This window comes from Eublepharis macularius, chromosome 4 (genome assembly GCF_028583425.1).
Source record: "Eublepharis macularius isolate TG4126 chromosome 4, MPM_Emac_v1.0, whole genome shotgun sequence".
Classification (NCBI taxonomy): Eukaryota; Metazoa; Chordata; class Lepidosauria; order Squamata; family Eublepharidae; genus Eublepharis; species Eublepharis macularius.
In genome coordinates, this window is record NC_072793.1 from 30,802,003 (window position 1) to 30,907,863 (window position 105,861).

Genomic DNA, 105,861 nt, shown 5'->3' on the forward strand with positions numbered 1-105,861 from the left:
CGAGAGATAGAAATTTGGGCGGGGAGGGGGAGGGGGTAGATTCAAGACAAGACAGCTAATGGAGGCGGAGGAGGAGGCGGGGCTGCGCCCTTTGCGGCTTCCAAGTCTCCTCCCCCGACTTTACTCCGCGTTCAGATCCTTCTTTCGACTCCTCCCTCTGCCCAACCTCCCTCTGCGCAATTGGTCTCCGGGAACTGGGCCCGCCCCCTGGATAAAGCGCCACTGCCGGGTCTGGAACTCTCAGACCCCGAGACAGGCGGTGATAGGTGGAGCGGTGGCTACTTGTTGCTCTCGGGTCGCTGCGGGCCCGCCCCGGGGACACCTGCTGCTGCTCCGAAGCCCTGCAGCCGGCGCGCTCCAGGCCCGTCTCCCGGGGTCGCCTTCGCCTCCTCCTGGCCGCTCCCAACTTCTTCCGCGCGGTTTGAGCGGCTCCGAGGAGGAAGATGGACAACGGGGTAGGGAGCGAGTCGCAGCACTTGCCCCGGCTGTGCTGCCCGGAGAAGGGGCCGAACGGCTACGGCTTCCACCTGCACGGGGAGAAGGGCAAGGTGGGCCAGTTCATCCGCCTGGTGGAGCCCGATTCCCCGGCGGAGAAGTCCGGGTTGCGGGCCGGCGACCGCTTGGTGGAGGTGAACGGCGAGAACGTGGAGAAGGAGAGTCACCAGCAAGTGGTGACTCGCATCCGGAACTCGCCGGGCTCGGTGCGCTTGCTGGTGGTGGACGCCGCGGCGGAGGAGCGGCTGCAGAAAGCGAGCCTGGAGTGCCGCGAAGAACCGGCCCACGCGCTGCCCGCGGAGAAGGCGGAGGGGATGAGCGGCGAGCGGGAGCCGCTGGAGGCTGCCTCGCAGCAGCAGCAGGAGCCGGAGCAGAGGAGCGAGGAGGGAAAGGACCCCGCTGCCCAGCGAGTAAGGAACCGGGTCACTCCCGGGAAAGGCGCGGAGCGCGCACGGCAGGGGGCTGAACGGGGCGTGGGGGGCAGAGGATGAGGGCAGAAGGCCAGGACGATTGAAAAGGCAGTCCTTTATAGGTCTACTTGGAAGTAAGCCCCGTTTTAGTCAATGGGGCTTACTCCCAGGAAACCGTCCTTAAGTTTGCAGGCCGAATCTCAGAGCCGTAGTTAAGGGGCGACAGGCAGCATCTCCACAGGCGAGGCATCGCCGCGTGGGTCAAGAGGTTACACCGGTTGCATTTCTGCCTGTCGCACCTGCCAGCGAAGTGGTGGTGGTCAAGCGACGGGAGCGGACTTTCTGCCTGCTCTGCCGCTCTTGTGCCTCCCGAGATCTCGGTCAGGAAGAAATCCCAGTCCGTGAAGACCTGAGTGGGTTAGAGGCATTGGCGTGGCCCTTAACCTGAGAGGGAGCGGGCGCGCCCTCGGGGGCTCGTGGGAAGCAGTTCAAGCAGCGTGGGAGCCGCCGGCGGATCTAACGAGGAGCGGCGGCAAATTCTTGCTCCTGATTCATAAGGAAGTCTCTCTTGATCAGCAGAGCTCTTCCCACTCCTCTCTCCTGCAGTTTCCCGCGGCTTTCCCTGCAGCGAGTCAATCAAAGAGGGGCTTTTTTTGTGCCGATGAATAACCCGAGTCCGCTTTCTCTTTCCCCTCCCCTCTGTCATTATGAAACGTGACCTCTTCTTGAAAAGCGGGTCGCTTCCGCTGCGGTGGAGCTGAATGCGAGCCCCGCTGGCACCCACATTAGCGGGGAGTGCCGGCCGAGTCTCAGCTTGCAGAGAGCAAAGGAGATGGCTGGGGAGAAATTGGCAGGGGCTCTGTTTATGGGCTCCGCCCGATCTGCAACCAGCCCCTTGCCAGGGACTCCAGTGGAAGATTCTGGCATCCAAAGTGGGTGCAGGAATAAGAAGGCAAAGATCAGGCTGTTCTTTAAGAGGCAGAACCAGGTTGGGGCTGCATTTCGCCTTGTTCTGTTCCAGCAATAGATCACCGAAGCAGAAAGAACCTTTCAGTTATTTGGCGCTTCCTGACATGATTTGCTTTTTGGTACAAACCCAGTCCTGAAGGAAGACAATAATTTGTGTAACTTCTGCTAGTGCATAATGCACGCTGCTTATGACTGTTAATCAAGCTGTTCCCACCAGGCCAAGTATAGATGGAACGATAATCCCCCGTCTTTAATTTTTATCTTGCTGTCCAATCTATGCTTCTCTTCCCCCGCTCCCAGAAGTAATCTGATAGTTATGGTTTCTTAAAAGGGTTTTTTAAAAATTTTGGTAGATTATTGAATTGAAATATTGCAATAGTGTGATACAAGTGATAACTTGCTACCGTACCAGCCTTCAGGATAAGGTGGGATAAAAAGACAAGGAAAATAGACCCAATGGAGTAATCGACTTAAATGCTAATTTCACCATTGGCACTAAAGACCTGTCTAAAAACTGTTTCAAATAGTGCATTTTATATTTGTATAGAAGATTTCGGTGCCACTTTCCCAGGTTACCTACCAATATAGCTTGCAAAATAAAATATAATAAATATTAAAACAACATAAGTTATTAAAAACCACTGTCCAAATACAGCAGAGCATAAAACAACAAAAAAGATGATACAGCTTAAAACGAGTATTAAACATTTCTCAAGCTAAAAACTGATTTTAAAAATGATGTTTTAAAGGCCGAGTCCCTTGGTTAAAAGCCTGGTAATTTGAGACATTTTGGTTTGGTACCTAAAAGTAAGTAGCGTTGGCACCAGATGGGCTTCAAGGGGAATAGTATCATACATGCAAGGGGCCACCACTGAAAAAGCCCTGTCTCTCATTGCCGTGCACTTTGCTTTCAAAGGTGGGGAGAGACAGGGCTTATGAGGAAGACCTTATGTGGCAGGCAGGCTGGACAACATGGGAAGAGGTGACCAGGTACCCTGGCAAGGCAAAAACATCAGCTCAGTAGGAACAAAACTCTTTACAGCGCAATCCTAAACAGAGTTACTCCAGTCTAAGCCCATTGAAATCAGTGGGTTTGGACTGGTGTAACTCTGCTTACGATTGCACAGTTAGTTGTGTTAGCCCGTGCTGTGAGCTCTAGTAAGTATGTGATACAAGCCAAGAAAAACAGGATTACTGCCAAGTTCTTTACCCCTTGTTTCTTGGGTGCTTGGATTTTTTTTCTTTACCTTTTTAGATTACAGTCCTCCATGTGGAAGTACATCCCACTTTTATTTAAAAGCACATAAAGACTTTCATGGTGCTCAGTGTCTAAAAAGAGAGGTACTAGGACTCTGACATGTGCAATAATCCTGTCATGTGTAGTAGAAATCAGCGTGGGTAAGTTGCAGTTACTCAGGGTGAAGGAAAGCTAACTTCTTATTGGGTGCTATGGCACCCCCAGATCCCATGCAGGGATCATTGCAATATAATCTCTCTTTGTAATAACTAATCTATAAACAGCTGAGCCAGCCAAAGTTACAGTGTTGGGTTCTGTAAGCCCAGGGGACATCCCAAAGTTGCCAAAATCTTAGTTTTTTTAAAAAAACAACTAGTTTGGGGGTGCAATCCCACCAAGAGTTGTAGCAAAGTCTGTGCATGTGCAAATGTTCTTAGGGGACTTCATTTCATTTGCCCACTTTCCCCCCCTTGCTGCACTGGGGTGGAGGGAGGCAGGCGGGGAAGAGAAGGCAAAACAGCCACTTGGCAAGTGAGCCAGAATGGTAGGCAAGCTGATCTGAGAGTGGGTGGGTGAACTAGAGATGAAGGGGAAGCCCGAGGCCGTAGTGGGAAGGGTGGAGATGGGATTTCTTTCACTGCAAGTCAAAGTCTTTTTCTTGTAAAAATACATTATGCAACATGCAAGATATCTAATGAAACAATCAGGTGAGAATCACTGGTTAAAACTGGCGATAAGACAGTAGGAAAATAAGGAGGCATGTCTCCTCCCTTGGAAAGGAATTCCAGAGAAGGCAGGTTTTATACATCCCAGGACCCAGCCCTTGTATTGGAAGCAGCTTCTGAGACTAAGCCTTGACATAGTTGAAGTCTGGGAAGCATTTTGCTCTCAGGAAGTGTGCATTCCCATGATGCGTTTTCTGCAGTGGTCTCTGGGCCCGAATCTGCAATGTTCTGGAAATGGGCAGGCTGGCAAGGAGGCAGGTCTCGAGTGCCAAGATATTTTGCTTGGAAGTAATTTCCTTGGAACTCTTAGAAGAACTCTTATTATGTGTATGATTATAGAAAACATGTGTGAGGCTGAAGTGCAAACCACTTCACAAATGTAAACAAGGTCACAAGTGTGCCTGCTTTGTGTGCAGACACATGAATGGATTATCTTCTGCCATAATCCTGTTCTGAGATCAGGTATCTCTGCCTACAAATGAGTTTTGATACGTAGGGCACAGAATGGTAGTCCATGCCTCTTCGGGCTCTTGCTAAGATACCATACTATTTTTTATTGCACAGAACTGATACTTAAAGAACCTGTGGAGTCCACTGAGTTCCACTGTGGAAAGAAATGCATTTCATGTAGGTTTGTTAAAGGACCCGTCTGACCTCTTGCAGCTCTTCAAGGCGGGGGTTGATCTTTGTTAGAACAAAGATCTGTTTCATAGTATTGAATCTAAACTTACTATTTTGTAAGTTTTGTAATATTCATTGTTCTTTCTACTATCTATATCAGACTGCCTTTTGCTTAGAAGAGAGAGTCTAATCTAGTGCAGTCCCTTAGTGCAGGAGAGAAAAGATTTCAGGTGTTGAAAATGATTTTTCTGGGTTACCACCATTTAGGGGCTGGATGTGGTAGTAATAGTGGTCATAATTGTCTGTTCTTCAGTCAGTTCTTCAGAGCCAGTTTGGTGTAGTGGTTAAGAGCGGCGAGACTCTAATCTGGAGAGCCGCGTTTGATTCCCAGCTCCTCCACTTGAAGCCAGCTGGGTGACCTTGGGTCAGTCACAGCTCTCTCAGAGCTCTCTCAGCCCCACCCACCTCACAAGGTAATTGTCATGAAGATGATAATAACACACTTTGTAAACCACTCTGAGTGGGCATTAAGTTGTCCTGAAGGGCGGTATATAAACTAAATGTTGTTGTTGTTTTAAAAAATGCGGATGGGCATGATTGTTGGTGTTGGTGGGTGCCATGTGTACTTAATTTTGTTTGCCTTAATCCTACTTGTTCGTTTCCATAGATAACTCTGAGGGAAGAATTGTGTATTACCTATGTACATTCTGAATCGAAATTATGTGAACGTAAGGATGGGGTGGTATTAGCAACAGGAACAGCGGCAGATGGCTGCTTAACACTTCCTTATAAAAGTCCCCTCAATGCATTTTATTGCAGCCAGGCTTGCTTTTGGTCGCAGAGCCTGACTTGAGGGGAAAGCGGGTTAAAAACAGCCATAGGGCATTTGAGGGGTGAACAGATGTCTCAGGAGAGGGTTAACTGCATCCCCCTGGCCATCTGAATTCCCCTGCAAATGTGCTGTCTCTCTCCCCCACCCCCCTTGCCAGCATTAGAGTTGAGGCAAATATAAGATCAAGGAACTTGTGCTCAACTTGATCTGTTCTGAATTCCAGTGTGTCGAGAGAAAAGAACATAATTAATGATGTTGCTTTTTTTTTTTAGTTCCTTGACACAAAATACAGAATCCCAGGTATATGCAAAGCTGTGATTTGGAGTTAAATGGAAGTTTGTTTACAGTATGAAACATCATATTCATTATTGGTTCTCTTTCCACCCCCTGCATATCATTTGAGGATCCCAAACTGCTGTTCTAATTCTGAATCCAACTCCCCAAAATACGCTCAAGTGACATCCCATAAGTGCTACATTCTTACCAGTCCTGCATTAATTATGTTTATATAACTGCTGTACTAGCTATGTGTAAATATCTGTAACCCCTTGGCTCTTGATAACGGTTCACATGCTGCTTAAAGTTACCCTTTACCCATTGGTCGCAATGCCAAGAAGTAATTACTTACCGCGTTTACTTCACTGAAACTGGAAGGCCACCCTATCGGGTGAGGCAAAAGAAAATTCACTAAAACATTCAAGTGCAAACTACCAAGGGGTAATCTCAGCACGCAATTAACCTTTTCATGGAGATGTAAATGGATGACTAAGTTGATGTAAACAGCTCAGAAAATTAGCATGAGCCCTGGCTGGTGACAGTCTATTCAGTAATGCATCTGCAACAGAGATTCTGCTGCGGTAACCATTAGCTAATATGGATTGTCCAATATTTGGGATTGTTTTAAAATGCCTTAGTTAATGTCCTTCAGCTGCGTCTGCAATCCCACCCCGTGGCCATTTTCATATGTCATACTGAAGAAGTGCTTATTATAAATCTGGATGTAATAACTAAACAAGGAAGCTTGCTCTTTATCTTTTATAGGATTTTTTTTATGATGGATTATATCATCTCATCCCATTATCTAGAAGGAACAGGGTGGTAACCTGTTATGGTAACTACATAGTCAGCAGTTGATTTATTACTTTTATATGACACCTCTCCAGCGACTTGCTCATGGTACACATGAAAATACACGTAAAAATAATTCAAGTAAAAATAATACAACCAAATAAAGAAGAAGCCGAAACTATCAATATAAAAATAAGCCAGGGGCATAAAAAACATTAAGCAACCTAAAATGATACTAGTGAACAGTTCTCACTTCTCAGGCTAGATGGAGGCCGCAAAACAGGTATAAAGGACAGAATTGTGTTTGCTGCAATAAAGCAGGACTTTTTGTCAGGGCAGGTGGAAAAAACCGTGTCAGGAAGATTGCATGGCTCTTTGGAACTTGAAACTTTATTACTCTACAATTGCACGGACGCTTCCCTGAATAGCCAGGTTAGCTGACTTCAAGGTTGCTTTAGATTTTCTTATGTAGGATAATATATTTTGTTAATTTGAGAGGTGGGATAAGCAGTTCAATAGTCAGTGTGTTTTTGTGGCTGAGAATATGAGGCATAATTTGAAAGCAAAATCAAAAAGAGTCCAGTAGCACCTTTAAGACTAACCAACTTTATTGTAGCATAAGCTTTCGAGAATCACAGTTCTCTTCGTCAGATGCATCTGACAAAGAGAACTGTGATTCTCGAAAGCTTATGCTACAATAAAGTTGGTTAGTCTTAAAGGTGCTACTGGACTCTTTTTGATTTTGCTACTACAGACTAACACGGCTAACTCCTCTGGATCTATAATTTGGAAGGCCTCTGGTTCAAATTTTTCTTCTTCAGACTTCAGCAAACTACTTTTTCTCAGTCCCCCAATACTAAAATTCACTATATAAACAGTGATTCTAAGTAACTCCTTACACTAACCTAAGATATTAATAGTGCAGTCCTATGCAGAATTGATTCTTGTAGGTTTAGTATCGAGTGCCTATTTCATAGGTTTGTGTTGTAAATGTAAACTGTAGATAATGGAATGGTAAAAGGATAGACTTTGCATACTCTCCAAACCGAGCGTCAATTTAAAGTGATACCTGGTTAGCAAATAATGTTTGCCCATGTGATTTCCCATGCAAACTAGCTTCACATTTAAATTGTGCCGTCTGTCCTGTGCATGTAATGCTAGTACAGCGCATGCCAGGACCACAGATCCCACATGAATAGCAGTTGAAGGACTGACCTATGTGAAGCCAGCTGCGTAGAATGCCACATGGGCAAACGTTTTTATCCCCGCTCTGCATTTCCTTTAAATAGCACCTGGACAGGTAATGATGCTGAAGGGAGGAGTGGGGACTTTAAACTTACTGTGAGAACACTCTCTGTTAATCGGGAATAAACTAGGATTAATACAAGATTTAAACTCTCCTACTAACTGGCCCTGAAATAGGGGAAGGAAATCCACCTTCCTGCTATGTGCTGTGTTAACAATTGCCTGACCCTGTTAATGAACTCCACTGAATGACCTTGTGACAGGCTTGTGGTAATGTAAAATATTTTTGTACCTGCTTTCCGAAGAAGCCATTGCTTTCGATGCTAATCTGTTGTCATGGTGGAGAGATCCACTTTGGCTGACTTTCATGAAAGCAGAGAGGAACTAGTTTATATATCCAAATGTCTTGTGTGGCACTATGTAAAATGAGGATCGTTTGCAAACCGTGCCAGTCTAGCTAACTTTCTTCGAGTTCTCACCTTACATTATAAAATTAGGAAGAACAAGTGTGGGATGTGCAAGGGCTTGAGCAGTGGAGGCAGGCTTATTTCTCCTCCCCCACTATTTTTTCTTTCCCTTCCCTCAAAGCCTCCCTAGTCTTCCTGCTTCCTTCCCAGCCTACCGTTATATGCTGTCCTGTCTTCAGCTTTTGTCATTCCCTGAGAAAACTTTGTGGTGCTGACTTTAGAGCTGGGCCCAGTTGCTCAGCAGGAAACTTGCATGGACTTGGTTGCGGGGAGTCACCTCACTTTCCCCTTTATTTCATTTCCCAAACTGTGTCCCATTCCTCTTTTCCTGGCAACATCATCTTCCATTGATTGATTGATTGATTGATTGCATTTCTTGACCGCCCTTCCCCGTCAGAGGGCTCAGGGCGGTGTGACAACATACAATCAATAACATACAGTTTAAAAACAATAACATTATAAATAAACATTCAAACACTATTCCATATACAATAAAAAATTCTCAGTTGGCGGATATAAATATTAAAATGCAGCATTTTAGGCGCAGGGCTTGACGTCTTACACCAAGCCCTGCATCACACTTATGAGCTCCTTCCTACCAACCAAGCCCCTATCTGCCCGCCTGCCCCCCCATTCAGCTATTTTTTTATTATTTATTGGTTATTTATTTCATTTATACCCCACCTTTTTTCCACAGTGGGGAACCAAAGCAACGTAATTCTCTGCTCCACTTTATCCTCTCAACAACCCAGTGAGATAGGATTGGCTGAGAATGTGGAGCTGGCCCAAAATCACACAGGGAGCTTCCAGTGGTGATTTGAATCTGGGTCTCCCAGAACCTAGTCTGAAACTCTAACCACTATGCAGCGCTAGTTTTTGTAGGGTGGCTGCTGTTGAACAGTAGGCAGCAGTCAAGCCTGGGTGAGTCATGCAAATGGCATGGTATCAAGTTGCTTGGCGGTGGCGACCAGCCCTGGCCCCAAGGAATCTTCCCTCAGAGGTTGAAACAGCCCTGGAAAGGCCTCCCTTTTTGTCTTTTACTGGTATTCAGTGCTGGTAATACTGTTGGAGTTGCCTAGCAAAGGTCACTGAGAGGAGGGCGAATTATCCAGCCAGCCTCCCGCTGGGGGCAGGGGGGGGGCGGGATTGGGCTCCCCTCCTGATCTTGCTGTCTGTGTAAACAGCTGCCTGCCACCCTCACCCAACAGGGTCTGAATGTTTTGAGTTGTGCAATATTAAGCACTACATCGTAAAGTTGTTTTAATGTATTTGTAATATTGATGGGATTTTATTTTATATTGCGAGTTGTTTTATTTTTATGTGTATGAATATATGATGTTGTTATCCGCTCTGAGCCTGCTTGTAGGGAAAGGGCTACAAATTTAATAAACAAACAAAACATTTGTCTCTTAAAGCCACAGTGCTCCTTACGGGCACTGTGGAGTTACCCCTACAATGTGGGCTTTTTTAAAATAAAGATTTCAGATTTTTCTTCAAACCTGGAGCTTTTTTTGTCCTGTCCATTCATGGCTCCAGTCTCTGGATTTAAGGAGGCACAGATTTTGCCAAATTGAGAATGAGACGGATTGATGCCGATCAGCCTGCCCCTATGTATGTATGTTGGGAATCAAGACTCACTGAGTTCAGTTGGACTTATTTCCAAGGAAGTATGCATAGGATAGCAAGCTTGACCTCAGTCATTTTAATCTCTTCAAAGGAAAAACTCATTGCATATTTAGATCATTTGTATGTTTATGGGTTGGATCCAGTGATCAGTCAGCGGAAGGAGTTGACCATTTCAGCTCTTCCTGCCTATCCTTTCCTGCTCCAGAGAAGTCAATTCCAGCCGGTTAATAGCGAGGGTGAGGAGAGGAAAAGAGGAAAATCTGCCTTTTAGCTTCTTCTGTTAGCAGTTTTGCCCCCTTCCCCTTGTCTGTGCAGCCTAACCACCCTCCACATAGGTCACATGACCCCGGGGACAATCAACTTTCTGAGAGTTGGTAATAGCTTCAGGGAAAGTAGGGGAGATTTGCAATCTGTACCCTAAGTAGATCACTGGATCCATTGGTTTTATGGGGTTACTTTCTTGTTCATTAAGTCAACTTATTAAATTCTTTTGTTTAAGCACTTTGAGCTGATCCTTGATGAAAACTGCCTAACCTGCTTGGTTTCAGGTTTGAAGATTGTAGCTAGGAGTGCAATGCTATGCACCTCACTGAATCCATGAGAGGTTTGAGTAAATATGTACAGGAGCAGAGTGTATACTTCAAGAGTTGTATGCCTAGTGCGATGGGACTATTTGATTGTTGATAATATAGCATTTCTGCAGAATCTTCACAAGAGCCTGCTTGTTGCATCTCTGTGTGAATTACAGTCCTGAGTTGGCATTCTTCCGTTCAAGAAGCTCAAGGGGACGAGCTTCTCTGATGCTATGTAATTCTTATACCTACATACTCTAAATATTTCAGGGTGTAAGAATGTTGTGTTTCCAGCATCGGGGAGGGAAAGGGTTGGGGGAGAAAAGAGTGAGCAAGCTATCAAAGTCTGTACTTGTGGCCAAATCTTTCAGGTGTGGCTAGCAAACATCTTGCAATTTACTGCTGGAGCATAGTAGGCCGAATAGGGAAAGTTGCACTTGGATTTGGAATAGTCTGATTGCACGTTCCAGACGTGTTGGACGCTCTGAGGGAAGGAGTGGGAGGGGTGCTTCTAAGATCTGCTCCAAGGAAGTCGGACTTTGCTGTCAGTGCTGAGCCATCACTTGTTCTATTCATGATTGTATGTAAGTCTGTTAATCGTTCTCCTTTTTGGACTTTAACCAAAGAACATTCGTGGCTCCTTCCCTTTGGCCATTTTGGCTTATGGTAGGTGTGGCAGGCACACAGTGGATTTTTTAGCTGTTGAACATTAGCAGAAGATCCCCCTAGCAGAAGTTCATATTTCAGGGCTGCTGGGTGGAAATGTGTTGTTGCGTCTATGAGCCAAGCTACACGTGATGCCTGACACAGGTTGGACGCTTGTCAGCTTCCCTCAAGTTTTGATGGGAAATGTAGGCATCCTGGTCTTGCAGCTGTAATGGAAAGCCAAGCTGTAAAACCAGGACACCTACATTTCCCATCAAAACTTGAGGGAAGCTGACAAGTGTCCAACCTGTGTCAGGTGCCACTTGTAGCTTGGCTCTATATCTTCCTACTCACTCCAGGCCATTTTGAAGTTGTGTCTTAGAACTCTCTTCTTCAGTTGTTGATTCCTTTTAAAAAGGGATGTTTGTCTGAGCTCCCTCTCCTTCTGTTTGGCCTGTATCTAATTGGCATACCCATGCAATGTTGTGACAACAGAGTTAAGAACCTCATGGAAAGGTAGAATATTGAAAAACCCGTTGAAGAATCTTCAGTACTAAGAACACGGATGCTTTCCAGCAGCCATTAAAACCTCTCCTTGAATAAAAACAGAGACTACAAATATTGTGAAGGGAAACACAAATGCTGTAGTGTATTCTTCAGGCATGTAATATAATACTATATTGGCAGCTTTTTGTTTTATGCAAATTGCCAAATAATTAGAATAGTCTCTCTAGGCGGAAGGAGATGAAATGTGGAAAAATAGGACCCACTAGGTTGCTGTTGTTTGTTGTTGCACGGTGTCAGACAGCGAGAATGTTTTCCCCAACCTCCTCCTTGCATGTTTCTGCCCACATGTAGGGTAGAAGTAGCTCCTTGAGTCAGAAATCAGACCGGCTCCTGCATTTAGCTTGTAACATTCAAATGTTCTTGTTTGAGGGCTCCACTGAAACTAACTTTTCAAGAAACAAGTGGTGAGATTCTCAGAAATCAGAATTTGTGCCACTTTGGCACAAAGTTTTGCATACACTCCAGTTAAAACTCTCTTCACTTGAGGCTTTATTTACTACATGGGGTGGCTTACAACACAAGAATGAAATATTAAGGCAATAAACAAGAAACCATACCACAAAACCAAATAAATCATGTCAAAAACAGCAACAACCAGGTACTTAAAGCCCATAAAAACTGCGAAGAGAGAATTTAGCCCACAGTCTAACCTAATATGTTTCTATACATGTTCTTGTATGGCCAAAGATCTTCTGACAAACTTTTTCCTGTTATAAAGATGTCTTCCCATAAAGACTATTAAAGGAGATAATATTGATTAGAGGTCCTTATCAGGCATGTGTGTTACGATGTTTTTGTCCTGTACTATACCTTTTGAAAATGATGGGTGGAGGATCACCCATTTCGATGAATTCTGAACACTGATAATGCCTCTTCCGCAGATATATTTTTGTTGAGAGACTGTCTATGGAGTGCTTCTTGCAGAATGCTTTGAACAAAGGCCTACATGCAGATAGCACTTGTTGGAAGGAAGGAATGATAGCAGCATGGCTGAATTTGCATATCTTTCTCTCTTGGAGCTAGTTAATGATCTACTGTTAATATTTCCAGAGTAATTGGAAAATACTATATTTTCTTCCCGCAAGTGCCTATGAGGTAGATCGCTGCATTCTCGGATGTGCTATAACAAAGGATGAATCACTTACCTTACAGACATGACCAAGGAGTATCTCCCTTGAGTTATAATGAGAATACCAGACAGGTAGTTGTGTTAGTTTGTCGCCACAAAGATAAGTAGTCTAGTGTGACCCTTGAAGATACTTACTCAGCGAGATGACTTTGTCAGATGCACATAACAGATCCTCAGTAGGTAGACACAAATGTATGAGGTTGCAAAGGGAGTGTGGGACATAAATAGCAAGATCCAAGGGCTATGAAATGTGGAGAAGTACCGGGTAAGATGTAATAACATAAAATCCACAATAGCATCTCTCTAGTTCTGCTAAGCTACTTAACTCTGGCCGTAGCTGTAATGCAAGGACATGCATGTTGGATTTTGCTTCTGTTAATTGTGCAGTTCTGTAGAAAGGAGCCACCAAATCTTTCACAAGGAGAGAGAGGGAAGAAGATGCTCATAAGGGCTGGCCAGTGTGGAATTCCTAGGCATGTTTAGGGCTAGGAGTAAGACCAAGTGAATTTGATTACCTTCTTGTAACAGCATGTTATGCTCATCTTTATGTAAGACATTTCATAGATTGTTTTTTGTCATGGAAATAGTGTGTGTAATCTTAAAAAGTAATACTTCCAAATAACTATGCATAGAATTCCTCCTTGTTGCCTCTTGACCCGGGCCAAGGAGCAGAAGGATACAGCATCATGCCCTCCACACAGCCAGCAGATAGAGCAGGCGTTCCTATCTTTATTGAACCTGTGAGGACATCTGAAATTCTTGAGAACAGGTAGTTTGTGCCACAGTATAATGGCTTTCAATGGGTGCTGGTGGTGGAGAGAGACCCAGGAAAGAATGGTTCTCATAGGGCCTGGTGTTCAGTCACAAGGCACTAGGGGATTCTACACAATGTTAAGAGGCTTCAAGCTAAGCATCCATCTCTCATGGAGACAGATGTTTCCAAATAAGTGCTCCCTGCAGATCTAAATGAAATGTTTCCTTGGGTCTTCTGAAGCACCTTCTACTCCACTCAAGTAGAGAAGCCGGGATTATCTCTATGTTTGGAGGAAGATGTGCTGTGAAGAAAAAGCATGTGGGCACTAGGAAACAGAGTGGCAGGATCCATTTATTCACTTAATTTAATGTACATCGTTTACATATTTACTAGCTTGATACTCATGCCTCACTACGCTATTCAACTACTTTAAATCCAGTTATAAATCCAGTTGTGGGGCCTGGCAACCCTAGTGAACTTTTAGAGGAAGATTGAGAGGTGCATTTTACCTCAGGACACATTCAGTGACTCCCAAAACTGAATACTGTTTAGAATGTGCAAGGTGAGGACCAGTCAGGCCACATACACAAATGACCTCTGTGTTCCAACTGTCTGGGGGGGTGGGGGATGAGGTGTGGAATGTTGTGAGCCCCAATCAGCCCACATATGCAAATGACCTTGAAAGGCTGGCCCAATCAAAGAAGAGTGGCTGAGCTGGCAAGTGGGCAGGGGTACAAGCAGGCAGCAGCCTGCCAGCCACACAGGGAAGCTGTATCCCTTCGGGAAAACACATTTTACCCCTTTTTACCCTCTTAAGAGGCAAATTTCTTAAAATCCCTTCTGAATGGGCATTTACATCATGAAAGGAATGTTCTCCCCAAATTTTATGTTTCTAGGTTTGGGCTGGGCATTGATGAGTCAGTCAGGATACTTGTCTTTATATACATAGAAGATTTTTATTTACTTCATTTATACCCTGGCCTTTCCCCCAACGGGTACCCAGAATTGTTCACACCATTCTTGTCTCCCCAGCTTTATCCTTTGTCCCTATGAGGTAGGTAAGGTAAGCGTGGGACTGGCCCAGGGCCACTCAGCAGGGTTCCAAGGCAGAATGGGGATTTGAACCTGTGTTTCCCAGGTCCCAGTCTGACTCTCTAACCACTGCACCATACTGGCTCTCTTGCCCTGCACCCATGGGCATCACATTGAGTAACCACGAGGTAGAACATTGAATCTGGGAAAACTATGGGAACATTTCTCCTTCTGCCTGTTAGAGATGAGTAATCATTGTTGCTTCAATGTTAGGTAATGGCGGAATGGTATATAGACATTGCTGCAAATGTGCTAGCAGTTAAGCTGGTCTCCTGCTGTAGACTCTGAATCAACTTCAGCTTCACCTCTACTAGTTAGCACCAGCTAGCTCTCTACTAGGCCAGTTATTCCTGCTCCAGTGGGGCTGCTCATTTTGAATGTCCTGGTTTTATTTGCTCTCAGTGAGCCTTTATAAATACTAACCACCACCACCTACAATGTGCTAATAATCCTAGTTCTGGATCCCGAGTTTGCCATGAAGCATTGAATGTACAGTTCTGCTGTTTCTTCAACCAGGTAGAGTTCACAAGGCAGCTTAGTATGTGGCGTTAGTTCCTGTGGTTCCTACAAGCAGGAAGGATGTCTCTGAGGCAAAGTACTCACTAGCCCACCTCATTTTGCAAGTGGCTTGTGGCTCTGGGTTCATACTATGTCATGTGAGCTCCTTGAGTTTGTTTTGCAGGTTGCTTTGTAAAACTGTTGAGGGCTGGAAACAAGTGTTGTGAAAATTCAAAGTATGGCAGCCTTTCCAATCTGACTGGAGGTTCAGAAGCAAAATATCTGAATATTTTTGAAAAGCAGACCTTATGGATAAATACTTGTGGCTTGATTTCTTTTGGGTATGTGGCCTGTTGTGTAGAAGTTATTGCTCCAAGAATTCACAGCATTCAAGTCAGTCGGTCTCTTAACTGACCTGGGAGTTCAGAACAGAAACCAAGGAAGGTTAGGCGTTAACGAAACAATACATCAGTTTCCTCCTCCCATTTCCCCCTCTGCTGCCTCTGGCTGTGTGTGTGTGCTGTGCACATTTAGGATCTGGACCACCCATATTTCCTTTCACCCCTCACTACCAGCTTGGTGAAACTTAGTTGAGCTCAGAGGCTGAGTAACTCTCACTAGGGTGTGACGAGAGGAGTTGATTAAGATATGAAAAGAGGGCTGGGCAGAGATATGGGAGGCACGTGAAGGACCTGCTGATTATCCCCTCACCAGTAGTCAAGAACATTCTAGAAGGGTATTGAATCCTGTGGTGATCTCTCTGCCCTCAAGTGCTAGGATGGATCAAGCTCTTAAATCTTAAAGCAATCTGAAGTAACCTTGTCCTATTCAGTACTCGGTCATGTATTCCCTACGCCCTTGTTTTCCAGCCTTGAACAATAAAAACTCGAGTGTTAGAATTCTTACGAGCAAAAGTAAATGAAGCTTGATTTCTTATACACACAAAGTGAGTTTTAGTTCTTTGTAGACTTAGTAGTGGAATTGAGTGAAGCGTCTGCCTTGGGTTTGTGTATCTGATTTCTCATTCCTTTTGTGGTGATTGCTTGCTATAAGACTCATAGCTGTGATGAAACCTCTGATAGGTGAAGAACAAGACTAGGTTGAATTTTGCGATCATACCTTGGGACTGATTTTTATTGTTAGTTTCAGTTAACAGCTGCATCTGTCCTTGCTCTTTTGCTGGGCAGAATTTCCCTTCCTGAAACCTGTCTGCTTTAGACAATATAAAAATGAAACTAGCTTATACTGAGAAAGTGGAATTTAATCATTGTTACAAGTTAGGAAGAGATCTCAAGTTGCTGTCAATGATGGTGCATTACCGTAGAAGACTTCTTTAATACTGACATCTGAAATACTAGATTTGGGTCTGGTAGCACATTCAAGACCAATTTGATTTTCAGGGTATGAGCTTTAGAGAGTCGGAAGTCCCTTCAGCTGATGAAATGCTGTCTAACTGATGAACTTTTCAGGTAACAGCAAAATTGTGAACCCACAATTCTCTCATGCACTGAACCTCCCTGAATATCTACAGAGTACAGTTGTCTTGTCCTGATGAAGCTCTGTTGCCATTCTTGATCCTATGAATACATATTCTGGCTGTACAGCATTCCTAGGCCTTATTGAAGAGATTGTCTTCGCCAAGAAGGATTGCAGCTAGCTTTGTGGGTTTGAGCCAGATTATGACGCAGAATGAACCTGCTCATTGCTAGTGGGCTAAATGCTTTTGCCAGCTGCTTATCTGGGGCCAAGGCATTTCCCCCCAGGTTTAAAGTCCATATTTGTTGGGGATAATGATGAGGCTTTGGGTCTTGTTCACCAGCTGGGATATTTGCGTGTGTCAGAGTCCTGTTTACTTTATTGGGTTGGCCTTGGCCTTGTTTGCTTAACAGGCTTGAAGCATTTTTCTGCCAGTGTGTTGTTGGCAGTGGCTGGACTTGAACAGGAGAATGTAGGGTGCTATACCAAGTTTTGGTGCACTGCGGATGTCTCTTCCTTGCTGTTTCTCTTTCTTTGTCAAACTGGTACATACACATCTCAGTGCTTTTCTGAGAGTAAGGCACATTTCCTCCTTAGATTTATGCTGCCTCTTATGGGATGTTTTTGAAACACAATTGCAACTTCTGTCCAGAACTAGGAGACTCTTTCGGCACTTGTAGTGTGTTCTAACCCTTGACCTGGCTGGCCCATGGTAGCCTGATCTGATGAGATCTCGGAAGCTAAGCAGGGTCAGCCCTGATTGATACTTGGATGGGTGACCACCAAGGAAGTCCAGGGTCGCCACACAGAGGCAGGCAATGGCAAACCAGCTCGGAAAATCTCTTGCTTTGAGAATCCTGCTGAGTTGCCATAAGTCAGCTGTGACTTGATGGCACTTTCCACCAGCATTGCGTTGCCTGCATCCGTTGGCAACAAAGAGGATTTATTTTAAATCCTGACAAACTTAATTCATTTGAAACCCTTGAAACAGTACTTTTTCCTTTTTGGAAATTGTACACTTCCAGAACAAGCACGTATACTAACTGGCTCCTGTAACAGTTAAAACATAACTTGTTTGTAACTGAATAAAGCAACCGAGGTTTTGAATTCTGCTCTTTCTTTCATCATCAGCACTACGCAGCTGTTGCTAAGCAGATGTAGCTGTGAGAAGCAATTGTGAAATTGGGATTTTTTTTTTGGTTCATTGTTAAGGAAACTAAGCACAATCACTTTCTTTAAAATAAGGACTATAATCTAGCTTTGTTGGTTTGGAGGGTTAAGTGCCTGAAAGCAAGCTTGGCAGTCTCTGGACAAGTCAACATTTATCCATAAGATGGGAAGTAAATGTCAGCAGTGTTTGCTTGATCATCATAAAGTGATGTAGTAATAAATAAAGCACACAGTCTATTTTGTCATTTATAATGCTTTACTGCAGCCATTTTGGTGGTCTCTGTTTTTTTCTTTTATGTAGAAATGGAGCTTCGAGGTCTGGATGCTCGATAGAAGGTCATTAATTCATACAGAGTTGATGTGTGTGTGTCAAATTAAGATTTCATTTTAAACTAGCTTATTTTTAAAAGATGGCATTATTGCTTTAAAGTCCAGTTTGGTGTAGTGGTTAAGAGCATGGGACTCTAATCTGGGCCGATTCCAGACGGCTCCCCGCCTCGTGAAACGTCGTGCGTCGTCGCGCAGAAAACGCGATATTTCGCGTTTTCTGCGTGACAACACGCGATGTTTCGCGAGGCGGGGGGCCGTCTGGAATCGGCCCTGGAGAGCCGGGTTTGATTCCCCACTCCTCCACGAAAGCCAGCTGGGTGACCTTGGGCGAGTCACAGTTCTCTGGAGCTCTCTTAGCCCCACCCAACTCACAGGGTGATTGATGTGGGGTAATAATAATAACACTTTGTAAACCGCTCTGAGCGGGCATTGTTGTCCTGAAGGGTGGTATATAAATCGAATGTTATTATTATAATATATATTATTAATTAATTAATTAATATTATTAATGAAAACTGATCTAAATAAAAATCCAGATTCTTTTTAAAAAGTCACTTGTTAGCCCAGTGACCCACATCCGAAGTGTCTGCCGTTTGCTGATGTGGTTAAATTTTGCAATTTATCCGTTCTGAAGAAATTACTTCACTGTTCAGCGCAATACAACTTAGCTTGTGTTGCATCATGCAGCTCCTTATAATCCTGCCTTAACTTCCATACCTAGATGGAGCTTTTCTCTCTCTCGAATAATCCAGGTGGCAACTTTGCGTTGGAGAAGGTGCCGTGCAAGGTCAGGTTGTTCTAACAGAATGTCCTGCTCTTCAGAACCTTTGAGCACTTTCTGTACTTATTCGTTGAGAACTGTGTGCATGTCCTGCCTCGGACAAATCAGACAGAAACCTGTTCAATGGCTCAAGATGGGGCTTGGAGGGAGCCGTCTTCTTGAGGAGCAAAGAGTTAGTGGCATAACAACGTTGAACTAAATTCCTGGTGACTTGGCAAAGCCATTGCCCCAGCAGAACGGGGTGTTAGGAAGGGTGTACAGGCTTCACTCAGAGCTGCTGGTTTTTTTCCACCCGTGTGAGCTGATTGCTGCCTTCTGTGGCTAGCTTTCTGGCTTCTAGCGCTTGGAACAGGATGTGTGAGTTCTTTAAGCACAGCTTTCTCAAGTCACATGCTGCTTTCTGAGTATGTTCTTAGCCTCTCATCCGGCATCTTGACCTAGAGCTTTGTCACCTGGCAGCATCGCACAGCTCTACTAACCTTGTCACCCTTGCCAGCCAGCCAGTTTCCTGAGTCCCATAATCTCTCATCCTAGTACTTAAATTGCATTCTTGTCTGGTCTGTAGAGTTTCCACTGTGGGTGGAATAGCTGGGGATGGGTGGGACTGAGAACGAATTTGCTTCTGACTTCCTCCCTCCCTTTGAAAAATGGGATCAGAGAGATCTGAGGAAGTTCCAGTTCTTTACTTGGAACTTTTTAATAATACTCCTGGCCTCCTCCAACCTGGGATTACAGAGTACAGATGTAGCACTGCAGAGCAGATGAGGATGGATAACGTGGAGTCTTGAACTGGTTTATGCTGGTGCAGTGCAGGGACTCTGATGTGCAGTGGCTGTTCCATATGTTTGTCACTCAAAGCTTTAACTAGATCTGTCTTTGGATCCTGTCCAGGAACTTGAAGCTTGCTCTATTTGTGCTGTGCTTAATTATGAAGACATGGGGAACGAACGGGGGGGGGGAGTCTCCCCTGCCCCCAGCTTTTCTTTTTTCTCAAGGGAATGATTGAAATACTGTGGTGTACTGGGGGACAACTGGAAAGGATTTTCTTATTTGGACCAAGAAGTTACTTCCTTACTTTTAGATAGCAAAAACAAAGATACATGTGCTAAGGCAGCATAGGGTTACAGCAGTTTGTAACGTGTTCTCTCGCTCTCGCTCGCTCGCTCGCTCGCTCTCTCTCTCTCTCTCTCTCTCTCTCTCTCTCTCTCTCTCTCTCTCTCACGCATGTATTAAGTGTATTTGCCATGTTCATTGTAGAAAACGAAGGCTTTTATACTATTCATAATATACCGAATAGTACAATTTTATGCGAAAACTTTGTTATAAATGATGCATTTATGTTCATAGGTTTAGGATTGATAAAAAGCTTTGCTCTCATTTAATTCCCCTCTCCCACCCCCGGCTTCTATTTTTCTCTTAAAAGGAAGGATGGAATTCCTGCTTGCTAGAAAAGTTCCAGAAACTTTACTTCACCAGCTGTGTTTAGAGTTGGCTCTACTCTGTGAAGGTGATGCATATTCTGTTATCAAGAGCAAATTGTGAAAAAAATCATGGGTAACTTGCGTACATTACGCTTCTAGTGCCTAGTTCTGTTTTTTAAATCCAAATATCACCTCCATTATTGTCTCAAGGAGGAATACTGTTTTTTGGGGGGAGAGGGTTCTCCAGACCCTTTTTTGCCTTCCTCTAGCAGTGTAGTTTCCAATATTTGGAGACATTTCAGTGTCTAGAAATGATCAGTTCTTACCATAGGCAGGCATGAAGCATATCCTTTGGTTCCCTGTTACACAGTGTGTAACTGATCCTCTGGTATATACAATGAAAGTGATACTGCCACATAAGCGCTTTTAGAGCTTGCTTACATGATAAGGAGTCCCGGGGTCACTGGAGAAGCTGTTTAACTACCTTATTGTAGATTCTCATCTCACTCTGTTTAGAGAAGACACATTTTTCACAGGCCCATACACTGAAATTAAGTCATTGATCCTTTAGGTTTCCTTGAGGTGTAGCCTCATGATGAAGCCAGGGGGCTGCCTTTAGTTCAGCATCATCTGCCATCTCCTCTTTGCCCCATCAACCTTCCATGCTTGGCCCTCTGTTGGGTCTCTTTCCCCTTCTGTCTCAAGCACAGCTATCAATGTTAAATCTCCTAGCAGGTTAGCCTTTCTTCTCTCATTAATAAGAGACATGCTGTCCAGTTTGATGCTTGCGAAGAATGGCGCTTCTCCCAGCGTGGCTGAACAAACAGCTTGAGAAGGGGTAGTGCTTAAATTTGCGACCAAGGAAGTAAGGATGACTTTCAAGTGCCTTTTAAAAGTAATCTATTTCAGCATATTTGTTTTACATAATAAATGATTTTTGCATGGGATGAATGCGCAGGGTGTGCTAGCCACATGCACAGACTGTAAATGTACTCATTCAAGAAACCGTGTATTATAATTGCTGCTTCTCCGGCTCTCATATGTGCTAGACTGGCAGGGTTAATGAGGCCAGTCCTAGAAACTCCAGCTATTAATTTAACGCCTTCTAGATGATACTCAGTGGTTGTGCTTGCTGCATCTCCAGTCACCCGTCTTTCTCCTCTACCTGCAGCATGCAAGACTAGCTGTGCCCCAGCACAGCTGACAGAAAAGGATGGTCTCCTCTCAACCAATGGTGGTTTTGCATGCAAGTTTTCTTCCTCCGTAGGTCAAAGAGCAGGGGAATGTGACTTGGTGGTAGAGCACATTATTTGGATGTGTAAGGTCCCAGGTTCAGTCTGTCATCACTGTTTAAAGAATTTCAGGTGGCAAGTGTTAAAAAAAGACTGTCTGAGACCTTGGAGAGCAGCCGTCACCAAGTCTGTGCCGTGCCGAACTAGATGAACCAATAGTCTGATTTGGTATGAAGCAGCCACCTATGTTCAGGCAGCCTCTTGGTTTGAGTCTGGCGACCGTAAAAGCAGGCAGTTAACATTATTTCCTTTGAATAAATCAAAGTTCAGGCCCCACAGTGATGTGAACGAAGGTCTATTTCCCTTCCTGTATTGCTGAAAGTGGCTTATGATTTAAACAAATGCCAGGAGAGAGAGAGAGTTGAAGGTAAATGTGATTTTCACATGATTGGAGAATGCTGACTGTTTGGATTGGCGCAAGGAACTAGGCCACCTGGAGTGCTGTGTTGTAGTAGAACATAGGATGGAAATGCTCTAATATAAACACTCTATGACCCTCCCTCCCCTTTTCTGTTGGACTGCTTTCAAGACTCTGAAGGCAGAGACTGTTGGAATTCCTGAGGGAAGGTTGATTCTGTAACAGTGTGGAATTAGGAACTTCTGTCTTGGCAAACCAGCGGAATTTTTGAAGATTACAGCCCCCTTTCAATCAACAATTGCCAGCGTTAAGAAGGTGGTGGCAGGGGCGAAAAGTACGGGAATTGGTCCAGAGGAGCTGAAACCCTTTTGGAACAGCTGAGCTCCTGTGTTGAAGAGCCTGTTTTCTTCAGGAGCTTGTTTTCCTTACTTACTCTATCCCTGATGATGTGTTTCCCAGACTTACATTATTATAATGAGATTAGTGCATTTGGGCAAGCTGCCAGCTTGGTTCGCTGCTGCTCAAAGGATCTTGAAAGAAATAAAGTGATATTTTACTGGCACGTAGAAACAGACAAGCATTGTTATTAGTCTGAGGTGGTTTGGGTCTTGTTTATATATTTTCCGTTGTTTTCTAAGCATCCCACAAGTCTTTTCTAGTAACGAGCCCTGTGTAAACTATAACTTTTAAAAAAAAGAGTACTTATAAAGTGCGGCCAACCCAATTCCAGTGTCCTAATCAACTTGTACGTGCTGTACCTTTTATAGCTTAAACTTGGAGTGATTCTGCACACGTTGGATAATGCACTTCCAATCCTCTTTATAGATCATTTGGAATGGATTTTTTTGTGTGCGGAACAAAAAATCCACCTCAAACGATTGATAAAGTGCATTATCCAACATGTGCGGAATCACTCATAGTTAGGAAGAGTGCACATACGGTTCGCTTGGAGTGGGGGGTCTTACTAAAAAGTCAAAATTTCTGGCTTTCATTATTGCAGTTGACATAAAATTAGTGAGGCTAGGCCTAAGTAGCCGATGTCTTGTATCTCTGGACAATCATATTACTTTAGTTTCCCAGAATAAGGGAAAGGAACTTGTACCGGAAATGTTGCTGGGCATCTAGGACTTAAAAGGAACTCAAGTTTTAAAAGGAACTAAGCTTGTGCAAGTCACAATGAGTCATCTGGCTCAACACTGCAAGATGTTTAGCATTGTCAAACAAGACCTCTCTCTCCCAGAGATCTGTATCTTCCTCAAGAAGAACTGAGCTGTTATAAAACATTGTATCAAAGAAACAGGAGCCACATCCAGTCTGTAGGGATTTTAAAAAACAAGTACTAGAAAGGATTGAAAAGAACCTTAAAGAATTCTAAGCCCTAAGTAGAACTATCCCTATGGAGTGGCAGCCATCTTGGGGTACCATTAAAGAGCAACAAATAGTTGCAACTAGTTGGGTTAACCCAATTGGTAGCCCTGGGTTGTTTTCTGTCTCAAGTCAAGCTAGATGTTAGGGCAGCAACTCAAAAGTTTAAACATCATAACACACCAGTCATGTAGCAAGAAGAAATGCAAAGGGAGTACATTTTATTTATTTTTTAAAAACTGATAGGGTGCTTTTCAACAATTCTGAAGCATACAAAATAAAAACCATATTCATTAAAAACCTGTTAGCAATTACATATTGTAACAAGGATAGGGATTGGTGAACTTCCCACTGCTGCTCAAGTGTGTTTTCCTCAGCTGTGAGAGCTTCCAGTACCAAAACTCAGCTTAGGAGAGAAGCTGTAGGAGTATTGGTACTCTTCTCAAGAATGTACCCAGGGGTCATTCGTAGAAAGAGAGCTGGAGGAACTCATTAGCATAACTTATTAGCATAATTCATCAGCATATGCCACGCCCCTTGACATCACTGGAAGTGTGTCATTAGCATAACTGATTTGCATATGCCACACCTCCTAGCATCACCTATCCTGGCTGTTTTGGACCCAATCCTGGCCATTCAGGGCCAAAATTGGGCCCAAAATGGCAAAAAGGGGCTGAAAATGGTCAGGATCGGGCTGCTGCTGAGCAGGAGAGTGATCCACCACCCGTCAGAGGGCCAATCCTGGCCATTTCAGGACCAGTCCAGGCTGAAATGGGCCCAAAATGGCTGAGAGTCGGGTGGGGAGGGCCACCTGTCATGTGACCTCTTTGGGGAACTGCCGGAACTGCGTTCCTGCGCATTCCCCCTCAAAATGAGCCCTGAATGTACCTATACTGTTAACAGTACTCTTGCTGTATGATTGGGGTCTAGTTTGGCCCTGAGACACCAAAATCTAGGGCTGTCTCTGAGAACAAGCACTTCATTAGGACGGTCTTGATTCAAAGGTAGCTTAAAATAGTATTTTGATTTACAACATAGGGTATTATGTAAGTGTTGATTTATTTTTAGTAAAATACTTTAGGAAAACATAACTCTTCATTCCGAATGAGAGAGTTCTCTCATCCTGCCCCATTTATGGAAGCAACCAGCATGACATACTTCAGAAGGTAGTGTTTAAATCAGATTATCATCTCAATCCCGATATAAAAAATGTGGAACATGACATTCCAGTGTCCTTTATGATGGTTAGTAAATGTTGGTATAAGTGGTCATGCCTTGAGAAAACCAGTCTAAGGAAAATGGTATTGCCTACATATCCTGAAATGTCCATTAAAGTGCGTACGTGTCCTTAGAATCGTCGTATGAAGCTATTCAAGGTGAAAGCTATGTGGGCTGCCTGAGTGTTGGTAAACACTCGCCAGCTCCACGTGTGTGAGAAATTAGAAGTCTTCAACAGAATAATTTAGGCAGCTTTAATTGTTATAAATTTTAACTGCGCCAACATTAATGTGGCTGTGGTATTCCTTAATTCTTGTTCTTGCGCACTGCAGTGACCCTTCTATTACGATTTCAGTAGGCTTCTAGTCAGAATGTAGCCAGCTTCATTCTTCTCTTCTCTTCTGCAGAGACGGCTCGCTTATGGCCAATATCATGAGTGCATTGGTCATATGGTGCAACTTGAAATTCCAGTGTTTGTCTGATCCCTAGCCAGTGTCCAGACACTTGTATGAAGCCACCACCACAAGCAGTTTTAAGCTTTGTGCACCCTCATGCTTTTGAAAGCTAAAGCCTGCAACAGTGTGCAAACAGTTGACCAGAGGGAGAGATGTCCAGCTATTGCTATGAGTTGTATGAACTGGATTTTGAATAGTACTTCAAAGCATTCTGCACCGAGGCTACTCACTGGCAATTTGCTCATTAGAAATGGATTTCCTTCCATCATTTTAGAAAGTAACTACACTATATAGTTGCTATTTAAAAAAGCAATATTGGTATGTACAGAGATGCATTCTTAACTTCATAGGAACTACCAGTATGTAGAATAGTGCCAAGATATTGCCTCTGACTTGTATATAGAGATGGGAAGACCTGAAAGAGATAAAAATGGTTTTGCCAAGGCCATTTAACTTTTCCAGTTGAAAAACTGAAAAAAATGAAAATGTTATGAACCGTCTTCTTGAGTGAAACTTGTAATATTTATGCTGCTCTTTGGTCAGACCTTTCTGGTCACTGTCTTTCAGCAATGCATTCTTCAGATGAGACAATTAATTCTGACGTACTGCAGACCTGTTCAGCTCAGATCCGCTCTCCAGCTCTGGATTCCTTTGTCTTCTGCAGCACTTCAAACAAATGGGTCACTGCGAATTTATATATCAAATCAAGAAATAAGAAATTAGTAGCATGGGAAGGAATAGAGAAACTTGTTTCAAACTGTAGAAACCTTTGAAGGTCAAGGAGATAGTAAAAGCACAGAATTGGAAGCTATTAATCTTTAAGAGATGGATTCTGATTAGAAAGAGACTTGTCCTGGTAGTATTGGTTTCAAGAGCATGATATGGGTGTGATGTCGCTATTTTCCCCCCAGTTACTTTGACACTTACTAGGGGTGATGGTGATGACAAATAACCAAAGAGCTCAATTGTGGTATAAACTTCAATTCAGTAGCCATATGGGAAATGTTTTAATAGTGTGGTGTGTGAAACTGCACACAGAAATTAGTTTCCAGGGTGAGCCTGGAGTTTATATTGTTTTACTGGGTAATGCTGGCCATATATGAAAAGGATAGTGGTTTTTTTTTAAACCCAGATGACACAAGCATTTTTATTTATTATGATGATGCTTAGTAATTCTTTTTCCTGTTTCCTTCCTAACTGTCATGTACGAAGAACTGTTTGGTTATCTTTAAGGCCCAGCAGCTGTGGTGTCTCTAATACGCAAATATTTTCATATAAAACTAACACAGTTTTCAGAGCTTTACCATACATAATGCATTTTACGTTCAGGAAGAAAGTTTACATCTGAAAAAGTAAGACACTGCTTATCGTTTCACATCCCCCAAAATTTCCACCATTACAGCAGCCACCAAGTAAAAGGAACAAGTTGTCCATAGTGGAATGATAGCAGTTTTTCTCCTCCCTTTCTCCAAAATTAGCTTGCTCTCTTCCAGAAGCCCAGGCTGTATAGCCTGAGAGCCAAGCTACAAGTGACAGCTGACAGAGTTTGGACACTTGTCAGCTTCCCTCAAGTTTTAATGGGAAACGTAGGCATCCTGGTCTTGCAGCTGTAATGGAGAGCCAAGCTGTAAAACGAGGACGCCTACATTTCCCATTAAAACTTGAGGTAAGCTGACAAGTGTCCAACCTGTGTCAGGCATCACTTGTAGCTTGGCTCTGAGAGCCAAGCTACAAGTAACAAAATTACACTTTCCTAGCAAGTGAACAGACTCATGTGTATTCCTCTCTGTTCCCTTGCCTCTCACTTGGGCAAGTGAACAGGGAGGAATACATGTGAGTCTGTTCACTTGCCAGGCAAGTGTAATTCATCACTTGTAGCTTGGCTCTCAGTTGCTGTTCCTCATGTTGAGGAGAGAGCAGGAAAGTAAAAAGGGAACCCTTTCCCTCTCTCTCCAAGTATACAAGGGCTGCCTCAGGTTCAGCTGTAGTGGGGAAAGACAACCCCACATGCTCAGAATTAGTCTAGTAATTAAAACATATTTCATGTTAATAGCTGTGTCTTATGTTATTGTGTAGTTGTATGCTCTTTTGGTTGATGTTAATGGCGATTGTGGCTCCCCATCAGCTACGGAGTGAGTACCACTGATGTAAAATGCAACAGCCTGACATGAAGATCAAGCTGCGAATACTCTCCAGAGTTGTCTCCAGTTTGTTTAGCATTAGTAATTCCAGTGTGGAATCACTAGCGGTTTCTTGTCCTTGCTGGCTCTTTGGGGGGTTTTGTCTTGAGTAACACAGTTCTAGATGCAGCATGCACGCGGAAGTTGGCAGCTCTCTGCCCTTTTATAAGACAAGGGATTTGTAGCAGTAAATGGGGATTAAATGGAGCCAGGCTGAAGTGACACATGTTCTTTCCCCATGGCAGTTCGTCATTTAATACTCCTTAATGTCATTGTTCTTCTTCAGCTTCCCGTTGGGCCTTAGCTGTGGCCCTTTACCTTTCTTAGGTATGAGATAACGTTACTACTGTACTTCACAGATTGACTAAGGGTTTATTTCTGTAACTACTCTGCAGTCGAGAGGAAACTGCCTAGATCAGACGAGAAGGTAATAGAATTAGTCACGTCTTAAATCAATTGCCTCTGAAGTAGGCTCTAACCTAGAGACGCTTATGCCACAACAGATTCATTAGTCTTTAAGATGCCGCGAGAATCCTTTTTTAAAAAGCAGTGTCATGACAGGGTGCCATTCAAAAGCAATGGGCTACACACACTCTCCTTGCCTCTTGGTAAAATAAAAGGCATACTTCACATGATTGTGCATGAATCATCAGTATAAATTCTTGGCATTGTTAAAATATGTTCTATATAAAAAACAGAGTTGCCTCAGTAAATGCTAATAGGAGAGGGAGAGAGAAATCAATGGAGGTGCTTTTCAATACAAGCCCAAGGAGGATAGGAAATACTCACTAATGTAAACTTGGCGCCACCCAGTGCATTCCATAACACAAGGGCGAAAGTATTGGGTGACACCTCTTCCATCATTTCTTCCCTGTCCCTTCCCACTTGAAATACTCTTTAAAATCTGTTCCTTTTATGAGGTCTGGCACTCCTAGTTTCTTGATATGCAAACCTATTGTGAAGAATGAATTCATAAAGCATTCAATGATTGCAGTGGAGTGACTTCTTATGAATTCTACAGTGCCCATTTACTTTCAAGGTCCTCCTATTTGCTTTTCTATGGGATTACTTATAGCCTTGTTTCAGCTTGGATTATTTTAGATAGTTTGGACTGTGTGAAAGGACAGGATAGCTTCTGGCAGTGGGGTTTGTGTTGAGGGCATGTGCCTAAATAGGCACAGAGGCAATCCACACACGATAGAAAAATGGGTGAGCTGGACTTTATTACTGCAGGTGAGTACAATGTGGAATACTAGCTTCTGTTTAGGTTGTCAACTAGCTAGAGGGGGGAAAAGCCCTTCCCCTTTAACAGAGGCTTAATGGATGGTATTTACCTGGTGATGTTCTTGGTGCCATGAACAGCTTCAAATGCCTATTTCTGCATATATAGCAAGGGGCAAGACTTATTTTCTCAAGGTTGTTATGCTAACACTTCTGATTTCATTTAACTGGGACAACTACAGTTTAGAGCTATTACAGAAAAAAACGCATCCTTCAATTAGCTTGTTTTTTTAAAAAAGCAGATCAACATTGCCTTTGCTTCTTGATCACATCAGGCATTCCTTTTGTGGCATTGTGTTGGGGTTGTGCTGCTGGGTCCCCCTTATTTGTCTGCACGAGTGTCTCTACTTCCTTCCGTGAAATGTTGGATTTTATGTCTCTGGTGTACTAGTTTATTCTTCATGCTCTCCCTGACTCTGCAGCAGAACTGAAATGATAGAGTTTGGAACTTTAAAGTCAGCAGTCTAATCTTTGTAAGAATTGATGTGGAGATTGTGCTAAAATAGTTACTGACTAGTTGTGCCATTCAGAACAGAGTAAATATGTCTTCACTAGCTATGTACTGTGCTTTAGACTACAGTCTTATATTGAGGACTCTGGGTAATGGAGAAAACCAAACAATTTGTTTTTTATAGAACAAAATATTTATAGAACAAAATTCAAGTCAAGGAGAACCTTAAGGATCAACATTTTTTTCCAGGGCATAAGCTTTCAAGAGTCAAAATTCACTTCATTAGATACAAAGAGACTTATGTCTCCTGAGAGCTTATACCCTGGAAAATTTCATTGGTCTTTAAGGTGCCACTGGGCTTGAATTTTCTGCTAGTTCAGACTAATATGTTTACTCACCTGAAAATATCTTCATGGAAGTGTATTTATACATAATCCTAGAACAACTCTGGTAATACATGAGAAGAGAGAAGTAATAGTAATGGTAGTAATCTCTTGTGTGAAAAAAACCGCAGTGGTGGAACCAAGATGTTAGAACAATCTGAGGGCCACTCTGGATGCAGCAATAGAATCTATGTATGTTTTCATTGCACACATTTTATTAGGTGTGTATTTATTGGAAGTCTTATCAGTTGCAATTTTGACTAAGTAAACTTTAGCAAAATAAGCATATTGTTCATGTGAAATGATGTATCCTGTTATTCAAGAATTGTTTTCTATACTAGTGCACATAATAGCCCTGTTCGCATGTTATAGTGAATGCATGCGCATGCTGCATGTACGTTCATACATCTGTTTGTTAGAGCCAACGTATATTCACTTTACAAATGAAACTGGGGAGTAGTACCTGGATAAATGTGGGCTTTCAGTCCCATATGTGTGCAGAATATAATATGAGAATTATTCAATGCACATATAAACAAAAATTAACTATACACTTAACATGGATTATACACGCGTTTGCTGTAATTTGTGAAGAGGGCTACTGTCTTCTCTACATAGGTGTAAAGTTGCCCCAACACAGGAAATGTGAAAAATGTCGAACAAATTGAATGTTCAAGAACAGTGGAATCTGCTTCCCTATATTGAGGTTTATAGAATCATACATATGCAAAGGATACATACATATATATAATTATGAATATGATGGATGCCACAATTGTATGTTTGTAGAACGTAGAATATTCTGACAAAGGCCCAGTTGATTAGAAGGCGTAGAGCCGTAGGCTCAAGCTGGAAAAGATACTAGTTTAACCCCATTCAGCTCTTGACTTTGGACAGTCCACTGAGGTCTTAGTACACAGAGATGCTACAAGGGCCATTTCAATTGTAACTTTCATGAAAGTACTTTGGATCAGGGCTTTTTTTCAGCGGGAATGCGGTGGAACGGAGTTCCAGCACCTCTTAAAAATGGTCACATGGCCGGTGGCCCCGCCCCCTGATCTCGTGATTGCTGGAGGGCAATCTAAACTCCCCTGTCTGGTGATCAGGGGGCGGGGCCACCGGCCATGTGACCATTTCATCGAGGGCAATTTAAACTTTAAAAAACTTTCCCAGCTGACCCAAAGTGATGTCATTCTGCGGTCTTGAGTTCCACCACCTCTTTTCCCAGAAAAAAAGCCCTGCTTTGGATATGTCATCTGATGGAAGATATTTTATAACATCATTTTGTACTGCTGACAGTTTGAGGGGAAAATGTTTTTTAATGGGATTTTGATACAGCTTTTTGCTTTCTTTTATCAAAATCACCTACAGAATGCATGAAATGTTAGAATCTGGGATTCAGAGATGTTTACTTTCCTTGATTGTTGTCTATGCTAAGGATTTTTTCCCCTCCAGACAGACCTCTTGTTCAGAAGCCTGAGTAAAAGCATGAGAAGGTGTGTGCCTGGTATATGAAAAGCAAAGCCAACCTTCTGCTTTGCACTCGCTTCTATTTCCACATTAGGAAATGTAGGAGGTGAAGGAATCTTGGATAAAAACTTGCTATGGAACTGGGTGTTGGTTGGCTTGTGTGAGAAATGTTTGTAATGGATATTTCCTCTTTCTACCAGTGTCTTCAGCAACATGAGGTGTTTAAAACGAGGGGCTTCATTGACAAATAGCAAGGCAGCTAAAATGGCTGATTTACAGAACTGTTCTATTTTAAGAAGTCCTTGACCTTGGTGAGGTCTCTCCTTGTTGTTTACATGCAAAAATTACCATTGCAGGTTGCAATGACCTGTTGCGTTCTATATGCTGCTCCCAATTCACTTACACCGTTCAGCAGGCAGAAAAGTTCTATTGGGGGCTTCATTACATGCTTATGAGATTCTATATGCATGCAACTTATCTCCTGCTTACTGCCTGTTTAATTCATATATCAAACTCCTGAACATTTTATCAAAGAATATATAGGCAAAAGATGCTTTGTTCAAGCTATAATTCTTACAATCAGGGCTAGTAAGTAGGTTTTCCCCTTGGAGAAAAGGGGAAATGAATTGGCAACAAAGACTTATTTTTTAACTTGGTGTTTATACCCTGCTTTTCTCCCCAGTGGGGACCCAAACTAGCTTTATAAAATTGCTTTCCTCTCCTCCATTTTATCCTCAAAACGGGAATCCCTTGAAGTAGTTTAGGCTGAGATTGAACGACTGGTCCAACTGGGGATTCAAACCTGGTTGCTCTTGTGTTTCTGAAAGCACTGGTCACCGTTGCATTTCTCTCTGTGATGAGCTAGCCTGCATAATAAATCTGTAGAAAAAATGTGGACAAATAAGGACGGGCAACCGTGAGGATTACATCATAGCTTTATGTCAGCCGGCTTCTGTGAATGTAGAACAAGCTGTTCCAGCAAAGAGAAAATCTTCATGTTCAGTCTGGTTCGATCCCCCGTTTGTAGCTTGGAATTGAGCAGTAACTATATGGCTGGTCAGATAACAAAAAAAATGAATGGGAAGATTCATTCTTGGCAGAGCCTGAGGAAATGGTGGTCACCTGCAGGTTTCTGAGAAAATTAGTGGTTCCAAGGGGAAGTCCAACAGAATTCATGAAGTCCTAGAATAAGGGGAACCCATTTAAAATTTAAGTCTGCCCAAGCTGTTCAAACATGATTGTAGCCTATTCCCATACCCTTGTTACTTAGAATAGAACTATTGTACCTTCAAACACTGCAATCCTAAACAGAGTTACTCCAGTCTGAGCTCATTGATTTCATCGGGCTTAGACTGGAGTAACTCTGCTTAGGATTGTGCTGAAAGTTTTGACCTCTTTTTGCGTATATGTGTATAAGCGAGTTTCTGACTTCTTTGAATTTTGTACATTTGTAGGCACCGTGTTTATACTTGAACTACAATGTCCTGCTAAGCTTAGGATGGATTTGGATGTAGTCCTCCATGTTGGCAGAATATGTGTAATTAGTTGACTGCTGCCCAAGGAAACTTGTGTCATTTGTCACTCGTTCAGTTTCTGTATCTGCCTCCGAGGAAGTTTTGATTCAATGCTGGTGGGTGTGCCGGCTCCTCCTTTGCCTTAGATGCCTTCAATGTGGCCGTGGTTATTAATGAAATGTAGCATATGCTCCCAGTAAATTCCCTCTGAGCTGACATGGAACTGTTGGGTGGTAAAACATGAGGCAGGGTGGCCCTACAAGTGACGCACTGGGGGGAAGGAAATGTGTCCCTGTAAAGGAAGGCTGTTACAGCCCAGGCTATTGATGATATCACCACTCTTGGCCAACATTTAATTGAGTGCTGATTCTTAGAGGCTTTGTGATAAACAAATACAGAGTTGATTCTGTGGGTGGAGTAACTGAAAGGGTTAGAAAAGGAGATGAGAGATTTTTTTACTTAAAATGTTTACTCTTTTCTCACTTTCGCACATTTTCTTGTGTAAATAATCTTCACTTGTTCCTTGCGTCATTTTTGTGTGTGATAGATGGAGATATTTTTTTACATGTACACTAGTTGTGAAGGTTCTCATAGTGTATGCTAGGGGTTTAATGGTTGATGAGGGTTGTGTATGTTCTATGCTATTTTTAAAATCTCTGCTTAGGCAAATCCACATTTAGAACTGAGAAACACAGATTATGTGCCTTAAATTTGCATAATCCTTAATTCGGATACTTGTGTTTTTCATGAGCATTCTGATCTTGCTAGTGGCAGAAAAAGCAAGTCCACCAAAATCTCTTTCCTGAAATAACTCAAGTCTTACTGTGCTAGCTCTTTAATTGAGGCTGCTACTCATATTTCCCACACATCTAAAGCATATTGTAAAAGCTGTGAGGGCCAGAAACTTGATTAAAATGAAAACAGATTGACATCCTTTACCACATTTAACCCCCTTTACCACATTCTGCATTTTCTCTATCGTCTGTACAATCTTGGAGTACATGGTCTATGTGTATATTTTGTCCAGAGAGCAAAACACAGAAGAAGTTCAGATGGCTAAAAACAAGTCAGTAGTGGTGGTCTCTGGGGTGTGCCATGCTGATTTCTCCTTTGGGGAGGGAGAAAACTTCAGCATGTACTGATAATGAGCAGTGGGGAAGGAAGGTCACTTTCCATATATACCATAATAGGGTACTAGTTCCCTTTGCTAGATTTCCTGCTCTTTGGGTATTCAAGAGATATAAAGACTGCAGTTTTCTCAGCTTTTGTTCTAAGCATTTTGCGCACAAGCTCCAGTATGCAAAAGCTAGCAGACCCATGGTCGTGCCATTTTAAGGAAGCTTTTGCATCTCAATAGATAATGACCCTCTTACCCAAGTTCCGTATACTTGAAATGAAACTGATGGGGAAGACTGACTAGATGAGGAATATTCACAAACCGTCTTCTGAATGATATTTGTGATCTCACCTTTTAGGATGAACTGAGACCTCGCCTCTGCAAGATGAAGAAGGGCCCCAACGGGTACGGGTTCAACCTCCATAGTGACAAGACCAAACCAGGCCAGTATGTCCGGGTGGTAGACCCAGACTCACCAGCCGAATCTTCAGGATTGCGCCCACAAGACCGTATTATTGAGGTATAAATTGTGGAGTACTTCAAGGGGCTAAGTGTTGGGGTGTGAGGTTGATATTGCCAACTCAGTAAAATGCCTGATATTTCATGGATCACATGGAAAGTATCCAAAACTGCTCCTGCCTCTCCCACACAGTTTCTGATTCTGGTATTACCAGTCTCGATAATATCAGAATCAGAAATCGTATCAAGGAGACAGGAGCACCTAGGGAGGAGAGGAGGACCTTCTGGTTAGTCAGGAACATGTCATCTTATAAAAATTTAAAGGGCCATTATTCAGTAGGAGTAAACTTGAGCCTCTGTAGTTTGGAGGCCAGGTCTTCTCATTGAAATTAACAGCCCTTTAAAGTTTAAAGGGCCAATATGCCATGAACTAGCCGAGAGGGGGCAGGGACTCTTCCTGATGGCTTTAATTAAATACCAGAAGTATCTGATATTTCTGGAATGTTCCACTACTCACAATATTAATGTTCTTCCCAATACAGAATTAAAATTATATTTTTGCTAGTGCCCATTCTGAGCTGAGAGCGTGTGCATGCGGGTATGAAACAAGATCGTTTCATCATGTGAAAATAGAACATGCAATGGGAAGAGATGGCAGAGTAAAATGACTGCAGTAGCAGAGAACTCTTTGGCATGCAACTCTTTCATTTTTCATACGTTACTACTTTAGTTGCCCTCCGTGTCAACTCGCTTTCATTTTGTACCATATACAGTTATTGTTCCTCAGCAAACCAAAGGAATTGCTGGCAGAGTTGGTTACTGAAGTTCAATTTAGCAAAAATAAAGTAACCCAGTTACTGCTCTTGTGTTAAGAGCTGGTCCAAATGCATCTTGTGACCCAAATAGAAAAAGTTAGTGCTAGCAAGTGTTGCCGATTTTTCAAAATGCCTTTTTTTCCTTAACAGAGGCATAGTGTGATCTCTTCTGGTGATGAAGCCACATTTCCTCACTTAGGAGTAGAGATGGGCACAAATGGAAATACAAACAAAAGTTTGTGAGGAACCAGGCCGGTCTGTGGTTCGCGAACCAGTGTTTTGTCAGAGCCCATATCTGACGAGCTGCCATGAACTTTAGGCTGGTTTATTTGGTTTGTTTTTTGGTTCGTCACTGCAGACAGCCTGGCGCCAATCAATCAGTTTCTTAGGCAACAGAGGATGGACTTCCTGCAGACCTCCTGCTGACCCGGAAGTGTCAATTTGCTGACCTGGATGTGACTTTTTCATGAACCAAACGAACTGGTTCGCAAACGGGGGCATGTTTGTGAAAGTTTGTGGTTTGTGAAATGCAACGAACCACAGACCGCACAGTTCGGTTTTTTCCCAGTTCGTGCCCATCTCTACTTAGGAACAATTCTTGTTTTATGGCTTTTTCAAACATCCAGGCTACCAGCCTGATGTACCATCAGTCAGTGTTTGTCAAAGATCTTAAACTCTGGCTCTAGAGTATATTTAAAGTTTCTCTGCCTTCTAGGTCTACACCCATTTGTTCTGTGGGTGAATGCATGAAGACTGTTTTATGCAGAAGCAATGATGATTTGGTTGCATGTGATTTATTTGCTTGCTTACTTCATTTATACTCCGCCTTCCTCCCCAGTGGGGACCCAAAGAAGCTCACATAATTTTTTCCTCCTCCATTTTATCCTCACAACAAACCTGTGAGATCGGTTTGGCTGAAAGTGCATGATGGGCCCACGGTCACCCAGTGAGCTTCCATGGCAGAACAGGTGTTTGAACCTGCATCTCCCAGATCCTAGTCTGACATTCTAGCCACTACGCGACGCTGGCTCTCTGTTGAAAGGATTACAGACAAAAGGATAACTTTATCTGAAGGACCATCTCCTGGCTGTTCCCCTACTCAGAGGGGCCTGTCTGGCATCAGCCAGAACCTGGGCTTTTCCCAACACAGCTCCTGCTCTGTGGATGGAATGGGCTTCCTGAAGAAGTGAGGGGAGAGCCCCTTTTGTTATTCAGGAAACACTGCAAGAATTGTTTGCCAGGGCTTTTGATTGGATATGGAAGGCAGCAGAGCTCATTTCAAGGGGGAATGTGCAGGAATGCAGTTCCGGCAGTTCCTCAAAGAGGTCATATGTCAGGTAGTCCCGCCCACCCGACTTGGCCATTTTGGGCCCGTTTCAGCCTGGATTGGGGCTGAAATGGCCTGGATCGGGCCTCTGACGGGTGGTGGATCACTCTCCCACTCAGCAGCAGCCCGCTCCTGACCATTTTGGGCCCCTTTTCGGCCATTTTCAGCCCCTTTTTTGGCATTTTGGGCCCAGTTTTGGCCCTGAATAGCCAGGATTGGGTCCAAAACAGCAAAATAGGTGATGTCAGGAAGTGTGGCATATGCAAATCAGTTATGCTAATGACATGCTTTCAGTGATGTCAAGGGGTGTGGCATATGCGAATGAGTTATGCTAATGAGTTCCTCCAGCTCTTTTTCTACGAAATGACCCCTGGAAGGTGGCATCTTTTAGAAGGGAGTTTTAATTTAGAAGGGAGTTTTAATCTGTAATGTGTAAAATTATCTAAATTGCCTTGAAACAAGAGAGAAGATGAGGTACAAATTTAGCACACGCTGTACCTTCGTCTGTCCAGTCCCCCCCACCCCTCTCATTTTCATCTGGCAACTAGAAAATCTTGGCTGCTCTTTCATCTACCTGAAAAGCAAAAGCATTCTTTCTCTGGTTTCTGCTTGTTCAGGCCCTCAGTGAGTGGATCCTTCTGAATGCTGCTTTTTATTGTCGCGCCATCAAAGTGCATGGTGCTTTACAGTATAATAAACAGACTGGTACTAAAAGGCTTGAACTGTTGAACTAGGGGAGGACAAATGTATTAGTTGTGCTGGCACCAGTTACAGGCCAGATCTTTCGTGCTGGAGCCGTTCAGGGATTAGCAGCGAAGCCAGCAAAACCTCATTAAAATCAGATTTTCCTGAAGCGATTAGCACAGGATTGCACGAGCAAAGCTGCCAGGTGTGTATAGCCAGAGATGCGCACAGTCTAGATTACAGGCTTGCGCCAGGCACGTGATGTTGTCTACAAACTGACTGAGAGGTTTCCAGGCAAGTTCAGACGCATAGATTTTCAACACTGGCAGAAATTCCCCATGTCATATTTGCTGTGGAAGATCTTTCCGTGTCCTTCCCCCGAAAGCCTTTTAACTGGCAATGTTGAAGCATAGTGCGTGACCCAGGGTCTGCTGGAAACAGCCTGTAATGATTTTAAATGTGTGTGTCTTTAAATGCTTGGTGTGGTACAGATGAAGAGTGGGGGGTGAAAGAGAGGGATAAGTGAGTGAGATGACTGGTTGATGACTGAGAGTGTGGGTGGAGTGAACTTTTGTTTTTAGTTACTGAGCAGAGAGAGAACATTCAGTCTGGGCAAAGCAGGCAACCTGTGTGGAAGCCTGAGGGGATTCGCATTCTAGTTCAGTTAGGCAACCTGTGTGGAAGCCTGAGAGAGAATGTATATTTGAGTGAGAGATTAATCTGTCTAAACCAGAATCAGTATTTCTCTCAGAAATAGATAGACACCCTCAGGCTGCACACAGCTGTTGGTTATGAATGACCACTTGGTTATCCCCACTCATTGCTGTTGAACTTGATTATCTAGCAACAAATCTGAGGCAAAAGATTTTAATAAATTCTGTGATCGCTTTAGCACTCAAAGAACCCTCAAATCCCGCATGACAGCATTTATTAGTCTAGGCCCAGGCAGACCTTGGTTCAAGCACTCACTCTGCCTTGAAGCTCACTGAGTGACCTTGGACCAGTCAGTGTCTGAGGTAAAGCTATTCACAGTTGTGTTCTGAGCATATAATGGGGAGGGGACACACTGTATGCCCCTCACAAGCTCCTCTGAGGAAGGGCATGGATAAAAATGTAATAGCCACAGCGAACTTAACTGAGTTTTTGCCATGACAGAATAAAATTGGTGTATAAATACATTAAGGAATAATAATAATGGGTAAAGTTCTAGGTATGACTATGCAGTGCTAGACAATGGAAAGAAGAGAACCATAAACGTAGGTGCATTTCCAGGGTGCTTAACATAATGTGAAGTGACAATCAGATTAGTTGTAACCACTTTATTTATTTATTTATTTATTTCAAATTTCTATTCCGCCATTGTTAAATGGTGAAAAGGGTTCCTAAGAGTCATAGTGCCTAATTTATTGTTAGTGTAGATAACATAACTGTTACAGCAAAGTAGTGGCAGCCACAACCTGACTTGGCGGTCTCAGTCTTTAAGGTGACAGCCTCTTTTGGAAACTGCTGAATCTCTTTCTGGAGGCTCAAAGCTTGTTGTTCTCTTGGCAGGTGAATGGGACGTCCATGGAAGGCAAGCAGCATTCTGACGTGGTTTCGGCCATAAGAGCTGGCGGAGATGAGACCAAGCTGTTGGTGGTGGATAGCTTAACAGATGAATTTTTTAAAAAGTGCAAAGTCCTTCCGTCGGAACAACATCTGACAGGTGAGGAAGCCTTAGTTGCAAGATTGTGGTGGTATCAAGTGGGTGGAACGTAATGAAATACCTTTCCAGTTCGCTAGAAGGTGTGCAGTAAGTGGTTTTGAAAATTAGACAGGCTTGAATGCTAATATTCAAGGTAGTATTGTTGTTTCTGGATTAATTTTAGATCAAATTGCCAATTACTCATTTGGTATACACTGTTGCATTTGTGAAGTAGAATATTTACAGTACCTGCAGGTCCAATCCAGATGCAATTTTGGCTCCTTGAAAACCTTAGTTTGCACACCAGGAACCAGCCTTTGGAATGCATGCTCCTTCTATTCTCCTTCCTCCACATTTTAATCAGAATTCTCATGTGAGTGAAGCTATGGTTTAAATCATGGTTAGGAGAGACCCTGGTTAATATAGCTCCAGTTAGTGTTCGAGGCACATGTTAAATTCTAAACTGTAGGAAGGCTAGAGACTTCATATCCTTGAGGGTGGCTGCTGATTTACCGACCATTCTGTATTGGGTCTCTTCCAGACTATAAATGGGCATTCAGAATAGACAGAAGGTAGATTTCTTTCCTTCCTGTTCTGACTCTTAAAGAGAGCTAATGAGGGAATGAGTTATCATATCAACCATTATAGCAACTTGTGTTCTCATGGATAGTAGTATTTGACATGGCCATTGTACAGCCTACTTTACAAGGGGGGTGGGGGTGGAGAGTGCCGTCAAGTCATAGCTGGTGGGGTTTTCATTGCAAGAGACTAACAGTGGTGGTTTGCCATTCCCTGCCTCTGCAACCCTGATCTTTGTTGGAGGTCTCCCATCCAGTTACTAACGAAGCCCAGCTCTACTTAGCTTCCAAGATACGTGGGTTTATGTGCTTAGGGACTTCAACCACTGGATCATCTAGCCAGCATTTTTTAAATTTATTTCACTTATACCTTGCCTTTCTTCCTAGTGGGGATCCAAAACATCTTACATTGTTCTTCTCCATTTTATCCTCACAACAACCCTGTGAGGTAGATTAGCTGATAGTGACCAGCCCAAGGTCCTCAAGCAAGTTTCCATGGCAGAGTGGGGATTAGAACCTGGGCCTCTCAAATTCTTTTAGAACACTCTAACCAGTACACTACACTGGCACTCTCAGGGCCAAGCTACAAGTGACGAATGACACAGGTTGGACACTTATCAGCTTCCCTCAAGTTTTGATGGGAAATGTAGGCATCCTGGTCTTGCAGCTTGGCTCTCTGGCTGCTGTCCAATGGTCTTTTCAACTGTCACTTGTCCAACATTCCACCAAGCTGCCTACATTTCCCATCAAAACTTGAGGGAAGCTGACAAGTGTCCAGCCTGTGTCATTCGTCACTTGTAGTTTGGCCCTCAGTGCTGCCTATCCTGACTGGAAACTGTTCTCCTAGGTCTTTGGTTGATACCTTTTCCAGCCCTAGTATCTGAAACATTTTACATGGATATGCTGGAGACCTGCACGAAAAGGAGCAGTGACCCCCCCACACCCCATTTCAGATGCTGAAACAGAGAAGGCAAACTAGTACTACACTTTTCCAGTTTGTATTTCTAAACCCTTAATATGACTTCAAGATGCTGATGTTTGTTTTCTTTGTGTGTGTGGTTAGTGCTTCCAAGGTTCGTGTGTCTCACTATTTTTCTAATTTGACAGGGCCTGGTATCTGCTGTTCGTTCACATTTGCATGTCTGTATTTGCATGGCCATCTCTTTTTGTTGGGCTGAAGATGCAGAATGTGTTGTATACATACTTACGTACTTTCTGCCCTTACAGGAGAGAGCAGCACTTCTCCAGTTCTCGCTTTTTGTTTCTCCCCTTGCCCACTGACTTTGTGCAGATGTTTGTAGTAAAACTTCTTCTGCCGTTATCTTAGCTCTCCCACTGTTTAAGAATCCTCTCCTCAGTATTTCAATATTTGAACCACCTTCAGATTTTTATGCTCAACTTCTCTCAAAGTCAACTTCTCTCAGAGTATACTCAACTTCTCTCAGATTTTTATACTCAACTTCTCTCAGAGTATACTCAACTTCTCTCAGATTTTTATACCCAACTTCTCTGAATCAACTTCTCTCAGAGTATACTCAACTTCTCTCAGAGTAGGCTCTCATTCCACAAGACACAAAGCTGACAACATCATATCTGACTGGGACTTACCTTCAAAATATGGGGGAGGGGCGGCAGAGGGCACTCAGTTCAGCAGACAAACGTCTACTGGTGATCCCTGGCCCTAAGGAGGTTCACCTTGCCTCGGCCAAGGCTTTCTCGGCCCTGGCACCAACCTGGTGGAACTGTCTTGTCTGTGGAAACTCGGGCCCAGCAGCATCTGTTATCATTCCGCTGGGCCTGTAAGACAGAGATGTTCTGCCAGGCGTGGGCGGTTGAGACAAGCAGATCACCAAACCGGCCTCCTGCAGAGGGGGTGCCGCACCTCCCCCTCCTGGTTCTGTATCCTGTTTGATAGCTGACCTCCCCCGCCCCATGGATTCTGTGGTTGGGTTGGGCGATGAGTGCTGTATCAAGGATGCTATTTTAATGGAACTGTGTAATATTATCCGTTTTATCTTGTTTTATTATTGTATCGTGCTGTGTATTTTTTTAAAAAAAATTTTACTAGGTGAGAATATTAATACATACAACTTTCAAATAACATCTCAATATCATTTTCCCCCACCCTTTCCCTGCCCCCTTTTTCAGGACTTCCAACAGCTTTCCAACCCTATATCTTAATCTATTCCTAATCTATCCCCTTTTTCTATAACTCATTATATCATGTTTACATTCTGCTTTGTTAAACTAAGCTCTACCTGTTAGCTTCAAATCTATTATTATTAACTTAAAATCTGTTATCTATTACTATCTGTTAACTTCAGATATATTTAAATTTAAGCTAACAATTAAATAAAATATCTACTTTATTAATTTTACCAATATCTATTAACTCCAAATCCACTTAAATTTAGGCTAACAATTAGCTAATACTTCACTTCATATGGTAAAAGATTCCATCTCTTCCAATAAAAAAACCCCATTCTAATAATTTTTGAATTGCCATAGTTCCCCTTTCACGTCCCACTTCTTTTCTAAATATGTTTTCAGTCTTCCCCAATCAGTGAAAAATTCTGCTAGGTGTGCTGTGTATTTCTATTATCTACTCTGAGCCCGCTTGCGGGGAGAATGGACTATAAATTCAATAAAATAAATAAGAGCACAGGAGAGGCTTCAGCCTTCCCTCCCTTCTGTTCTGTCTGCTTTCGAAAGCAAAAAATGGTGAATGGTGGGGGGAGGTGTCTGTGCTGTTGCCAGCAGAACAAACAGGGGCCCACCATCACCATTTTTTGCTGTTGAAAGCAGCATGGAACAGAAGGGAGGGAAGATCAGAGCCCCTCCTGCTGATGTGCTGTGCTCCACAGCCAGTGTGCCCCCCCTCCACTTTCTTGAAGGTGAGTCCTGATCAGATATGAAATGTGCACTGGGTTGGGGGAGCCCCACACCTGACTTGTATATCATATCTCATTGCAAAGAGATGCTATCAAAAAGACTTGGGGGGCAGGAGGCAATTTACAGCGTGTTTAAAGAATTCATCCTCTGCTAGGAGTAATGCCAGTTACATTGCTGTCAGCATTTAGCGCAGTGTCTCATATGTTGTCATATGCTCACTTTAAAATAAAAACTTGCACCTACTTTGTCTTACAAGCCAGCCCTAAGCAGAGTTATATACTTCAGTGGACTTAAAGGGTATAACTCCACTTAGAATTGCACTGTGATTTTCTTAACTCTTTTTCTATTTGTTTCAATGAGAAGTGCATTACCAGCTGCGATACTTCCAATTTGCGATGACATTCTCAGGGATTGTACCCCGTATCCTCCCCAGCACTCATGGGTAGAGATGGGCAGGAACAGCAATACGAACTTTAAAAAGCCCTGAACAGCCCAATCAGCTGTTCGCAAGCAACCTGTGAGGCCCCATTCTAAACGAACAGGTGGTCATTGCAAGCCTCGTTCCTTGCTGTTCTTTCCTTGCTGTTCGTTGCTGTTCATCAAGCCAGACAATCTGGCACCTGCAATCAATTCCCTTGGCAACCGGAGGCAGGGACTGCCTGAACTCTGTCTGAACTCCTGCTGTTGCCCTGGAAACCCCAATCTAAGCCCAATTTAGCTTCATAGGCAGGTCTTCCTTTGAAGTGTGGCGCTCCAAATTTGTTACAAGGAAGCAAAGAGCAGGGGGGGAGGGGGGCTCCCAGCTCTGGTTTTGCAGACAGGGAGAGGAGAGACAGTTGCTGTTGGCGTTTTGAGAGAGAGACAGGGAGAGTGCATTGGAGCATGAATTTTCTTTGTATGTGGTGGGATATGGATTTACCTCTTCCAGGGCTGCTGCCAGGCTATTTGCACTGGGTCCTCTCTGTTCTGCTGCCTTTACCTCCTGCACTATGAAAAGATTGCAAGGTGCCAGAAGAACTCTCGTGGTGTGTTTAACAATGAGATCTAGTATTCAAAGAACAGAAAGAGTGTGGATTTTGCTAATTCATACCCAAATGCACATCCCTTTCTGCCATATAGCTGAGCCTGAGTGCCTGGTATTCGGTTGCCTTTCCCCTCTGAGCTGGAGCCTGGGTTATACTGAAAACAGCAGGGAGGGCCACTGACTGGAGACTGTAGATGGTGCCTGTGTGCTGTGCGTCTTAAGCTCCACTGAACACAGGTGAACATGTGCTCAGTTCCTGTAGTAATGACTACGTGTGGTGGTGGAGAATGCCCTCAAGTCATAGCTGGTTTATGGCAACCCTTGGTGGGGTTTTCATGGCAAAAGACTAACAGAGACAGTTTGCCATTGCCTGCCTCTGCAACCCTGGTCTTCGTTGGAGGTTTTCCATCCAATTACTAACCAAGGCAAACCCTGCTTTGTGTCTGAGATCTGATGAGATCAGGCTCACCTGGGCTATTCAGGGTAGGGCAATGACTACATACAGTATTCTTTTTTTTAATACTAAACCCCCATTTAAACCGAGTTCTTCTCTCGTGTGTTTTCATTACTGATTCTTGACTAGAAAGGGGAATAAGCCAGTCTGTGTTTTGTTCAGTTTTTCTTATGGGATTCATTGCTTTCTGTTGAAGCTTGGCTTTTCTGTATTCAAAGTATGATATCGAGAGCATGGACAGGGAATGATGCAGCTTTTTGAATCATGATGGGAGTAGAGGGGAGAGACAACTGAGCAACCAGGGCAAATGTAGCACATTGCATGTGTCAGTTTCCTAGCAACTTGGCCTTGGTAGTCTGTCTTTTTCTTCTCTGCGTAGTTCAGCTATTGCTGTACTTGGGAAGTCCTGCGTGAGCAAACTTAATTAAACTTGCTGTTACAATTTCTCTGTGTATTGCTTCTCAGATTGGCCTCTTGGGATCGCACATTTTTCTTATTATTTCACAACAATGTCTACTTTGCAGATCTAGAGAATATTGTAGTGAACTAACTTGTTTTCTATGGTTAAACAGTCCTGGAGTGAATTTAATAAATGTGATTAGGCAAACCAGGTTTTGCACACTGGCATCTAAACTTGTTATAACTGCCACCAAACTTATGCCCTGTATCTAAAGATACCCAGTTCTCATATATCTGCACCCATGAGCCATCGAAAATTAATGATCAGTCTCCCTATCAATAATATTGAGTGCAGAAACTAACAGGTTAGAGGCTTGTGTTGGATTGGGCTAGTGTTTCTAAATCTCCAACACAACACTCAAAATTTACAATGAAAAAGGTTCTGTTTCCTGAGAGCATATATAAGAAAATGTACTGCACAAATAAAATGCTGGATACTCTTTTCCTAGTTGAGATGATGGCTCCAGAACTTGGTATGATGTACTTGTTGGCAATGTTGACTAATGCATTAAATATTAGGTTGATATAGTTATTTCCCATTGCACTGCCAAAGAAAGTTATGGAGAAAGGGGGGATATTCTTGAAATAAATAAGTGTAGAACTGATGAAAGGGCCTTAAAATAATCTATACTCATTAGGAGGTGACTGTAGGGTTCATTTGTCCCCTCTCTTTGCATTGATTTGTCTTCATTTGTGGTCATTTTTCCCTTTCCAAATGCATGTGAGTAGGCATCCTGCACTCCGGACTAAGGTGTTTTGTTTTTGTTTTGGCATTAGCAAGCATGTTAGTTACAGAAGTACTAATGAAATAAGATCATTTCCAGCTCTACATATTTCTGTATCCCTGCTATATTCGTTGAAGGACCAGAGGGTCAGACTAGTTCAGCTTAAAATAATACATACTCTATAATGAGCATTAACATCTTCACGCGACTAATATACAAACTCTGAAGTAAAGCACTGTTGATCCATCTGAACCGATTGTGGAAGTAGTTAGAAATAACTTTAGGTGGTTGTCTTGTTTACTGAGTTCACTTTCCTTCACTTGCATTTTCTCAGATGGGGAACACACATTGTGGACGCACTAGACTGGTTTTGTGACCTATTTAGTTGGAAACTGCTGACCCTACATGCATGCTGGGGGGGTGGGGGAGGGGTATGCTTGCAACAGAATAAAAAAATCCTAAAGTGGGATTAGAAATCATGAAACAGGGAAAATAAAGAATATGGGTATCTTACATTCATGTGGTATTAAATAATGTGCCTGTGCGTATGGCTGGGCATTTGCATAACAAAAAAGAAAACCCATTTATTTTTGTAATGAACTTGTATCAAAAGGTTTGATTCTATAACAGAGACAACTGATCCTTAAAATGGTATTGGCAATGACGTGACTATTTGGAAGCGCCTGCTATTATAGCGGATGGGCTGTAGAAGGAAGCTTCCTAGACTGCTGCAAGGCCAAGAAGCCAGATACCAGAAGATCGGCAGCAAATGTTGCTGTTTCATACTTGCCTTAATAGCTACACAGAATAGGCTGGCAGTGTCTCTCCGATCAAGGTGGTGGCCAGGTCATGACCTTTCTGACCACAGCTCCCGCAGACTGTGTCAAGAATCCAACATGGAAATGTCAAGCATTGAAATCAGCAAGGTTGCTAATCTGCAGTATCTCTCCTTCCACCATATCGTGGCTCCTTTTGCAGCTGCAACCATGTGCAAGCAGTTTCTCTGTGATGCTACTGCATGCAACTGGGGTGTGCCTATTACTGCTTGTGTAGGTGTGGCATGCGCAATGAAATGAGGGAGGGGAAAGCCCAATGGCCTTTATGACTGTTGTGCACAGGTAGCAATCACATGAGATGTTGGTACGGAAGAAGCAGCTGCAAGTGTGCACGAACTGGATATAATCGGATCCTTATTTGTGGTGTGCTGGAGTGGTAGAGTTGGCACAATCGTGAATGCAGCCTCATTTGTCCCAGTTCTGCAAGGAATATGCTAACTAATACAAGGAGAACTTAAAAAGGCTTTTTATGGTTTTGCTAACTGCCTGCTTTGTTTGGTTTTCCCTTCAGGACCCTTGCCAGAACCAGTTGCCAATGGTGATGTAGAAAAGGTAAAGATTATGCCAGAACATTCATGGTCTTATACAAAGGCCACTTCTTCATGTTGCTGATTTGCTATACAAAAAGCATTGTGCTGACTCATTCGTGATGGTCCTACCTACTGGGTGAGCGTGCATTTGGAAAATATAATTTGACATAACTCACCCTTTACAGATGTTGATGAGTTCAACTATACCTTTATACATTCTCTGCATGGTCCTAATTGGATCTACTTACGTTTCATGCTGTAACTTGCCACTTTGCCCATCCAAAAGACGAATGGTGCTCACCCACTCTGAATGGACTAGACTGTCTTCTTTGGTTATTGATTCAAGCTGGTCTTTCTTTTGCTACTTCACACTCTTACCTTTTCTGTTGCTTGCATTCTGAGAGAGAAATATCTTCTGTATGACCCAATGTGTCTGATGAAGTGAGTTCTGACTCACAAAAGCTTATGCTGAAATAACTTCTGTTGGCCTTTAGAGCACTCCTGGATTTCTGCATAACTCGGCTATATATGTTTGTGCTTTCTTGTGTGTGTAAGCTGCTTGTGCATAGAAGCCCTTCTGTGTAAGAAATGCATAATGTTTAAATCAGCTCTGAGTTGTGTGGCATCTGGCCCAAGCTAGTGGGGGGGGAGATGAGCATCTTGCAGCCTTTTCGGATTTGTGCTGCAGAGCAAAGCTGACCTCTTGGGGAGGGAGGGGGGGTAACTCTCCAAGGCATGTCAATCATGGCCAGGCTTGCCTCTTGTCTTGGAACAGAGTAGCTCATTCTTCAGCCTGTGGGTGGAAACCCGACAGTCAGGGCTGCTGTTGTAAAAGGCCATGTTACTTCCAGTCTGCTTTGAAAACACAAAACCTAATTAAACACACATCAGAAAGGAAGCTTCATTAAAAGCTCAAAAGGAGGGCAGCACACCAATTTTCATATCCATTAGGGGACAGAACAAGGATGTTCCCAGACTAAAGATAAACTCAGTGAAGATAGTTAACTCCTTTCTTGTGAAACCCTCTTGCTTTTTGTACTTAACGATCAGCAAGCGTGGCCATGACTGCATGACAGACTGATGAACCTCACTTCAACAGCACAGTACAAGGAATGCCGTCAGAATTAGAAACAAGGTTCTGGCATTGCTTGCTAAATAACATGTGAAAGTGAGAAGCAACATCTGCAGAAGGCTGTGAGTCGCAGATGGGCCCGAATGTGGGCTCTAGTAGTTGGGGGCAGTGTTTCTTCCTTGTCCAGAGCGGATTACTGTTAACAAGTCAAGCACTCCTATTTCTGAATTTTGTATAACATGTTCTATGAATTCCCATCTTTCCGTTAGCTCCTTTCATTGCAGAAATATACTTTTCCCCTTATATCTCCACAGTGAAAGGGACTAGAGATTTCTTTTAATGGAAGCTGGGAATTCAGAGAACCAAATGTTAACACAGATTGTTCTATGGCTATAATGATACTCAGTAACTGATTTTTTAAAAGACCCCTGTGGCAGCTGGAGGAAACAGTGGAAACAGTGGCAGGGAAAATAACTGCCGTGTTGGTGGGAAAATCAAAACTTTCCCACCCCCATGACAGCCATTCAGGCTTTACTGTGATCTTTCCCAAAACTTTGCAGCAAAGCAGGTTTGAGAAAGATCAGAGAAAGGCCAGGGAAACCTCTGGGAGGTGCACAAATGTACCATGATGCTGTGGGAAAGGGGAGAAAAACCACTTCCCGACAGCATTGAACCCAGGGCAAACAACTTAAGTGGAGAGCCTCCGTGGACTAAACTGAACATTTGTAGGGATTGAAACTGTCGTCTTTGTGTGTTGACATTTCTTGACTTTTGTCTATGTATTGCCTGAGATGAATTTCTTTCACAAGCTGCAAAAATCTGAGGAATCTGGAGCAGCTAAGAGAATTTAAGAATTGTCTCTTTAATCCAGTCACAATCACATATCCACCATCAGCATGGAGTATATTAAGAGCCCTTATCATCCAGTCTTTTATTCAGTCTATAAAATGATTACTGCCCTGTGAAGCCTCAGTTTGCCTCTGGGTTATACAGGGAAGGAAGAAAACGTTTAAGCCTTAAACTTCCATTCACTTTCACTGTTTCAAACAAGTTCTTTGCTTTGCTATTAGCGTTTTATTTTTTATTTATATAAATGTTTTATTAGTTTTCTCATTGAGGGTAGGGAAAAGGGGGAAAGCAAAAGGCAAAAAAAACCCATTCTGCTTGAAACAGCACTCTACTTATCTACATTTTTCGCACTGCAAATAACTGTGATTACTAGTAAGAAGTTACAATATTGCCTTCATATAATGACTACATTCAAGTCTTTATATTTGTTTCTCATCCAGTTGTAAAAGGGGGTCCATGGTGCAGCAAAGTCTTCTTCCGTTTGTCCTTTCATTAGTAAAGTTAGTTTGTCTAGTTCCGCATTTTCCATTATCTTCACTATTAGCTCCTCCTGCTGGGGTATTGCTGGTCGTTTCCAATAGAACGCTAGTAAAATTCTTGCCGCTGTCACGACGTGTATAATGAAGTATTTTTGCTATCCTGCCCATTTAAAATAATTCATTTTCTCCTTTAAAAATGCTATCAAAAAAACAGGGAGCCTGATTTCGAGCAGAAAAAACATAAGGGGAGCCTGAAGGGTTAAACACCCTTTCCCTTCCTGGCATAACTCTGAGGCTGCCTGATCCTGCAGTTCTCATTTTATGGGCAGAATGAAATGTGTGACCTGTCTTGTCTGTTTAAGCCCTCAGCTAGTGTACTGTAAACATACAGGTTCCTGGCTGAAAAATTAGACTGCCTACTGAGTTCATAAAACTACACTCCCAATCTCTGAATGTTCACATACACACACATTATCCTTGTATCTGCAGTGTGCCAGTGGACGCTCCCTACCTTACAGGATCACTGTAAGAATTATTGAGGTGATGTGCGTGAAGTGCTCCACAGCATTATAGAAGTACAAATAATTACGTTTTTCTCCCCACTCCTTAACGAAGAGGTAGGAGTGTGCCTCTTCACAAAATGTGTGAACCAACCAGAATGAAAAAAACTTGTTCTGCTGCCATTTTCTGCTTAGTATCTGTATGGTTCTTAAGTTCCAGGTTTTGGTTTCTCTTTCTAGGAGGACAGCAAAGAAGAGCAGCCAGAGCCAGTCTATGAAAATACTGCTAGCCCCGAACATTTGCCTGCTTCCCCTACTGTGAATGAAATTCAACACGAGGTATGAAAAACGACCGAGGTACAGGACCGCTAGTGTGGGGAGGCCGAGTGCAGTGTGCATTGCCTTGGAATGGCAAGTGAATTGAAAAGTGGATTTTGTCTCAGAAAGGCCAAATGAACCCTATTGCTCAGTGGTTGGAAAGTGGAGGTCTAACTTGTCTGTCAGGTACACTTTTCCCCTTTTTGACAATGCAAAGCAGTCAACACTTTGCCAACTTTTTGCTACCCTGCAGGGGAAAAAAATTAATGCTGAGTGCCTCGAATAAATTTCAGGCTCTTAATTGAAGCTGGGCATAGTTCCTGAGTTGCTGAATACCCAGACCTGGTTCCAGAGATGCCGAATGCTAATTATTTCCCTCGGAGGAAATGCAAACATCCAGGCCATTTGAAAATGGTGCCACTTAAGACCTGAACTTTGAGGCCTATTGTTTGTCTGGAATGGTCTGCAAGATTTTCATGGCATGAAACTAATGAGCCTCACTGGATTCTGTGAATGCTCTGGAAAATCTGTACGTACCTCAGACCTGTAGTTTTTCTGTGGAATGCAGGCCTTGCGTTTCTCTGGATGGTGTCATAGTGTAGCTGTTGTGAGGCAGAGATCGGCAGAGTATAAACGAGCGACTACGCTTATTACAGTGTTGCAGCTTTAAATCTAAGTAACGTCCTCCCTTTGTCCTTGTGCAGCATTAAGGTCAACTCAGTAGTCTAAATATGCCACAGGATACCAACGGGAGCTAATAGTGTTTCAGTATCATCTTTTTGTAGGCCTCTCTATGGTCAAACTTTGTTACCATTCTGTGACCGTAACACTTTGCTAGGATTGATGAAAATAAAAGGAACACTTTAACTAAAATGGTATCCTGAGCACAGTTGCACCGACCAGCAAAAGTTGAGCTTCACGTGGGTAGCTGTGTTGGTCTGTAGTCAAAGAACAAGTTTTGGGTTCAGTAACACCTTAAAGATCAACTAGATTTCCAGAAGATGAGCTTTTGAGAGTCAGAGCTCCCTTTGAGGAGTGGAAAAAAGGGAAGGGTCCTTATAATTGTGGGAGGGATACTGAAAATTAGGTTTTAGCAAAAGTTTAGTGTGCCTAAAGGTCCATTGACCGTAAAAATGGTCAGAGATCTTTTCTACCTTTTCCCAGGTATTTTTGGGAACCATGTGAACCAAAAACAGTCCACCTTCCTCTTCCATCAGTGGAGCTTCTGTTGGCACAACAGTAAGGTGGGAGTGATCTTGCGGATCCCTCTGGCTGTGTGCCTTTTATCCACATGGGTCCCACAACTTTCAGCCGTTAGCTTTCTAGGGATCTTGAGAAGAGGCTTGCGCAGAGAAGGGAAAGCAGGAATAATCCATGTCCATGAGCACTTTCGTCATGTGTTTCAGGGAATCCCACTCTGCATTTTTGTCTTCACTGTGTTTTTAAACCCCCCTTGAGAGTCTTTGGGCTGAAAGGGGGGATAGGCATTTTTAATGTCTCTTTCTACTTGCTTAATTTCTTCTCTCCCCCCCCCCACTCCCCCAGTGCCTTGCACTGTTTTCATCAGTGACTGAGGGGCCCAGTGCACTCTGGGATGCTCCCAGCATGTCCACCATTTGTGCTAGGATCAGTCACTGGTACAGGAGAGGCACTGGACAGGAAGGCAATCCTGCCTGTTGGCAGGCTGGTCAGCTCTGCTGCTAAAGCAGAAGCACATATCTTGGTTTGGGATTATCTTTTTTTATTTTTAAAATAAATTTTATTAAAATTACAGAACAAAACAGCACAGTAACAATACAATAGCTATATACAGCGAAAGAGGTGGAAGGGACAAATAAATAGATTAAATCAAACCCAGCAGCTTATCCTGAACACAGTAGCATCTTTCAAATATACCCACTCAAGATAAACCAATTTATATAGACTTTACTATGTTGCGTAAAGTAGACCAGCAATAGCTCCTTAAATCTTTGGAGCTGAAGCAGATTTTCATTTGAAGCCAAAAAATCCAATATTGGAGACCATGTTAAAATATATTGGTTCCATCCTCCAGTTGTTCTTTCCCCCCTCCCTTATACTCCAGCTGCTGTCTTTGCCATAAGCATTTGTTCCCAAAGTTTCAAATACCACAGGTCTAATGAGAGGGGAATCATTCGCTTTCCATTTTGTTGCAATTGCCAATTTTGCACATGCTAACATGACTGCCACCAGGTCCCATTTTGCCTTCGAAGATGGAGGCTGTGTCCATAAGTGCGATAGTGCAGCTTCTGGAGTGAAGGCTACCTCGTAACTGGACATTATTTTAATTTGGGAAACTACCTTTTTCCAAAATGCAACAGCAACAGCAGCCTTTATTGGCATTACATCCATGTTAACAAAAACACTCGACACAACCAGAACTTAGTCTACAAATACACAACTCGCCTCATAGATGCAAGATACAAAAGCTACAGTTTCGATAACTTTTTGGTTCTGAGTAGCCAATAGGAAGGTAACTTTACATTTATCAGATTTTCCAATTTGCTCTCTCAACAGCAGGTCAATGAGTGTGGGGTGTATATCACAGTAATAAGTACAATACAAAAAAAATGTTCCAGGGTTTCTATGTCTCGCTGAGCACAAGTGCATAACCTGTTAGCATATGGTGTTTTATGGAATCTCCCATAAAGTATTGCAGAAGGTCACACATTAAACTGAGCTAACGAATAAGCTCTGTGATAATGTGGGGCCACTAAACAAGTGAGATATTCTGCCCTATACCCATGGGGTAAAAACCTCAAACCTAGCGGTGAACATCTGCCTATTGCAAGACTCCTGAGATTCTTAATCTTGATGTCAAGGAGTCTTTGTCTGATCCGTGCATAAGCTGATTTTTCTACGAGGGTTTTCCAAAATGCAGAAATATGTCTGCAAGACCACCAACAATGCAGATAGGATCTGCATTAAATGGGATTAAACGACTGGGGGATTAGTAGCCATTGGTGGCTCCAATGACACCAGGAGTACCATTGGGTTCTGTGTGGTATGAGTGCACAGAATTAGGGTTAAAATAATCACAGCTTGTTCCACCCTCCACACACAGATAAGATTGCCTTGGCCATTTGGATGAAAATTCACTACGAGAACAAATTATGCAAAATGACTTGCCTGGTCTGTCAGATTACATAAATACAGACACGTGTCTTTGCCCATCCAAATCCTGTGCGCAGACTGTGTCCAGCCCTGTATTGAAGCCTTTGGCTAGGCACAGAGGCAACAGGAGAACAGAGAGAGCGTGGGGTGGGATAGCGGTGAGCTCGTGTTTGCTGTGAACTCTAGTTTTACTTTGTTGTCCTGTCATTCTTGCAGCTCAACTCTCAGGAGAATGTAGAGAAACGCAGCTCTATATCTGACCCTGTTCTTGATTTGGACATCCCCCTGGCGGTGGCTAAGGAACGGGCCCACCAGAAGCGCACCAGCAAAAGGGCACCTCAGATGGACTGGAGCAAGAAAAACGAACTGTTCAGTAACCTCTGAAATGTCTCATCCCCAAGCAGGGAGAAGTGGGAGCAGCACCACGAAGTCTCTCCTGATCTTCCTTGACTTCATCATCAGCCTCCAGTTTCTTGGGAGAGGTTCTTCCCCCTCCTCCTTCCCCCCCTTTCCCTCTCTTAGCTTGGGGATGCACGATCTGTTTTATCCTGTGTAATCTGAAGGAAAACAAATGGCATGATGACCGCGCCTGTACGATTCTGGAGAAGCAAATATATTTTAAAAGAATGAGACATTTTTATACACTGTCTATAAATAGTGGGTTTCATGTGAATATGTGGAAAGGGGTTGATTGATCTATGAATCTGAAACCAATATGGAGCCCGTAGTGATGGCCCATACAGTGTGGTTGTCCATATCACTGCATTGAAGACAAACAGGCTGATATTTTTACCTCGAACGCAACAATTTTTTTTAAATGAAAACTTGCGTTCAGGCCAAGGTTTGAAGGTATCAAACTTAAGACACCTGAAGTGATACTAATGTGCTTAGCACTCTTTAAAGAGCATCACTTTCAAGAATATATAAAGTCGGACACCTAAAATGATTAGTTATGTGAGTTGTTGCTCTTAGCTGACTTTTGACAGAAAAATCCGATTGGATGCTGATAGGAATACAACTGATTCCTTGGGGGAGACTATAGCAGTAGGATAGCATGAAGACTTTAAAAAGATAATTTGATTCCCTAATCTCATTTTTGAGAGCCAATAAATTTCCTTTTCTGTGAGGAGGCATCTTCCTCTGACTAGAAATTCCATCCCTAACACTCCAATCCTTTTATGACTTTTCTGGATAATCATTCATTAGAAGAGATTACGAGCAATAGTAAGGTACTCACTTGTTCATGGGACAACAGGACTTGCTGTGTAGCCTCACTTGGGCTTCAAATATTTCTGGCACACTCAAGATCTGAGGTGGAAAGGAAGCTTCAGAAATGGTCTTGGCTGTAGGCAAGGGGGGTGTTCTTGTAGTTGCTAAAAAAGCAGTCTTCAGGCCTAACATGGCAACTGAAAACAGCCAAGTGTTTTACCACAGAGTTGGAGCTCATCAAGGTTTTCAGTAACAATGCTTAATTAACAGTTTATATATAAACTGTTTCACTTTCTGAAATGACATGTTTTCTAATTGCAGTCCCCCTTCTCTCTCCCTTTTGTCTGCATATGTTGTGGAAATTATTCTTCCTGGATGAATGTTTTATTTCCCTGATTTAATGTTTGTACTGTCAAATGCGAGAAGAAAAAAAATCTGTTTACTGGAAAGAAAAAGTCACCTTGATTCTCTCTCTGTGTGTATTCATTTTATATCTAACTCTTAGCAAATTTTGTAGTTTTTCCTCAGTCCCCTTCTCAGAAAGCCAAATCCCTCTTGTATAATCATATGTTAACTCATTTGTGCCCGTGTCTAGGGTAAGGAGAGACATGGGTATGTATGAAATGTCTTCTCCTTCAGAGGAACCCGGGTGTTACATATTCCCCAAACCAACATACTATAATTTCTTTTCTCTTTTTTTGCCATGTTCCAGGGCCAAGCTACAAGTGACGAATGACACTTGAACAGCAAGTGTATTTCTCCCTGTTCACTTGCTCTCCACTCAATCCACTTGCCATTCAAGTGTCATTCGTCATGTGTAGCTTGGCCCTAAGTCACTGTTACTGTGATTTCATTCTTGTTCCATTAGACTGTTAGAAAAAAGGTGAAGGGGAGGTGTTGTTTGACCTCTCATTGTTTTTCTCAGTAAGGCCTATTCCAGCTATTGACTGATTAGTCTCTTCACTTGTATAGAGCTGCGGTCAGAAAACCAGGAGTGGGCCGTAGGCCTCTACCTTACGCCTTTGGTATAACAGAGGTATAAACTGTGTCCTACCCAATTTTGTATCAAAAAATTATGGACCAGAACAACTGTGTCCTGCATTTGCTCATTTCTTCCCCCTTGTGTTTAAGATCTTTTCTTAAGACTATGTTAGTTTAAAGCCACATACTGGGTTTTTGTAGCTGTAAGGGTTAAACAGTCTTATGCTTACTATTGAACATAGGCAGAACCTACTCATATGAATACAAACCTGCAGCAACTGTAGAACTTGGCCACAGGGGTGACTCCAATAGGTAGCAACGGCTCCCCCAAAATATTTTCTGTCACTGTCTTTTGCTCCGCCAGTCTTCACTTGTAAAATATGAAGGACCAGCGCTGTCACTTTGTTTTAGAAAGCCTCCTGTTAAGTCTTATTTCAGGGTTAAGGTGCCTGGGGACTGAGTGTTTGTGGGGGCTCCCATTTCACTGTACTTTGTATTGGTGTCTTTTTTTCAACTGGGAAAACAAAACTGTTTAACCCTTACTGCTACACATAGCATTTTCAAAATTGTATATAAGTTTAATACAGCAGAATGTTAATATCTTTCTCAAATTCAAAGTAAATAGATCCCATTGGATTCACCAGCAATAGCAAATACTGGTGGTCCATCTGTAAATGAGTTCCCCATTTGTGTAGAGATTCTTGGACTTTTAAGTGAGAGCGGAACTACAAGTGACAAAAGGCACAGGTTGGACACTTGTCAGCTTCCCTCCAGTTTTGATGGGAAATGTAGGCAGCTTGGCGGAATGTTGGACAAGTGACAGTAGAAAAGTCCATTGGACAGCAGTCAGAGAGCCAAGCTGCAAGACCAGGATGCCTACATTTCCCATCAAAACTTGAGGGAAGCTGACAAGTGTCCAACTTGTGCCTTTTGTCACTTGTAGTTCCTCTCTGAGTTGCATTCAACTGAAAGCTGGCAACTTGTACTGAGTCAGTAAGTATTCCTTTCTACTAATGGCTGGAGTGAACACCTGTCCTCCAAGTAGGCTACCATCCAACAGCCTGAGGGAGAGAGAGAGAACCATTGAATGGGCTAAATATTGATGAAACTTCCAATCAAATTGTAATGGCAAGAGCAGATACCTCCACTGAATGAATATAATACTGGGTTAAGCTACGGCAGTGACCCCTGTACTTGCAGTTATGTCTGCACTGACAAGATTTGATGTCTTGTAAGGAAAAAGGATCTGATAATTTCTGCCATTGAAGCAACCTATCACTTAATGCTATCTGTGTCCTAAGTCCCCTGCCTCATTGTTATAAAGGTGACAAAAGTTGCTGCTGTAGGTAATTGAAGTCTCACTCAGTGATGGAGGTAGCATGATGTAGTACGGGAAGCAGGCAAAGACTGAGAATCAGGGCCACGTTACAAGTGACGAATGGCACAGGTTGGACACTTATCAGCTTCCCTCAAGTTTTGATGGGAAATGTAGGCGTTTGGTCTTGCAGCTTGGCTCTCCGACTGCTGTCCGATGGACTTTTCAACTGTCACTCGTCCAACATTCCGCCAAGCAGCCTACATTTCCCATCAGAACTTGAGGGAAGCTGACAACTGTCCAACCTGTGTCATTTGCCACTTGTAGTTTGGCCCTCAGTTCAAATGCCCACTGTACCCTGAAACTCACAGGGCAACCTTGAGTCACTCTCTCTCACACACAGAGGGTAAAATGCAGGAGAAAACTTTGTGTCATGCCGAGCACCTTGGAGAAAGGATAGGATAAACGTAATGAATTGCTCCCATTCTGCTTGTAGCAGAAGCCACTACTGCTCTGGCATGGCCAAGCCAAAAGCTGGATGAGGTGAGTGCAAATGGGGAAAGGGTGCAGTGCAGAGATCTGTTTTAAGTGATTCCACCCACTTTCCAATTAGGTGCCTGAGACCCTGATCCTGGACAGGAAGCAGAAAATAGCTTGGGAGGCCTGGATTGGCAGGCGAGGCTGCCTCTTAAAGCACAGCAAACTAGCAGCTCCACCTTGTTTCTTTGAATAGCACTGGAGAAACACAAAATACCAAGCAAATGATCTTCGATCAAACAAAATGCCTGCAAGGGAAGCAAAAGCACCACACTTGGCAAAAGTTGCCTCTATCACGTTGGAAAGTGGCCTTTCATTGGAAAAAACAGTAGGAGAACATTCTTCCAGTATTGCCTTTTAGCTAATCTGTAACTTGGGTCAATGCTGATTATAAGGTAGAAACATTAGAAGTGGAAAGCTCAGTAGCACAGACAGTCTTTTTATTAAATTGCAAAGAAGGGGTGGAGGGAAACAACGGTGTTATAGTATCATGCAGAGAAACAGAGAAAGAATCCACCTGCTGATAAAGGAATAAGAGTGCCCAAGAGTTTGCTGGCCCTAGAGAACCACTGTATACAGTACTAAATTTTATAGATTAAATGATGTGTCTCGGCATAAGGTTGCTTCATGTATTCATACATATACCAGCTTATTTTAAGGGACTGATAGTTGGGTCCAAGGCTGATTCCGCACACGTTGGATAATGCACTTTCAATGCCCTTTATCAATCATTTGAGGTGGATTTTTTGTTCTGCACACAAAAAAATCCATTCCAAATGATCTATAAAGAGGATTGGAAGTGCATTATCCAACGTGTGCGGAATCACTCCAAGAATGAGTCAGCGGTTCTTAGGAAAATGTGACAAAAGGGTCTCTCCACCTGCCAACCTAAACCGAGAGGATAAAATAAGAGGGCAGAACCATGCGCCATCCTGGGTCCCTTGTAGGAAAAGTGGGATAAAACTGTACTAAATAGCATCTAGGATAATGCATGCGATTGAGGAAGGGTGTCTTTAAGCAGAATGGCAGAAGCCAGTTGGGGTTCTTGCCTTTTGGACTTAATCAAGAAATGACTGGTGTGGGGGCAGAAGGGCTCAAGTATGATGATTAAGTGCAATACGCTTGGAAGTACAGGGGCGAGTTCTTCCAACCAGCCCAACTTGCAAGCCTCTGAGACTATCACAGTCCGGCCCATTCCTTCCTTCGTGTAGATAGTAGTTCTGTTTGCAACCAGGACTAGAGAAGTAGATAGCAGGAATGGTATACTATTTCTCACAACACACGAGGTTGCTGCTTTTCTGTGCAATGGTAATACAGTCTCGGGGGGCAGTTACTATTGTTTTCCTGGACTTGGAGAGGCAAATAGTGTTTGATACAGGACAATCTGGCATACAGCTATTTCTAATTATACTAGGTATGTTTCTAATATATTACATATATTGGACTATTCCCCCGCCGCTCCATTAACTAATGGGATGGAATGTAGATCTCGGGTCCAAAAATATGGGCTCGTTTGTTTTTTAAAAACAGCTTAACGGGCCTCTGTGTCTAAAGCTCTGTAGAAAATGGAGTATTGCAATGAATTCAAGATACAAAATCCTGTAACTTTGATGCATCAGTTTAACATTTGAGTGCAAACTTTGGATTCTGTTGGTGACCAAATCGGCTGCTGTGTTTTAGGTCCCAACCAGGGCTTTTTTTGAGGGGGGACGCTGCAGAACATTGTTCCAGAAGCTCTAGAATCTGCCCACGTCCCAACAGAAAACATTAACTTATGAAGAAAACAACTGCGATGGACTATTCCTCATTAACTTTTCCTATTCTGGAACAAAAGATTCTTGATAATAAAAATAGATTCTTGCTCAACATTCATTGAGGAAATTTAATGATTGTGTGGGACAATCTACCTTCCCATCTTTTGATTTTTATTCCTTGAATACGCAATGCTAAATGCAGAGTGCTTCATTTCTGTCTCCGGAACAGCAGTGGGATAGAGAGGTCTCAGTCCATCCCTCCATAGGCTAATAATGGCTTTGGATTATTAAAATGCTGTGATCCTCATGCATAGGAAAGGGGAGGGAGGGAAGACAGAGAGAAGACTGCTGCATAGTTTCTCTTTATAATCTCTTCCTGGCTGGAAAAGCTTCTCAGGAAATAGTGCCCACAAGCTCCACTGATCATTTTAGTGCTTACTGACCTGATTTAGAAGGCAACAGCCCTTGAGCACTTGCTCCCTTGCAGCAGCACAATAGGATTTTTTCAACGGCAGATATCTTCTAAGACGTGTGCAAGCCTTGGTCTGATCCAGGCTAGCAAATCCTCCTGGCATCACAGATAAGATGATACGAGGCAAAGGGTTTAACACATGCTGTGCTGATGCAGATTGTGGAAGATACCGTGGTTAGTGTTATGACTTCGTATGGTACTGCTTACTGTGAAAAGTGCTTGACAGTCTTCATTCTCTGAAGAGTTGCCAACCATCTAAGGTTCAGGGAGGGAGATGCTGAGCGTCCGTGGTAGATAAGTTACCAGTCCAGAATGAATCAGCCCTGACCTGGATAGCCCTGGTGAGCCAGATCTCAGAAGCTAAGCAGGGTCAGCCTTGGTTAGTAATTGGATGGGAGACCACCAATGAAGACTAGGGTGGCAGGAGCAGGCAATGGCAAACTACCTCTGTTAGTCTCTTGCCATGAGAACCCCATCAGGGTTTGCCATAAGTCAGCTATGACTTCAGGGCACTCATAATAACTATGAATTTCTGAAAGTCAAGACTTTATTCCAACAAAGGTTTCTATGGACAAGAGTCAACGTTGTCAGGTTTGTGTAGTGGATCCTCAGCCAGCAGACAACAGTAGGAACCACTCCAGTCCACAAAAGCTTATGTTGAAATAAAATCCTGCTAGTCTTTAAAGTGACACTAGAATCCTGCTTATTTTTGATCCACAAGAGTAATTCAGCTGCCCGTAAGCAATTATGAAAACCTTGCAATCCTGAAGGATACATTTACAATGAAGGACCCATTGGTATTTTTCTAAGCGTAAATAAAATGCAAGTAGTGTATCTACATTTACCAATACCAGAAGGGTTGCTGAGTCCATTACTTGTAGCAAAAACAACAAAGTCTTATGGTAGCTTAAAGACTTAACACACTTATTGTTGCATCAGTTTTGATGGGTTACAACCAAGTTGGACAGATGCATTAAATAATAGGTTCAGTTGACAGGTGTATTCATACATAGATAGAAAGAAAACAGGTATAATGAATGGTGAGGTCAAAAAACCATAAAATGCAAAGTGTAGCAACACGTCTGACATACTTGTATACAAGATAAGACCAGTTTTCGTTCAATGCAAACAACCATTCAAAGAGTGCCCATGGTTTGTTAGTGTAGGCAGGCCCAGCTGACCGAAATTCTGCGGCTGTCTTTAGGCAGTTGTCTGTGGATTCTTGAAAGCACAAGTCATAGCAGTGATGGCCAACACGGATCACAGACTCGGTCCTAGCAATAACTATTATCTGGCTCTGGCAGCCCTACCAAATTAACCAGCATGTAGTTTAAAAAAAAAGATTGCCCAGCCTTATGGAATAATTTTGTCTATTAGGCACGGGAAAAGCGATATTAAAATTTAATTATACTATTCCACACTTCATTTGCAAAATCAAAAAGAAATGTAAAGTGTATGTGGAATGCAAATTAAATTTGCATGTACAATGCTATGGCAGAGCATACGTACGCCATAACTACACACCTCTGACTGTCAGATGGCATCAATACCTTTTTAATAGAGTCTGTCACAGGAGCCAGAAAAGTATTTTGTAGCACAAATTGGAATGTCTGATGTGTTGACAATTATATATGGGGGGAAATTTTTGCAGTCTCGTTTGGGATCATTTATTACCCCAAGTCAAATTCCAGTGTATCTTGGGGTAGTCAAATGTCCCACAAAAAATCAAAATTAAGGTGGGGTGGCAGATAGTTTCACAATTTCCCAGAACCTGTTTCAAATACTGAAAGCTTTGCTAACACTTTCACATGAGTGGCAATGTTTCTTCTGTTTAGATTACCCCTCCTTTATTTTGCATATTTAGTAACTCATGGCAGTTCTGTAGAATGTTATCAGCTCACCTTTCTGTAGAAAGAGGAAGGGATTGTATTTCTCCAGAGTACTTAATTCTTTCCTGGATCAATGTTTCTGGGTGGCTCAATAAGTGGGTACTAGATCAAATCAAGCCTGAATTCTCCCTAGAAGCTAAAATGACAAAACTAAAGCTATTGTACTTTCGTCACATCATGAGAAGACAAGATTCTCTGGAAAAGTCAATAATGCTAGGAAAAGTGGAAGGCAGCAAGAAAAGAGGAAGATCTAAAATAAGGTGGCTTGACTCAATAAAAGAAGCCACATCCTCCCGTATGCAGGATCTGAATAGGTTTGTTAGAGATAGAACGTTTTGGAGGTCTTTCATTCATAGGGTCGCCATAGGTTGGAAACGACTTGAAGGCATATAGCACACACACACACACACACACATGTGTCTAGGGTAAAATAAAACCCCACTACCCCAGTCATGAAAACCAGTTATTTATGTGATGCTGTTTTGCTTATAGAAAAAAAACCAGATTGATTTCTATGGTTGCACCTGTGAGGCCATTTTGAAGAACAGATACAATCAGTAAACTGGGCTGAAGCTTTCTTTATGGCTTGCTAACATGCTATAGTACTAAAATCTTCCCAGATTAGATGGTACTGTTTATCAGAATTTTTAGGTCGGTATCTGGATCACTGCCTGACAGCTGTGCTAAAAACGAGCAGGAGCATGAACATCACCCCGATTCTGCAGTGACTCCATTGGCTACCTATTAGTTACCGTGTTCGGTTCAAGGTATTGGTTATCACATAGAAAGCTCTTCACGGCCTTACTCTGGCATACCTACAGGACTGCCTCCCTCCCTGTGTTCTTCCATGGCAGCTTCACTCATCCAAACAGGGTCTCCTGCAGGAGCAACCCTGCAAATGGCCAAAGTCAACACCAGCCCATACATGGGTTTTCTCTGTGGTGGCCCCTACCCTGTGGAACAGCCTGCCTGAGGAGGTCAGGAGAGCCCCCACTCTCCTGGCTTTCCAGAAACGATGCAAAACCGAATTATATGAAAAGGCTTTTTAATCAGATAGAAGGGCTGTATTGTAGGGAGGGCATTGAAGACGCTTCACTAATGAGTTATGGACCATAGACTTCACCACTATATTGCCTTACATAATATCCATTTAAATATGTGCTCCTATGTGCTACCTGTGCTTCATGTTGTCTAATGTCAGTCCTTGAATTGCTTATGTTCTGTTCTTCAGTTCTGTACTGGATTTTTGTTAATGCTATGTCTTTGTAGACTTGTATTTATTTATTCTATGACATTGTTTATAGAAATGCCCTTGATATTGACAGTACTAATTTCACACTGCATAATCTGCTTTGAGTCTCAGTGAGAAAGGTAGACTATAAATAAATACATAAATACATAAATAAAATGTGCGTAACTTTGCAATACAGGTGTGGGAGCTGACAGCAAACAACCTTTGTTGAAGATCATCCTAGTAGACACACACAAACAACTCACGTGCGTTGAGTAAGGTGGTAGGTATCATACTCGGAAACAAATCCTTACATTTTAGTTTTATGTATTACCTAATTAGCAGCTTAGAGCTCAATTTAATACTGATACACAAATAATAAAGTTTAATAGTTTATACTAAGGCATTGATCAAAGTAAAAATCCATCCAGTTATTAGGTGATTTTAGTAAAGTAGTTCTGTAGGACTTTAGTACATAGGGGACTGGTGCAGTTCTAATCAAACCTGTTTAGGGTTTTTGATGTTTAATTTCACTGTTCCCAGTGGATTTGGTATTCATATGTAGCTGGATGGACTGGACATGGACTTTTCGTCATTGCTGATCTGACTGCTCCTCCTGTCTTTTTAGGCACACACACACCAGCAGCTATAAGATACTAGATGAGTTGGTGACACGAACGTGTGAATGGAAATGAAGAAAGAAGAATATATTTGTCACATGACTGTCGGTGGAACCCAAGATGGGGGTTATACAGATTAAGGGATGAGGTGGCTTGTTTCTCCAATTCTTCTATCCTGTTCCATCAGAAAAAGTAAATGGGCGAAACGTTTGGGGCACAGTTACAGGGAGCAAAACTCCACCACGTCCTGGCATTGGGATTATCTGGGAATAGAGGTGGCTTCAACCCATTTCCCAAGCAGGTGTGTGGGGGAAATGAACCCTTTCCCCAAACACATGTATGGTTGAAATTAACATTCCCTATTGTTGTACTTGCCTCCACCAGGGCCTGTGTATGCATATCTCCATATCCTTAAAATGATGGATCTTTTGTTCTTGCCGCATGGAGGTCTCTCCCTCTCCCCACCTCTTGTCACTTGCAACAAGCCAGTGAGCTGGCAAAGAGCTGTGGTAGCCCAGAGGGCTAGTGTCATACAAAGGAACCTCAACCTTCTCTGCGAGATTTCTTCTCTGTTGCACAAAACCCTCAAAAGAGTTGGGTGTGGGGAGCCCTGGTCAAACAGTTGTCATCACTCCTTAATTGTGTATAAAATGCCATCAAGTTGTTACCTGAATTGGTCTCCTTGCAAGAAGAGAATTGTGGTGGGAATTAGCAGCAAGGAAGACAGCTATGAGAGAGGCGGGTAACTATGGGATCTCGCGTGCCAATGTCTACGAGGATCTCTTCCTCTAGAGAACCCTTTCAATAAGCAGGCAGATATTCAATCAAAAGGGGGGTTTATTTAAAATACTACAGATCAATTGCACACAAAGCACATAGCTCTCACACAGAGCTAACTAGAAAAAACAGGGAGGAAAGTTGGAGAGTGTTGCAGAGTTGGATTTATAGTTACCAGGTCCAGAAGGTTGAGGGTGTCCAAGGGAGACCAGCTTCAATGACCAGTACTTCATGGCAAGAGGGAGAAGGGCTCAGACATGCCATGTTAGGGCATGTGGAAGGTCCAGAACACACACACACTGAGCACATGGCTGGACAGTCATGTATACTGTGAAACATGCCCTGAGGCAGGACTGAGAGTCTCTGCCCTAAATCAATGCCTTAATGGTTCTTCCCAGGGTGGGACAAAGGACTGGGAAACTGTCTCCAGGGTGGGACAATGAACTAGGAAGGTTTGATTAGGTCTTCCTGGGAGGAACTATAGGTGTAAAAAGATTATTTGATGACCCATGATGGCTGGATGGGCGAGGCTATAATAGGAGAGTGGGTAAAGGGCAGAATTGGCAGGGTGTGTGAATGGATTCATTCAACTACTTCTGGACACCTCCATTGTTCTATGGTTATGCACAAACTCTGGGGTGTGGGGCTAAGTTAGCCTTACTTCACTTCTCATGTTCCAGTACTTTTCCATCTCCTGCCTAGCCAGGCAGCTTGTCTGTGTTTTAAACACATGAGCAGAGGGGCTTATGATATTGCCATATTCATAAGCCTTAATATCATGAAGGCAAGTATGGTCACTTACAAAGTTGCAGCAGATTTATGGTGACCTTGCTAGGGTTTTCAAGATAAGAGATTAACAGAGAAGTTTGCCTTTGCCTGCCTCTGCACAGCAACCTGGGAATTCCTTGGTCCAAGAACTATCCAGGGTCAACCCTGTTTAGCAGCCAAAATCTGGTGAGATCGAACTAATCTGGCCAATCCAGGTCAGGGCAAACCCTAATTATTCTTCTCAAAAATCCCCTTAATGCTGGGGGCAGTTTTCACCACCACCACCACCACCATCATCATCCTAGGAATTTTTACAATTAGATTTAATTGTTATCAAAAATTGTAATCATTTTACTGTCTGATATTATCATATTTTGTAATCCACCTTCTGATTGCCTAATCCACTTTGGGCCCTAGAGAGAAAGGCAGACTAATAATAATAATATTATAAACAGGCAAGTTGCCTTGTTGTGATGCCTACTCTATTGACTTGCCCAATAAAGGACAATTCACATTAACTACATGGTAACTCAGTGAACAAATGAGATTGAACATTACAACATCTGCCTGTGGGAAACCAGACTGAGACTACAATTCTAAACACACTGACTAGGAAGTAAGTCCTTAATATGTACTTCTGATTACACATGCTTAGGATTGCACTGTCAGACCTTAAGGTAGGGACTTAGCGAGAGTGCAGTCCAGAAAGGAGTCTTGGGGAGCAAGGGACATTCTTGTGTCCTTGGACCTTGTCTGGAACTAGGTATTGCAGTTGTTGACACCATTGTAAATCAGCAGAAGTTTATTTTTAACAAAGGCCTTGTAAAACTCTCCAAAGTACATTGACTTTCCACTGCTATGGGGAACAATGATACAGGTTACAAACAACAAAACCATAAGCAGCCTGTTCTAGTGGGTCACTAGTGGAGAGATATGGACAGTTTGCTGAAAAAGCAGCTGTAGCTGTAGCTTGCTTGTCCTGCCACCTTGTGGTATATCCTTGAAACAAGCAGCCATAGCATATTTATAGACCTGTGTATACAATGCTGCCTGTGTAACTTAAGTGGGTCACCCAGCTAAATCCTTCTCTTGCAGAGCATTCTGTTGGAAGGTGTGGGTAAGCACTGTCAATACTCAGCAAGCTGTAAGTTCTGACTTCCTGAAACATAGTTGTAATGGCTGTAGAGGAGGTACAGCTTTCTAGTCTGGAAGATTTGGGGTCTCATAACTAGAGATGGGCACTAACCAAAATACGAACCAAAATTTGTGACGAACCAGGCCAGTTTGTGGTTCGCGAACCAGTGGTTCGTCAGATCCCATTTTTTTTATAATATTTTTTATTTTTCAATATCTAACATACAAAACTACTACATACATACATACCCTACAAAACAGTAACTACAAAAGACTACAATAGCACAAGGGATGGGAAGGAAAGGAGAAAAAAAAGAAAGGGAAGGGGGGGTGGGGAAAAAGGGGAAGGTAATCTACAAACACTAAACACTACGTTTCATGTTTTCCCTTCATACTGCCATTATTCAAAAGTTAAAGCTTTATATTATACTGATGGAGTGGTTGACCTTACTAAATGCAAATTACAATTTAAATTCAAATTAAATTTTTCTTCCCCTCCTGGGTCCCGGACGCAATTCTCTCTGAGCAGCTGCAGCCGCAGTGCTCATTTCCTCCCCCTCCCCCTCAGACTTCTCCTTTTCATCTTGCTTGGTGCACTGAAATTCCGGATTTTTATCCTCAAAATCCCTTAGTTGATCTTCTGATAATAACTTGAAAGCTTGATCTTTGTGACTGAACCAGATTCCTTCCGGAAATAACCATTTGTACTTTATTCCACGTTCTCTCAGAAGAGCTGCGAACTTTTTATACTTAAAACGTCTTTTCCGAACTAGAAATGGGACGTCTTTCAATATCTTAACTTTATTACCCAAAAAGTCCAAATCCGCATTGTATGAATTATATAGGATAGTGTCCCGGATCCTCTTAGATGAAAAATCAATGATGATCTCGCGAGGCAACTGACGCTTCATTGCATATTTTGAAGTAGCCCAACGGACTTCCAAAATGGCGCTTTTTACTTCTTCTTTAGTTGCCCTCGCGGGGTGTCGCCAATAGTTCCGAGACCAGACCCCGTAAATCCTCATTTTCCTCCTCTTTCACATTCTGGAGACGCAAAATTGTCTGTGTTCGTTCCACTTGTAGCCCGATCAGCTGATTCTCCACCAGTTTGAGCTCTTTATTCGTAGCCTTCACGAGTGACGCACTTTCCCGAGCAGACTTCTCTGCCCCCCCCGCTGCTTCCTTAATGGTTTTCACTTCGCTCTCAATTAAGCCCACCCTTTGATCTGTTTCATTCAGCTTGTCAACAAAGGGTTTTATAGCTTCACCAACCACCCTCCGCACTACCTCCTCCAACGACTCTCCCTTTAGGGCAGCCGAAACTGACTTGCCCAGGGCAGGACTTTGTTTTTTTGTTGCCATTTTAGGGGGTGGGGAACGTCTTTCTGAAACTCAGCAAAGGGGAAGAACAAGCCTTCTTAGCTTCAGATCCCACCACTCCTTCACGTACGCTTGTAGTATCAGAAGGGATTCGCTTACTTGCAGGCTCTCGCCTAATTCTGCTCTTTGCCGTTTTCCATGGCCCGGCAGCACTCGAGGCGCCGCGCACGTCCACCGGCCTCCGTAGGGACAAACGGGCAATTAACCCCCCGCATTGATTCCGGGGGGCTCTTCCCGCAGCGTCCCGGACCCAGCCTCCCTCACTGGGAGTTTTGGGGGCTAATCTTCGCAGATCAGCCGCCCAGACAGGGTGCTCGGGCGCTTCCTCTCGAGCCCGCGAAGAGAAGCATCCGACATGGCTGAGAAAACGAAAACGAATCCGTCAGATCCCATTTCTGACGAACTGCCACAAACTTTGGGCTGGTTTGTTTGGTCGTTTTTTTGGTTCGTCACTGCAGACATCCTGGTGCCGATCAATCAGTTTCCTAGGCAACAGGGGATGGACTTCCAGCAGACCTGCTGACCCGGAAGTGACCTTCTGCTGGCCTGGAAGTGACAGTTTTCTGACCTGGGTGTGAGATTTTCACGAACCAAATGAACCAGTTCGCAAACCGGGGGGGGGGGGGGGTCATGAAAGTTCGTGGTTTGTGAAATTTGACGAACCACATGATTCTTTTTTTCCGGTTCTTGCCCAACTCTATTTATAACTAGCTATCAAGTGAGTAACTGACTCTGGAATTTTAATAGCTGGGCTGCCAGGCTGCCAACTCTGGTTTCTAGTAATAATATAAGGGACTGGGGGGTTAAGTTCACCTCTGGGAGATGGAACCAACAAATAGATCCAAATAAAGTGAGAATTCCATTGGAGGAGGATATTACAGAAAAGACTGAGAACCGCTGCCTGAGATTACACTGAAGCTCTCTGTACTTTCAAATAGTTTGAAATATTTTAAGTACTAGGTCTGAAAAAGAACTTCTTACATTGGCTTTCTGTATCCCAGTTTTATGAGAGACAGATAGTTGCTGTAGCACATCCTAAGAATCGGAAAAGGCGGAATTTACAGGAAACAGAGTGCTTGTGGCTGCTGGTTCTTGGTGAATATGTTCTATATTTCCCACCTGATTTGCAGTGGTTCAGGGCTGTTCTTTGCACAACTCAGCAAGTCAATAGCATGCATTCCTGCAATTTGTTATTTCATATGGTGAGCATCTACACCTGGGCAATTCTCCATGTGATTAAAAAGAGCTTCAATCTGGAAAGAAAGGATATGAGCTAATGCTTTAGGATTTTATCCTGGGAAGGGTTTCTCTTATTGCAAATCAGTTGGACAGCTGAGGAGGGACATGCTCCTTTAGCTGTTGGGAGGGCAGGAATATGAGGGACAATGAAACTTTTATTTATTTATTTATTTGCTTTATACCCCACCCTCCCCACAGATGGGCTCAGGGTGGCTAACAACATTAAAAAAATACATTAAAAGTCACAAAATTTAAAAAAATATAATAAATACATTTCTAGAGCAAAAGAAACCAAGACCTTCCATTTCCTACAAGACAGAGAGGTCTTTGCTAGCCCTTAGCATATGCAAATGACAGCCAAAAACTCAGTTAGGTCAGTGGTGTGCCCAAATCATAGATGGATTGTTCAAATGGGATGCAAGGCTACTAGAAGCTGTTTTTATTCAGGTGGGTTCAAGCTGTATCCAGCTGAGGTTATCCTATTAAAAATACCCCCACCTCAGTCAACAGTTTCTGTCACCAAGTCAATAAATAGTGAACAGATAGCAGCAGTAAAAATAGATCCATAACTAAAACCAACATAGACGGATTGTACATGTTGAGGGGGGAATCATTCAAAGATAAATGTGCTCCGCACTAGCGGCCTGATGTCTTGCACTAGCACGCTGAAATGAAGACTAGGCTCCAGGCACATCACTGGAGGGAGACATTTCACAACTGGGGCTCTGTTTACTTGCTGCTCAGGGTGCACTTGGTAATAGACCTATACTTCAAAGGTGGTCCTCCAAGCTTTATCACTCATTCTTCACTCTCTGCTGAATATATAAAATGTTATGGGCTTTTAGTCTGAAAATTGGTACTGACTTCTGAAATTCATCTTACTTTACTCATATATCACCTTGAGTTTCTGCAGAACGATAACTAAGAAATGCTAAACAAAAGAGGAGATAACTGACCCACACAAAGCCTCCCCAACTGAAGCGGAGCACTGATCCATTTAGCTCTGTATTGCCTATTCAGTCTGGCAGTGGCTGACAATGAGATGTTCTCCCCAATGTCTCTTGCTTCTCACAAATTCAAATATAGGTGCCAATGCTGGTGGACTGGGAGGAAACAATTGCCTTGGGAAAGGATCCTACCCCTCGAGGAAGAGAGAGAGAGCCATCCAGCCTGCTCTGCATGGGGCCCAGATGAAGTGGTACTCTTCTCATCTCTAGGCTGGTCCAGTTCAGGGAGGGCCCAGGAGAAGTCCTGGGCCATTGGCCCAGGAGAAGTCCTGTGGCAGCCAACCCCAAAGCCCATCTCCAGTTCTGGGGATTCTGCCTCAAGCAAGCCCAGAGACTGGCCAGCCAATCAGAACCTCTGGCATTTCGCTAGATGGGATGAGCCAGCGTTGCTTAAAAAGGGAAGCATTAAAACATTTTCCTTTGGATAGAGATATCACAGCTCTGGATAAGAGCATAATTTGAGTTAGACTTTTCTTTTGGGGTTTTTAGTTAGAATTTTGGGGACAGGGTAGGGTAGAAATCTTGTTTTAAGGAAGTAAACAAGCACCATGTGAAGGGCCCATCCAAAAATCTAACTTTTCTGGTACTGTTTCTGAGGCCAGGTTCTCTGAAAGTTTAAAAGAGCAGCCTAATACTAGAGTAGAAGCCCGTAAGCTGTGATTAAAGAGGTACAAATGAACCCTGAATGCCGAGACGCCCTGTTTGGGGAAAAGGCAATAATTTCCCCCCACAGAGTGTGTGTTGTCATTTTAGGCTCAGATTAAATCAGTTCACTCCCGGTGGGAAAAAACATAACATATGGGGAGTGGAGTGCAAGACAGTGGTACAGCTGTTTCCCACAAAACTGTTAACTGTTTCTACAACTTATTTCCTATAAATAAATTTTTGGTGTTGTTCTGTTCCATCTGCGTGCTGTCTGGCCAGTCAAAATAGCTATGGGAAAGGGGTTTCTAATCACCTCACTGTCAAGCACTATATTATTAGGGTCACAAATAAAAGTTCTTTAGGGAAAACAAAGCTACATGCTCCCATTCAGCATTCAGTTAATAAAACCTTTTTATTGTTATTGTGGTGGCTGGGCTTTAAACAGAAGGAAAGAAGAGGCCAGAGTGTGGAGGGTAATAGGATACCATTCAGTTCAGGGAGCCTTTACCTCAGAGGTCTCCTCTTTAGGTCTCCCTCCTCCTTCTTCCCCCATCACATCAGGGCTACACCCCAAATAAAATCAATGGCAACCCAAGCCATACAGTCACAATATACAACAAAAGTGGTGACAACCTGGCACTAACCATCACAGTCCCAATAAACATAATGGCCAATCTATCCTTCAGTGTCAGGGTCTGAATATGGGAACTTTTGCATAGAAAATATCAGAGCAGTTCATAAAAGATGTTTCTTCGGTTGTTCCATGTGATCCATCAATTTACATGTGTACAAGTTTGTAACTTGACCCTGTATTTTCCGTAGCCTTGTTTGGGTTGAGTCTGCAGGGGCTTCCCCCCCTCTCCCCCCCCCCCCCCAGTATTTGCTGATCATGGAAGTAAGGCCTGGTCTACTTATGCCACAAAAAGAGGCAGTAATGAGAGAGCAGAGTTTTAGAATGGACTGTACCACTGTTGGCTGAAAGAGAGGGATTACATATTAAATATCCCCAACATTAACAGCTCTCTGAAAGTATAAAACTAGCACAATGTGTGAAGGGCTATGCTATGATCTTTCTCTCAAACGTGCTATAATGAGTACACCAAGGAGATCCCTTCATTCTCCTATATGTGGAGACTATACTTACAAATCAACTGGGTTTAGAATATTTGTGAGTCTTTTGACTTCACTTCCATCTTGGCTTCACTTCCAGAGCCAGTTTGGTGTAGTGGTTAAGAGTGTGGGACTCTAATCTGGAGAACTGGGTTTGATTCCCCACTCCTTCACTTGAAGCTGGCTGGGTGACCTTGGGTCAGTCACAGCTCCCTCAGAGCTCTCTCAGCCCCACCCACCTCACAGAGTGTTTGTTGTGGGGATAATAATAACATACTTTGTAAACCACTCTGAGTGGGCATTAAGTTGTCCTGAAGGGTTGTATATAAATCTAATGTTATTATTATTAAATAGAAGTCCTTTCTCGCTTACTTTCTAAGGCAGTTTCTACCAGCTGCAAGTAGAAGTAAATGCCAGAGAAGCCTAGTCCATCGCCCTCACTGTAGTAAGCGTCTCCCTCCAGTGCATCTTTTCAAATTACCCAGCCTTTGCTCTGATGTGCCAGCATTACAGTGAGGGCTATTTGTCTGATTGCTAAACAGGGAGTGATGCAAAGTGGGGGAGAGAATGCTTCTCTGGTAACTCTTGCTGGCCTGAGAGAAAGGAGGTGGTGGACAAAGCATGTGGGAGTTTCTCATGGGCCCCTGCTCTGTGTTTGTGTGTGTGTGTGAGAGAGAGAGATAAGAAGCAGGGCTAGGAGAAAGCAGCCAGCAGTTGTGTTAGGAAGCATTTGGCTCACACGCTGCACTCATCCAGCATGGAAACAATGCCTCCTTGAGTGGAATCGCTGTGAACCCCAAAGCTTCGAGGACAACTCTGCTGAGCCAAGCGTTGAATGAGGATCATTTTAACTCCTGCCCATCCACAAAGGAAGGCAAGATATTTTCTGGACTTGATTACAGGATGGAGATAGTGCCGTGTGACTGGAGGCAGTGGATGACAACAGCTGGGGAAGGGAGGTGAGGGGAAAGGGTGATGCTTTAGAAGGAGAACGCAGAGAACATCACAGTTTCCATACACGAGAAGCAGGCGGGTGTTTAGATGGCTGTTGCACTGAGGCTAAAGTACAGGATCTGAATAACCTAAATGTATCTGGGGGCATCCCTGGAGCTTGACAGCATATGAAAAGTAAACAGAATGAGCTGGAAATTGACTCCTTTGATTGTTTTTGAATGGTTGTTTTTCCTTTTTCTTGAAAGTAAATAGAAAGGAAGGAGGAAAGTCAATAATAGCTTCCTCTCTCTTTGCTTTCAAAGTCTGGAAAATGTAAACAGGCTGGAAGACATTCTCTGCTAATTCACTTTGTGCATTTAAAGGAAGAATCATTTTTTCCATTTTGTTCTTTCAGGGCAATGCTCCTTGATATGGTAGCAAGCATGCTACAGGTTGTTTGGCATTCCGGAAGTATCAAAATCCATACAAATTAGAATACTGTACTAGTGCAATGCTCTCTGTCTTGCTCAGTCTGGGATATGAAACTTTTGAGACAGGTATGTGTTTTGTTAAACAGGGGTAACTTTGGTAGATAACAGAAAACCAAATGAAAGTGACTGGCTTTAGGTAGTTTTCCTGCTTCGGGCACAACTCATTGTATCTGTCATGAACTCATTCTGACCTAGTTTGTTTACTTCTCTGTCTTTTATCTTTCAGCTGTAAATTCTTCCAAGCAGGGTATAGATTAAATATATTTGCTCAGCAAAACACTGTGGCAAATCTGAGTGGCAGAAATTTGGACAAGATGCATTTGAACCTTATAACAAAGCACCTACGTGGATATTGTTGATTTAAACTGAGAGAGAGCAAACTGCCTTTCTTATAGGTACTTCTGACAAATCAAATGAAAGTTGAAAGATACACGTCTTGTTCTGTCCGTCTACTCAGCATCGTCCAGTGTTAGCTTTTTTGAGAAACAGAACACAGAAAGAAACGATGCCTTTTCTTTGTGTTTTGAATGCAGAAAGTCTGACGATTCTACTATGTTTTTGGACCCATAGCTTTGCCATGGAAATGTGATTCTTTTGGCCCAGTCTGGTTTTGCAGTGCTTTTCCAGACTAATTGCTCTTTGGCCTTCCAAAGGTATGACAGCTGGTAGGTCGGATGTGGGTGACGTCTTCTGTAGTTCTACTGCTCTCCTCAGGGGGACACTGCTACTCTGCATCTTCAGCTTAGGTGAACTGTTCAACTTTGCAAGCGCCCTGCCGGTGAAATCAGCAACTGAGGAAGAAACTGGGCTGAAGACAAAGCTGCCAAAGCAATGGAATTCAGGCAGGTGCAAGGTAGATTCTGGGAAGTGTACAGCCCGAGGTGGACTTGGGGAAGGAGAAAGGCACCATGCCTCAGAAGAGTCAGATATGGAGAAGCTTGGAGGAAGGCAGAGAAAGGCCTTGCCGATCAGAACAAGTTGCCAAAGTGAAAATGAAGAGGCTTTGGTACCCCTTTGCCCAGCCAGATGTGCCTGCACCTTCACAACCATCAACTGCTCTCATTTGGGGTTGCTGAAAATCCCTACAGAGAATACCTGCTCATTGAGAAAAACAGTCTTGTAAGTAAGCCGCTGTGGTAGTGTGCCTCCAATGGGATACAAAAGGGGGAGGGAGGGATGTTCCTTTTGGGCTTATTGTGGCTCTCTAGGAAGGATGCGATGGGGAAGAGGAGGAGCTGAATTGTGTTTGTTGGAGCTGAGTGGTGCCGTCTTATGGGAGGAAGCATGACAAGAATGTTGGTCAAATGTAGCTGATACTGAAGAATGCACGCTCCTCCATGTGCATTGGTCTCTGACCTCACGGCTGAGGGCATGGGGGTCTCTGTAAAGTGAGCAGGAGGCAATGATGATTCAGAAAAATTAACTCCACAGCTCTAGAGCTTCTGGAGACTGTACAGCTTGCTTATCATCAGCCTAATTTATAGACCTACGAACACACCTACAAAGCCAAAGTCAAGAGAGACTTACAGAACAATAAAATGAAACAGGAGTCCAATGGCGCATTAAAGATTAAGAACATTTATTTCTGCATAAGCTTTCACAAATCACTTTATTCACTGCATGAAGCATACATCCATTAGGGAACTGTATTTATATTAAAAGCTGAAAACAACAGAGAGGCAGGGGAGAGGTGATATTACAAAGAAACTATATATCTTGTACATGTAAAGATGTTACAAAACCTCCGTGAGGGTCTTGTCTTCTTAAGTGCCGTGGCAAAGTGTGACTGTGAAGTATGAGCACAGTAATCGAATTTTCAGAACAATGGTAGGAGCCTACATATTTTCTCCTGGAAAAGAAAATCAAAAACAAGAAGTACTAAACTATTGCAATATTGCTTATTCATAGACTTGCCTATGATGTATTCAATGAACTATGTCAATTGATTACTAACGGTCTTACCTTTTGGTGATTTGAATACGCCATATCAGGTCCACGTGAATAAGAGGTATTTAACCTCTCATTGCCTATTTATGTATTTATGGATGTATGAATATATTTATTCACCAAGCACTTTAAATTGGCACTTTAGGAGTATTTATGGAGATGGACTGTGGAAACTTTTGAGCTGTTAGATAAATATTAATGATTGTATATTTTTGCCGTTGTGAATAAGATATTATATAATCCAGTTTCTTATTGCTTGTCGTTAGACCAGCAGATGCTAGGTGTTATAGTTACTCAGTTTCCAGCCTGTAAAACATACAAATAGTGATGTGCTTCACAGGGTTATGCTGTTTAGTTTCTAGAAAAAGAGATGTTTTTGGAAATGATACCCCCTAACGTGAAATCCTCCTTAATCCTGAAATGCAATGACCCCCAATGTGGTACTCTTCAATGTGATTCCTAGTACCCAACTGCTTGTCCCTCAAAGCAAAGATCTGACTATGGCTTTCCTCCAGTCCATGTGACCTCTTCAGGAAAATTAGAGGCAACATCTTTGGTTCTTCAGGGAGCATTTTTTTGAAAAGGGCTGCCTCCATCCTAGGAAGATGCTTGGATTAGAACCTCTCAGCAGTTTGTGATTGTCCTCCAGACAGGCATTTTTGTGATTGGTCCTGCTTCCCATGGCAGTAATTTTGTAGTTGCACCCACCGCTACCCTTTTTCAAAATTCCAAAAGTGTCCACAGGCTCAGTCAGTTTAGTGATTTCTGCCAAAATGTATGGTGACTATCTGTGGTTACTCACTGGTAAGGGAACTGCAATCTGTATCTGCTGTAATAATAATAATAATAACAACATTCAATTTATATACTGCCTTCCGGGACAACTTAATGCCCACTCAAAGCAGTTTACAAAGTGTGTTATTATCCTCACGACAATCACCCTGTGAGGTGGGTGGGGAGAGCTGTGACTGACCCAAGGTCACCCAGCCTGTTTCAAGTGGAGGAATCAAACTCCGTTCTCTAGATTAGAGTCCTGCCGTTTTTAACCACTACATGTTAATCTAATCCCACTTTGTACATTCCATTGTTACGATCTGGCAGTGGCAATTCTGATGCCAAGTTCTGATTAAGTCCAGGCACAAATTAAATATTGTAGTGTTATGTTATGTTATGTTATGTTATGTTATGTTATGTTATGTTATGTTATGTTATGTTATGTTATGTTATGTTATGTTATGTTACAGTCTGCTTGTTTCACTCAAGGCAGATGAATATAAATAATCCACACTCAGAACAAATTCTTCTAAAGTTAAGAACAAGAGGGGAGAACTTGAAAACTGTGCCTTATTTTCAGTCTTGTAAAATATTTGTTCCTCTTTCTAAAATTCTCTTTAGTGAGAACATGGGAATCAAGCCTACTCACAGTAGGGGGTAGATGTTTTGTTCTTAAATATGTGCAAAGGAATGCATCCAAGCAGCTAATCCATGATAAGCCCTTTTTTGCCCATCCCCAGCACAGAACAAATATAGTTTGGCAACTAGATAGTACAAACTAGGGACCTGCAAAGACTTACTGGAAGGGGAAACAATTTAAAAAACGCACTCCACCCCTCAAAATCTACCCCCTTGAGATCCTCTGAGCTCTCAGAGGATTGAGGCAGTTGATTTATCTTCTCTCTTTTTTCTCTTTGACTGACATCTGGCTGCTGTCAGCATTTTGTGTCTTCTAATCTAGAGCATTGTCATCAGACTGACTTTAAGAAGTTTTAATTTAGCAAGTCATATTTTTCTCGGTACTTGGGGAATGCTCTCCTGGCTCATAGTTAAGGATCTCTGTGTTGTCTGTGGATAGATTGGTTTTGCTGCTTTTATCATCCACACAGGAGCCAGCAAAATTAATGTTTAGATATAACAACAAGAGGAGACCCACAACAAGATGGTGCAGGCTTTTAGCTCGTTCTTCATGTATCTCTTTAATTTTTAAAATACTGTTACAGGATACAGGATACGAATTATACAGTTGATGAGAGGAGAGTTAGAAACAATCCTTTCCAACTTGCTTTAGATCTCTTGGTTTCACTTGACCCTCTCATCATCCTCAACTATCACTACAGCACCTCCTTAATAGAGATGGGCATGAACAAAAAAAACCCCAAACCATTTGGTTTGTGGTTCGTCACGTTTCACGAACCACAAACCACGAACTTTCATGAACCTGCCCTGGTTCAGGAATCGATTCATTTCGGTTTGTGAAAATGTCACTTCTGGGCCAGCAAATCACCACTTCCGGGTCAGCAGAAGGTCTGCAGGAAGTCCATCCCCTGTTGCCTAGGAAACTGATCAGTGCCAGGCTGTCTGCAGTGATGAACTGAAACCATGAACTGGCTTGGTTCATCACGAATTTTGGGTTGTATTTCAGTTCGTGCCCATCTCTGCTCCTTAATTCCTTCACCCATGCTCCAGCCTTTGCCACCAACCCCCTATTCCTTTTTAGTATCTTTCTTGTTTTCTCTTTTCCTGCTATATTTTTCATCAGTCTTAGCCTTTCCCCTCTTTTAATATTTCCTCCTTCTCCTCCACATGGTCACTTCACTGTTGCACCCCCCTTTTCTGCCCATCAGCTACAACAGCCCCTCTTCTATCCCTTTCCTATTTTTTCCTCCTCTTGCCCCACTGTTCTTGTTCCCCCAACACCCTGCTTACAGCTTTCGCTTCACCTGTATCCTTCCCATCTTAATGGGAAAAATACTTTTTTTCTGAACTCTAAGTCATGGATTTCAATGTGCTGGCTTGTGATCACAGTGTTCAATAATATGCATTGGATCCAGAGATCCTTTAGCAGAAGTTGCTGATATTTGCGCACCCTGCCCTTAAGCAGCTATTTCCAATGTTGAGAGAGTTGATTGCTGGGGTTGCATGACCTGTGTGAATTAATGTGGACTAATAGCCATATATGTTGGTGGGCTGCAAATGAGGAAAGGGAGGGGGAGGGGTACAACTACCCTTCCTGCTTTTTCAGTCAGCGGATCTCCATTAATTGAAGAGGAAGAAGGGAACAATTTTTTTCTCTTTCTTCCTCCCCACTGTAGCCTCTTGACAGATGTGGCTGTTACTCCAGGATCCCATAACATCAAGAAACAAATTTCCTATTTTCAGAAATTACTGCTAGGAGAGGAGAAATCGGGGAAGAGTCAAGATCCTTGCACAAGTAGATCACTGGTTCCAAACCTATGGCTGAATAAGATGTCTGCTGAAATGGATTAAATGTAGATAATGCAACTTAGACTTTATATAACACTTCTGGAGTGTTTAGTACGCTTCCATACATTCAGTGATCCTTAAAATAGTTCTATAAAATATATAAACAGTGTTATCCTCCAACAGGGGGCTGAAGCTAAGACATAGTGACTTGCTTGAAGTTACATGGCTGAGGTAAAAATTAAACTGGGGGACTTCACTGTGTCAGGGCTTGCAGCGGCCGCTGCTGGTCTGCTCCTGACATCAAAGGGGGGCCAGCGATTCTGCGGGACCCTGCTCTGTGGAAGGAGGGGCGGTATACATCACCCAGACTCCCTCTCAATCCACTCGCTGGCCTGCTCAACCTGTTTCACTCACCCTCTTTGGCCTCTGCCATCTCCTCCTCCTTCATCCACTCTCCTTCCTGTCCCCGCCCCCGCCCCCGCCCCCTCCTGGCAATTCTGGGGGCTGGGACCCAGACCCCGGACACACTGCATGTACATTCAGCCATTACACCACAGAACCCCTCAGAAAAGGGGAATCAAATCCAGTCAGGAGAACTGTGAATTCTATCCTCTCTATGGTAAAAATTTCCTAGGTCTGGAACGGCTACAACAAAAAGGTAGTCTTTGATTTTTGATTACTGCAAATGGTTTGGCCTATAGGCACTGGTGCCAGCAACTATGACAAAAAGAATGTTAACATTCCTTAATTACTGTGAATGTTTTCTCAGTGGGTGCTAATTATCAGAAAATGGTGTCCTATAGAGCTTTCCTTCTCTTGCTCAAATACCCATCAAGACTTGGAAAAGACAGTTACTCCCAGCTGAAGAAGGATCAGGGATAAGGTTGTGAGGTACGGCTTGGCAACCAGCAGGAGACTGAGGGAAGGACAGGAATGTGAGAAAAACAGTCTCCTGAGGTACCCTTTGCCCCTTTGTCTGAGAATCTGGTGTGAATAGTGGATCTGTAGCCCAATAGGAGTACCACTTTGGGTACACCGGTGATCTACTTGTATATTTGTAAATAAATATTACACCATTGCTCACTGAGTTGAATGGTTATTCTTGTGTGTTGTTAACTTCTCTTTATACACCTCCATCTGTCATCTGCAGCTTTTACTATAAATCTATCTGCCTAATGGGTGAACATGCATCCAAATTGGGCTCTAACTGATGAAAACTTATGCCATCTTAAATTTAATTAGTCTTCAAGGTGCCAGTGGACTCCTCTTTTATTTTAAATATCATTAGCCCCCAGTGATCTTTCATCCAAAGGAAACCAAACCCAGGGAGTGCTGCCTGGAACTTTTCACCACTCATTATTATGCGGCATTAAACAGGATGGTGCATCAGAATTAGTGTATTTTCCACAAGATTTTTCAAGGGGGGGTGGGAAACGAGTGGATTGGAAGGAAGTGATCACAAACATGTAATCTGCCTAAGACTGCCCAGTTCTTATATCTTGGTTATGAATCCAGTTTGTTCAGATTTGAAAAACAGGAAGTCAAATACAAAAAGAAAGCAAATTCTACCAAGTAGTCCAAGCTTTATACTAAGGTTGAATGTATGTAAGTCTACAAATAAAGGCTAAACAAACTTCCCAGCAGGAGGGGAATGAATGAGTCCAACAACTAACATAGGAGGTAAGCCCCTAAAGCTTCCTGAAATGGAAAATAGTTTTCTGGTTGGGGACCTCAGGCTTAAAGACAGCCTCACTTAACGCTTTATGCAACAGTGCTTTATTTCTAAATCTGAAGGAGAGCTGGTGCCCAGCTCCCAGTCTGAGAGCCAAGCTACAAGTGACGCCTTACACAGGTTGGACACTTGTCAGCTTACCTCAAATTTTGATGGGAAATGTAGGCATCCTGGTTTTGCAGCTTGGCTCTCCATTACAGCTGCAAGACCAGGATGCCTACATTTCCCATCAAAACTTGAGGGAAGCTGAGAAGTGTCCAACCTGTGTCAGGTGTCACTTGTAGAGCCCCACTATGCCTGACAAAGGCTCCAGCATGATTGCTTGAGGAGAAAGAATACCTTCTCAAAGGCACTCTCCTTATCGTTACTGTACATATTCATAAGCAGAGCTCTGGTCTTTTGAGAACAGGTTCCAGGGCTAAGGTCTGATGAGCCTTGGCTCAAATCAAGCCTTGCCCTTGCAGCCGTTTTGCACTATGAATGAATTGTTACGGGAAACAATGCTGTACAATCCACAATCAAGGTCCTGCCTGGATGCTTTTGATGTGATACTATTAATTACTGTAACTCTTTTATTTGAACACAGTGACCTCTCTCATAACCACTTGAGCATAATCCACAGAGAAGAGTTTGCTGGGTACCCCAACATTCAAGTGCTGTAAGTATGTGCCTGCACACAGCCTCCCCTGGCTATTAATCTTCAAGTGACATCATGAGATTGGAGGGATATAAATCACATAAAATCCATTTTACCAAGTTTATCATTCTGTCCTGACAATAAGAGCACCACGATATCCAGGATGTATAGATCTTGCATGCCCACACAGGTTCCTTTCCTTTCCAGATTATACTCTCAATGTCCAAATTTGGTTTCATTTTAAATCTGGGGTGTCTGCAAAAATGCATAGTGTTTCCTGATTTTTCCCGATTCAAAATCCAGAGGCTTGCAGAATTTCTTAATCCAAAAAGAATTAAGAAAGTAGAAAGGAAGGGATGGAGATTCAGAGCAGATGAAAAGGAAGTGCTTCAGTGAAAGATTAATTAAATTGTGTAATTTTTAAAGGGGATTAGACAAATTCATGGAGGGGTAGGAACATGAAAGGCTGTTAGCCACAATGATTAAATGGAACCTCCATGTTCAGAGGCAATAACCTTCTAGGTATCAGTACATTGGGGGAGCAACATGAGGAAGCTCAGTCCCCTACGTCCTGCTTTGTAGGCCTTCCAGGAACATCTGGTCGACTAGTATGTGAAACAAGATGCTGGTCTAGTTGGACTATTGGTCTCGCTCAATATGCCCTTTCTTGTATTTAATTTCTCTAGCAGTACAACAGCAGTGTGCTTCTTGTTGGGAGAAAGGCATTTCTCCCCACAACTAGCATATCCATTAAGACTGTCAGAGAGCGGAACTACAAGTAACAAAAGGCACAGGTTGGACACTTGTCAGCTTCCCTCAAGTTTTGATGGGAAATGTAGGCAGCTTGGCGGAATGTTGGACAAGTGACAGTAGAAAAGTCCATTGGACAGCAGTCAGAGAGCCAAGCTGCAAGACCAGGATGCCTACATTTCCCATCAAAACTTGAAGGAAGCTGACAAGTGTCCAACCTGTGCCTTTTGTCACTTGTAGTTCTGCTCAGAGTAGTGTGGAATTTGGTGGGTATAGTGTGGAATATCACAAATTCTTGGTGGCAGGGCATGACTGGGAGGGAGAAATGGTGCTGGAGAAGACTAGAGCTTTACATCCTGGCCTGTCCAGCCCCCCACCCCAAGAGGGATGGAGACAGAGAGTGGCAGCCTGCCTTGCCCACCTGGACTCTCTCAGAGACCCTTCGCCACTGTGGGAAAAGTTGTGGTGGCCATAATGGACACATTATGTCTGCTATTATCGCTGACAGGCAACACCATATTTTCAGTTCCAAACTTGCATAATATGTTTAAGGTATGTGTGTAGTAGCAGTGTGTGTGTGGGGGGGGATTTCTGATTTAGCATGCTTAAAGGCTGAATTTTGTGTATGTGCGGTCTTACCCCTGCAACAGAAGGACATCTATCTAGCCTTTAAGGATAATAAGTACCATCCTACTATTTCATGAAACCTTGACTTTGCATTCCCATTTCCAGTATGAGAACAATCATCTTCCTTTCCTTAAAAGGACTGGGTTATTTTTCACTTTACTACCTTTCATTTTGTATGACTGGGACATAACGCAACTGGTGCTGGGCTGAGGTTATTGTGAGAGAAGTGTTCTAGATAAAATGCATTTTAATAGCCAGGGAAAGCCTTTACACTCACCTGAAGATGTGTTTGAGAAGTAGCTGTGTGAAACAGGTGAGATCATTACTATCCTAAGCTTTCTGCAGGCACCATTAACAACAACAACAACATTTGATTTATATACTGCCCTTCGGGGCAACTTAACACCCACTCAGTGCATTTTACAAAATACGTTATTATCCCCACAACAACCACTCTGTGAGGTGGATGGAGCTGAGAGAGCTCCGGAGAGCTGTGACTGACCCAAGGTCACCCAGCTGGCTACAAGTGGAGGAGCGGGGAATCAAACCCAGTTCTCCCTATTAGAGTCTTGTCGGTCTTAACCCTTACACCAAACTGGCTCTGCTTGAGTGAGTGTGCTGACAGACTGGCCTTCCTGATCTATCCCACCCCCAGATTCTCAGAGGGACAAGCTTTTTGCACAAACAAAGCCGGGATTGTTCTGCTCACATTTCCTTCTGGTCTCAATTCTCCAGGGATCTGAGCTTCAACTGTATTCATACCATCGAGGAGGGGACCTTCCAGTTCCTGGGAAAATTGAAGACCCTGTACGTTTGCAAAACACGGCTCTCCATACCTCACTCTGGCATTCTTTCTCAGTGTTTCTGTCCCCTTTCTCCTCCCTCATACCCTGCATGTAGAACAAGGGCATAGTAATGGGAGGACATCAGGAAGTTGTGTTTCTTCCAGGGTTAGCGTAATAAAATTAACTTCCTTCCAGTGTTAGAATAATAAAAATTGACTTATCTCCCATCTTTCTGTGGGGTTTAGTCACCTTGGAGGGGGAAAGCAGCAGGCTGCCAGAAGCGTTCTTTGCCATAAAGTTCTCCATGGGTTTTTGATGGTAGCCTCCGTCCCAACCATAAAGTAAAAGAGCTTTCAGCATAATAAATGTTTTAATCTCAGTTGCTCAAATACCAGGCTATTGAGCCATCCATTGCTAGGCAGTCCCCTGCTTGCTTTGATTCCACTTCAGGTGCAGTTTTTTATTTGAGGGGTGGTGATGGCGGTCCCTTGGTTAGTTGGTACACCCATCCAAGTTTTTAGTCCAAGACATGAACATATTAAAGGGAGTGGCAGTGAATAGCAGGCTGATCTGTTAATGTCATTGAGACATTGGTGGATTCGAATATTAAGTATTGGCTTCAGTGAAAATAAAATCTCAACTAACTTTACTGAAGATCAAAAGATTACAAGTAGAGACTGACACCTACTTACAGACAGCCTGGCCTAGAGCATATTGCTAAATGCAGCCATTAAGCTAAAACTGCTAGGTCAGAGAAAGTTGAGAAACTAAGGTTGTGTTATGCATAACAGTTGCCATTTTCCTGTTGCAGGGCAAGGAATTTCCTGTACCCAGCAATGTCTTCCTAACACCACTCAGCTGGGTGGCAGGAGAAAATGGGGGTGAAATGTGGGGGGGGGGGCGGATTGTTAGCATCCTGACATGCTGATGCGCTGCACCAGAAGTTATATCAGCCTCATGCTAGTGGCAACTCTAAGAGCCAAGCTACAAGTCACTTGTAGCTTAGAAAGTATGCCTTAAAGGCACAATAACACTATTTATAGAACTGCTTCATATACACGTCCACAACAGCCCCTTTGACCTTTTTTTTTGTATATTCAAATTAGGAGAGAAGCTGGAGAAAGTTAGGAATCCACATAGCCTGACAGGATCAGGGCCTCTAGTCCAAATGATTAGTTTATCTGTTGGAATAGTATTGAGGCCAAAGGAACACAGTTAATTTGCCAAATTTTAATTTGTTCCATGCTTCCCTCCTTGGAAGACAGGCTGTCTGTAGGCACTGAGGGAGCTGCTCAAGTTTCTTGTCTGACTTTCTCCCCTCTCCCCCCCACAGCAACCTTATCCCCAACAGCTTCACATGCGGCTGTTCTTTGCGAAGGCTGGTGGTCTGGGCGCAAGAGAGAAGAATTCTCGTGAGCAATGGAGAAATGCTTCAGTGCAGCCCACCAGCGGCCCCTGGCAGTACCAAGCGACCAGACTTGGATGTCTTGTCACTAACCTGTGGTGAGTGAAATACTCTTGAGGTAGATGTTTGGGCCTCAGAGAATGGAAAGTCTTTGGATTTCGACAGCTCTCAAAGCTCGCGCCTTGTCTCTTCAACCCAGAACTACCCATCTGTGAAAGCCCTGTGGAATGTCTCAAATGCGCATTATGATGAATGTAGGTGATGGTGGGATTCGTCTTGCCAATGATTGTTTGCGGTACTTCTGTTAAAGGGAACTTCATCTTGTGAATCTCTGGCTGTTGTCATATCCCTGTCATATTTCATAGACACACTCGTAACTTTCATGCTGTGGTGTCAGAATGTGTTGCAGCAAACATTTTCAGAATTTGTTTTTTTTTTGCTTGTAGATTCAGTTACGTAACTGAAAGGGCATTAGAGGGAGTGGAAGGAAGACCAGAGATGAAAGGTTCCATAAACCATTTCCCTTTCTTGCTTAGAGCTGAAAAGGGATTTTCCCTTCATCTTAAACTAGTTGATGACCTTAGTGATTGATGGCTTTCCTCCACACCCCTGCTTGGGGCACATTCCAATGTGAATGGTGTAGGCTAATCTCCTGGTAGTGCCGAGTGCGGAGGATGCAGCTGAATGACCGTTTGGATGGTTTCCAGCCTTTCAGCATTATTTATGAGTCTGTAACATGAAGGATTTTGAAAGAATTTAGGGAAATGCATTTTTTTCTGAAGCCCTGCTTCTTACTAGCTCTTGGAAGCTGATGAGAAGCATGCTAGAAGACTTCCACTCTCTTTGTGTTCTGTATGAAAAACTGCAATAATTTTCTTGCTCACTTTTCAGGAATAGTGCAGGAATACATTTCAAGGCACACCATAAATAGAGTTGTGCACAGCCCTAAGGGAAACAGAAGCTGACTTCTTTAAATACCAGCCCAGTGTTTTCCAAGAGTTTTCTCTTCCTTCTTTTCCAGCAACTGATTTTACCTCTTGTGTGAAGGATACCCTGACAATGAGGGATGCCATCCTACATTACTCCTATCTTTCCACTGGTATCCATACTCAAGGCTCCTGCCTCGCCCTCTGCTACAGCAAAGGATACACCTATTATGGGATGGACTTGGTGGATCACTGCCTTTGTGGGTCTCTGGGCAGCAAAGAAATGGTGGAATGTAGAAAGGTGTGTTCTAATACATTCCAGAGCCGGGTGTGCAATAAGACAGTCGTCCATGTTGTGAACCCAATCCAGGTAATTCAATTGTTAACCTCTGCCTGATTTTGTATTGGGAACTGCTGATTCGGAAATCAGATACTTTCTCTTTACTAAGTGATTTTGCCTTCAATAGTGGTAAGAGAAGTATTGACCGAGTACCTACTTCATGTGTATAAGGCCCCACGTTCTATCCCAAGCACCTTCAGTAAATACAGAATCTGCAGCAGGTGGGGTTGAGACCTTAACATCACCAATCAGAGCAGAAAGTGCCAGGCTAGACAGATCAAAGGCCTGACTATGGATAAGTCAGCTTTAGATGTTCATTTATGCCATTCGTATGAGATGGCTAAAATTTTGGGAGAGTGTTAAGGATATGGAAGCAGCCTCTGAAAGACATGGGAAAAGAAAGTGACAAATACAATTTAAAATGGACAAGTGTAACTTCAAGATCCTCAACCACCCCAATTTTAGATCCGCATTATGTATTTCTTGTCTCTTCCCTTCTTTTTTTTCTTTATTCCATTTTAGGCAGGGGCTTTCTATTCCTCCATTTATTGGAAAGGAATGGTCAGAAAATAAACCTTAATCCAGTGGTGGGCAGTCCAGTGCCTGCTAATTGCTTGGATTCTTACAAAGTATGTTGAAATAGATGAACCTTCTGATGTGCTTCAGCAAAGGTTGCATGCTCAGATTCACTTAACAGATTAATTAGGCCTTAACTGTGGGGAATTCCTGAGTATATACTCTTGCATTATCAATTAAAAACCCACTGGTGGTCCACAGTAAGAGAAGTAAAGGCCACATGAGACTGAAGGAGGTCCTTGTCAGCTTTCAAATGTCTGCTCTTACTATATAAAAGGCTAAGTGTATTCAAGAAAACTCACTTCCTACCCTGGTGCACCACCAGCTGGGATCAGGAGCGGAGCAGGTGGCAATGAGCGCCCCCCTTCACCAGTCCGGGATCAGGCAAGGAGCAGGTGACAACGCCCGCCCCCTTCACCCAGCTGGGATCAGGCACAGAGAAGGAGATAATGGCCACCCCCAACTTCACCCAGCAGGGATCAAGAGTGCAGCAGCTGGCAATGCCCGCCCCCTTCACCTGGCTGGGATCAGGCACGATGCAGGCAGCAATGCCCCCCCCCACTCACCTGGCGGGGATCAGGCGCAGAGCAGGTGGCCATGACCGCCCTCCCCTTTTTAGAGTCTGTTGTATTTTTCCACACAACAGGCTTTTTTTTCTAGTCTTGAATAATGTCCCAAGTATTTAACAGCTACAAGGCTGGTACAGTAGATACAGTTTTCCTCAAGTGAGACTTATGTGGCTTTTTTGTTGTGAAAGAATCAACAACTAATTATATTTCTTTCTTTCTTTCTTTCTTTCTTTCTTTCTTTCTTTCTTTCTTTCTTTCTTTCTTTCTTTCTTTCTTTCTTTCTTTCTTTCTTTCTTTCTTTCTTTCTTTCTTTCTTTCTTTCTTTCTTTCTTTCTTTCTTTCTTGGCCTGGATTTGGGAATTTTATTCTCTCAAGTTCAGAATTGTCACTGTCAAATGGCTGTGAACCTTATCTTTTCATGACCTCTGCTATGAGCATCAGGGCTTTTTTTCAGTGGGAACGTGGTGGAACGGAGTTCTGGCACCTCTTTAAAATGGTCACATGGCCGATGGCCCCGCCCCCTGATCTCCAGACAGAGGGGAGTTTAGAGTCTAAATTCCCCTCTGTCTGGAGATCAGGGGGCGGGGCCACTGGCCATGTGACCATTTTCACCAAGGGCAATTAACACTTTAAAAAACTCCTTGTTCCAGCTGACCCAGTGATGTCATTGTGCAGTCCTGAGTTCCACCACCTCTTTCCCCAGAAATAAAGCCCTGACGAGCACTATTCAAGCTGCACAGCATGTGGGATGATTCTAATTATATATTCCCTTTCCTCCCACTCCTGAAATTGTCCCTATCCTGCTTATGTCTGGAACTGTCGGAAGGGGAAATTACATCTAACTTGAGTGGTCTTCTCTGCCTGTTCTTTTGATTTAGGTGAAACTCTCATTTTCCATGTGGCAACACAACAGCCAGCTTGTTGAGTTCTCTGCAGAAGCCCCGCTGCCTGTCACTTTGTATATCTGGGACTTTGGAGATGGCGGAGAAGGACTCCACACAATCCATTCAAGAGTGCAACGTTTATACCTTCCTGGTACCTATATGGTGACGGTCAGAGCCCTGGTAGTTGGAAGGACTCTGCTTCATAAAACAACTATCCATGTGGTTCTGCCCCTAAAGGCTGTAAGCCTCAAGTGTCCTAAAATGATCATTAATGAGCAGAAAAATATTAACATCTGGATCCATGCCCAAGAAGGTACCGATCTATCTGTCATCTGGAGAATGAGAGATCCAAGAGGAGAAGAAATTCTTGGTGAGATGTGTGGGATTTCTCTGTATGCTCGGATAGCTGGGAAAACTAGCTATTATTTTCCTTGAAATAAGAACTTCCCAGACTCAAGGGTGAAGTTCTCAAGCACTGAAGGGGTGCTGTGGCACCTAAAATAAGGGAAAGCAATAATGTATTTGTCACGGGGATACTGCAAAGAAGAAGTCTCAAGGGAATTGCACTACTAACCTAGAGGTAAATATGTAGCTCAATAGAAGATCACACAGTTTCCATGCAGAAAGTCCCAAGTCTATTTGCTGGCATCCCCAGTAGAAAGGGGTTGAGAGAGGCCTTTCTCTGTCTTAAGAGCCATTACAATAAACAGTGCTGAACCAGGTGAGCCAGTGGTTGGATTCTATAAGGCAGCTACATATATTTTATATCTAGGGATTAAAATGGAGAGGTTGGGTTAGTCTGTTGCAGTAAAAACAGAGAGGAGGAGTCTTGCAGTACTTTCAGGACAGATTTATTGAAACATAGCAATTCAAGGTATTGGTTATCACATACAAAGCTCTTCAATGCCTTGGTCCGGCTTACCTACAGGACCGCCTCCCTCCCTATGTTCCTCCATGGCAGCGTCGCTCATCTGAACAGGGTCTCTTGCAGGTGCCAGCCTGCACGTGGGCAAAATCAACAGCAGCCCATACGCAGGCTTTCTCTATGGTGGCCCCTACCCCCGTGGAATGGCTTGCTTGAGGAGGTCAGGAGATCCCCCACTCTCCTGGCTTTCCACAAACAATGCAAAACCGAGTTATTCAAAAAGGCTTTTTACTCAGCTAGGAGGGCTGTATTGTAGGGATGAAGTCTCAGATGTTTCACTAATGAGTTAGGGGCCATAGACTTCACCATTATGTTGCCTTACATGTTATCTGTTGCTTTAAATATGTACTCCTATATACTACCTGTGCTTCATGTTGTCTAATGTCAGTCCTAGAATTATGTTCTGTTTCAGCATTTCTTCAATTCAGTATTGGATCCTTGCTAATGCTGTGTCTTTGTAAACTTGTATTTATTTACCCTGTGGCATTGTTTATGGAAATGTCCTTGATATTGTATGGAAATGTCCTTGCTACTGATTGTACTAATCTCACACTGTGAGAAAGTGAGAAAGGTGGACTATAAATGAGAAAGGTGGACTATAAATGACATAAGTAAGTAAGTAAGCAAGCAAATAAGTAAGTAAGCAAATAAAGTAAGTAAGCAAATAAATAAATATTAATGTGGTCCTTAAGGTGTTGCAAGAGCCTGTTCTGTGTGTATATCTAAGAAGGTGTTCTGTTGCCAGTTCCCAAACCCTTGAACCCCCCCCCCCCCCCAAAATCAAAGTCTGAGGAAGGAAGCTGAATATGGCTATAAAACCTGGAAAGAGGAAGTATAGCAGTTATTTGAGACAGAAGGCTGGTGTGGCAGGAGGCAGACCTGAGAAGTGATTCTGAAATACTGAGGGAGATTTGGTTCAGTAGCTTTCTCCAACATCTGGCATCTGTGTGTGACTTTTGAGAGAAATTCATTAGCGAAGGTTGAATGAGCAGCCTTGCAAACGTGATATTTTATTTTATTTTATTTATTTTATCATATTTATATTCCTCCCTCCCCGCAAGCAGGCTCAGGGCGGATAGTAAGTAGACCTTTGATTTAGTGTACTAAGAAAATGGAAGTTTGATTACGGGGCAGAAGCCCCCTGAGGAAATCAGCTGATAATGCAAAGAACGTTCCTTCCATAGAGAAGGAGAGCAGCAGCTGTGTAACCAGGGAGACTTGAGATAGCCAGGAAAAAAGGCATTTTTTGAGTGAATGAGAAAGAAAGAAATGTAGAGAAGAGCCCTTATAAAAGCCGCAGGAGGCAGGAAGCCAGGGCCAGGAAAAACAGCCAGGAGCATCCATAGATACTGGAAGGCACAGAACACTGTCTTGTCCTTTAGACAGAGAAAGTTGAAGAAGGGGGAGGGGGTCACTTTGAGACCTGCAATGTTCTTTGGCTGCATTTTGTGATGAGAGCTGGAATATGAGAGCTCAGCTGTGGCTCTCATTTAGAGCTACAGCCTCCCCCAGGACTTGGCCAATGTGGAGACTAGCAAAGCAGGGGTGGCTCCTGTTTCTACTGCTTAGCCAAGGAACTGCAGGTAGGTACGGCAATTTTTTTTTTTGAGAGAAAGGAGTTCTGTCTTGAAATGGTATATGAATGCAGCTGGTGCAAGGAGAATATTAACCAAATCGCTCAGTGCAGGTAAGTTTCGTTTCATACATACTTTAAGCACCCTTTTATTAAAGAACAGAAAGAGAAGACAGGGAAAAGGATTCATTGCGCCCTTGATCTGAAATACTTTCTAGAGACATAATTAATCTGCTTGGAGCTATGAAAATGCATCAACTTAATTATTCTGGAGTAAAAGACAAGAATATAGAGCTGTAAGTGCAAACTCTCCCATCTTCATAAATAAGCATTGAAAGAGAGGGCGGAGAAGAATGATTAAGGCGTATTAATTGGCTGGTTTATTAATGTCTTAGAGATCACAATCTAAAGTGTAGAATGGAAATTCTATTCCATGCTAAAATAGAAAAGAGTCCAGTAGCACCTTTAAGACTAACCAACTTTACTGTAGCATAAGCTTTCGAGAATCACAGTTCTCTTCTTCAGATGCAGAACTGATAATGCAGAACTGTGCATTATCAGATGCAGAACTGTGATTCTCGAAAGCTTATGCTACCATAAAGTTGGTTAGTCTTAAAGGTGCTACTGGACTCTTTTCTGGTTTTGCTACTACAGACTAACACGGCTAACTCCTCTGGATCTATATTCCATGCTAGTAACTGTCATAACTGAATGAGGGTCATTCTGGATTAATTAGCTCGTAATAAAACACTTCCCATGAAATGGGAGCTGGTTGAACATGCTTGCTTCACAGGCTCATAGCTTCTTGTGTGCAGCCTCAAAAGCTTCCATAACCTGATTCTGATGTATCACTGTTAATCTTTTAAAATCAGGGTTAGGAAACTGGGATTTAGGGAAGTTGTGTGATTGTCTATTCCTTTCCCCCATACTTTCCCTGGAGGGCCTTAACCTGATTTAGTGTTGCATCTGCACTGATGGTGACGATGCTTAATGCTAACCAGGGCTTTTTTCCAGCAGGAACGCGGTGGAACGGAGTTCCGGAACCTCTTGAAAATGGTCACATGGCTGGTGGCCCCGCCCCCTGATCTCCAGACAGAGGGGAGTTTAGATTGCCCTCCGCGCCACTCAGCAGCGCCGAGGGCAATCTCAGCTCCCCTCTGTCTGGTGATCAGGGGGTGGGGCCACCTGCCATGTGACCATTTTCTCTGAGGGCAACCCGCTGAGTTCCACCACCTCTTTTCTCAGAAAAAAGCCCTGATGCTAACCAATGCCCCTATTCACCAGAGATTGAAAAGTAGCATCCTTTGGTATTCTGGTATTTGTGTCCAACACACAAAACTTTATAGTAGTTATCAGTGTAGAACAATCAAGTAGTTACTCCTCCTGCTTTTAAAGCAAAAAAAATTTGTATTTTTGGAATTATCCTTAGTACTTAGGCCCAGTTAATTTATAGTTATAGCTGTTCAGTGTTTAGATCCTGTGAACTGGGCCAAATCTAATGTTCTAAAGGCATAAGTGTATAGGCTTGAAATGTATCAGGTCTTCCTAAATGGTACAACTGCTGTCTGTTGTCACTGACGGGACCAGGTTGCTGTGAAGGAAACTGCTTTGCTCTTCTTGGATCTTGTTGCATTCCTCTGTGTATCAGTTAACCCATCTATTCCTATTTTAGCAATCTGGAACTGAGGTATCATATACGACCTCACAACTGAGCTCAGACCAAACCTATGGCTTCTACACTTTAGTTGAGGGGTCCTACTTTCTTTCATCTGTATTCCTCAAAGATGTTGGATGACGCATACTAAATTAATCAAAGGCAATACAAATCTAAATACGCATCGAAAGGCAATACACATCAAAATGATACCATGTTGATTTCACAGTAGCTGTGAGAATAAATTCATAAATGTAAGCCAAAAAAGATTGCTCTCTCTATAGCGGTGTGTCCAAGGTTAGAAGCTGGAGCAGCAGCGGAATAAAGGCCCTTTGGAAATGCAAGCAGGGCAATAGATCACCATGCCCTTGCTACACGTTGCCTCACTAATTTCTACTTGCAAGATGCTTTTTTATAACTTTGGGGCGCATTCAAAAATATTATCTCCTCCTGCAAATGTGAAGTGGTACAACTTAGAACTTTACTGCCTACTTGTATTTCATGTGTAGACCAATCTTGGGAGTACTTCTTTCTAACCTACTCCTCTCTTGTTTGGAAAAGGCCAAAGAAACTAAAAGGCAAGTTCCCTAGAAACGGTAATGAATTTTCTGGAGGAGTGTTTGAAAGAAGTATCTGAACGGATCAAACAAAGCCCAGCCCTCTCAGTGACACCTTAACGTCAGTATCTAAAGGAGGACTAGGGGAGCCCTTGAAGCGATTTCTATGATAGGGAGAATTTATAGGGGTCAGCAACAGATCAAAATTTGTTTACAGTTGTCATGACAATGAATTTTTCCAGCAGTCTCTGGTTGTTGCCAGGATAGCTGGGAATCTTAAGCAAGGCATTTGTCTGTCTTTCAATGTAGAGTTGTAACTATTTAAATGACTTTTCAAAAAAATCTTTTTTGCATGCATTTCTATGGGTGGTCAGCCAATTTTCCCGGGCCTGCTTTTTGCTGTTTATGTTCCAAACCCTGGACTTTGTAATAGATTTGACCATTCTTTACCCTTATAAAAGAATGGCCACACTACTAAGAAAGTCTGGTCTCTCTCCCCTCACCCCATTTTCTTTGTATCTCATCTTCACACAATCTCAGGTGTTGAAAATACTCTTAGTGAACTGACAAAAAGGATTGAATCACTGATTTAAAGGGGAAAATGTGATCTTGAACTCATTTACATGGGCATCGTGGTGTTTAAAGAAGGATCTGGCTTCTTCAAACTTCTGCAAAATGCAGTTAAGCTCTAAGCCACAGCCTTTTGTTTGGAAGTTAGATTATAGTCGTGATTTTTTTTTTGCAACACTTTAAATATTAGATACCCAAGACAATTTGATGAGAGACAGTCACCGTGTCCTGTAATGAACATGTGAGCATAATCTAGAATTAGTGGAAGAAGGATGACAATTTGGGTGTTTTTACCATTTCAGATACGTTCTCTTGTCCTCAAGGTGGACAGATCAATCTGCAGAACCTGAACTGTTACTGGGTTGGTGAAACTAAGAAGACATGGCAGGATGCCAGAAAAATCTGTGAGGAGGTGCCTGGAGGAGACCTAGCGGTGGTGAAGTCCTTAGACATTCAGAACTATCTACAGAACTCTTTCTCTAGGTAAACGACAATTTATAACGTGCCACTTATTTTAAAACGTCGTATCCTCTTATAATCGTGAGGGGCACGTTATATCTGTTCTTTAAATTGTATAGTCCATGTTCTTTGAAGGACTCAATTTGCACAATTATGGGACACGCTATAAAAGTCGATCCTGATGCCTGTAAATATAAAAACTAGAGCATGCAACAGTAGAACTCACTCAAGCCTGTACAATTTTTACAACTGATCTTAAAGTGGTTACTGCCCCAGGTTTCAGCCCTTTGCTGTTGTTTCCTAGAAGAACCGCTTCTTTCATGGACTCAGTTATGGAATTCTTTGGTTCTTGCCAGGGGTCATTTCATAGAAAAAGAGCTGGAGGAACTCATTAGCATATGCCATGCCTCTTGCCATCACTGGAAGTGTGTCATTAGTATAACTGATTTGCATATGCCACACCCCCTGACATCACCTATTCTGGCTGTTTTGGACCCAATCCCGGCCATTCAGGGTCCCAAATGGCAAAAAGGTGCTGAAAATGGCTGAAAGGGGGCCCCAAAATGGTCAGGATCGGGCCACTGATGAGCGGAAGAGTGATCCACCACCTGTCAGAGGCCTGATCCAGGCTATTTCGGCCCCAATCCAGGCTGAAATGGGCCCAAAATGGCTTCAAGGCCGTTGCAAAGTACCTGCTTTCCATTGGGAGGGGGCCTGCAAACCACCCTTCCCGGAGTCTGTAATAAATACTATTCAATGGATCAATAATCAATCAATTTATAATATTAAAGTGCCAACAGTGCTCTAATAAATAGAATCAATTACATACAGTTATTACATTATTCCATCATTTCATAAATACATACATACAAATAATTTGATTGTAATAAATATATTTGTAATACTGTCCGACTGGTGGGAAAGAAGTATCCAAAAATCAGAATTTTTGTGATGGATTCATAAAGGTCCCAGAAGCGCTTGGACGGTATCCCACTATGTAAGCCATCTCAATGCGCTGAAACAAGTTTTTTTCCCATGTTACAGTATTGCCACCCAGGCTGCAAAATCACAGAGATGCCAGTGCTGTGAAGTTTGCCTAAGAAGTTAGAATGTCACAAACATGCCTACAGGTTTTGGCGGCATATATTCATTCAATCCCGTTTTGTATATTCACTTCTTCATAGGCTCCTTTATACAGTATAACTTGCAAAGCAATCAGTATTACACCACCACATTGGTTGCTAAAGATGGTCTGACACTGGGAGGGGGCCTGCTGAATCGATGGCCTAAGCACTCCTCCCCACGCCTCCCCTCAGTGCCCTCCTGCTCTGGCCTCTAAGCTGCTGCAAAATGTCAGAGACTTGAAACTGTTAGCAGAGTGCCTAAGCAGATTTCAGGATGCTGAACTGATTAAAGAATAACAAAAGCTTTATTTTTGGAACTAATGAACTGGATAGGAAAGAGAGGAGGTAAAGTAGCTGCCCTGCTACTTGAGAGAGAGTGCGCAGTTCTGGAAGAGCCTAAGAACAGCATTCTGCAGACAGACAAAGAAAAGTCCTTTAGAAAGAAGGTACTACCTTACAGTCCTCTCTAGCTATAGCTTGCTGCCCCCTACAGGATCTTTCTCTCTTCTTTGCACATAAGACATTGCTACACTCTCTTGACAGAAATGTCCCCCACCTCTTCCCTTGCTGAATGTTGGTCTAATCCAAGGTATTATCCTAGTTTTTGTTTTGCTTTTCTGTTTTTCCCCCCTCCTTAGCAATGCTGGCATAGTTTGGATTGGACTGAGTGACCTTGGCAGTTTAGGATTCTTGCACTGGGTAGATGGGAGCCCAGTAGATTCCTTCCAGAACTGGATGCCCTCAGGCAAACCGGAAGGAGGAAAAGAAATCTGTGTTCAGATGCTTCTTCATTCAAAGGGGCCTTGGAGGTACAACCCATGTTCTGGGAAATCATCATTCATCTGTGAAAAGAGAGCTGGAGGTACTGTTCATGCTCGAAATATGTTTGTGTATGTGCATGCACACAAAGGGGGTGATCCAGGCATTCAAATAATAGGACTGGCATTCTTTAAGATCAGATGGTTCCCCCATGCCAGAAAAATGAGGGCAGTTACTAAAAAGGAACTGAATGGGAAAATCAGAAGGGATGAATCCCCCCAGGAAGCAGAGTTATTTAAAATTGCTATCATATGGGGAATGACAAAATGTACATTGCAGACAAGAAATGTCATAAATCTTTTCTAGAAGGTGCCAGTTGGATTAAATAGAATCAAGGAAACCGTGAAAGGCAAGTGAGTTTTACCCATATATTTGTGTTTTTTTTAAAAGACATACACTGGCAAAATGAATGTAAGTTTATGGTACATAAAAACAAAGGAGGAGTTTGCATTGCTACTGTACGTATAAGATATATATAAGCAAATATCAAAGAATGCTTTTTTAAAAATAAAATTTTATTTGAAAAAAGAAATAGAAATAACAAGAATCCAAAGTCATAGATCCAGAGGAGTTAGCCATGTTAGTCTATAATTGCAAAATAGTAAAAAGTCCAGTAGCACCTTTAAAACTAACCAACTTTATTGAGGCATAAGCTTTCGAGAACCACAGCTCTCTTCATCAGATGCATGGAGGGCATGAGTGCACTCCACCTCTTTCATGACTTTTGCAACTGATTTATATCTACATGGCCCTCACTCCCTGCACCCTCTCCCCCTCCCCTCACCACCTATATATCTCTGGCCAGTTTCTTCATACCCTCCATGCATCTGACAAAGAGAGCTGGGGTTCTTGAAAACTTATGCCTCAATAAAGTTGGTTAGTCTTAAAGAATCCAAAGAATTCTTTAAATATATCAAAAGTGGAACACTAACTCGAGAAGCCACAGGACAATTAGATGACAAAGATACAAAGCAAGTGCTGAAGACACGGAAATAGCTAAGAAACCTAGATCACTTCCCACATGCTCCAATTTTGGGGGGATTTGCTGTCCCAAAGCTGCGTCTTCCCAATCCGTTTCGAGAACTCACCTTTCACATGCATCGTCCTCGTGCATGTTTTCTGGGTGTTTGTTGTGAAAAAAGATCCCCAAACAGAAAATATGTTCTTTATCTGAACCTTGTCACAAATGACGCTGGCGCATTCCTGCCCAACTTTCCTTTTTTTTTGAGCACGTGCGGGATTGCGCTATACCATTGTCCCATCTTTCAGCTTCTGTAGAAACTGGGCATGCGTAGTACCACATTCTCTACCATTGATTTCCTTCTCAAAGTTTTCAATGCAAAAGTGTTTAATAAACATGCAAACAGTAGAGTAGCATGATCACACAATTCCATATCCTACTATATAAAAGGCAAACTGACCACTCCTTATTCCCATGCAGCCATAGAATGTAGGGATAAGAAGCAAGTTGGGGGGCAAAATGGTTTGCCTCCCCACTGCCTCCTCGGGCTTCCAGAGACATGGAAAGGCTCAGCGTGGTAGCGAGGCCCTCCGAAGGTCCTGCAGCAGCTTGGGGTCCAGGGCTCCTTGCTGCCTCTGCAGGGCCTTGGGAGGGCCACGCACAAACCGAGTGGGCCAGAGGAAGAGGAAGCCCCTGATTTCTTCCCCGATCTCCCCCTCAACTGATGCCGTGGGGGGGAGTGCTGCTAGGGCCTGTTGTGACTGATAGTCTGATTGCTAAGTGATCCGACGTAGCTAGCACTGCAGTATGATTCCCTTTGTATACGTAGATATCATAATAGTGCAAGGACCATTAAATAAGTTAAATGGAGGGGGGGGGGAATTATATGATTGCCATGCGAGCCAGACACATGTGATTTTTTAAAAGAGTAATAGCGAAAGGAGGAGTTAGAGATTTGTGGGAGGGAACTTCAAAAGCACAAAAAAGCCTCCAGTTGCATTGATACGGTAGATACTTGTGCGGAAAAACTGGCATCAAAAGTAAAGATGGACCAAAACAGGTCTCACAAAAAACATTTAAAAACCAGCATTATCATGACCCACTCGCACATGGGAAACGATGACGTATGTAATGAGCGAAATAACCCACCAAGTTTCCGTTAGCAGGCTGTCCCATTAAGGTTGTGTGGAAATGACCCTAGATGTATTCATTGTGTTCATCTTCACTGCAGATGATATTAAAGAAATACTTGTAGCTGGACCACAGGTTAGAACCAATTATCACTGGGGTCAGATGGCATTCATGCATTACTTCTTAAAGAAATCTGTGACTTTATGCTAAAATTAGCTTTCTTGTTGGAAGGTAACTAGTTTTTAAAAGCGATCCAGAGAAATAGAGGAGGGAGAGAACAAAAGTGAGTGAGTGAGTGTGTGTGTTTATATTTGGAGAGTTTATATACTGCCTCTCCAGAGTCCTGCTTTTGAGCAGTTCAGCAAACATTATACAAACTTTTGGCGTTTTTCTTTGACAAAGTATCTCATGTTTGCTAAGAAAATGGGCCTTATAAGTGTTTTAATTACTTTTATTCATGAGAAATTCCCTTACAATGGAGCCTCAAGTGTTTAAATGATTTCTCGTGTGTTCTGTGTTTGCAGCTGCCCTTCCCACCCCAAACTTATCTCTGACGGGGCTTCCAGTGTTTAGTAGTATCTATAATGTGAAGAACATCAGTGTCAGACAAGTGATTCCTTCCTTGGGGGCCAGTGGTATTGAGGTAATACCTTAGAAGTATTCTCTGAAGCCATTTATTTTTGTGCTAGATGGCCCCAATTTTAAAATCTCTGCTGTTTTAGAAAATGTTGTTGAGAAATATGTAAGAACAGGCAAACAGATGGAAGAAGTACAAAAAACCATTGTTTAAGGAATGCCAAATGATTCCTGATACTGGACTTTGAAAAAGGTAATTTCTGATTTCTAGGACTTCGAAATTTCAAAGTTTTGTCAACAACACAGAAGACTAAAATCTGGGGGCTGCCTTGCTTTAAAGAAAGTCACTTTTTTGTCTTTGTACATCCAGCCTGACAAAGCGCTCTCGATAGTTTGAAAGCTTGCACATGGTGTTGTGTTATTTTGGTTGACCTTAATCATAGGTATTATATAGCTTTTGTTTTTGGATAAAGCTTCTTCTACGAGAGGGAAAGGACTTGGTAAGATTTTATTCTCGAGAAAACATAATAAAACCAAGTAGGCTAGAGAAGTAAAATGGTGCCAGGGAGATATTGAATTGGATCCAGACCAAATCTTCCACTCACATTTGGCACGCATGTCAGTGAAACAGAACGTTCTTGCCTCAGGAACCTCAGGAACAGCATGAGAGATGGCAAATTGGAGGTCTAAAGCAGGAAGGAGAAATTAGTGAAAATTACCCCACCCTTCCAATTAATGGACAATTTAGTCTGGATCCAGACCAATGTTAGTGGCTTGGATCCAACAAAGAGTTTCACAGATAGAAGGAATTCCATTCACAGAACACTGTGTTCTTGCACACACACCCTGCTGCCACAACTCCAAACAGCCCCTCTGAGGAACAGGGGACCTGAATGTAGGGTTACCAATCTCCAGCTGTGGTCGAGACAAGAGCTCTCCTGGAATTACAACTGATTTCCAGACTTCAGCAATCAGTTCCCCTGGAGGAAATGGCAGCCTTGTATGGTGGACGCTCAAGCATACATCTCTGCAGAGCCCCCTCCATAAACTTCAGCATTCCCAGGTACCACCCTCAAATCTCCAGGAATTTCCCTAGCCAGAGTTGGCAACCCTACCTTCAGGAGCAGGATTTTGGCGGGTGCATTGAAATGCAAGCAGGTCAGAAAGTTGTATAGCATGCGTAAAAGTACTTCAATGCTATGTGGGATCCAAGGCACTGTTCTAACAAAAGCTGATGATTTTGAGATAAAAGGGAAAAAATCAGGAAGGCAAGAGAAAAAAATGGTGACATAATCAGTGCCTGATGGCTCTCATATTGACCAAATGAATAATCATTAAAGTTATGAGAAAGAAACAGCATTTTGGATGTGATAGATGATTATTCCTTGAATCGGTAGTCATGTAGTTGACAAGCAGTGGAGGGAACCCTGACTGAGTGCTGAGCAATGCCGAGGATCTGGCTAGAGATGCAAGTCTTGCCAAAGTGTTTGTAGAAGTCCAACACAGCCGCATTTAATTCCAGAAGCAGGATTATCTAAAAAAAATGATGGGTTTTTTAAAATTATCAAACTGGTTGGCATTAATCTGAACTCAAATGTGAAATTATTGCTGATTTGCTAAATAAAAATATGTAGCATTAAAATCAACCATCTTGCTAAAGGAGTAGATGGTAGCTAATGTAATTATTTTAAAAAGCAGGGCTTTTTTCCAGCTGGAATGCAGTGGAACGGAGTTCCGGCACCTCTTGAAAATGGTCACACGGCCGGTGGCCCTGCCCCCTGATCTCCAGACAGAGGGGAGTTTAGATTGCCCTCCGTGCCAGGCATGGAGGGCAATCTAAACTCCCCTCTGTCTGGAGATCAGGGGGCGGGGCCACCGGCCGTGTGACCATTTTCACCAAGGGCGATTTAAACTTTAAAAAACTCCCCCCTTGTTCCAGCTGACCCAAAGTGACATCATTGTGTGGTCCTGAGTTCCACCACTGAGTTCCACCACCTCTTTTCCCAGAAAAAAAGCCCTGTTAAAAAGGATCCTGAAGTTACAGAGCTCAGCCTAACCTCTCTTTCAGGTAATTTAGTTGCCTTTATGCCTTGCCTTTAGACGAGAAAGAGGTGTTTGGTTGGCCACTGTTGGAAAGATTAGATGGACCCCTGGGTTAAGTGTTTTCTGGTTGTGCTGCCTGTATTGGGATTGTTTAAAAATGGAAAAGAAATGTCATTTGTGTCTGGGGAGGTGTGAGAAAATTGTCAGAAACTATGATAACTTCTTTTTAAGCTAAGTATATCATTTGTTTCCAGGGATCATTTCAAAAGCTGGAGGAACTCATCAGCATATGCCATGCCCCTTGGCAGCACTGGCAGTGTGTCATTAGCATAACTGATTTGCATATGCCATACCCCCTGATGTCACCTATCCTGGCTGTTTTGGACCCAATCCTGGCCATTTAGGGCTGAAATTGGGCCCAAAATTGTCAGGATCAGGCCGCTGCTGAGTGGGAGAGTGATCCACCACCCGTCAGAGGCGCGACCTGGGCCAGTTTGGCCCCAATCCATACCCAATCCAGGCCCGAAACGGGCCCAAAATGGCTGAGAGTTAGGTGGGCGGGACCACCTGTCATGTGATCTCTTTGGGGAACTGCTGGAACTGCGTTCCTGTGCCTTCCCCCTCGAAATGAGCCCTGCTTGTTTCCAATCCGTTGATAGAAAAGTTTGGGGGAGGAGCTATACTATTGAAACTAGCTTGGAAGAGCAAGGACCATTCGCGAGCAAAGGTTTTTCTATACATATACATTTTATTAAATGAAGATAAATAGAATTTCAGTCCATATTATAGGATCTGAATATACTACGAGTGAAAGCTGGGGCAGCAACAAAGATAGCAGGAAATACTTGGGGAGAGTATCCATTACCCCCTTGCTACTACTTAGAATCTCCGGATTTCAGTCATATCGGGGCCAGTCATGCTTCGGCTCGAGATTTTTTCCTTTACATATCCTTTCACTCCCTGTTTTCTTTGAATATTTTTTGTCTTGAAGCTGATGCTCTTTCCTGGGCTGTGGTTCAGCCATAATGGAACAGTCAGCTCTATAGACTTTGGTGTGAAAGCAACAAAGAAGCCAGTCCAAGCCCGTTTTCTGATCTTCCGTCCGTACTGTGACCCCAGCCAACACTTGATTCCACCTGGTAAGACAGGCTCTGCTCCCTTTCTTGCAGTCTTTGCTTTGTTCACTCACCAAGGGATCAGTTTATCCTTCCTTCACCTTGTACATGAATTTAAAATGCCTGTGAGGTTCCAGGATATTAGTACCCTCATCTCTTTGAAAACATTGGAGTCTGCCCATTTTCACAGAATTCTGGCAGAATCCATTGAAAACCCAGATCGAGAACATCCAAACCTTGTCAAGCAGAAGAGTCTGGAAATTATTAGCCCAAATAACATTCTCAGTCCCGCCCCACAGCCCATGATGATTTGTATCTTTTGAATGAATCTGACATATCTCAGTCCATGTGTTTTTATTCCCAGGTTGTGAATTGCTTCAAACGCCTTTTGCTTGCTGCTACTCAGAGCCGTTGTGTAACACCATGGGGTGGTGTCCTAATGGGCAGCAATGGTGCCCTTTGAAGGGTCACTGCATGAACATCTCCAGCCCTTGTAGCTCATATGCCTTTGAGAATATGACTGCCCACTTCCTGCGGTTTCCCTACCCACCACGATACAAAGGGGTACCACCCTTCTATTACCCAGTGGCTGATCTTCCATTATTGCTCGCTCCCAGCAGTGAAAACACCCATATCCACGTAAGTGTGCCCAGAACATACTCCTTGTTTGGCATGCTGTGTGCTACAGCCTTTTCAGCATTTGTCATCTCTTGAAGTTTTTCATATATTTTGTTTTTCCTTTGAGTGTGTGAGCAGCAGTTTTCAGGACTGTATAAAAGAGTAGCTGTGTTCTGCTTTTGTTTGTTTACTTCATTTATATCTCGCCTTTCTTCCAATGGAGAGGAGACCCAAAATGGCTGACATTGTCCTCTCCTCTAGTTTATCCTCACAACAACCCTGTGAAGTAGGTGAGGCTGAAATTGCATGACTGGCCCAAAGTAACCCAGTAAGCTTCCATGGCAGAGCAGGGATTCAAATCTGGGTCTCCCAAATCCTAGCCCAACACTCTCACTGCTATCCTGCACTTGCTCTTGTTGTGATGTGTGGATTAGTTTATGTATTGTTGCCTCATTCTGCTCCTTGTATATTGTCTTGAGACACATAACAATCCCAAACCTGGGGGGAGACTTCCTAATCCAACAAAGACAAGGAGAGCAAATAGCTCAAGGAAGTACAGCCACAGTAAATACCATCCACTATTAGAATAAATCATACAATGTATTAGAAAGTCCCAATAAAGAAACCCACATTTACATAAATCAGTCCGACCCCAATGTGATAGTCATTTGGAAAGTCCAAGCCAATAAAAGAACACCCCGCGTTTTCCCGAGTGCTGGGGAAAATCCTGCATAAAATCCTAGCGGTGCGCGTTCTCAATTGCCGACGGTGCTGGCGGCAACGAGCTTCGCCGGCCCTTTCTGACTTCACTCTGCTATTGACGTTAACTGAGACGGAGGTTTGAACGAATTGAGTTAAGAAGTAACTATATAGTGGCCAGAAGAAGAAATTACTTCGAAACGAGTGAAGTCAGAAAGGGCCGGCGAAGCTCGTTGCCGCCAGCACCGTCGGCAATTGAGAACGCTCACCGCCAGGATTTTATGCAAGATTTCCCCCAGCACTTGGGGAAACGCGGGGTGTTCATTTATTGGCTTGGACTTTCTAAATGACTATCACATTGGGGTCGGACTGATTTACGGAAATGTGGGTTTCTTTATTGGGACTTTCTAATACATTGTATGATTTATTCTAATAGTGGATGGTATTTACTGTGGCTGTATTTCCTTGAGCTATTTGCTCTCCTTGTCTTTGTTGAGACACATAACAGCAGGAATAGTTGCATGAAGAGCCAAGCCAAGATGTGTGATACTAAATGAAGAATTCGTCTAAATGCTCCCGATGAAACGCAGCTTTCTGTGCATTTCAGGTTCTCCTACCAAAAGAAGACATCATTGGCTATCCAGATGACATTATAGGGATACAGCATGATGCTGGTTTGGGCTCACTTCTGCAGTGCCTGCCCTACACAAATTCCCCTTGGCGACAAAGCTACATCAGCCTTGTGAAGGACAGCTGGTGGGAGGGAAGCATTATTGGGTTCCCCGACCCCACCTGGGTGGACAGTGTCCTTTGTGATATCCGAGTGACCTCTGCACATGAGATGAAGAGCTTGGCATACAGTTCTTTACTGGGCCAAAAATTGGAACCTGGCTTGTACACTTACGTCGCCACAGTGAGAAATGCTGTTGGCAGCACGCAGACTAGCTGTACAATACAGGTGCAATCCAAAGTCGGTGGTTTGGAGCTTATCTACCCCATGCCAGTCAATGGGAAGCTCAATATAGTTACCAAGCAGGAGATTTTGCTTGTTGTCAAGATTGCCTCTGGCTGCAAAGCTGTTGCTCACTGGACATCACCAGTGGACAGGGTTGGAGTGCCATTTGTTGCCACTTGTCCAGCACGTATTGTAACACATGTGCCTGCCTGCTACAGAGATACCTCAGACACCTGGTTCTCCTCAGTGCAGTTTGTTGTGGACGAGCCAAGAGAAGAGGAGATCTTGAACATCCTGGTCTCCAATGAAGTCAGCAACACTCAGAAGTTGTCAGTGAAGATTCAGTCATACGATGCCATTGAGGGGCTCCAAGTGGTACCTATTGGACCCTATCAGATGCTTGTGGGGAAGTCTCAGGTAAGCTCTGAGGTCAATTCCATTTGTATCTTTAGTTTAAGGACATCTGGTGCTGGCTGTGTACACCCTAGTGCCATGTGTAAGGATAACTCCACATGGATCATAGTATTTTGGCCCATATGGGCTCTGGCCATAGTATTCAGTTGACCAGCTTCCAGTCACAAACCTTAAGGACATCTGTTGCAAATGGAAGAGACTCCTTTCTGAGACCCAAGCTACAAGTGACGCCTTACACAGGTTGGACACTTGTCAGCTTCCCTCAAGTTGTGATGGGAAATGTAGGCGTCCTGGTTTTACAGCTTGGCTCTCCATTACAGCTGCAAGACCAGGATGCCTACATTTCCCATCAAAACTTGAGGGAAGCTGACACGTGTCCAACCTGTGTCAGGCATCAATTGTAGCTTGGCTCTGAGAGAAAGAGCTGGTTGCCCTTCTTTTTGGACGATTCAGGGCCCAGTCCATCTAGGCCTGTGCCAGAAAAGTATACAACATTCATACCACCTTTAAAGCGCATGCCTTGCTGTTTAGGGGAGAGTTCATGTAGTCTGACAACAATATTTATGACTTTACAAAGCTCAACAAAGGATGGTATTGCACAGAATGCTGATGACACAGCAAAATGAGAGCTTGGCTGTGGAAACCCTGATTATTGAAAGCCGAAGAACTCTTAGAGCCAAACTACAAGTGACGTCTTACACAGGTTGGACACTAGTCGGCTTCCCTCAAGTTTTGATGGGAAATGTAGGCATCCTGGTCTTGCAGCTGTAATGGAGAGCCAAGCTGTAAAACCAGGGCGCCTACATTTCCCATCAGAACTTGAGGGAAGCCGACTAGTGTCCAACCTGTGTAAGACGTCACTTGTAGTTTGGCTCTCACTTTCTGAACTCCCAAAGCCAGTGGCATAATTTTTTCCCAACTTTCTGCAACCCTGAGTGCTAGAAACTTGTTTTATTTATGATGCAATGTTCATGATGCCAAATTTATTGGTAGGTTACGTGGATGCTCAAAATATGAACAATTTTTCCTCTTTTGGTATGCCTGTCCTTCAGCCACTAGTAGATGGGGGAATGGCTCTTACTTCAGGCTCATTTTTTCTGGCACTGTCTATCAAAAGATAGTGCCAGGATAGTAAAGAGCAAAGAGTAAACAGATCTCTGATCTCTTAGGTTTGTCCTCCTCTGAAACCTGAGTAAGGGACAGCACTAAGTCCTCCTCTTCTTACACTTTCCTCCCCCAAACTACAAATTATTAGGTAGTTTCCCTCAGAAACTGGGCTCTGAGGTAACTTCTGTCTCTTCCTCAAATATTGACAATGCTAGCTTGCTTTACCATAGAAAACAGACTCTGAGACCTATATAGTCTCCCGAGACAAGCTCTCCCATCTAACGTTTGGGAGACACAAACCCTATCTGTTCTGAGCTGACAGTATAACAGCTTTTTCTCTCTTACTCCCCCTCCTTTCTGGTTTCCTCAGCCATCCATAGGCTCTGATTGTTTGTTAGCTGATGTGCGCACATAGTAAAAAAGCATACAGGGGATTGGTGACTGACAGAAAGGGGCAGGGTAAGGTTCCCAAGTGCCTGCCAGTGGCGGGCAAACTCTGAGAGGTTTGCACCCTTGCCTGCTGATCCATCAGCATTTGGCGGGAGGTGCCAAGCCTCTGGAGGTCGCCCGCCACTGGCAGGTACCTCAGGAGCACATGTGGCATGCACACTCCCAAGGGGTGCAGTGTCACTCCTGGGAGTTACATTGTTGTGCTGGCCACAGGAGTGCTCCCACACTTTGTTTGGGGCTGAGTTTGGCCCCAATCCGACTGAATTGGACCCGCACAGAGCACAGGACATCATTGCGCAGGTGCCAGTGCGTGCGTGCAAGAAGATCACCATGCTGCCAGCAAGAGGTGTCAGGTCCCCGCTCCCACTGGCAGGGTATAGGGACATGGCAACCCTAGGGCAGGGCCTCTGCCCATCTGTCACACCAACCGAAATGGCTGAACCAACACTAGAGCCATTCTAATCATGTGATTTTTGCTTTGACTAGGTATTCACAGCTGAAATCAGTAAGGGCTCCTGTGTGTCCTACACCTGGGTCATCGATAACATGGATATGTTTGCCTACAGTGGTCAGAGCTACAGAGTCAAATTTAGGAGACCAGCTACATACCAACTGAAGGTGAGATGACAATACCATACCAAGTTAATTTAGAACCAGCGGTCTGCAGCCCTCTAAGGCAGCATAAATAAGAATACTGGTGTAGATCTTCACACACGTTATTTCAGCAATCCTTGCAACCAGGGCTTTTTTTCAGCAGGAACGTGGTGGAACGGAATTCTGGCACCTCTTGAAAATGGCCACATGGCTGGTGGCCCCACCCCCTGATCTCCAGACAGAGGGGAGTTTAGATTGCCCTCCGCACCAAGTGGCATGGAGGGCAATCTAAACTCCCCTCTGTCTGGAGATCAGGGGGCGGGGCCACCAGCCATGTGACCATTTTCTCCAAGGGCAACCCACAGAGTTCCGCCACCTCTTTTCCCAGAAAAAAAGCCCTGCTTACAACAGTTTAGTAAAGTCAAGGGTGGGCTGAAAGAGGGAATGACTTGCCTAGGGCTGATTAATCCATGTGAACCAGGGCTTCATGATGACACCTCATTTTCTTTACCATGACACGACATTTCAATCCGCTTCCCTTTTTTCCTCCCCCTTTCACACTGCGTTGCTTATTAGATTATTATATTGTTCTTATTATATTCTCTAATTGTGAAATCTAGATTACTGAATATATTAACTGTTTTATTTCATTGTTCTTCAATTGTGTAATCCAGTTTTATTGAATTATTTGTTGTCTTTTTATACTGGTCTTTATCATCTTGTCTTTCTAATTTTGCAATCCACCTTAATGAGAAAGGACGATGATAAATGAAGTAAATAAATAGAAACCAATAGACAGCTGCACTGATTTTAATGTTCTGGGAGGATATTTCAGTGACTTTAGATGTGGGGAAGGAGGTACCGTATTTTTTAAAAAATGGTTCTCTTCTTTTTGTATAGCTGACAGCAAGGAACCCCGTGAGCTCCAAAACTTTGGAGCTTGTGCTCACGGCTGAAGCCTTGAAACCACTGGCTAACCCAGTGTTGTCGGGACTCCCAGGAGTTGTGGAAGTCAATGCACTCCAGACTCTGATATTCAAGGCAGAAGTGGACACAACTGAGGATGTCACAGTGAGGTATGTGACAGAGTAAGGGGGAGGGATTTTAATCTATTGTTTTAAAAGTGATTGTATGCCACAGAGATCCATTGCAAAATTTTGCTACTACAGACTAACACGGCTAACTCCTCTGGATCTATAGCATGCAGTGTTGCCCATATTATGGTTCCAGGGAAAAGTACCTTAAAACAGCTAAGGCTCTTTCACCTTGGTAGCAAAGCAGCTTAGTCAGTGCATGCTGATGGGATAATAAACTTACACAGAGCCTGTTTACTTTAGAGAAGAAAATATATTTTATTTTAGGAACTCCACTTAGGCTAAGAAAGAGAAGAGACAGAGTCTTGTCTAATCTATCTAAACTAGGGTGCAGGTAGATGCAGGAGGCATATCCTACATCCTCCAAAGTTCATTATGGACAGAGAGCGTGCTAGCTAGCAGGAAGGAAGGAAGTCCCTAAGAGGAGCAATCTACTGACCAAAGGGATGCTTCCAGTAGGAAAGTGGGATGCACATATCCTGACCTCTCTACCGCTCTCTCTCTATAGTATGTCCCCCTCT

The 105,861-nt window shown here is 43.1% G+C and overlaps 1 protein-coding gene across 1 annotated transcript; it reads left to right on the forward strand.

Annotated features, from left to right (window-relative positions):
* Window positions 1–255: 255 nt before the first annotated feature.
* NHERF1 (NHERF family PDZ scaffold protein 1) lies at window positions 256–53,711 on the forward strand. The gene is made up of 6 exons (XM_054977817.1): window positions 256–905; window positions 33,573–33,734; window positions 38,051–38,204; window positions 45,663–45,703; window positions 48,822–48,920; window positions 52,248–53,711. Exons 1-6 carry the CDS (start codon window positions 444–446, stop codon window positions 52,413–52,415), a joined length of 1,086 nt encoding a protein of 361 aa, XP_054833792.1. The 5' UTR covers window positions 256–443; the 3' UTR covers window positions 52,416–53,711.
* Window positions 53,712–105,861: the final 52,150 nt, after the last annotated feature.

Bases quoted from the DNA above. Each gene is read 5' to 3' on its own strand.
- NHERF1 (XM_054977817.1), top strand. From the start codon at position 444: ATGGACAACGGGGTAGGGAGCGAGTCGCAGCACTTGCCCCGGCTGTGC. The intron at 33,735-38,050 runs GTATAAATTGTG...TTCTCTTGGCAG, and splicing joins CACAAGACCGTATTATTGAG to GTGAATGGGACGTCCATGGA. The intron at 38,205-45,662 runs GTGAGGAAGCCT...TTTTCCCTTCAG, and splicing joins GTCGGAACAACATCTGACAG to GACCCTTGCCAGAACCAGTT.